Source organism: Gadus chalcogrammus, chromosome 12, assembly GCF_026213295.1.
Source record: "Gadus chalcogrammus isolate NIFS_2021 chromosome 12, NIFS_Gcha_1.0, whole genome shotgun sequence".
NCBI classification, from domain to species: Eukaryota; Metazoa; Chordata; class Actinopteri; order Gadiformes; family Gadidae; genus Gadus; species Gadus chalcogrammus.
Genome location: NC_079423.1, coordinates 21,142,039 through 21,257,686, shown reverse-complemented (window position 1 = coordinate 21,257,686; position 115,648 = coordinate 21,142,039). Strand labels below are relative to the sequence as shown.

The 115,648-nt window shown below is 44.3% G+C and overlaps 2 protein-coding genes across 7 annotated transcripts; one reads left to right on the top strand and one right to left on the bottom strand.

The window, feature by feature from the left end:
- Positions 1 to 2,074: 2,074 nt before the first annotated feature.
- On the bottom strand, positions 2,075 to 65,539 carry usp24 (ubiquitin specific peptidase 24). Of its 5 annotated transcripts, none has more exons than XM_056604518.1 (68): positions 64,892 to 65,539; positions 59,834 to 60,002; positions 55,155 to 55,222; positions 52,910 to 53,053; positions 52,635 to 52,760; positions 51,796 to 51,831; positions 51,613 to 51,678; positions 48,054 to 48,119; positions 47,680 to 47,754; positions 46,880 to 47,038; positions 45,402 to 45,516; positions 45,112 to 45,215; positions 44,638 to 44,745; positions 44,458 to 44,553; positions 44,141 to 44,302; positions 41,939 to 42,031; positions 41,202 to 41,309; positions 40,096 to 40,245; positions 39,227 to 39,358; positions 38,637 to 38,748; positions 37,118 to 37,194; positions 36,662 to 36,802; positions 36,458 to 36,511; positions 36,229 to 36,365; positions 35,941 to 36,007; positions 35,713 to 35,823; positions 35,526 to 35,624; positions 35,156 to 35,329; positions 34,794 to 34,879; positions 34,270 to 34,378; positions 33,750 to 33,905; positions 24,825 to 24,922; positions 24,483 to 24,578; positions 24,123 to 24,345; positions 21,416 to 21,578; positions 21,038 to 21,199; positions 20,575 to 20,645; positions 19,715 to 19,875; positions 19,202 to 19,263; positions 18,816 to 19,007; positions 18,598 to 18,712; positions 18,321 to 18,465; positions 17,845 to 17,964; positions 17,625 to 17,750; positions 17,199 to 17,297; positions 16,992 to 17,074; positions 16,614 to 16,755; positions 16,110 to 16,229; positions 15,717 to 15,931; positions 14,227 to 14,351; positions 13,890 to 14,031; positions 13,593 to 13,622; positions 13,222 to 13,372; positions 12,093 to 12,188; positions 11,894 to 11,997; positions 11,606 to 11,719; positions 10,454 to 10,661; positions 8,522 to 8,611; positions 8,149 to 8,251; positions 7,661 to 7,779; positions 6,810 to 6,923; positions 6,627 to 6,692; positions 6,345 to 6,411; positions 6,151 to 6,229; positions 5,648 to 5,723; positions 5,449 to 5,535; positions 5,020 to 5,130; positions 2,075 to 4,912 (listed from the first exon to the last, which is right to left on the bottom strand). In XM_056604518.1, exons 1-68 carry the CDS (start codon positions 65,168 to 65,170, stop codon positions 4,850 to 4,852), a joined length of 7,917 nt encoding a protein of 2,638 aa, XP_056460493.1. In that variant the 5' UTR covers positions 65,171 to 65,539; the 3' UTR covers positions 2,075 to 4,849. The 5 variants fall into 5 exon arrangements, with proteins under 5 accessions (XP_056460493.1, XP_056460494.1, XP_056460497.1 ...); XM_056604519.1 differs by having other exon boundaries at positions 36,250 to 36,365; positions 64,892 to 65,538; XM_056604522.1 differs by lacking the exon at positions 41,939 to 42,031.
- A 6-nt stretch (positions 65,540 to 65,545) lies between these two features.
- On the top strand, positions 65,546 to 73,425 carry bloc1s2 (biogenesis of lysosomal organelles complex-1, subunit 2). Of its 2 annotated transcripts, none has more exons than XM_056604593.1 (5): positions 65,546 to 65,851; positions 66,290 to 66,406; positions 66,893 to 67,012; positions 69,234 to 69,338; positions 69,840 to 73,425. In XM_056604593.1, exons 1-5 carry the CDS (start codon positions 65,686 to 65,688, stop codon positions 69,899 to 69,901), a joined length of 570 nt encoding a protein of 189 aa, XP_056460568.1. In that variant the 5' UTR covers positions 65,546 to 65,685; the 3' UTR covers positions 69,902 to 73,425. The 2 variants fall into 2 exon arrangements, with proteins under 2 accessions (XP_056460568.1, XP_056460569.1); XM_056604594.1 differs by having other exon boundaries at positions 65,563 to 65,851; positions 69,769 to 73,415.
- Positions 73,426 to 115,648: the final 42,223 nt, after the last annotated feature.

Here is a 115,648-nt window from a genome sequence, read left to right as displayed (position 1 = left end):
TGCTCATGTGGATGTTGGCGAACCGCTCCAGCTGGCTGAGCCAGCTGGAGCGGTTCGTTTACCTTTAAGGTAAACAGTTCCGGTTTACGGCAGTTCCGGTTTACTACCGTAGTGTTTCACGACAGTTCCGATTCTCTGGAGTTTCGATTTGAACTCATGTGCGAGTAACACCCGTTTGTTTGAAGTGGAGAGTAAAGCTGACTCGACCGATCTCCGTCTCTTGTCTCATCATTTACATAACTCCACAATATATTATTTAGATATAGAGCTCCAGGACTGTCACGCAAGTGTTGTACACTTCCTTATTATTTGGATTACCGTTCTGCTTTTGATGTTATGGCGCATAACACGTCGGACTCTCGTCTCTGGTATTTCTACAACGAGACTCGTATTGGGGGTTATCTCAGCCATGGTTGAGAAGTAATTGGGGGAAAGGAACTTTGGCTTTGACTCGCTGAAGTGCATGAACTGCGACATACCGCCGGTTGCCGCGAGGCACCATCGCCCGGCAGCGGGCAGCAGGCAGCGCGCGGTTCAGTCGACTTCAGGTTGATGTGAAAGTGGAAGAACCAGAGACGTTGCAGAACCCGACAAAGTCGTTTGTGATTCATAATATCGTCTGGAGGCGCACACAGCTTTTGGCCGTGATAATATGTATTAAATGATATAGATTTCTATGTATTATATGATATTATTTAGATATAGAGATCCAGGACTGTAACGCAAGTGTTGTACACTTCCTTGTTATTTGGATAACCGTTCTGCTTTTGGTGTGATGGCGCATAACACGTCGGACTCTCGTCTCTGGTATTTCTACAACGAGACTCGTATTGGGGGTTATCTCAGCCATGGTTGAGAATGAATTGGGGGGAAGTAACTTTGGCTTTGACTCCCTCAAGAACATGAACCACGACATGGAGGAGAAAGGGATTGTTGGCGGCGAATGTCTCCCGCTTGAGACCCGCTGAGGGACCACCGCCGGAGGCGGAGGTGCCTAAGTGCTGCCCGGCAACGATCCCTTTCTCCTCCTTGTCGCGGTTCAGTCTACTTCACATTGATGAGAACGTTGAAGAACCAGGAACGTCTGAGAACCCAACGCGGTCGTTTGAGATTCATAATATCGGCTCACACAGCTATGGCCATGATAATATATATTATATGATATAGATATCTATGTAGGCTATATGATAATATTTAGATATAGAGCTCCAGGACTCCCGTGTGTTCTAGAATATTTACAGAATACGGCTAAAGGCTGTGCGCCTCGCCATTGCGATACATCCACTGTAAACAGAGCGCATGGAACCGTGGCTGCAAGCTGCTCAGGGCCACACCCCCACCCTCCTCCTTGATCCGCCTCGCTCCTCCTCATTTGCATTATAGCTACAGACACCAAAACAGCGCATTTGGGGGAAGCTCAATGTGCGACTGGCTCGGAGTGGCTGTAACTCTGCACCACGGCTGAATTTCGGGAACGTCTTTGAATACTGTGTTAGTTGCCCACTAATACCTATATTAAAGAATACATAAAATAGCATGTCATGGGACCTTTAAGTTTTCTTTCAATATTCGCTCGGTATCTCACTATGGGATATAGTAACTCCCGTATTGTCAAAGAAGTACCAGTGCAAAACCATCAAACAGGCATGTTCAATGATCCAACACTCAAGACTGTGTGAGACAGATTAGGCGCAATAACATCCAACCTGTAGAATCTAGTGAAAGTGTGAGGCGTTGCCCAGCTGGCTAAGTATTGTGTTAGTTCACAATACTTAGCAAACTGAGTAGTAGAGCAAGTTTACTTTAGCAATATTGTGTAAGCAGAAAACAGCTTTTAACAGCCTTTCTAAAAAGGATAAAATGGTCGATGGCGACCAGGGTGATTTGTACACACAAAATGGCTCTGATGGAAAAACACTGATTTGGTATTAAAAAGGTAGTATAAAGAAAGAATGATTCAATATTTTTCCAAGTAATTTCCAATCGCTCCAGTTTCTCATTACAAAAGGTGAAACAACACAGATAAATATTTGAAGGTTCTGGTGTTGTGAAATAATGAAAATATTGACGGGGGAAAAAAAGACATTACAAAACGTTGTGCATTCCAGTTTATTTTATATCAAATCTTTCCCCATAATCAAACTGATGTACAAATTAAAACAGTTTTTTTTAACATGCATTACAGAATCCCCTCGTGGCAGACTTTTGTCCTTCAGAAGTGAGTGTTCAAAGTTGAATGATAGTAAAAACCCGTAAAGATCATCCCCCACCCCCCCCCCCCCTTCCCACATCCCATGGCTAAAAAGAAAAAGAGCAATTCAAAGTCTCTAAAAAAAAAGAAAAAGAAAAGATCTATAGGTGCTCAGAGGGGACCACTGAAAGCGTCCCTGTGGCCGGGCTGAGTATGAGGGAGTTGTGGTGGTTGTGATAACGAGTGTGGATGAGCGATTCACAGATGCAAAGATAAAGAGAGGGGTTTGTCTTCCATGTAAACATTTACACATAATACACAAGCCTTCGCTGCTGCCGTCAGCCACACATGCAGCCGTTTGCCGGGCTCACACAGAATCAGATGGGTTCACATCCCCATCTGTTAGGGCAGAGGGGCGGGGCTTGGGGTGCTGACCAGTTCAACATGGAACACCATGTGGACTAAAGCCAGGTAGTCAATGAAACCAAAAGAAATGCCAAGAAATGACACACACACACACACACACACACACACACACACACACACACACACACACACACACACACACACACACACACACACACACACACACACACACACACACACACACACACACTAAACGTGAATGTTTTAAAGCCTGGTTTAAAAAACGGTGACCATCTCCCGACGGTAAGAGAATAACACAAAGGGCTCTGCGTGAAGCTGGACTGTAACGTCTTGGGACCTTACAGTCTTGGTGAAGGTTTCTGCTGGAGTAGATAATCATTTCATCGGTTGTCTAATGTGCAGTCTACACTTTGAACTACATTAAGTGACTAGAAGCAGCATTTGATCTCAAACACAAACACACACACCAGCTTAACCCTGTTTTATTGGGCTTCAAGACTTCAGCAACCTAGTTACCCAGGTAACCACATTCCTAAAAACCTTGGCACACAACAGAGGCACCCCCACCCACAGTGCTCAAAATCCCCTCAACACTACAAGGAAGAAAGCCACGTTCAGCATTGCATATAAAAGGAACTGATCAGCCTCTCGTGGGGGAACCAGGGTGCGGCTCTCCAGACGGGATCGCTGGCTAAACAATGGGGAACACAGGACAAAGGGGTAGGGGGACACATCGGGAGGTTAAGGCACTTCAAGTCTCCCGATGTGATTGGTGGAAGAAAGATCGAGCATGGGGAAGGCGGGGAGGGGGACTACATTTGACTGGATGTGGGAGATGGGGGAAGTGTTCCGGGAAGGCAGAAAAGAAGGAGGTGAAGGCTAGACGTGAAAAGAGAAGCTCTTGTTGGCAAACTAAACATGATAATAATGCACATGATGGAAAACCGTTTGGATCTGCATTTTGGTGAGTGAGCATGTGCGTATATTCTGCAATTGTTGGTGTGCGTGTGTCTGTGTGTATACAATATTGGCACCAAAAATAAAATGTACTCCTGAGTTCCCCTTCCTTTGGCACGGATGCCCCCTGCTGTTTGCTGTGAGGTGCAGAACAGCGGTACTTGCATAAGGCGGTCCCTCAACTAAGTGCCCCAGATCTACACATCCAGGCCAGAGGAAACGGGCAGAGCATACTCATAAAAAGCATAACTGAGAAAAAAAAAAAATAGGTAAACAAAAACAGATAAAAGCCAGCAGAAGAGCTGCTTGCATCTTAAACACGTTCACCTCTCCTCCAAGATTCATACACCAGTCCGCTCTCCATCGCCAAGGGAATAGACGAGGCGATGCCACGTCCATGGTTACTGTAGTAAGGGATGCGTTCAAAGGCTGGCTGGGCTCAGAGGGTTTACATACACACCGAGCTGGTTTCCATGCGCTCTGTGGCACAAAGAAACTCGGAGTGTACAGTTGGAATCCGACGAGGAGACGCAGAACTGTGAGGTGGTGGTGGGACAGCCCAGTCAGTGCTTCCCTACGTCCCACACTAGACTGGGTGAGGCTTATAAAGTGCATACTTAAAAACCCCAACCACGGCCCTTTCAATGTGTGGGCGTCTCATGTGCCAACACACGCAGGCAAACACACACACACACACACACACACACACACACACACACAGGTGAATGCATGGACGCATGCACACAGACACACACAGGTGAATGCATGGACGCATACACACAGACACACACACACCTCAGAGGGAGGCGACGCCACATCTTGTAGTAACACAACTGTGAGGGTGAGTACACAGAGACCTTAAAATATTATCTTACATTTTGAAATTACATGTATGGAACAAATCTTTACAATATGAATATGTCTTTGTTGATATATTGGCAAACAGGAGCAAAAACAATTGTTAAAACACAACCCAACCCCGTCCTGGACCTTTAGTCATTCTGAGTGAGTGAATGAATAAAAGGATGATTTCATCCATTGTTCATGGAAGGTTCTCACTTAGCCGTAATCAAGCGCTCCTAACCTCAATGATTATTAAGCTCCACTATCACCTTGGGTGGCCTAGCAGGAAGGGCCTCATTGTTTATTCATGGCCCCTCCGTTGCCATAGCGACCAGAAGAATAAAGTGATTGGTTTTGTGTTGGGTCTAAAATGTCCTGACCAATCAGAGTTGAAGTGCAGTCTTTCTATTGGCTGCCAGGAGCATTTTCACCACCTCGGTATTGGAGGGATTCTTCTGGTTGCGGAAGGGGTCAGGGATCAACGTCCTCCAGATCGCTCTTCGAGTCGCCGAGCATCATGGGAGATTCTGAACCCTTGGAGAAAACAATGACAGGGAGGTTAGCTGTGAGGAAACAAACAACGCCTTGAAAGGACGGAATGACAAGAGGTCATGTGACCTCATACTGGGGTAGAAGGATACCTGGCGGAGGCTTCGGTCTGCGTTCTCATTGGCTGGGCTCCCATCAGAGCCGTTACTGCTGCCGGACTGCTCCTTCTCATTCAGCAGGGCTGTTGCATAGGCCAACGTGTCCTACGGAGAAGACAGGCCGAGAAGACAGCAGTGACTCTCAGATGCACGCTATAATTGGACATTTTTTTTAACAAAAGTTGCATTGTGTGTGTTGAGGTGTACCTCTGTGTGTGTGTGTGTGTGTGTGTGTGTGTGTGTGTGTGTGTGTGTGTGTGTGTGTGTGTGTGTGTGTGTGTGTGTGTGTGTGTGTGTGTGTGTGTGTGTGTGTGTGTGTGTGTGTGTGTGTGTGTGTGTGTGTGTGTTGAGGTGTACCTGTGTGTGTGTGTGTACGTGTGTGTACGTGTGTGTGTGTAAAAGCGAGTGAGTGTGTCTCCCTACCTGTGCTGAGATAGTGCGCTGGAAGGTCTTGTTGGTGGACGTCTCGTTGGACACGTTGCTCTGAGGAGTCCAGTAATGTTCGGACATCTGGGAGGACACACACACACCTTCATAAACATGGTCATGGTCACATTCACAGGCTGAGCTCCCAGTTGTCCTGTATCAGCAGCGTGATTTCAGTGGAGGACTGAAGACTGACCTTCTTCTGTAACCACTGGACCGCCCAGCTCCAGTGACCAGAGTGATCCTTGAAGTAATCTTTGGCTGGAACGCACCTGGTGACAACAAGTGATACATGTCAGTAGAACATCCCTCATGCACTACAACCCATCTCATGTGATAAAACAACCACAACCTCTAATGTGCTACAACTCCTCTCATTTGTTAAAACGACCATGATCCCTAATGCACTTCAACTCATATCCTTTGTTAAAACTACCCCGATCCCTAATGCACTACAACTCATCTCATGTGATAAAACTACTATAGAAGGCATGTTGAATGCAACTGTGAACAAGACTTGAACAAAAATGTAAATCTTGGTTTACATCAGCTAGAACGTCCAGTGTTGCTCAGAATCTTTGGAGCACTCCCAGCCATCCATTAAGTTTCATGTTGCGCATCAGCAGACTTCTAGACTCCATCAGTAGCCCTTTGAGACAGTGCTTGTGATAGAGGGCTCTAAAAATAATCCCGTCTTACTTCTGGGCCAGTGTGATCAGGAACTTGACACACTGGTAGCAGCGGCTGCTGTCCACGTTGTTGCTCTGGTGCATCAGCGCTGGAAGAAGGCAGAAGAGCGGTCAGTCGGGGCAACTCAACCACACACATAACACACACACACAATTAAGATCAGTGAAGTGCTCTGTCGGAGGAACCAAAAGGAACAGACGTACCTAACAAGCCCTTTTCTGACTCAAACGCATACTTGAGTCGCTGGGCCTGGAGAGGGTCTTCAACCACCTGACGAGGTAGAGAGGGGATTAATTGCTGCATATAAGACACACAAATCTGGGCACAAAATACCCATACAGGTGAAGCGTATCATTTGCACCAATGAAATGATCAATCAAAATAAATCATATTACTACTACTTTGATATTTTCAATCGAATCAAAAGAAGGTAAAGCAGTAGATCCAGGTGTCATGATACTGTGTGATCAGTAATCATCGCTCACCAGAAGCTCCTGGAGCATCAGGAACACATTCTTCAGTTCATGTGGTGGAGCTGTCTCTAACTGGGTCTAACACACATACACACACAAAGAGCCAGAACAAATGAGGACCGTCAGAGTTTCATCATACACTGCATGTGGGTATGGTCTGACAGACAGTGAATCCACATGTAGGTGTATGCTTACCTTGAGTAGCTGTAGGACTCCGAAGGAGAAAGGCTCATTGCAGTAGGAGCAGTAGGCCATCATGTCGATGAGGAGGGACAGTGGTCCAGACAGCTCCCGCATGGCAAACATCACCTAAAACACACATGTACACACAAGCACTAAGAGGCTGCTTCTGGGTTGGAACCTCACGTCTAGTCTGCCTACAGCATTCTTGAGCTAGTTGCCTAACCTATACCAGCTCCTTTACGACGGGCCTACATTAACCAGTTGGAAACATTGTAAACAATATAAGAGTAGTGAATAGTAAGAGGATAGACCGAGCCTAGTATGTTAGGTAAATCACTTATAATCCAACAAAGGTTGAAAGTAAAAACTTGTCACATGTCAAGCCCGCTAAGGCTTATTATGCCTAACCTTTTTTTAAAGTTACCCAATATGCTGTTAATCTTGGGTAGTGTCTGTTTCCATGTGTGTGTGTGAATTTGTGCGTGTATGTGTGTGCATTTGTGTGTGTGTGTGTGCATTTGTGTGTGTATGTGTGCATTTGTGTGTGCATGTGCATTTGTGTGTATGTGTGTACATTTGTGTGCGCATTTGTGTGCGTGTGTGTGCATGTGCATTTGTGTGTGCGTGTGTATTTGTGCGCATATTCGTGTGTGTACATTTGTGCGCGTGTGTGCATGTGCATTTGTGTGTGCGCGTGTGTATTTGTGCGCATATTCGTGTGTGTACATTTGTGCGTGCATGCATGCGTGTTTTTGAATGCGCACTTGCATTTGTGTGCGTGCATGCGTGTGTGTGCTTGCACAAGTGCATTTGTGCGTGCATTTGTCTCTCTCTGTGTGTCTGTGTGTCTGTGTGTGTGTTACCTCCAGGAGGTATGGTTGCCCCTCTGGGGTGAAGAGAGAGGCCTGCAGGTCGGCGTGGAGCGGCATGAGAGCACTGGCAGGGGGCACACTGCTCACACTCAGCTTGAACGCTCCCGGGGCTGAGGAACACAACCAGACGTCTCATGTGAGACACACATCTCTGATCACAGCAAATAACAGTCTGCTTAACACCATTACCACCATGTATCATTAAACGTGACTCACACAGAAAACATGATTTTGGATGGGGGAGAAGGCCATAAAAAGCATTGATTTCCCTCAGGAAGTGACATGTCTACAGCGTGGTTTCCCTTAATCTTCCGGTATAGTTCTTTGCTATATTCTAAGCAGTAGACAATGGCTACTTTCTTAGATTCCCCACTATTTGACATGGAAATTGGAATAAGATCCAAAGTGTTAAGATCCAAATTCATTGTGACACACGGCAATGCCACTGGATATAAGGTGTGTCTGTGTGTGTGACTGACCATGGGTCCTCTGGGCTGTGAGGTCAGAGTTCAGGGTGATGAGGGCCAGGGTGCTGTGCAGGTGGAGGAACTCGCGGGCTTGCGCTGGACTCCAGCGGCGGTTCTGGAACATTATCAGAGACAGAGGTTCACGGGTTTAGTGCAATGAAGATGAAATATTCTCGGTTTCTGTGTCGATATGGTTAAACCTTCAAATTATTGCAAATATACATTAGTATTTGATGAACTTGTACAGCCCTTCTTGGTTAAGGTGATGAGGCTTATACGGTAAAGCAATACAATACAATACTATACGGTACAACACTACGGGAAACAAGTGGAGCCGCCAAGGGAATGCGCCATCTGTCTTGTGGAAGAGACCAGAGGAGCTTACCTGGTTGTTCTGCCTGTTGGCTCCGAGGAGGAACACAAGCATCCGGCGATAGGCTGCATGTTTCAGTAACAACTGGCATGAGGTGGAGCCCTAACACAGAGAAGAAAAAACACAATCAAGATCTACCAGCTCAGAAACCAGCAGCACTACACACCTTTATTTTGTTCAATCATCCCCATCTTAACCTGTCCTTAATGTGTTGTTTCACAGTATCACCTAAACAACTTGACCTGTCATCACTGTAGTTAAAGGGATACTTCACCCATTTAGAACCGGCGTTCTATCATTATAAAATCGCTATTGTAATATAAATAAATATATAAATAAATATCCGTCTAAACCAGTCTCCCCTTGGCCCATTTTTTCTCATCTAATTTTCTCCCGAAATTACGTCAAATGACGCGTTTGAAGTCATTTCGGGAGAAACCTCTTGTCCCGCTAGAAGGGCCGAGGACTACAACACACTTTAGGTGGCAAATTTTTCCACCAAAAAGGAATGAGAGGGGGCGGGAGCTCGCGTACTGAGGGGGAATGAGGGGGACGGGAGACCGACAGGTGGGCAGGGCAGCGAGCGCAATGCACTGTGGTAGTTGGAGTTTTTCTTACTTTGAGCCAGAGAGACCATGAAAACACTCTTTCTGCCTTTTTTCAGGCTAGGATGAACCGATTTCAATTTTTTTTTTTAACATTTATAATACATTGAATTATTTAATTCATAAAACCTTCATATTCCCACCGGTGAAGTATCTCTTTAATTCCTTATCTCCTAAACCTCTTGATTAACTCTGCATTACCAACTAGGGATGGGGATCGAAACCAGGTTCTATCAAGGACCCGGTTCCACCTTTTTCAAAACCCCCAGTTAACTTTGCTCGCGAGGATGGCTGAACGGGCGAAAATCATTTATTGTAAAGGGGGGAACACAACCTCAATGGCCAAGCACATTAGCATTGTGCATCAAATAAAGGCCAAATGTATTACCTTTGACTGTCTCGGAGTTGAAAAGACTCCTCCTATCTCCTCCTTCTCCTGTCTCACCACAGACATTGTCGCTAGTCCCGTCAGTTAAAAATAGTAATCCAATTGTGAAATCGGTGTTGTAATCGGCAGCATACAAGCTAGTTATCTTAGAAAGTAAATAAAGTTTCAGATGTGCTGCGTGATGATGTGCTGAGGTTGGCTCAGTAAAACGACTGTTAGGTGATCATGATGCGTTCAAATGTAACATAGAGAAACGGTAAATTGAGTTTTTGGGTTTGTGAGAAACATGAGTAATACTGTATTACTCATGTTTCTGCATTACTAATACAGTTGTATAGTGCTCTAATCATTTTTGTATATATACCGTAATTTTCGGACTATAAGCCGCGCCTTTTTTCCCACTTTTCGATTCTGCGGCTTATATAAAGGTGCGGTTAATCTATGGATTTGTACAGCTAACGGCCACTAGGGGACCTCCCAGTCTATGGATTTTACAGGTTACAGTCCACCAACTTTAACTCTATGGGCTTTATGACCGGTCCGCGGTCCGCGCCCCCCCCCCCCCCAACCTTTAAGCGGCGGGCTCCAGTGTGGCTTATATATGTACACATCATTCAATTTAGCTGCTGCGGCTTATACTCCGGTGCGGCTTATAGTGCGGAAAATACGGTAATTGAAACTACTGGTCAATATTTATTAAGAAGCACATATTTAATTAAAATACAATTATTTATTTCCTAAATATTTTCCTCATCACTAAAAATGCGTTGTATTTCCACCAATTAATAGAAAAGTATCGATAGTGGTATCGATAAAGACTCGGATCGTTAAGTTGTATTGAAAATGGTATCGATAAATAAATATTAATGATCCCCATCCCTATTGCCAACTAACCTCTCCTTAATGTAGTGTTACCAATCAGTTAAACAACTGGATTAACTCTTCCTTTACCCGCTGTGCGAAGTTGCTGAAGAGGCTGAAGTACTGGGCGCAGTTCTTGACGTTCTCTGGGACGTCCTTGTCCAGCAGGGAGAGCAGTGCATCCACCAGGCCGTCCAGGCCCGGCTCCCTGAAGTGCAGGGCGCTCTCCAGGGTCTTCTCCAGGATGGAGGCCACTACCACCCGGACCTCACGCAGGCTGCACTCCAGCAGACACACCCTGGAGCACCGCAGGCACACAGAGGGGCACGGGTCAGTGCTTGCGTACGGACGTACGGATGTGACTTCATGCACTAGGTGTGTGTTGAGATGGCAGATAACAGGACATTGGCCTTGTCAAAGCCGCTTTGGGGGGCGATCATGCAGAACTAGGAGTCAATTGTTGTCCCTTTTTATGTTTTTAACTTATCTTATCAACTTATTAACTATTTTATCAAGAAGCTAAAACCAACTTCAAATACATTTTAATCAAATTTTATAACCAAAAACAGATGGCATTAACCAACTTGATGGGTGGGAACTTTTCTGTAATAGTTTTCATCTCGTCAGAAGTCATTTTGGAAGCATGTTGAAAAGGGTTTTTATCCAGAAACCCTGGTCATTTGTGAGGGCATGTTTGTTCTTCCGAGAGGCAGCGAGAACTCCTTTTAACCACAGCCTGAAGGAACACACTTTCCCTACATATAATCACTCCACTTTTCACAACAAACTTGATTTGAAGTTTGTTTCAGCTACACACAAAGGCATGTTCTTTCAGCCAATCAGCATCCGGAGCCTAATCGACAGCTGTGCTTATTTTAGAGAGCACTAGATGGCTCTTGGCACTATTGCGCTTTGACATTTTGTGCGTCTTAAAATTTGGAGAGGGCTCTCGGAGACCATAGGACAGATCCCGGACCATGAGTCCGGGATTTAATTATTTGTTCATTGCACTTTTTGAGGTATAACAGAACGCACTTTTTAGACTACATAAGCCGTTAATGGGATGAGTTATTCCTTAAATACACAGCCATACTCGGGACGTTCCTGGCGCGGGGTAATTTTTTTTAAAACTTGAGGAAAGCCATCTACCGGACCAGCCCTTTAGCTGGTCAACCTTAGCCAACAAAACTATTTTCCTTTGTCATCTGGTGTCGTGGACGAAAGGCCGGTGGCAGAACTCACCTGGAGATCTCTCGGCCCTCTGGTCCCACCAGATACTGCACCATCCAGCCACATGCCACGCTGCTTTTAGACAGCAGCACCTCCACCGTAGTCATCCACTCCTCTGTGTCCACCCTGGTTCCGAGCAAGATAGACATAGAAGTAGGGGATGGAGATGTGACATTTAAACCAAACCAAACGGGAATACTAAAGCAATACAAACGTATTTGTATTGGCTTATGATTTTCCCTTCCTTTGTAGTGCAGAAGTGTCAATTTTAGCTACGGACTTGTGCGTGTGCGCGTGTACCTGAGCTTCTTTTTGGTGTGCAGGTACGTGTGGAAGAGGAAATGGACAGACAACTGGAGACTCTCTTTGGCCATGGCCTGGTAGTCGGGATGCTTGAGTTTTGTCTGTAACACACACACACACAAGTATCTCTGGTGATGTGGATCTGGGCAGGGAGCGAGGGAGAGACCAGGACCAGTAAGGTACGTGAAGCACTCACTGCGTTGACGGAGGCCAGGGATAGTGTGAAGTTGAAGTAGTCGCTGTTGTACACGTCGCGGTTCCTCATGAACTTCAGATTCTCGTCTCGTACCATCTACACACAACAATCATTGATATATTATCAGCTTGATATGGCTGGTAGAGTGATGAATAACACACAAACAGCGATTCAAAATTGCAATTTTTCTACTGCATCTATTGATTCCATAAAATCTACATCTGAACTAGAAGGTTACTCAAGCGTAAAACACAAGCATCCACGAATCATCCATCCAGGGAATTTCTCTGTAAAAAACGAACAGAATACTTACACATTAGTTAGAATTAAATTCACTACTAAACATTTCATAAATTGTAAGACTACGTTATTTATATTTTGGAATGCTCTCTGTGTGATGCTTTTTATGTTGGGCGTACTGAGCGACGGCTACAAGACCGCCTCGCTGAACACGGGTATGCCGCAAAAATAGGAAACTGTGATTATGCTATGACAAGACACTCCAAAGAAGCCCATAATGTCAACGGCATACTGTTCACAGCTATAGGGATTGAAAATGTGCCCCTTACCTCTAGGAGGGTTGACAAAAAACAATAAACCAAAAAGAAAGTCGCTGGCTCTATAAACTAGATGCTATGGCATTCCCAGGATTGAATGATTCTATTGAAATGGTGGTCTTCCTTTAGAGTTGATGAGCTGTTTTTGACTGTTTGAACTATTTTGATTGTATCGCTATGATTGTTATTCAACACCGGATACATTCAGTTTGTCATGGATATGTATGTATTTTGTGATCATATTACATGATTTAAGCTGCATTATGAGTAATCTGTTGACTGCCTACTCCAGCTAGAGCGAGTTTACTAATACCTATGACTTGATATACCTGCCGACACACCTTGTTTATTATTCATGCCTTAATGAAGGCCAACCATTGCCGAAACATGTTGGCAACTTTTTAAGAATTCTATTATGAAAGCCTATTTATTAAAGCTTTTTTAATTTAAAGAAGAGTGACTTGGTCAGCTTATCTTTTAAGAAACTATGTTTTTGTATACCTAAGAGTACCTTCGCACTAACTGATTCACTTAATCAGAACTACACCGTTTTCTTAGTAACCAAAGAGTACCTGGTAGATACTGGCCGGCATCTTCTCCACAAACAGACCCTTCTTCTCCCCCTTCCTCACCAGACGGGTGAGGAGGGTGAGCCGGTCGTTGTTTGCCCTGGGCGGGCGGGGGGACGACTGGGGTGAGACGTCGGGAGAGGAGGGGGCGGAGCTAGAGAGCAGAACAACAAAGACATGCGTTGCTACCACAGGACAAGCTTAATAGTCCAAAAATCAGCATGAGTTACACACCATGCAAATCAAATTAAATGCAACACGTGAATCGCCTTTAGTCACACACTTTACATTTGACATTTGTACTGTAAGCTGCGTTTCTCAGAAGATGTTGCTTGTCTCCTTTTTGGGACACGGAGTGTGAAGTGTGCATTTACCTGTGTGGAGAATGTGAAACCTGCGTTTGCCTGTGTAGAGAGTGAGAGAAGTGGGGACTTTCTTATACTTTATGCTTTTTTTTTTTGCCTATGTGGGTCTATTCGAGTTCGAACAGTTTGTCTATATCCCTGAATTACCCTGCTGGGATTATGAAGTACATTTCATCTGGGTTCATTGAAAATGTGTTGGTCCATGTGGTCACACAGGATAAGGTGTGACTTATCATGGGGGACCTGCAGTTTGTCTATATGGGGACCTACAGTTTACAGTGTGTACGTCTGTGGGGACACACTTACAGAGTGAGGTCCTCGGCCTCCTGTCTCATTACGCTGACCCTGCTTTTCTTGGGAAGGACTGGAGAGTTCTGGTCACTTATTCTCTGGTAGAACAGCATGTAAGCGTTCCAGTACCTCCGGCGCACATCTGGGTATGGGTTGGCTGAAAACACACACACAAAGAGACCCATACATATACAAAAGATATGCAAAAACAACTGCAAAGTAAAACACTGACTGAAAATAAATGGTCAGGAATGATTCATAAACTCCATAGAGCTACGCTAAATTTTATGGTTAACCTATGAAGAGGACCTGGCTAGATTGATCGGGGCGCGTTTGTGTGCTGAGGGCTTACACTGGTCGTAGACCTTAGGGCGGTACTCCCCTCCGAAGCACTCGTACTCCAGGGTTTCATCGTTCATGTCAAACTCCTCGACCACGTTGTCATTGAACTTGTACCAGCGTCCGCGAGCACCTCCCCTGTAAAAGCATGGTATTGAATTAACCTCTATGCACAATACATCTCTGCGGAGGGCGGTTGGCTGCACCAAATCTATACACACAGCTTTGTATATAAGGACCATGATAAACAGTCCACGATAACACTTTGAGAATAAGAGTGAGTAAGTGAATGAGCGAGTGAGAGAACGAGTGAGAGATGTGGTAAATGTGGCAGTGATGGATTATCTGGTTCCAAGGCATTCAAGGTCTTCATTTAGTGTTTCTGCCTTGAGGGGCCCAACATCTGTAAAAGCTTACAGGGCCCCCACTCCGCCACCCCCTACCCCTTGAACGCTGTATAATGAGCCCTAGGGAGCTCCCCTACACTCTAGCACAGCTGAGTGGAAAAACCAAGGAAACAAGACTCCACTGGCTCCACTAATTATCAGCTATTAGCCTCCTCCATTACATTCAGATTGAGAGCGCTATAAAGTACAGTGGGGTGCCGGGGGAAAAAGCCTGTTAGAGCTGTAATGGGCCTTTGCTCAGTGTTGCCCAGGGCATTTGAACAGAACCGACTGAAGACTGACTAAAGAGACGTTTAAATTGCTTTGATATACTACAGTTGTGCTGACTGGAAAATAAGAACAACTACCGTATTTTCCGGACTATACGTCGCTCCCGAGTATTAGTCGCATCAGTCAAAAAATGCTCCATGACGAGGAAAAAAACATATATACGTCGCATCGGTGTATAAGTCGCATTTATTTTTAAACATTTAAACAAGAACGTTTAGTCTGGAGAGACTGAATAAAATTGCAATAGCAATATAGGTGTGTCGGTCCCACTCGTAGTTCTGAGAGTATACCGAATTCAGTGACACCGGGATTCCACCGGACGCGTATGCGCCGCGGTCCTAAACCTGAGCGCACGATCGGGAGGTGGAAGTTGCGGAGCCCTCCAGCGGAGGGCTCCAGTTTTCGCCGGCCAAGTCATGCGCTGTGATATGTGTGACGGCTATGTTGCACAACATTGCAGCTAAGGCTGGGGTAGCTTTGGTTGAACCGGAGGACATTGAGGACGATGACGACGAGAATATAATTTATTCGGTGGTGCAGTAGGCTTGCAGCGTTCAGTTGTAGGCCTAATGAATGACGGTGCCATCTTGCGGCCGAAGATATACGCACAATTTTGGCATATAAGTCGCTTCGAAATATAAGTCGCAGGGCAAGCCAAACTACAAAAAAACCGCGACTTATAGTCCGGAAAATACGGTAGTTCCAACCTATGCATTATTCCCATTTAAACACTATTGTGTAATCGTAAAAAACAAATGTTAAACATTGAACTGGTAAATTGAGTCTTTAGGCGAGGCGGATGGTCCAATTATCCTTCATGTCTTACCGTCTGTCTTTGATGAAGGAGTAGTAGTGTCCAGCGTGCGCCTGGCCGCTGTGGACTACAACTCCCACCAGCTCGTAGTTCTCCGATATGGTTACCTTCTTGCGGGGCGAGCCACCGGCAGCCCCGTCGCCGCGGCCCTCCCCAGCCTCCCCGCTGCAGTCCTGGCGTGCCATACCGGACACCGTGTAGGGCTCCATGTTCAACACCCAGGGGAACTGAGGGAGAGACGGGGAGGACATGGGGTCTTTCAATTACCAAGAGTTAATTGTTATCCAACTTGTTAATAAATTACTCTGAATGATGTGATGAGGCTGTTTTTATTGAAAAGTGATGGTAGATCTACATGATGAGGCTATATCTATTCAACAGTGATGAGGCTGCATCATGTCCTACCTTGATCTGCTCATCGTACTTTATGGAGCGTCCGCTTTCCCAGTCGAAGCCAAAGCGCATGAGGTGGATACAGAGCACACTCGGCAGGGACTTGATACACGTCCGCTTCACTGTGGTTCTCTGAAATCACACACACACCTAATTTGATACTTCAATAATAATGGCACTTGACGGGGAGCCTACAGTATGTACCCAGAATTCGGCTTTGAATTAAACCTAATAATCCTCTTGGCCCCATATAAAGCCGTTGTAAGTTTTCATGTTGTTCGTTTCAGCACGATATTGCTAAGTTAGTATTGTGCCAGAGTATCAACATTTCAAGTTGGAAAGTTAAAGGTGCTCGAGGCGGAGCAATGTAGGGAGGGAGGGACGTTCTTTTTGGGAAGTTTAGCTTAAAAATGACTCTGCTCTCTCGATTCTTCTACAAGAGAGAGCACCGTCTTCAACTCTCAAACGTTATCTACAGCTTTGTATACTATAATATTTAGCAGACTTCTCACACACCTTCTCCTTGCATTTCTCACAGTAGTAGGCATTGCTGCCTTCCAGCACCTCCCCCCTGACAAACTGGTCCAGTGAGATCTCAAGACTCTGGCAGGAGGTCACACCCAGGTTCAAGGCCATGAATGTCTCTTCTCGCTCGTACCTGTAATGTCAAGGGTCAAAGGATAAATGTATAATGTAAAGTATTTACAAAGGAAAGCAAGGTCCTTTAGAGTGGGGTTTAATAGGAACTATGAAATTAATTATGTCAATGTAAGTTTAAAGTGGTAATCTCAATGTCTTTCCTCGAGTCAGATATATTTGAGATTGTCACTTTTTATTATTCATCTAGAAGTAAGTGTATAAAACATGGAAGGCAAGATCCTGGTTGTGGCTTACCGGTGAGGACAGTCTTTACAAATCTTTTGGTCAGAGAAAATCCCCTGGAAAGTGTTTTTAAACAGCTGTTCCCGCCCTATTTTCTGTTGGGGAACATTTTTAGGAATCGGTTGTGTCAGTGACAACACCTTAAAGCACAAGAAATGGCAAATACAACAAGACAATTGTGTTTTTCAGAGTGAGAGAGTGCGTGAGTGAGAGGGACACCTTGAGATGTTCGTCCAGCTGGTCCACTAGGCTGGTGAAGAACTCATAAGCATCCTGTTGCTCCCGTACGTACAACTCCTTATTCCACATCTTGAAGATCTGCCTCAGACCAAGGAGACAAAACCACACAATGTGTTCATCCCCTTGAGGACCACAGCTATAACCTTATATGAAAACCCTAAGCATTTTAATCATCAACAGTATCCAAAAATGATTAATACAAAGGAAACATCTGTATTTTTGTTTGAAGCACTTTCGATTTATACAACGTTGCAACAATTAAGTCCCTGGAATTGTGTGTTGGGCTAGAGACACAAATTTTCATGCGGTTTAATACGGACAAAAAGGCAGAGCTGTTATCTTGGAACAAACAAAGCAATTATAATAAAAGCCTGCAGGATTTCAGCTAGTGAGGATGCAACGCACCTTCCAGAAGTTCTCAGGGATGTAGTACTGCAACTTGCTCTCCATCAGGTGACCGAACAGGGACTGGACTTGACAGAACACGCTCTCCTCTGGCTGCTCGGTGTCGTCCTCAATAGACAAGATCGCCTGCGTATCAAGTAACACAGTTTTAACGTTGCATATTAACAAATCACTTTTGACGACAATTGGGAAGCATGCGTGCAATCGTGCGTGCGTGCACCTCTGGCAGGCCAGGCTGCATGTAGAGCTGCTGGAACACAGCGTTCATGTAGCAAGTGGCTCCGCCGTTCTTCAGCCCCACAAACCCAGATACGGAGCGGCTGTCGACCGGGGGTAGGTACTGCAGGGAGGGAAACCACAGCCACACAACATTGCAAGAGAACATGGCGTTGGCGCATATTTTTAAATAAATAATAATAAATAAGACTTTGCAAGATGGTGAATTGGTGTACAGCTTAAACATTGGAGATGCTATTAAAATAAAATGTTCTGTATTATTTGCAGTTTTATTCCAATATTATTATTACAATATGTTTTATTAATTATTCATTAATTATATTTTGTATTAATTATAAACTCAATCATACTTGTACTATAATATTTCCAACCTCAGCTGTTTGATGTCATTTGTAAACTATATGTCATAGGAAAAGGTCCTTTGAAAGATGAGCCTGAGAATCCCTTGTCGAGTCTCACATCAAACTCCTTGCTGAGGGAGGGGTCAGGCGTGTGGTGCATGGACAGCAGCTCCTTGGTGATCAGCTGCAGGTTGGGCAGAGAGCTGTCCGCCAACATCACCAGCACCTCGTAGGCTGCTAGCCTGCTGCTGGCGGTGCTGCACCTGCCAACACACGCACATGTGTTCAGTATAGATCAATTTGTTCTAATCATGTTGTGAATCATGTTAGTTTTCAAGTTGTCTCGAAAAAAACAATTGCAAAACATTATCCAAATCTATAAAAGGAAGGTGTACTTTGGGTGGAAGTCATGGCTGGGGGTGGGGGCAGGCGCGGGGTTAGAGCTGTTGATAATGATGCGCGAGGCACGGAACAGGAAGTCATCCAACAGCTGCTGGATCAGCGACGGACCTGTTGGCAGACGGCGCCGTTGTCATCGCATTAGTTAACAAGTCGTTGACATGCAGACTGTGCAGGTAAGGGATGTATTGGGTGTGCGTTGGCGCGGGCTCACCGAGTTGTTCCTTCTCCTTGCCGCAGAGTGAGAGCAGTGTCTTGATGAGGCGGAGATGCCCTGCCTGCAGGATGTTGTCAGCCTCGCTGGTCTCCATCTCGGAGCCCCAGCTGGGCTCAAAGTTGTCCAGCCAGGAGATCTCGTCCTCCAGCATGTTGGCCGCGCTCAACTTCAACGCCTCCATCTCAGAGCCTAGGACAGTGGGACGGAGCAGGGTGGAGGGAGAGATGGAGAGATAGTAAGGAAGCAAGGATAACACAATTAGAAAAGAGATTATCCTACACTGACATCTGGTGGATGAAAATAGACGTTGCCCTTTCAAACATATCAACGCAAAATAAACGACAACTTGGATTTGACATGTGTGTATTTGCGTTAAGACTTACTGGTCAGGTCGTCCAGAAGCTGACACCTCAGTTCAAAATATTCAGTGCACTGAGAAAGTAATCTGCAGGACAAAAAAACACTGTCAAGAGAGACTAGGAAGAAGGTCAGGAAGGGATTAGGGCAATTCTTCATGCAACCGCTCAGCTGTATCCACCTGGGAAAGGCGGCATATCAAAGCCATTTAAATGGCCAGATGAAATGCAAACACATTCCCAACAGGCATTATAGGTCCAGCTTTCCAGTCTCAAGTCTTGGCAACTATAATCTTAGATCAAGCAATCCTACTATGCAGAACTTCAGTTATAGCGTGGCTACCCTGGGAAAAGTAAACTAATGCTGGCCGAGTTTGTGTTTGCCGTTAGCCACAACATGACGGGTCAAAACTAATATGAAGCTAAAGATAGCAAATCTGTTCACCCAGATTTCAGCTTGTCTGCCATCAGACTTTACAGGCTGTATCTAAAGTCTGACTTGTTGGTCGAGCCTCCCTGTAACTCTTTTGGGCCGTGTACCTCTGGTTGACTCCCCTCATGACGGAGGTTGGGCTCCAGAGGGGCAGCTGGGCGCTGAGGACCACCGTCAGCAGGAACAGGTTGGGCTTCTGCACCTCCTGTAAGCCTGAGGTGTCCGACTGGCTCAGAGTGTACAGCTGGTCGCAGGCAACCCGACGGATCTGGAGGTGGACACCAGACGTTAAAACAGCACTAAGTAGCCTTTTTACAGCTATTTACAACATCACTAAATAGCTAAACTACAGTAGAATTAGAGTAAAATGAACCAATCATCAAGGAAATGTTTCCGCTATTAATAGTTTTATTCTGGTACCCCCCCCCCGCCCAACTGTGGAAAGCCCTTGAACTGTGGTCGGCTTAGCTCAGGAGGTACAGCAGTTGTCTTGTAACCGAAAGGTTGCTAGTTCGATCCCCAGCTCCTCCTAGCCGAGTGTCGATGTGTCCCTGAGCAAGACACTTAACCCTAACTGCTCCTGACGAGCTGGCTGTCGCCTTGCATGGTTGACTCTGCCGTCGGTGTGTCAATGTGTGTATCAAGTCGCTTTGGATAAAAGCGTCTGCCAAATAACCCTAATTGTAATTAAACCAAGCGTAGTCTGTAAATGATAATATTATACTGCTAAAGGAAAGCATAGATAATATGGACATTATTAAATAGATTATGATCCGGTTGTGACATTCAGAGTGTGCTAGTTCTATTTCCCATTCAAATTGTATTACGTGAGCAAAGCACAGACTATGCAAATAGACATTACCGATATCTTAAAAACACTTTACAATGTCTTCAGGTCACTAGCAACGGCCAGCTCCAGTCCATACAAAACATTTGTTCTCAGAAACGGAACAAAGCGGTTCAGTACCTCTCCGCTGGAGGACCCCAGCAGGATGTCGATGATGAAGTCGTTAACAGAGGGCAGGTTGTAAAAAGATGCTGCCAGAGGAGAAACAGAACACACACTCAGTGATCTGCTGCCCCCGGAGCACAGGGTCAGCCAACACCACGGCTACACAAACTAGCACATACAAGGGAATGATACAACACAGAGCCTTGTCTTGTCTGTAGCAGAACAAAGCATGTCCATGTAATAACCAATGGCCTCTTTCTGCTGGGCAGTGCTGCAAATGAACAAATAGAACTTCTATTTGCCTTTTTTTGTACTTTTTGCAGACACATATTGGCAGTGAATCTAATCTATCTCAGAGTCTGCAATAAATTGAAATGCATATATTTTAAACCGATACACTACACATCAATTACAGGGATTCTTTATGGCTGATAGCCCAAAAAACAACTTGGGGTCATGTGTGCGTGTGTAGTCTTACAGAGCTGCTGGCAGCGGAGCTGCAGACAAGTCACCAGAAGTGACAAAGCCTCCCGGGCGATGATGGTGTCTTTGATGGAGACGCTCTGTTGTCTCACGCATATCCCAGCATGCAATGCGGTAGGAGTGCCCTCGCCCTCGCTGCTGGAGCTGCAGTTACTTCCTGGAAATTGTAAACATGCCCAAGAAAGTCATTGGCTTTGATCCGTGTGTGATTAACTATAATCTTGGCTGCATAAGCAGTAGAAGCCTGATCTGCAGGATGTTTGTTCTGCCGTGACATCTGCTGACAGTAAAAGAAACTGAAAACACATTCCAAACATGAGTGAGAAATAAAACCACACCTGACCACTAAATTCCACTTTGATGTGGCTCTTACCTGTGCTGCTCACTCTGGTGCGAACGCCTTGAGGGAGCAATGAACTGTGGCTGTCTCTGATTGGCTGAGGGCTGCCCACTAGGTCTAGTCGCCCAGCAGCAGCGGCCCAGGTCAGTCTCATGAAACAGGCCACAGTGGAGGTGTAGTCCCCCACCTCCATTGTCTAGGATCAAAAAACACCCATTTAGATACCTTTCATTCTTCACCACTCATATTATATAGAAAATTCTTCGATATCCATTTCCAGTGTTCCCGGTGCAGAATGTACCATTTTTCTGGTGGTGGGGGGACGGGGGGGAACAGGAATGAATTGTAATCAGTAAGCAGGCCTACTTTCCAAATGTACAACAAATGTTGAATGCTATGTTTTTGATTCACTGGTGTCATTATCTTTTGTATACTTCTAAGTGTTATTCAAAATAAGCATTCACACAATTGTGGCAACTCCAAGTTAAGGTTAACTTATCATTAAAAAAACTCGGCATCAGCAAGTTCGCAAAGGTAAATATTTATTTAATACCCGCGTCCAGATACATCGTTCATTTATTCGCAAAATTGTTGTGGGCCATAACAATGGCGCAAACACACCCTGCTCTTTCTTAGAACTCTCAGCCCAATATCTGAAAGTGTTTGAATGTCCGCTGAAACAGTCGTCACTGCTTTTTGCAGATGATGTGGTCCTCATTGGATCATCGGCCTGTGACCTTCAGCACTCACTGGATCGGCTGGCGGCCGAGTGTGAAGCGGCTGGGATGAGGATCAGCACCGCTAAATCTGAGGCCATGACTCTTAGCAGGAAACCGGTGGATTGCTTACTCCGGGTAGGAAATGAGTCCTTAGCCCAAGTGAAGGAGTTCAAGTACCTAGGGGTCTTGTTCGCGAGTGAGGGTACTATGGAGCGTGAGATTGGCCGGAGAATCGGAGCAGCGGGGGCGGTATTGCGTTCGCTTTACCGCACCGTTGTAACGAAAAGAGAGCTGAGCCGCAAGGCAAAGCTCTCGATCTACCGGTCGATCTTCGTTCCTATCCTCACCTATGGTCATGAGGGCTGGGTGATGACCGAAAGGACGAGATCGCGGGTACAAGCGGCCGAGATGAGTTTTCTCAGAAGGGTGGCTGGCGTCTCCCTTAGGGATAGGGTGAGAAGCTCAGCCATCCGTGAGGAACTCGGATTAGAGCCGCTGCTCCTTTACTTAGAAAGGAGTCAGCTGAGGTGGTTCGGGCATCTGGTAAGGATTCCCAATGGGCGCCTTCCTTGGGAGGTGTTTCAGGCACGTCCAGTGGGGAGGAGACCTCGGGGAAGACCCAGGACTAGGTGGAGAGATTATATCTCAACACTGGCCTGGGAACGCCTAGGGATCCCCCCGTCAGAGCTGGTCAATGTGGCCCGGGAATGGGAAGTCTGGGGCCCCCTGCTTGAGCTGCTCCCCCCGCGACCCGACCCCGGATAAGCGGATGACGATGAGGATGAGATGAGGATGAAACAGTGGGTTCACTGGCTCTTCGGTATCGGCAAGTACCAATGTAATAGAGATAGACCGATATGTTTTTTTCAGGGCCGATACCGATACCGATTATTAGTAGTCAAGGGGGCCGATAACCGATATTTGTAGCCGATATTCATTTACAGAAAAGGGGAAAATATTGGCGTCAAAATTTTGAATAATACAAACTCCAACAATTAACTTACACCACCCCTTCCCCCCCAACATGCTGGGTCAATTTTCAGCATCATTCAGTGGAGTGATATAGTCATGTCATACACCGTTTGAAAGCTTAGAATCTCAGGAATGTCATCCAATGTCAACCATTTGGTGGAATAAATATGTTTAGCGAATATAGATGAAAAATATCCTAGTGTCTTAGGGCAAAATAGCCCCCCTCACCCTCCTCCTCCCTTGGTCCATTCTAACTTTATCGTCGTTGTGGATATCCTTAGCAATGAGTTGATAATTCACGTTGGGTCTTGAAATGTTCATAAGAGTCCACAGAAATCGAATATCAATATTATTTTAGTCTAATTACATTGTGTATATTCACAAGCCATCTTATACAAAGCAGCCAAAAAATAGAAAACCGAAACGCTGCAATGTTTTTTTGTAGAAACTGTGTGACGATATCCAGCATGTCAAACACCGTCTCACGTGTTGTTGAGAAAACAAATGCGCATGGGGTGTGTAAGCTAGCAGGCTCTTCCCCAGAGTGCGAGTGTGAAGCAAGTGGTTGATTTGCGCGCTCGTGTGTGGTTTTATTTTTATTTACTTTTGTGAGTTTGGTTTTATGAATAATAAAAATAAATAGTTATTTTTGTTTATTTTCACATTGTTATGTAATTTTACTTATTTTTGTTTATTTGTACATAGTTATTTATAGTACTTTTACTATTTCAGTTTTGGTGTTTATACCATTGCAGTTTCACTTTTTAAGTAAAAATAATAGCCAAAACACTTTGTTTGAGCTTTTTTTGTCCGTCGTGGCTCTGCGTGTAACCAGAGCGTGTAACCAATCAGATGGTGCTGTGGGTTGGACAATGCTGGAGACAGCATAGTGACAGCAGACAGAGAGGTGCGGATCAAAAAAAAAAAGGCTGATGCCGAATATCGGCTCCGATAATCGGCCCGGCCGATAATCGGTCGATCCCTACGATGTAAGCACCGATACCACTACAAAAGGTGGAATCGGTGCATCCCTAGTGTGTTATAAGTACTTGGATGGCCACTCGGGCTGCAGGGACGATCTCCTCCACCCGAATGGAGGAGCGCTCCGAGAGGGACATCTGCCTGTAGGAGGATTTCTCTGGGGTCCCACAGAGAGACAACTGCCTGCCGGCCCGCCCCGCGTTCCGGAACGGCCGTGACGACAGCGCGTCGCCGTCCCTGAGGTTGTCGTCGTCCAATGAGGCGGGCATGCTCTGGCCCACCAGGAGGAACCTGTCAAGAGACACTGTCAGCTCAATGGACAGATGTGGACATCCGGACACAACGCTGAACTCTGCAAATTCTGTTATATTTTTGAGTGCGTTAAAAACTTATCTTATGTAAAACAATTTGATAAAAAGTTTGGGTACCTGGCCAGCTGAAGACAGATGGAGTAGACTCCTTGTCTGGTCTCATAGTCCACTTCTGAGGGGATGGAATCCCTCTGCATTACGTTCACCACCAGACTGCGGGGATAAGAGGCGGACATATACTCGGGCTGTTCTCATCGTCCTTGGTGCACCCGTGCAGTCAATTAGAAGAACAAATACAGCTACAAATGCATTGCTGCTCCGATTATTACACAGAATTAAACTGTGGAAAATCACCTTCAAGACCAAATAGTATTGCATTCAAGAGCTTTTCTCCAAGGTTCAAATAGAATAATTGTTATAGGGACTAGTATATGTTGCTGCTATGGGTTGTTGGGTTACCTGAGGCCTCCAGCCTTGAGGAAGTTCTCACAGAAGGACTTGACACTGGTCTTGGCCATCTCATCGTCAGATGTGGGCATCAGCTTAGAGCTCAGCACCTAGCGTGTGAGATATTGAATAAGCTGATGGATTCAACCACAACAAAAACAACATGGAGGTGTAGGAAAGGAACCAGTGTCCCATCTTCTCGAAAGACAGATTACTTTGCTGCAGGGAAATTTGACATTAGCCAACCATCGCTCTCAAACCATTGCCCTCTAACCCCCCATCGCAAAAAAGCCAAACCACCAGCTAAACTTACTGTTTACTCTCTTTAGTACTGCAAAAGTTACCTATGCAAATTCCAGCTCTGAAACAAAAGTGAATACGCTAGTCAAGCCTTAGCAACCAAACGACTAAACAGCACAGAGAGAGTGCGAGTTTTCACCAAAACTAAAAACAGCTACCTCTTAAGCGAAATGCAAATTATCACATCATCACACAAGCCAGCGTTTCCCCCAGAAAATATCTTAGTCAAGGTCGTCAAGGAGCGGGGTTGGGGGGGCTTGACTCGGTTTCAATTCCATTCAAAAAGCTAACCCTATGGCATGACCATTGTTGTGAACAGTATTACCGATGCATTATTTATTATTTTATATCTGATGAAAGTACGTCTTCTTTCCCTACAAGAGTTTTCTAGTTTGTTAATGCATAATAATTAAAAAAATAATAATAATTACACATTGGTAGTCAAGGCGGGGCCCTATTGTTGTTAAGGCTGGCGCCTTAACCATACAGTGCTGGGGGAAACACTGCAAGCTGTGTGTGCACTTTAGTAGAATATATAGACATATGAATAGACAACGGACGGGTTGCAAAAAAACATGACAGCAGAAAATCTAATCTCAACAGTAAAGCCATTGGTCCTTGTTTGATCGCGTCAGCTTTTGATCCATTCAAGAGATTTGGTTATTCTTAACCAATAATGGATCTGGGGTTGGTCTTGAATTCATATCAACTCCAACCTTCTCACTAGCGGTGATGTTACTTGCGGCGGCTGCCATTGTGAAGTAAACCAAATGACGCACCATAAGCTAATATCCAGTTTATTCGATGTGTCCCTCACAGCTGGCTACGGTGGCGCATTGCATTCACATCACAAAAAAAAGTATCAGGTTATCTCGTAATTATGACATAAAGATCTCATAATTATGAGAAAATACCTCATATTACGAGATCTTTACGTCATAATTACGAGATAATTATCTCATAATTACGAGATCTTTATCTTTCTCATAATTACGATAGTTATCTCATAATTACGAGATCTTTGTCATAATTACGAGATCTTTATCTTTCTCATAATTACGAGATAGTTATCTTTCTCATAATTACGAGATAGTTCTCATAATTACGAGATAGTTATCTCATAATTACGAGATCTTTATGTCATAATTACGAGATAATTATCTCATAATTACGAGATCTTTATCTTTCTCATAATTACGAGATAGTTATCTTTCTGATAATTACGAGATAGTTATCTCATAATTACGAGATCTTTATGTCATAATTACGAGATAATGATCTCATAATTACGATTTATGTATCTCGTAATTATGAGATATTTATCTCGTAATTACTTCATCAGAATCCCGTCTTCCACCACATGTGGTTCAGTTGATTGTTGGTCGGACTCGGTACTTCCATAAAGATGGAAAGAAATGGGCAGATTCTGAGTTTGCGTTTCAATAGATCATCAGTGAAGCATCGTTGCGACACCACTGACACCTCTAGCTAAATGTATTAACCTAGAGACCAAGCTACAACATTGTTTATCCAAACGAGCTGTCTTTAGCGAATGGTGAATTGCATTGGCTTCCATGAGCTGTCGGCTGTCAGTCGCGAGCTTAGGGATCTTCTGCAAAGTAACAAAGTAACGGAAAACGACCATAATGGTCAAATTTCAATAGCGTCACCATTTTTGACTCTCGAGCCCCACAACTTGTCCCATATAGTCATGGCCTCTATATGGTCTTACTACAATCTTTAGTTTTCTACTTATTTTAAAGGATTTTTCTTTTTGAAACAATTTCAATAGCGTCCCCATTATTAACTCAAGAGCCCCAAAACTTGTTCCATATAGGTAGGTATGGCCCATATTTTTCCAAACCAAAGGTTGTAGTCGGACCATAATGAGCCCAAGCCTCTATGGAACAAGTTTTGGGGCTCTAGAGTCAATAATGGCGACGCTTTTGAAATTGTTGCTAAATAATTCCTCAAAAATAAGAAGAGATATTTTTTTCAAAACTAAAGGTTGAAGGAAGACCATATAGAGGCAATGCATCTATGGAACAAGTTGTGGGGCTCTATAATCAATAATGGCAACCCTATAGAAATTGTTGCTAAAAAAAAATGGACATTGAATTCTTTGCCCAATATAAAATCCTTAAAAATAAGTTGAGATATATTTTTCAAACCTAAAGGTTATAGTAAGACCATATAGAGGCCATGACTATCTGGAAAAAGTTGTGGGACTCGAGTCAATAACGGCGACGCTATTGTGGTCGTTTTCAGTTTTGCACTTTTCAGACGGTCCCTAAACTGGCGGCTGAAAGCCGACAGCTCATAGAAGCCAATGCAAATCATCGTTCACTAAAGACGGCTCGTTTGGATGAAAACAAGGTTGTAGCTAGTTCTCTAGGTTACATTTAGCTAGAGGAGACATTGGTGTCGCAACGATGTGGTGGAAGACGGGATTCTGATGACGTACTTACGAGATAAATATCTCATAATTACGAGATACATATATCGTAATAATGAGATAATTATCTCGTAATTATGACATTAAGATCTCGTAATTTTGAGATAACTATCTCGTAATTATGAGAAAGATAAAGATCTCGTAATTATGAGATAATAATCTCGTAAAAATGACAATGATCTCGTAATTATGAGATATTTTCTCATAATTATGAGATCTTTATGTCATAATTACGAGATAACCAGATTTTTTGTTTGTGATGTGAATGCAATGCGCCACCGTAGCTGGCGGACCTTGTCATAAAGTTAGCGATAACAGAGCCCACCCATTTAGAGAGAAGATAGGATTTGTCAATTTTACTGTCATTTGTCTCATTGAATGAGCATTTTCTAACAGCATTCTTATAGGATGTCAAAATAGTTTATTTAATTTAACCCTTCAAGCTCCAAGACAAATTTAATAGGCCGTTTGGAAGTTTTGTTACCTCAGAAACTGTTATGTCATGGTTTCTACAGCTTAATGAAAGTTAATTTTAAGACTTTTTTAATGCCACTTGAAAGGAAATTTAAGACCAATGACATAATCAACACTAATGGAAAAAAATATTTGAACATATTTCCAATATCAGTAGGCTTTTTGGACGGAAACAAAAATGACTTATTGCGCACATTGTTCGGTAGAGTACAGGGAAGATGAAACCGATAAAACTCAACAGTAAGACCTATCATCTGAACGTTATATCCTATATCATCTCTATCATAAGGAGAGTAAATGCAAGACCGCATGCAAAGAAGTGGGCACTATCAGAGTCTGGGAACATCGCACGGAATAAGTATCCAATTCCCTTATTTGACTTGTATGATTGGTGTCTTGTCACGATGTTCAGACACCACAGTAACTCTGCTTTCATCGTTGGCGTGCAACCTAACATTGTCCGGAGATTTGTTGCTGCTATCCCGGTTGATGATTTCGGAGATGGGGTTGGACGCTAAGGCTGGGGGTAAACGATTATTTATTAAACGATTAATCGGGCGATTATTTTATCGATTAGTCGACTGATCTAATGACTAATTGGACGATTATCTATTTTTCTGTTGCTCGATTAATAAAAACCATAATGTATCTCAAATAAATACCAAAAAATTCTTAATAATATACTTTATTTAATACGCAACCCGTAAAGGGACATGAAAAAAATGTGTGCGTATACTCTCTTGCGCTCCGCCTCCAACTACGAGATGGTTAGTTACATCTTTCCTGCTGTCGGCTCCCAGACCGAGGAGCACAGGTGATACGTTCCCTCCAGGGCCGATGCTCTCTCCGGGGCATGACCCTTCACTTTGACCGACAGTGAGTCTGCTTATAGGTCGGAATATGATGGAATGAAGCGGCCACCGATTCTTGACAGGCTGGGTACTTTTTTCTTACACACAACCGGACTCGTTCATGACTTCACTAGACTGACACGCATGCTATCGCTCGCTCTCCTCGCTCGTCCACCTACTTGCTGACGACACACACACACACACACACACACACACACACACACACACACACACACACACACACACACACACACACACACACACACACACACACACACACACACACACACACACACACACACACACACACACACACACAATATTTCCCCGTGCGCGCACGATATTTCCCCGTGCGCCCGAGATACTTTCTCGTGCGCCCGAGATACTTTCTCGGGCGCCCGAGATACTTTCTCGTGCGCCCGAGATACTTTCTCGTGCGCACGAGATACTTTCTCATGCGCACAAGATACTTTCTCGTTTGAGATGCTCCAACATTGCTGTCGTGCTCTTGTATATGCCAACTCCATTTGGCAAAGAGTGCAAATCACAACACCTTTCCGTTTAGGACTTAACTTGAAGTATTTCCATACCTTTGATGATTTCGTGAGCGGACATTTTCCTTTATTGTGACTTTCGTCCATTTCTCCGTCGAAAATCGTCGACGGAGAAATTTGACGTCGACGAATTTTTGACGTCGACGCGTCAACGTCATCGACGCGTCGCTACAGCTCTATTGGACGCTCACTTTTAGTACTTAGATTAAATTAGTCAAACCAGGTTTTCCGCTTTAGGTTCAATGCGCGTTCACATAAAAGAGGCGTTTATCGCGTCATTTGACTCACCCTTGTTCAAAATGAATCGAGCAAGAGCGGTGTATTTCACCCAAGACTAGCAGTGTATTATTATGAATTCCTACGAGGAATTCCAAATCACAGTCCAAATCACAGCCAAGGGGAACACGGTTGCCCAAAATATGGCTAGGGTGGCATGCTGGCAAAAAATAGCCATGTTAACCCATTTAAGCCGGGAAAGCATTGCCGCTGTTCTACCTTTAAAGCCGGGGGGCGCTGTTGCGTCATTCTACCTTTAAGGACGGGAAAGCGTTTGCGTCGTTTTTCTGTATAAGGGGGGTTTTTGCCCAAAGTGTCGGCCTCTGGGCCAACGAAATGCATCAGAATAGACACATATAGGTGTCAACTTGTTCCTCGTGAGTTTAGTTCAGAAATTTCTTCAAGCAAGTATGGCGGATTTTGAGACTGAAGACTTTTCTGACGGTAGCGATTTCGAGGAGTTTCTCGGCTTCGAAGATGTTGATGAGGCCGAGTACTTTGATGACGAATACGAACCGATTGACCGGGAATTATGGTTAAGGCACATGTTCGTGAATGACGACGAGGAAGAAGAAGTATGGAATGGGGCTGCTTGTGTTGCCGGTGCGAAGAGATTACTGGCGACAGAGTAAGAATCTCTTTCGGACGCAATTCGCCAGAAATATGTCCCGGGACAGATTTGCGGCCATCTGGAGGTAAGGACAATAGTAATAGGCTACTTATTGATTGTGATGATGCTGTAATAAGAAATTACGACAGTTTATATGTAAGAGATGTATTACTGTCCCGGAGATGCGTAAAGCACCCGGGTGCGTAAAACCAGATAAGCTTCTCTGGAATGTCACTTATACTTATCAATAGTAATAGGCCTACTTATTGATTGTGATGATGCTGTAATAAGAAATTACGACAGTTTATATGTAAGAGATGTATTACTGTCCCGGAGATGCGTAAAGCACCCGGGTGCGTAAAACCAGATAAGCTTCTCTGGAATATCACTTATACTTATCAATAGTAATAGGCCTACTTATTGATTGTGATGATGCTGTAATAAGAAATTACGACAGTTTATATGCAAGAGATGTATTACTGTCCCGGAGATGCGTAAAGCACCCGGGTGCGTAAAACCAGATAAGCTTCTCTGGAATGTCACACGTATATGCGATCTCCAGACAAGCAATACATCTCTTCCAAAGAATAGAGCTTCTTTGGAATTTCACACCTAACTGCGATCTCCAGAACAATAAGGCCTAGGCTACTACAGTGTTTCCCACAGAAATTTTGGAGACTATGGGGGGGGGGGGGAAGGGGGCTGGTATGGGGCGATTGTTGATTGTTGACGGGGTACGGGGGGTATGGAGCGATTGTTGACCGGGGGGGGGGGGGGGGGGGGTATGGAGCGATTGTTGACGGGGGGGGGGGGGGGGGGGGGTATGGAGCGATTGTTGACGGGGGGGGGGGGGGGGGGGGGGGGGGGGGGAGTGTATGTCTTCAAACTTCGCCTGAAAAAATTTTTTTTTTTTTTTTTAATAATAATAATAATTCATGTGCACGCAGAGACTATGGCGGCCGAAATTAGACTATGGCGGGCCGCCATAGTCTCGTCAATGTGTGGGAAACACTGTACTATACATTCCCAAATTATAGCCTGTATCTTTTAATTACGCTACTTCTTAGGATGGAATGCAATTGTATTTGTATCATGCATAATACTTTTATTCAGTAGTCATCACATACAAGTGCATGTAATTTAAAACGCAGACTGTTTACAGTTTTAGTCCCAGTCTGTTCCCCTTCCCATGTTTGTCATTATATACTTTATTACTTTCTTATATAGTTATTTCACTTTTTTATACTTTATTTTTTTTACTGTTTTGTGCTGTTCCTGCACTTTTACATATTTTTTTTACTTTTTTATTTACTTTTCTACCTGTATGTAAATATTGTAAATATTGTAAATATTTGTAAATAAATTTCCCATGAAAGCCACAGGTGTCAGCTCTCAAATACTTTTTGAATTGTGTTCCTATCTGTTACAGGGGCTGAGAAATCAGTAATTTAGTAGGCGTTGACACAATTGCTGAATTTCTAGAAAAACTTCAGGTTTTGGGGGCTTTTCTGAAATCGCCTATAGGTTTTACAGGCATTTTTTCCAGGCGCTTTAGGCCTAAATGGGTTAAGTGAAAAGATTCTGCATATTGTCTAAAAATTATGTATCATCATGCCTTTTACCCCCATAGATGTGGTGCCTGCACGCTCCTACGAACATGGGGCCAAGTCAAAAATAAATATAAAAATATTATTCAATGTGGTAAATTGTAAGCATCCATTTGAATAATCTCAGGTGAATCTAGCCTATGATTTGCAATGGCCTAGGCTCCAACCTTTAATCTCATGTTGATTACCTGTAGCAAATAAAAAGAAAACCCAAATTAATACGACTGGGAGGGGGACCGCTCCACCGCCCTTCACCACTTCGGAGGAGCTGGCTCTCGCCAATAACGAAGGTCGGCCGATGATGGTAGGAGTGGAAGGGGGGATGTCCTCTGACCCCACTGCCTCGACATCCAAGGCATTTGTAATGAGTATGTATTCATGTATTGGCAATGGACATAAATAATTGTCTTGCTAATCAAATGTGAAATGATTGAGTGTAAATTAAGTGTGTCATTTTTAGTTGAAGGTACAAACATTATCTTGGAGGAGCCGCCGACAATCAATCTCCAGTCAGAGGTATATAACTATCAAAGCAAAGTGTCACGTATTCTTCTAAATGTTACATTTTTTGGAAAGAATGTCCTATAATAGGTTTCCCTGATTCTTGCAGGAGACTCTGTTGGCCTGTGACTCCAGGGCGACTATGGAGGTGATTTTTCTTAACAATTCTCACAGCTATAATATGAATTTGTAGAATAAAAAATGCCTAGGCCTAATTGTGTCACTGACATAGCGGTTATGTAAGGGATAATGGACAACACGGCACTTGACTATCCAAGGTTAATGTACGTTGAACGTGGGGCCACCTTTGAACTTAGTGCACGGATTCTTTGTGTAGCATTGCCTACATACGGTCCAACAAGGACGATCAAATAACGAATACCCTCTGTAATCTGTATCTCTCATAAAGAATATCAGACAATGCCAAGGGATCGGTTCTGTCCCGAAAAACCCTATGTCTCCGGAGAGACGCCTGTACGATAAGTGCGCTGAGGTCCACGGGAACACCCACAAAAGGTGATGCCATTGTCGGAGGGGGGGGCTAGGAAGCTGCGCACGCCGATTTAAGTAGCCGATCTCCGGGTAGACTAAGCTGAAAACCTGCTCCCGACCAGATTTGGTTGCGAGCATAAGTCACCATGGTGATACAGCGACGCTAAAAGAGATCGACTTTCGTGGTCCAGCTAACCCAGGCTTTGAGCTCAACATACCTCGCTAACCCTCTAATCGAGGTTCGTAGTACAGGCCCCAGAACTGGGAAATACCTGGCGTTTGTTGACAGCTTAATGTTGAGGCTTTGTGTTTCGCGCTGTGCATGTGGGACTCCAATGCTTTCCTTCTCATTGTGCCGAGCTTGAAACATTTCTTGCACAAAATACACCAACAAATGTTTTGTTGGTTCCGCTCTCGTGATTGCGCGACATTACTGCTATTAATTTATATTAAAAAAATTACAGATAGTTTTTTTTATATTTGAGACTAATTACAATCATAAAATCCTACTTATCATGTGGTAACATTTTTAAGACTTTTGAAAGATGGATTTAAGACTATTTAAGGCCTTATTTTTCTATTTCTGAATATAAGACTTTTTAAGGATCCGCGGGAACCCTGTATGTCAAGGATGTTTCTGTAAAATAATGAAAAAATGTCATTGAAGTGTCATTGTTGGAGAGGTGTGTGTGTGTGTGTGTGTGTGTGTGTGTGTGTGTGTGTGTGTGTGTGTGTGTGTGTGTGTGTGTGTGTGTGTGTGTGTGTGTGTGTGTGTGTGTGTGTGTGTGTGTGTGTGTGTGTGTGCGCACGTACGTACCTCCAGGTTGTAGAGCACCCTGAAGGTGGACATGCCCGGAGCGGAGGACCTGAACAGGGACTCGAGGATCGAGGCGGCACTGGGCTGGTGCTGCTGCTTGGAGGACATGGATGGAGAGCGAGATCCTGCACTCTGACCCAGCGTGAAGAGGGTCTTCTGCATTGAACACACCAAGACAGGAGGTCACGTGACATGGGGGAGGAGGGCAATGTGAGAGACATTATACAAGTTATACAACATCCAGCTGTGAATAAAAAAAGAAAATAAAGAAAAGGCAGCAGAGTTTCTGCAGCTGCACAGCTGTTCCTCATTGTTTATAGAAAGGGTTATTATTGTTATCCACATCATCATCATTTTTATGCATTGCTTTTCTCTGATTAGCAATCCAGAGGCCATGCTCTCGCAACCAATACAAAAAGGGAATCTTAAATTATTCCCAATCTCCTCAGATAAAGCAACATGGATGACGTATAGGCTGATGGGATAGAGAACTAAAATCATGGCAGCAGGAGGGAAGTACCTGGTGACTCCAAACGCTGGACTCTTTGGGAACAAAGTTGTCCAAAGCATCCTGCACCTCAGGGTCTGTTGGTATTAGCAGCAGCAACTTCCGCACCCGCAGAGTGATCCTACACACACACACACACACACACACACACACACACACACACACCCTTTTTGCCAGGTGTTCTCAACTCCCGCCGGTCCGCCAAATGAGCGTAATTGGGAAGCGAGAGAGCGGGACCATAGGGAGGGGGAAACAACCGTTTCAGTTTCATGGGTTAAGTGGCGAGAGGGGGGAGTAAGAGGGTGAAATACGTTTCCTTTACATGTTTCAGATATTGTTCATCTGAAAACTCTGTTCTTATTGTTCTCGTTTTGGAGACTTGTCTACTGACGTAGTCCTACACAGCTCATAGGTAGTAAGAACGGAGATTGAGTTGTGGTAGATCAGGATAATGATGCTATAATTCATGACCATCCCTCAGCCAAGCTTGTTCTTGGCAAAAACAGATGCATTCATTAGCAGGGTGGTTCTCTCACCTGGATTCATCCAGATTAGCCAGCTGGTAAAGCATCTCAAACACGTTGCACACCAAAGCCATCACCACTCCAGGCAGAGATTTCTCCTTTGGACAGAAAAACACAAACAAAACTCGGGAATTCTTGTCGTTTGTCACACACGACTGAAGCCTTTATAAAAATTAATGGCAGAGTTATATGACAAAGCCGGGGGAGACGTTGCAACAAAGCTCCTTGTGCTTGAAGGTAGCCTGTGTGTGTGTGTGTGTGTGTGTGTGTGTGTGTGTGTGTGTGTGTGTGTGTGTGTGTGTGTGTGTGTGTGTGTGTGTGTGTGTGTGTGTGTGTGTGTGTGTGTGTGTGTGTGTTTGTATGGATGTTTTTACCTGCTCCAGTGCGTAGGCAGAGTTGAACACGGCGGAGCTGGAGCTGCTGGAGGCCGAGGTGGAGGACTCTGAGCTGCCAGAGGGTGTGCCAGTGCTGGAGCTCTTAACCGTCAGGCTCTGCTCGTCGCTGAAGCCTAGCTGGGAGAGCAGCTTCTGGTCCCGGTTCATCGTCAGCTGGACAGAGGAGGGTGAGGGGGTTGGTATTATTGTTTCCCGTTGCAATTTGCAATTTGTTGTGGCGCCAAGTTTCATTATGTTCAAAATGTTATTGTTAACTTTTACACTATTGTCTTTCTCTGTAACCCAATATTAAATTGTATTTTTTTTTAACATTTACTAAAGCAATAACAACAAGAATCCTAATAATTACCACGCTGTCGTTGGCAAAGATCTGGACGTTGTCCACAGGGCAGCTGAGGTGCTCAGATATCTTCCATCTGACGCTCCCTATGGTCTCATTACTGTGGGCCTGCGGGGATAACAAAGCGTGAGGACAGCCCGTCCCTGCGGTGCGCACTGCCATACATTGAGGCTGTGTGTGTGAGTGAGGGCCATACCTCCAGGGTGAAGGTGTCTTTGGTGGACTCATAGGTGACATGAAGGGTCACCGGGTGGCCGTTGAACGATGCGCCGTGAGGTAGGATAGTGCGAGGGACCGAGTACTGATCCTGTGGAGGAAACACCGCACCATGTTAAGCGTCACCTCGCCAAAGAGTTTGCTAAAACCAGACAAAGGAATTAGACCCCCAACACAGGAAGGTCTTCAACATGGACCTATAGCGTACCTCTATAGTTAGGACGTATCGTTCCGCCAGAAGAAGCAGTCTCTCAATGATCACAAGCTTTGTGGACCTGCACAGGAGTACAACGACGATACATGATACAGTAGATCAAGGAAGCAATGATTCAGTCAGACAAAACACACTGTACAATGTTTTAGCACAATTCTTCTGCAATAAAGGAGTAATCATCAGCAGGGAATAAGCTTTCTCACTCAGCATGGTGAGCCCTGTCCTTATTTGATACGTATTCCTGACAGTTAGTATAGAGCTTATAATATCTTATGTTCCTACCCAGACCCGCCTGCTGTGTACCTGGATGGAGACTGCACGGAGGTGGCCACCGTAGGCATTGCGGTGGCTGTGAGCATCTTTGTTGCCCTGGTAACAGCATGTGTCAAGGTTGGCCCGCCAAGAGCAGAGCTTGCCGCCTGAGGGAAAGAGAAACGTTAGGATTTCAATATAAACACTCGATGATATCTCTATCAGGCCAACCTTTAAGAGCTTAGGTACAATGTCCTACCTCGAGCCGTTTGTAACAATCAGCGATGAACTTCTTGTGCAAAGACACAGAGTCCTATGGGACAGAAAATGAGAAAATACATTTACAAAACCTGTGTCAAGCCCACGTTAAGCAAGTCCACAAGTTAAGAACCACAGATAGAAGGCTGTACACACAATTCCAATCCCCCCCCCCCGCCCAACGCCACAGATGAATAACACTGACCTTCTTCATTTTGGGGTTAAGGTTGGTGTAGCTGTATGTAATTATGAGCTGGATAGCCTCGTTGGCTATCTCTTCATCTGGAGTCTCCATGGCGATTCGCCAGATAAAATCCATCCCGACCAGATCCAGTCGCTCCACACACTGGATTCACATAGTGACCAAGAGCATTGTCATTGAGTAGTCCTCATTATTCATCATATTGTGGTTCAACATTAGTGTTATACAACTTCATTATTATCAATAACAGACATAACCATTTATTAAAAAATAGTATATGCAATGCATTGAAACAAAAATATATAAAGTTTTCAAGCAATGTCTTAGTTAAGTAATATGCGTCAGCTACAGAATCATTTGTTTCAGATAATTTATTCAAAAGTATTCTGTTAAGTCCATGAAAACCAAATCAATAAAAATTAAATCAAGCAGTAAAATGAATGTTAAAACACAACTGACCAGTTGCGTTCCCTGGCGCTTCAGGCGATGGTCACACAGGTTGACGTTCTCAAAAAAGGTTTTGAAGAGATTGAATCCTAGAAAAACAAGGGACGCAAAAATAAACAATTACCTAGAAAGACATGCTCAACTATGTCTGTCTCTGTCGTGTCTTTTTACACATGCAATGTGGAAATGCTGAAATGCAATGTACACTCAATTTGTATTTTTGCCACCTATTCATGTTATTTAACGACATAGCCCCGTGGGGTGTGTGTCTACAGTAGGGCTGTAACGATACACACTCACGATTCGGTTTGTATCAGGAATTTTGACCCACGGTTCGATACATCCCACGATTTTTTTACATTTAAAAAGCATTTTATATAAACAACACTGATAACAATAACAATTAACTTTTTGTAATATTTAATAACAAATAATTTGGAACACTGAACAGATTTGAACAGAAAGAATACAATTAAAGTGTAGCAAAATGAATAAAATAAATAACCAAAGATTGCAGTTGGAGGATGCTTACAGGTAGGCAAAAACTCTCAACTAGATTTATGGTTTAGGCTTACGTATTTGAAAATATTAATGTCAAATAAATAATAGTAATTTGAATAGTTTGGTAGCACTAACCACTAACCACCGTTTTGCCCGCTAGAGAAAACGGTGCTGGTCAAAGTGACCTGCATAGGATTAGTTTTCGGTCAAATAGCCTATTATCGCTTCTTATTAGGCTATGTAGCTTAAATAATGACATAATCAGGCCGTATAGAATGCCACATGTTTAATAGCCCAAAGAACATGAACGTCTGATTCGCAATAACGAGGCATAGTGTTACGAGTAGCGTCTGTTTGTGCGCGAGAACAGCAGTGTGAATGTCTGTGTGTGTGAGTGACGTCAGCGAGTGAGTGGACGAGCGAGGAGAGCAAGCGGTAGCGTGTGTGTGTCTAGTGAAGAAACGAACAAGTCCGGTAGAATAAAGTACCCAGCCTGTCAATAATCGGTAGCCGCTTCATTCCGACCTATAAGCAGACCAACTGCCGGTCAAAGCACACAAATACTAGAGACAGGGATCACACAGGCTATTTTTACGCGCTTGGCCCGATCTGGATAAATGTCGTTCATATCGCATACGAGGACTTCACAAGCTGTGGAGAAATGCAATCCTCCATAGCCACGGAGCGCTGTCATCACAGCGAGGGCATCTCGTCGCAGACTTACGGCATTGATATGAGGAGCGGTATCAGCAGACTATTATTTAGACCGATTATTAGCAAGTTTCAATCTGACAATTTCACCGGAGAGATACAATTTTGTCTGACATTTAATTGTTCCATTACCGGACAATGGAAACCCTGGCACTAACAGCTCATATCATGTGGCTGGATCTGAACTGGAAGGATAATGGGAGTTAGAAAGGGTGTGTCGCGCTTCTGCCACCTCGAGACAGGTTCGTGGCTTTGAGTGTCGCGATATAGGTTTCGATACACATATCGTTACAGCCCTAGTCTACAGGGTGAACCTCACCATTCATGGTGATCTCATAGGGCTCCAGTTTTAGGATCTTCTCCTTAAATAGCTGCTGCTGGACATCACTCTCCAGGTCATGCTGGCCTTTGGTGAACCACTCAAAACACATCTGTGGAGCCATTTATATATACATCACTACAATGCATGACATATTGTAAACAATTACCTTGAAACTGCAGTTCAAGCACCGAATACATTCTAGGTATTTGGGGGGGCTTGGAGACAAAGACCTTGTTCAAAGAGGATCTGAGCAATACAGTGCAAGTACTGTACATTATCTCTCTCTCTCTCTCTGTGTCTATGTCTGTGTCTGTGTGTGAGCCAATATACGTTTGAGACCACTCCCGGCTCATATCGGGAAATCAATCTTGGTCAGTAACAGGTGCATGAATGCAACACTTTTCATTGACAGAGATGAGTATGCAGTGAGGGAGCACAGAAGGAGGGGACGTTTTTTTGATTTTTTTTCAGAATCTCAACTTTTCTGTTCTATCTCTCTTTACAACTCTCATATCGAACATACAACCCCTTTTAAAAAAGGTAGAACAACGCTAAGACTGTTTGATGCACGCCCATAGCATGTATACCTCTCTGTCCTGCTCACAGACATCAGGGCCGGACACCAGGCACTCCCAGATCTCCTTGGCCCGGTTCCACACCAGGTAGAGGCTGGCCTCCTGAAGGAAGAAGGCCAGGAAACGCAAGTGGCCGTCCAGGTACTAAAACACAGAAGAAGATCATCACACACACATTATCAACAGAATTTATCATTACCCCATCCAGATAGCTGTGCGTTTCCTTTTCAAAGCTTGTTCATGTTTGTAATTAATTGCAGCGTTGATTCATGCCCAAATCACACTTCTCCATCATGCATGCGAAGATCCATGTCGCTACTCAGAGACCGTAGACACCCCTGTCGCAGGTCAATAACTTTTACGAATGCGAGGAGGACCTCTCCTTCCACAGCTTAGCAACGCATCGTCCTTCTCTGCGATATTTCACAGCAAGTTATCAGTGATTGGCCGAGCAGGGTGCTTCTATTGTGTTTTATTTCCAACAGCCAGACACAATAATAAAATGAACAAATCTGGCAAGACCAACACTAATATAATTTGGTTGTGATTCAGCAACTTCTTTCCAGCAGCACATATTAATAATTTTGAAACCTAATTATTACTAAATTATTAAAATGTAAATGTATTACTTATTAAATGGATATACAGATTTTTCAACATATCTTCAATGGAGCAAACTCTTCCTGCATTTCCGTTTCAGGATATGCATATTTGTCGATAGAAATGCTATATTGGCCACTTGTACACGTTAATATGATGTGGAAGATTAAATGCAGGCGGCTCTGCAAAAATCTGAAACGTGTCTGCATCCTGACGCAGCTCTTCACTAATGTTGCGCACGCGTGCTTGCGTGCGTGTGTGTCTGTGTGTGAGAGACGGACCTCCTGATAGGTGTAGCGTCCGTCCACCAGGGTGCTGCTGGACAGGCCGTTGTTCCCGGCAGCAGTGACGGCCAGCCGGTGGCAGCACACCAGGGAGCCTGTGATCAGCTTGACGATCTCAAAGTTCTTCTTCAGGTCCTGGATGATACTCTGTGAAGGAGGGGGAGGAGGAGACGCACTTATTTATTCAATCAATACACAACGTGCCGATGGATTTCTGGCACATTATTATTATTATCTTACTTATTACCTGAGTAATGAACTTTATACCAGTGGGTCACGATCTTATATGACGATCTTTATATGAATTTATATGAAAGAATTACAAACAAGAAAGACGGTGGGAAAGAGTGAAAAAAAAAAAGTCTGCTCAAGCTCCCAGTGTGTACAAGAAAACACAAATCAAGTGAAAACATTACAATGGAAAGCATTTGATGAGATGCACGAAGCGACCATAGTTTTGAATTACTCAAAAAAAGACGATTATTACAGTGGCCAAGAAGAGTCACAAGCAAGTTATAAATTTGTGAGCATCAAAGGACAGAGACCATGGAACGGGCTGACTATTATTGCTGTCGGTCTTTCATTGCTTACACATCTGGAACACATCTTGCCCATTTGAGAAGTAGTATTCCAGATTAAAATGTAAACCCATTTTTTTGATTCAACCAACAAGATTAGATAGAACGTAGATTATTTATTTCATCCCTTTCCACATTCTATAATGTATGGGTTTACAATAATAGTTGGCTTGTTTCATAGTCAACATCCCGTCAGGCTCATTTCCATAAAGTTGTGGTTTCTTCATTTGTTGTGGTGTTGGGCTGGCAGTTGTGTTGCAGCATTGGCAGTTGTGCTGCGGCTTTGTCAGTTGTGTACGCAGTTCATTTAACACATCTCGGCCACAATCATCAATACAGCTTTCACAAATATTTAAAAATGCGTCTATATCAAGAACAAAATCCCAGGTACCACCTGCAGAAGCCCCATTGGTACTCGTAACACAGGTTGAACACACTGCGGTACACTATGCAAGGAATACTGCATGGTGGAACAAGTAAGCCAAATCCAAACACAGCCACATAGAGCAAGGGGGAGTGTGTTACCTTGTCCTGCTTCTGATAGGTCTGCTTGATGAAGGAGCGTGTAATCTCGTGGAGCTGCCGAAGAGCAGGGACAACCCAAACTGCCTGAGGACTGCTCTGTTGAGAAGCCTGACACACGCACACTCATGTCAACAAATGGACTAAAGCCTGTGGCTGCCTTTGTACAGAATAAGTTAGAAAGCACACACATGGAAAAGGGCATAATCAGACATAAATGGGAAGGGTTTGGCAAAACTTAAAATAAGTCTTTAAGTTGTCACAACACAGTGAAGTTAAGTCTTCGGTTGCCATGTTTACGTTTCTATTAAAAAAACAAACCTTTGCCAAACCCTGGACATCTACAGTCCTGATGGGCCTCCGTAGACCTTCCCAAGGAACTCAGCGGAAGCTAAATTATTGAACACCCTCAACCAAAACCAAGATCAACCACCCAGTGCAGTCGAAAGCCAGTGACCCGATTAGTTTAAAGAGCTTGAGATTAAATCATACACACACACACACACACACACCCACCCAACCACACTTGCACACGCACCCACACCCACAGGTGAATTACTAATGAATAAATACAATCACCCTGTGCCCAATGACATCCCTTTTGTGATCAGGCATTTCTCCACGATTGGTTGGCAATGGTGAAGCAGTGAGATTGGAAGAGCTGATTGGATTGTTTAAAGGCAGCTCAGTATGTGTATAATTATTATTAATATTATTATTAAAAGGGGGGCTTTTCTTACTTTGACTGATGTGTTAGCTTTCCGCTTGCCCCAAGAACCAGTAAGAAATGAACTTTGCGACTCGCTGCCTTTACTCTCCTCCTGAATCTGAAGCTAGGAAAGTAAACCTTGTTTGAGCTTGGTGCATGAGAACATCACGTCTGGCCCTATGAACATTCAGTTAACAGGATGCACACAAGGGAGTTTATGAATATGTGTTCGAGAGGGAGGGAGGAAGGAAGGGAATAGCAGTGCGGACAGAAGATTCTTCTACTGTGTTTCTGTGAATGAACGTTAAAGCATGTGTTGAATTAGTCAGGTTCACATTCCAACATCCACCACACAAGCAGAGGTCACAAATTAAAATGCCTTGAAGAGGTTTCAAACATTGATGTGTTAAGCTGGAACGACACTTCAGATTAGGGATGGGCATCGTTTGATCATCATTTTACGGTTTTGGTTCCCACGTTATCGTTTCTATTAAGTTTCACTTTCATATAAGTCAGGGGTTTTCAAAGTGTGAGAGAGTGAGCCCCCCCTCAGAGAAGAAATTTCAGCTGAGCCCCCCCCCCCCCCCCCAAATTTTTTTTCTAAATACCTGTGTTTTGAAAGCTATCTTAATTATTTTACACATTTTAAACATCTCTGATCATAATTTTAAAACATTTGAAACATATTTTTTCAGCAACACGTCAGAATATTTTAAACATATTTCTGAAACATTACAACATCTTTGTGCGTTTTTAAACACATTTCTTAACACAATTTAACAACTTTATCTAAGCATGTTTTAGCTTAACCTTTTTTAAATACATTTGAACATCTTAATCTGTGTAAACTGCCAGTTTACACAGATTCATTCAGGGTCGAATCAGATCTGCCTTTTCAGTCCAGAGATTTGACTATTCGGCGGGGTTTGTTTACCGGCGTTGCTATGGTGACCTAAATTATTATAAGTAACTGAAAACGATGCCGGTTTGAAACTAAAACTGTGATTCTGAAAAAAGTATAAATGCTATCAAAATTCCGTTTTGATACTATTGAAGATACAAGTGTGTAGATTTGTTTAATGGTTTGAACGATGGTAAACGGTTGAAAAATGAATGAGTTACGATGTCTAGAAGTAGGTGTATCAGAATGGGCTGACGTCTTCAATGAAAACGGTTGAAAACAAAGCGGTATGAAACTAAAACTGTGAATCTGAAGAGATTTTAAATTATATCGAAATTCTGTTCAGATATTATTGAAGATACAAGTGTGTAGATTTCTACAGTTGAAGTACGACTGATGATTTGAAACATCGACTTTCAGGGTTTTTTCCGGGTTTATTATTTTCTCACGTCTCGCCCCCCCTGAAGAACTCTGGCGCCCCCCAGGGGGGGCGCGCCCCACAGTTTGAAAACCACTGATATAAGTCAATGTGAAAATTACAAATACATTTTCCATTCCAATCCTACCTTATAATATAAATAAGTAAATGTTTTGAGCGTTCTAAAAAATACATAAAATACGAGACTTGAGATAACAGTATTCTGGTTTGGTCAGGTGTTTTTATTTAGAGAAATCTGCATGTGTGCCTTCAGAAGAGAAGAAACCTGACACTAAGGAAAATATATATTTTTTGTTTGTGTTTGGTCTGCATGACTCAATGAATTATGTTATATCGGTAAGACTATGGTTTGTTTAGCACCAAGTTAGATAGCTTTACTGCCATCTCCCGACAGAGGAGGTGTCGTTCTTTGTTAGCAGGCTTGAAAGTGTTAAACACGGTACACTCGTCCTCCCTTATGTCAATAGCTTGGGTCAGCATATTTTTGCGTAAATTGCTTGTGCAGCTTAACAAAGCTCAACCATACATTAGATGGCCAGGACTAGAGGAGAGCACGGGGCTTGATTGTGACTGAATGGTCTGTCAGTTCCCCTTCAAAATCGGGATAGGGTTAGTTTTGGGGCTGAAGCGCACTTATTATATATTTTTCCAATAAAAGTCCCAAATTAGGATAGCAACTTCATAAAGCACTTTTGTTTCACATGGTTCTTGAAAGAGTTGGCGGTTCAAAGCATCCCTTCTTATGATTTACAACAGTTATTAAAAATCATGAGCTTTAATAACTATGGTGACCAAGCTAAACCGGGTAAAGTCCATTTATTTTTGATTCTCAAATAAGTAAACAACTCAAGATTTTTTTTTTTGAAGTTTGTGTCTGTGTGTGTGTGTCACACCTTCTTAATGTCCTCAATGCACTTGATGATGTAACTCCGCTTGATGGTCTCCTTGACAGCGTAAGCGTCGCTCAGGATCCCCAGGTGCTCCTCAGACGCCTGCTGAACCAGACTGGTGGGCAGGGTGGGGAGGTGGGCCAGCTCCCACAGAACTTCCAACACCTCCAAACACACACATACAGTTGAACATTAAAAGCACCAATAGCTAACTTCAAAGCAAATTGGCTAACTTCATTATTAATTGTAGCAACCAAGTATACATTGTGTTCCAACCTGGCGCGCGCATGCACACGCACACCCCAATTTGAGGGACGTACCTTTCCTGTTGTAGCCTCAGAGCGAGCTTCTCGGCCGATCCGTCCGATCAGACTGAGCAGCTTTTGTCTGACGCGATCGCTCTCCACCTCCCAACTCTGAGACACAAACTCAATTAATAAAAACACTCCATTTCACACTGGACCAACGGTGAAATGGCAGTTGCGGCATGGAGCACAGACCTTCTGTATGAGAACAAAGAGGTGGCTGAGCTGATCGAAGTTAAACTTGACAGCAGCAGCGGCGATGATGGTGTGGATGTTCTCAATCACCGTTGAAGACTGGCCGGCCTGGAATCGTTTAATCAGATCAGCCAGAGATCAAATACACAGCGGACCATCAAATATGTACAGGCACATTTAATACTGTCAACACATTTGAGCTCTTCCATCACTCTTCCATCTCTCTCACTCACACACACACACACACACACACACACACACACACACACACACACACACACACACACACACACACACACACACACACACACACACACACACACACACACACACACACACACACACACACACACACACAGTCTTTTTATTGAAAGCACACATACGCAGTCTTTTTATTGAAAGCACAATGTGATAATTATACCTACATGGTGGTCACATATTATTAGTGAGGGTTGGTGTGCAAGGGCTACTTACTTGGATTCTCCAGATCTTTGAAAGTTCATCCATAGAGAGTTTACTGCCCAGGAGTTCGATAATTCCCTTTATTCTTTCACAGTACTGCGCCTGGTCTATGTTACCTGAAACGGTACATAGAGACAACACCTTTTAAGGGAAGCTGCCGATGTTATTTTCTGATGCATAATTACCTTCTCATTGCATTTTCCAAGGGAGGTAAGCAACAAACCGGGAATTCAAAATGGAAGTTTAAAAAGGATTAGAGCCAAGTGCTTGGATAAACGCTTGTTTGTTTGAGGAGCCCTTACCCTCCAGTGCTATTGACAGAACAGAGTTCTCCACGAGCCAATCCAGCAGTTTGTCTGTGTCAATGGCATTTTTAACAGTTTTAGACACTGTGCTCTCCTCAATAAGCTTTGTCACCTGGTAGAGAGAAATCAAAATACACAAAGATCAGTGCACAAACTCTGTAGCCATGCTATATTTTAGCAATTTTAACCATGACATTGCTTAGAATGGGATCATCATGAACCTACGGACTTCAGTGGGGGTTTCATTCCCCACTGAAGCGCACGGCACCTTCTCAACAATAATCAATAATCTTCCTCCCACTCAGGGTGAAAATGGTAGGTCTTGGCTCGTTTCCCCTCAGCCATGCCAACGTTTAGGAGTGCGTAACTACTGTTGACGGCTTTCAACTGCTGTTGACAGCGCATGCGCTACCCGCGCAAATTTTATTTTATTTGTAAAAAAAAAAAAAAAAAAAAAAAAAAAAAATTCTCTTCTTCACCCCTCGTGGTCGACTTGGGATCTGTCGGCGGTCTACTGGTAGACCGCGATCGACTGGTTGGGCACCCCTGATATAGACCGTTCCCGCCAATTTCTGACCGTCAGGCCACCTCTTCTCTGATTGGTTCAGGGAATTCATCTTGCCTGTCAAACACATATAGCTAAGCTCTGACACAGGTACTTAAATGCAAAACTTCAGAATAGCAGAGAAACTTAGGCAGGGAGCAAGTTTCTTTTTTGGATGTATAATTAAAAAGAATTGCCTGCGCTCTCTTTACAGCTTGTGGAGCTTGCCTACAGCAGCGTATATAACCTGTTGGTTAATATAATTCAAATTGCCATAATAATTCCATTTTATTTCTTACATAGCATCTGGGACAGATAAGACTTCTAAATGCAACGAAGCAAACAAAAGTTACTTGAATTCTGCATACACCAGTTTCGTCTATAACCGGGTGAGTCCCAAACAATTTCAAAGAGCCCCCCACGAACGCTAAATCCTTACATCAAAGGAGGGAAGTAATACAGTTTCAAAGCCTCATATTCCATGTCCTCCTATTGGTCAGCAGACTAAAGAAGAGAGATACTCCATGTCCTCCTACTGGTCAGCAGACTAAAGAACAGAGTTCCCTTCTTTCTCCCCTAGGGGTCTCTTCTTTACTACAGATAAAGACTGAGCATACCGCCATTTGTTAAGCTCCACTCAACACTGAGTGGTAGGTTTTTTGGGTCTTTGTTCAATAATTCATTGTGAAATGAATTGAAATATCCTCATGGGAAGACATGGTTGCGTTATTAACTGCCACAGCGTTTCTCAAGCATGATGTGGCAAAACAATGTTTTCAATAATCTATGCATCAGTATATTTACATTGTTTTAGGATTTAAGTTCTAAATCAAGTCCTCAATATGGCGGAGGATCAACAACAACATTTCCCATCATGTACAAGCCCCTGTATATCCAGCACATGGCAACGCGTATAGTTTATGTTGGTTACCTCCTTGAGGGAGTTCATCTTGGTGGAGAAGTGGGGGGTCTTGAGCATCCGGAGCAGGGTGTCCAAGCGCAGGTCGTCCACCACCGTGACCAGCTCCCTCTGGAACCTCATACACAGCAACTTGATGGCTGACAGCAGGTCGGGGATGCTCACCAGACGCTGGGGAGGGAGGTGACAGCCACTCATAGATTCATATTAGATTATTTAATTGTTTTCTTTCCCCTTCTATTTTGTCCCCTATGGTTTCACTTCATTCAAGGCTGAAGTCGATTTAGAGTGCCTGTTAGGGTTGCCGCGTTATACGGTATTACGTTTTTTTTTTTTCTTAGTAATAAAAAAATAATTCAGTAAAAATTAAGAATATAATTATAATTAAGAAAATTATGTGTAGAATAGGCCAGAGTTCTGCTCTGTGCGGTAGAGAATTGGCGCGCTTCCTTACAAGAACGTAACCATAGCAACGCCGGTAAACAAACCCTGCGAAGCCCAATCCCTACGAGAGCTCCCCGCGCTACGGCCATCCGGAGGCGCACAGAGCTTTTGGCCGTGATATTATATATAAAATGATATTATTATTATATATAGAAAGTTATAAGACGCTGTCACCGAGAATTGGCGCGCTGCCAGACGCTGTCACCGAGTGTGAGAGGAGAGTTGACGGAGAAGATGGCGGTTCACCTAGTTTCAAAGTTTATACCGTTTATACTCGGTAATACCGGTGTTGACACGAGTGTATTACTCGGTGTGAAAATGTCCACACCGCGGCAACCCTAGTGCCTCTATATGAATAGTTATTCTACCTTGTCTTTCAGGTCTTTCTCCTCCAAGTTCTGTACATAGGTTATCATCTTGTGGATGACCGGATCAAGCATGGGCTGCAAGAAACACATTTCATTATACTTCAGTATATTTGCGTGGGAGAACAGGTAAACTTGTACCAAATAGCCAACAGAAAAATAATGTCTGGTTTGGTTCAACAAACAAACTAGAGCACCAGTGATTGCAGGTTCAGCATGGTACTGATTTACATTTGGGACTCTGGAATGTGTTATGGGAAAAGAAAGCATTGGGTTGTACATATCCTTCCCGATCCACTTTGCCCATCCAAACATGGAAAGTTATTGGAACCAACTGGGAGCTGTATTCAAGGTTGAATAAAGCCAAAGAAACGTACCTGGACCAGGCTGGAGTTGAGGTATTCTGCACAAACTCCGAGAGGCTGAACCAGGGCTGATACACACTGCATTGAGACACAGAGAGAGCTGCTCAGAAGTGCTACAACCATAAGGAAATAAAGCCTCCAAATAGAAAATTATAGACTTTTTTGATAATGGAGATGACTGGTGTGCTGAAATTAAAATATTATTAAAAAGGTCCCATGAGATGAAAACTTCACTTTAGGAGGTTTTTTCTAACTATAATATGCGATCCCCTAGCCTGCCTATGGTCCCCCAGTGGCTAGAAATGACGTTAGGTGTAAAACAAGCACTAGGTATCCTGCTCCGCCTTGGAAAAATTAAAGCACAGAGTGGGGGTAATCTTAGCCATGGTTGAGAAGGAATTGGGGGAAAGGAACTTTGGCTTTGACTCCCTGAAGTAAATTAACCGCGACATGGAGGAGAAAGGGATTGTTGCCCGCGATTGTCTCCCGCCGGAGCCCCGCAGCCCACTATTTACAGAACACGGCCGAAAGCTGTGTGCGCCTTGCCATTGCGATATATCCACTGTATAAATGAGCGCAAGGTACCGTGGCCGCAATTTGCTCAGGGCCACACCCCCACCCTCCACCATGACCCGCCTCGAAAAAAAAAGACACGGTTTTTGAAGTCTCATTGTGGGACTGGCTCGTAGGGGCTGTAAACCAAGGCTTAATGTCTTGAACGTCTTCAAGTACTGTATTAGGGGCCCACTAACAGATATATAAAAGTATTCATAAATGAGCATGCCATGGGATCTTTAAACATGCATTTCATTTCGTTTGAAATAGCACGCCATTTCTGCTGCAGGCAAACTGCTGTGCAATTTACACATCATACAATGAGCCAAAATGATAGAAGGCCTAATGCAAAAAGTAGGAACGTTGATATACATGTTCATGTTGTAAACGATAACTTGATCAACAGTTTGGACCAAAAACATCACGAGTCATACAGATAGTCTCGGCACCTGATTATTGACCAGAAACACAGATTATTATGTACATCAAAAAAGACTACCGTATTTTCCGGACTATACGTCGCTCCCGAGTATTAGTCGCATCAGTCAAAAAATGCTCCATGACGAGGAAAAAAACATATATACGTCGCATCGGTGTATAAGTCGCATTTATTTTTAAACATTTAAACAAGAACGTTTAGTCTGGAGAGACTGAATAAAATTGCAATAGCAATAGGTGTGTCGGTCCCACTCGTAGTTCTGAGAGTATACCGAATTCAGTGACACCGGGATTCCACCGGACGCGTATGCTCCGCGGTCCTAAACCTGAGCGCACGATCGGGAGGTGGAAGTTGCACTTTAGATGCCTTCACAAGTCCAGCGGAGGGCTCCAGTTTTCGCCGGCCAAGTCATGCGCTGTGATATGTGTGACAGCTATGTTGCACAACATTGCAGCTAAGGCTGGGGTAGCTTTGGTTGAACCGGAGGACATTGAGGACGATGACGACGACGAGAATATAATTTATTCGGTGGTGCAGTAGGCTTGCAGCGTTCAGTTGTAGGCCTAATGAATGACGGTGCCATCTTGCGGCCGAAGATTATGTACGCACAATTTCGGCATATAAGTCGCTTCGAAATATAAGTCGCAGGGCAAGCCAAACTACAAAAAAAACGCGACTTATAGTCCGGAAAATACGGTATCTATACTCTAATCCACGTGTCATACTCCAGGCCAAGGGGTCAAGAAATTATGGAATGCATGGAGCATTTTAACTACTGCGTGTGAATGAGTGTGCACGAGGGAAAGTCAGGGAGAGAGCACGCATGGATATGTGGGTGAGTTCGCAACAGCGGAACCCAGCTGTCCTTTGTCATGCAGGGCCAAAACTAGAAGGTTTGTGATGAATGGCTGTAGTGTTCCTCTCCTTTCGGCACCATTTTCCTCCTCTTTGCACATCTTCCATGTCTCTTTCTGGAGGAGCGTATGACCACAATGCTTTTGACTTCCTACTAGGGATGGGCACGAGTAGTAAATTCCAAACTCGAGTGATCGAAGGAATTCCTCGAGGATCAATCGAGTACTCGTTTAATCTAATATATTTTTAGAATGCAACGCATCTGCAGCAGGAATAGGCCCAATGATGAACGGCAATATTACCAACCAAACATGTAATGCTTATTCTCCATCAAAACAGTCAGAGTTATCAGAGTATTCATTATTTATTTTTGCAAACGTTCAAAACACATTTTCCAAAAATAAATATGCGTCTCACAATTTAAATCACGTCGAACCAAGGCCTGTAATGGTTTAAAAAAACAAGTAGCCTAACCATTGCAAATAATTTAAAGCTCCAAATAAAACGGCAGCAAATGGACCATGGAAATACTCAGCGATCTTCTCTACTCGGCCTGGATTACAGAAGCGTCTTGCGGCGGTGAAAATAGCCGATACACTTGGTTGCTGCGGGTCTGCTTTCCCGAACTCACCGTTGTGTTTCAGGAGCATATGTTGCCGCATAGTACTTTCTGGTAGCTCGATTTCACTTGGCATATTTTACATTTCACCTTATGATCTCCTTTTTCTTTAAAGTATTTCAATTCTTCGCTGCGCTTTGCTTTAACCGCCATCTCTTAACTTTTTAAATTCTGCCGTGCCTGCACACGGCACGGCACGCGCCACACAGAAATTTGATACATTTCATTTGCTTTGTGCCCACGTGACGGCATGCGTTAGTGGCGCCGCACAGAAAATTGATACATTTGCTTCAGAAAACTTTGTTTGTGTGTGTATATGCAAACTCGAGTTTGCCTGTCCACCAACCGAGTTCATTGGTAACGAGGAGTACTCGAGTAATCGATTCCTCACGCCCATCCCTACTTCCTACCCATCAAAGACAATTGAATGAGACACCCCTGGGATGCAACTCCTGCCATTTCTCCATTTACTCCCTCTTTTGCTTTCTGAGTGCGTGTCTCCCCTCTGTCTTCCTATGCATCTTCCTCCCTCCAGTCTCTTTCTCTGCTCATGGGGCATCTCCAAACAGATAGCTTTCACACTCTGCCTGCACCTCCAGAGTAAACGAGCAAGACATCTAACTTATTAACATGCTAATGGCTTCTGTGTGTGTATGAGAGACACACACTGAATCAATGCTTGTGTTCCGGCCAGGTTCACTGAAAGAGGCTTCAGTACAAGGATTCCTCTCAACACACACACAGCATTTCAGCTGTCTCACACACACACACACACACACACACACACACACACACACACACACACACACACACACACACACACACACACACACACACACACACACACACACACACACACACACACACACACACACACACACACACTTTAAATTAGAGCAGTTATCTTATACTGTAATACAGCACTGAAATGCATCCTTAAGGTCATGGATTGAACAGGAGAGTTCCATATACCGTTGTGTGTAAATCACTATCACTGTTCCCCTTCCAATGTTGTCACAATCCATATATTCTTTGGAGTAAAACATTCATTGCATTACTGTTAGTCAGGCCACCAGTGCATGCTGGGAAAAGGTTTCCCTTACCGCTATCTCGATTTCCTCAGTATTAAGCTTGGTCTGGATGGCGGTGAATCCTCCCATCTCTCCAAACTGGAACAGACAGATGAAAGGAGAGAGGTGTGAGGCCAAGCACAAGGTTTACATTCAGACACTTTAGGAACGTTTCAGTATGTCACCATGATGTGTTGCTCAGCGCTAATGACTTACTCGATTCACCAGGTCCACCAGCCAACCGTGAGGCTCCTGAAACAAACAGTTGAAACTTAAATGACAAACTGCCTTGTGAGAAAGTCATTAGAAATGTATGGTAGATATCCTCATTTATGACTATTTTGTCATGTGTTTTATGGTCTGATGCGTCTTCGGTAAATGTAAAACCTTTTGAGATTCAATGAAAACAATCTTCAGAGGTTCTGTTGTGTTAAGTTATGTCACGTGGAGAGCTCCACAGAATCATTCACAAATATCACGTCACCTTAGAGCTGTAACTAAATGCAACATGATTTCCGGACAGCTGTTGGATGTCTGTCAAGCACACTAAGCTCTCTTCTTGGATCTATTGCGCAAAGCTTCTGATGAGGCGCATACTCATTTTGCCCTCTGTTCTGGCTCAGGGAGATGGAAACAAAGGGCTAACTAGAGGCAAACAGAAGCCCAGCAAGATGTGCCTGCCTGGGAGGAGGAACAGAATACCTCCCCAGCATGCAGTTATTCTTTTCAGACATAGAGTGCTGCTGAGGATGTAGGTCAATCAATCTGCATGCATAGCTGTATATATTAGATAAAGATTTACACATTAATAAACACGAATGCCCTATGCGTTAATTAGATTGCATAAGAATGTTGATTGGACAATTATGACAGTTTTAGTTGCTTATTAGTTATCATTTTGGACTTCTCAAATCCACCTAACCATAGCCTGTATACAAAGCATTCAATTTCCATCAACAGCTTGTGTTGCCTGGGCAGTCACTGGTTAATTTACAGCAACAATAAAGAAGATAAACTCTTAATTTAGCTTGATCTAATTGTAGGGTGTGATGTACCTTTTGATAGCTGTTGCTAGGGGATACAGCAAACATGTTGGCCTCCTCTCCAAACACTTCTGCCCAGTTCCTCTGACAGGCCTTCATGCGGTTTTTGAAGTGGTACTCATTATCAGGGTTAAAGGCCTGGACGAGGGGAATGAAGAAATGTTAAGAATGCCCTTCAATGTTTAATCTCATGTGTCAAATATGCATACACATCTCAGTGATATAACGACAGAGATAGAGAAACACAGACCAATATAAAACACTGAGGGGGCAGAGGGAGACCTTACCATGGTCAGAACACCCATCAAGTTAACTGGGATGGGATCCTGCTTGACTCTTTCAGCAGCCAGTTCCACCAGAAGCATCAGCATGTTGTAGATTCCCTCATGGATCTCTGTGCCCCACTTGTGGACAGCACTGCTGGTCAGCAACTACAATCAAAAACAATATGATATGGTATTAAATCATGTATTAGAGCTGATTGACTCGTGTCACATTGCAGTTGAAGGTTCAGTGTATAGAATCGAATGGCATCTAGCAGAATAGAGTTGGTAACTTCGCAGGAATATTGAAATACTCCAAAGTATGTTCGATATCTGTAATCACATGCAAATATAATTGCTGCGATATCGTTACCCTACAATGAGCCCTTTATATCTATATAGGGATCTAGTCCTCTTAAAATACGTTAACTGAAATATTCATACAGTAGCCCAGAATGGACAGACAGCTTTAGAGAGAACGTGCTTTAAAAATATATATATATTTGAGAGTTGTAGGAAGGAGGGGGGCATGAGCCATGACCCATTTCTGAATCTTTTCTAGCATGGCCGTTGTGTAGTCGTTTTAGAATAAGCAATGTTGTATAATCAATTTACAAACACCATGTCATTATATTCAGGTGTTCAAGAAAGTTAACCCTCTCTGACGAGTCTAAATAGCCAATGAAGATGAGCTTACGCTCTGTTCGTTCACCAAACTATCATATGTATTCAGAGCGTTTAATTATAACAGAGGTTGACTTTTTGATCCATGAGGGGGATTATGTCAGGTGGGTGTGGATTCATCCATGATTTGGAGACGTTTGTTTTTGTGGTTGTTTCCCTGTTCGATAACTAATAGTAGGCTATCACTGTTTCAGAGAAAGTTGGTATCCAAAATGAAAACTGTTTGATACAAAAAGGCACATAGTTATCAAAAGCAACCTATATTCAATTACCGCCGTGCAAGTAAACATTGGCCTTTAGTGTCAACTGCTATTTGAATGAATAATTATAGGTCTATAAATGTAGTTTACCAATATGAATTCAGGACTGTGTGTGGAGCAACGCCAGTTGGCTATAACCTCCCCCATGTCCTACAACATGTACAGTGACCATTGGTGACTATGACAAAGATATCCAAATGTGATTGATCAAACTGATTTGCAGATTAGCGCCGTCAAAATCCACCTTAGTGCAAAATAAATGTATGTTGCTATTTCGCAAAGCCACATACAAGGCAGTAGGGGTGTAACGGTAAACAAAAGTCACGGTTCGGCAGGTACCTCGGTTTTGAAGTCACCGTACGTTACAGGACGGTACGGTTCATAGTTAAGGGGAACATTTTAAAAACTGTTTGTCAACAACAGAGAATGGCCGTAGATCAGCAGCAACTTAGTTATGGCATTTGCATTTCTGAATTCAGAGACAGGGATTGTCGAAATATTGTCGTGAGCTGGGTTTGCACAGCTCGTTATTTTTTTTTCACAGCAATGGTGATAATTACACCTCCTGGATGGTGCTTTTTCAAATGCGTGTGCATGTCAAAGTGCTGTACGTAGACACCGATAGCCCTCTCTGTAGCCGGAGTGCCTGCCGGAGACCCTCTTACGTGCGCAACCAATATTTTTGAACTATCCATCGACGCAACGGAGACGGCAAGTGCTGTGATTGGTCCTCTAACAAATTCATTTCCGGGATCAATTCTCCGGTTTGACCTGGCACCTTATTTACTTTGTACATTGTTTCATTTGCACATTAAGGACCAATAAAACACCAAATAAGATTTTAAAAGCTTTCGAAGTTAATTTACAACACTACTTACATGGTTTGTAGTCAACATATAAGATCGATCTGACGGAGAACTGGTGGAAATGGTCTCCATAGTTACGGAGTCGGAGTAGTATACTTTGGCTAAACGGTCCGGGGGGAACTCTGACTTCAAGTTTTAAATTCCGCATCGCAAAACAAGCCTTTACAATCGCCATATTAACGCTATGTACACCACATTTACGCACCGCGGGCCACCTCTGTAACCACCCAGAAGTGCCTGTACCGTGACCGTTCTGTACAAATACGTGTATCGTTACACCCCTACAAGGCAGGGCTGAATATTCAGTTGGCTGCAATCTGCAACCATACCACTAGCTACTATTCAATTTTACACACTGGACCTTTCAGTTAAATAACTGATTATTCTAAAGATTTCAATTGGATAAGCATGTAGACTCCTTGAAGGCATGACCTTGACCTCAGCAGTGGGACCTCTCACCTTTTTGAAGGCTTCATGCATGCACCTATCCATGAAGCGCTTACAGTTCTCGTCCGCATCAGCCAAACCTGGGAGAAAGAAAGGCAAGACGTTTATTTTTTTTATATCCCACATTCCCAAATGTAGCAGTCACTATTATCCAAAGTGCCTTAAAGTCAATTCAGAATACATGTTATTAAGCCACCATTTCAACAAAGTGCATCTTATCTTAAAGAGCAGGTAGGGATTTAGAACCTTGCTAAGAATGGTGAAAGGTAGAATGAAAAATTGGGGATCAGAGTACCTTGCGAATAGGAGAGACCTTGGAGCAGCACAACCCTGCCCATAAAATCTAAAACTATGGAAGAACTTTGCCCAAAGTTTGAGCTATAAAAACATCAGTTTCCAATATACCAATGTGTGAAACAACCCAGCAGGCCTAGGGATGGGCCGATAGTCGATTCTATCGACTATCGACGATAGATGGATTCCATCGTCGATCGAACCAAGTTGCTGATAAAAAGGCGATAATTAATTGTATTAATTTTTAGTTTTCTTTTTTTAAAGCGCTGTGGTAGCTATTTTTTCAACTTAAAAAGCACCGCAAATTGTAATTGAAATTAACTGGCACCGGTGGAAAACATACTATGTAGCGCTGACCTGCCGTATTCACTCAATGCTGCGAGAGGAGAGGAGAGGGGAGGGGCTCGAAACCTACCGATCTGCTCGCACGGCGAAATGACATCACACCCCGCTGCACCATTTCCGGGTCACAGCTGTGGTACATGAGCTGTGTTCGAAATCGTTCCCTATTCACTCACTCACTATTCCCTATAGTGTTCATGATATAGTGCACTACATAGGGAACGAACAAACGAGAATTCGGACACTACGCTGAACATTTCTAAACGTCATTTGCGTCAGTAAATGCGCCGGGTATGTGTGACGCAGACAGATGCGCCCAGATCATGTAAACAAACCGGGCACTCTCGAGGAAAGCTCAATAGTATCCAGCTGCAGCCCCGAAGAACAACACCCTGGCGTGACAGAACACCCAGGCGTGACGGAAGTACTGTAGCTGGACGGAAGTTACCTCCGATTATTTTCTATAGACAAATAAACGTATTTATCGCTTGAATTAACATAACAAAGAAATACAAAAATATTTAGACACGCAAGTAACCATTTTTATAGCTTAGAAAAGGTTTTTTAACGTTATTTAGCCCCGGAGAACAACACCCTGGCGTGACAACAACCCAGGCGCGACGGAAGTACACGTTCCCCTGACGAGCCTATGTTTAAGACATTTCAAAAGGCAGTCACGTTCCCCTGACGAGCCTATGTTTAAGACATTTCAAAAGGCAGTCACGTTCCCCTGACGAGCCTATGTTTAAGACATTTCAAAAGGCAGTCACGTTCCCCTGATGAGCCTATGTTTAAGACATTTCAAAAGGCAGTCATGTTCCCCTGACGAGCCTATGTTTAAGACATTTCTAAAGGGAGTCACATTTCCCTGACTTTTAGTCAAGTAGTCAAGCGCTCATCACATGTCATCAGATCTGAAATATATGGAAAGTGTTCTCGTAAGTTATCATTCACTCTTAAGATACCATTGGACGCCAGTGAAATGTGTTCATTTATGACACACAATGGCCACATCAATATTTTACATGGTGACATGTGAGATAGCTGAAAATCACATAAAGCTAATCCCTTTGTAAAGGCTGCAGTAATTTAATAGGTAATTTGTAAACCACTACATTACAGAGATCTCGCAGAGCAGCTTGTTCCAGGAACTTGGTTGGAGAAAACTGGACATGATATCGAGGTACATGCCTTTTTTCTCGTCTAACTTTAAAGGAATAAATCGTTTTTATATGCGTTTCTAATATTATGTTTTACCTTCATGGTTCAGGGACTTCCACCACAGGAATATGGGAACGACTGTGGGATCTTCATGATTATGGTATACTCAGTCACAAACTTAAAATGTACTGAACAGATATAACAACGCGTGTGAATGTTGTCACCAATTACATTTTTCCATCACAGTACGCTTGGTACCTTGCCATGGAGGCACCATTTGACTTCACTGTTGTAAGTAGACATTAAATTAAATGAAAAAAGAGCTGACGATTGAAAAGATACGTTTAAAATAACGATTGGATTTTTGACATATGTAAGGTTACAACATCGAGAAATTCACACTTGTATACATATTTTATCATTGTCAATTCTTGGAATATCCCCTTACTTTAGAAAGACATGCCAGTCCTCAGAAAATGGTGGTGCACAGTACTGCTTGAGAACTTCCACCTGGATGGGTGTGTTTTTTTTAATTTCAGATATGAATATACACCTCAACCCCAATATGAACTAAATATGTATAATTCTTCATCATTTCTCCTTATTTATTCAGGCATGGCAGAAGGTTCGCACACTTCACGGAGGAGGCCAAACAAATGACGGTTGGACTACTTCCACCAGTCTTCAGACTGAAGCGAAAGAGAGAAGTGAATATCGTTTCCAGTGACAGAATACAAATAATATATTGTATAGGCTTAATATTGATTTGACTGTTTGATTCTTTTGACAGTGAGTTGGAGCTGGTGGCAGCATGAAGAACCTATATCTTTAAGATTCTGTAGATTATTTGTTGAATAAATTGTGAGGAAACTTTGGTGTGGTTATTCTTCAATGTATCTTTATCAAATTATGATGATATACCGTATTTTCCGGACTATAAGTCGCGGTTTTTTTGTAGTTTGGCTTGCCCTGCGACTTATATTTCGAAGCGACTTATATGCCGAAATTGTGCGTGAATAATCTTCGGCCGCAAGATGGCACCGTCATTCATTAGGCCTACAACTGAACGCTGCAAGCCTACTGCACCACCGAATAAATTATATTCTCGTCGTCGTCATCGTCCTCAATGTCCTCCGGTTCAACCAAAGCTACCCCAGCCTTAGCTGCAATGTTGTGCAACATAGCTGTCACACATATCACAGCGCATGACTTGGCCGGCGAAAACTGGAGCCCTCCGCTGGACTTGTGAAGGCATCTAAACTGCAACTTCCACCTCCCGATCGTGCGCTCAGGTTTAGGAACGCGGCGCATACGCGTCCGGTGGAATCCCAGTGTCACTGAATTCGGTATACTCTCAGAACTACGAGTGGGACCGACACACCTATTGCTATTGCAATTTTATTCAGTCTCTCCAGACTAAACGTTCTTGTTTAAATGTTTAAAAATAAATGCGACTTATACACTGATGCGACGTATATATGTTTTTTTCCTCGTCATGGAGCATTTTTTGACTGATGCGACTAATACTCGGGAGCGACGTATAGTCCGGAAAATACGGTACTTGACAAAAGATGTCATTTGATTCTATTAAGACATATCAAAACAATTACTTAATTCTAATGGTAAATTACTTAATGAGTAAAGTGTATAATACACTCAATTCCATTCAATAATTGTCTACACACTGTACTAGTTTATTTCTCTAAATAACGTTAAAAAAATAAGCTATAAGCTAAGCTATAAAAATGGTTACTGACATGTCATAATATTGTTTTATTATGTACATTTTTTGGTCTAATAAATTCAATAACGCAAAAAAGAATCCTGAGGTATTTGTCTAAATAACGTTAAAATACATTTTCCAAGCTATAAAAATGGTTACTAGGGTGTCTAAATATTTTTTTATTTCTTTTTTATGTTAATTCAAGCTATAAATACGTTTATTTGTCTATAGAAAATAATCGGAGGTAACTTCCGTCCAGCCACAGTACTTCCGTCACGCCTGGGTGTTCTGTCACGCCAGGGTGTTGTTCTCCGGGGCTGCAGCTGGACCCAACTCGGAAAGCTGGAGGTTGTATTGATGTTGAATGTTACATTTCCTTGAACAAGGTTTTTCTTATTAATTTTGAATATTTCATTTTCTTGTTAAATCCCAAATAAATTGTTGATATTTCTAAACGAAAGCCGGAGACTCCATCATTAAATGTATTCGTTTTCGCCGCTTGCGGTTATTGAGCTTCTTCTTCTCCTCCGGAAAAACACGACCGCATTGCATTGTGGTATATGGGAGTAACACGTAGGGAACATCATATGTACAGGTTGTACACTCACATTTTGGGTATTTTAAGTGCACTATATAGGGCATGAATTAACCAGTGAGAATTCGAACAACGCTACAAAATAGCGAGCACCCTATCCGTGATAGGGAACGATTTCGAACACAGCTACGAGCTGTGTGTCATCAGCGTGTGTCATCATGACAGCGCCGCCGGCGCCGACGCATCGAAACTTAAATCAGCGGAGGCTCACGGCTCACGCTGGTCCAAGGGGAAGACCATCGTATTCGTTTTTAAGAAAAAATTCAAAAAATAAAAACGTGATTTTTTTCAAAGTGATCAATTATTATAAATAATTAATATTAGAAAATTATTATAAAGTTGCCCCCCCCGATAGTATCGACTATCGGCGATCTCTAGGGGGCGCTATCGGCAGTGGAAGCTGGTAGACGATTGCCCAACCCTAGCCCACCCAACCAACAGAGAATTACGGGAACTTATTAACCATGGAAATCCAACAACGAAAAGGTTGAATTACACACAACAGGAACATCACAGCTCATTCTTGAGGTAAAATAAGGATTGTTCTCACACACACACACAATAGGACAATCTTACCATGTCGGGCGAGGCAGGTGGAAGCGATGAGACACTTGCCCAGGGACTCCTCTCTCTTGTAGGGTATGGACCAGTGGTCGGTGAACACTCGGCTCTCCAGTTCATAAAGGTTGGTGGTGGGGAACTCCATGCTACCTCCAGAGCAGTTTCCATTCTCATCGTTACTTCTCTGCCACACACAGACAGACACAAGTTAGTCTGTCATGTTAGATCTACAGTTAGTATTTTAATGGCCCGCTTGCACATTAAACCTTCGTCTTTCCAAAACAATAAAAAATATATATACTTGAATACTAAAGAACGACTTATTGACGCATTATCCGGCTTAGTTTTATTGATCGATTAGCAGATACAATTATTTAACAGATCAACATTGTCTAGAAATCATCTGAATAAAAGTTATCATGCTACAAAATTATTCTGCATCACACAAACTCATTGCACTGGGTAAACCAAATATTTTACCCAGTGCAACCCAGGGCTACTTAACCAAAAGGAAATAATTAAATAGTGAACTGTCGTCATTTTCCCCTAAAGTTGAACACACAAAGGGAGTCCTACATTTAGCATATTGAAGCTGCTTTAATGAATAAGCCAGAGCCCCAAAAATGTATAAGTTGTTCCACAGTGACCCAAGTGCTGTAAATAATATCCCCAGACTTGTGAGGAAGAATCATCTTCTAATGAGTATGAGGAATACCATCCCGTCTTCCCAAAACTGAATCATGCATCATGATCTACTATTTCATTCTCAAGGGCAGGCTAGCGAAAGTATAAATGTGTTGACCAAATAACATGCACAGAAAAAAAAAAAAAGGGCAGCTCAGAATCATTAATTTGTCATTAAGAGTCTGACACTTTTTTTTTTGTGTGGTAGAGCAAGAGCAGCAATTGTGATTATTTACATTATGAAGTTAAAAACATATTCTTGAAGGAATATGCATATTCACGATTGAATAAGTCTCCTCTCTTGATAATGATGAGATTCAAGATGGCTTACCCGGGTAGGCAGAGTTCATCCACGTTTGACAAGTTAAAATAATGAAGGCACACCCTGAATGTACCGTCATCAAAACTGATTGTAAAATTAATACTTTCAGTCTTGAATAGCTACTATGTTTGTGTATTAAAAGAAACACACATCTCAATAGCAGTTTATATTAAGTTGGAAAGATGATGGATATTCATCAAATAATTTTCACTCTGAATAACAGCGATCCGACGCAGTGAACTATAGACGCGATCACTGGTAAGTCCTGTGTCTTTTTAGAAATTCATGCTTGCGTTGCGATTTATCGATCTGACATAAGGCAAGTTAAAATATATTGTTTTGCCATAGACAGCAAATATAGCCCTCTTGAATATATTTATGATTTTTGCCTGCATATCACAATATTCCATTCAACATTGGTTAAGATTAGGGATGCAGCTTTTTTTGTCAGTTTTTTTGGCAATGTGTGATCAGACAATCAGACAGAGATCACCAATTTCTCAGAGGCTACAATATCTCAGATTTTTCAGAAATTAATTTAAAACCCAATCTATATGAAATGTATTACTACTCTATGGAAGATAGTAGTAGAGTCTGATCACATACTACATGGTGTCTGTGTGCCAATAATAATCCGTGGCCAATCAAAAGGAGCATCACTAGTTAAAACATCTACAATAGAATATTGTGATATGTGAAACGCAATATTGTTTTTTCCCAATTGCTTAAACACATTTCCTGATAGACTACTTCCCTTTCTCAAAACCTTAAACATAAAATCCCAAAACTCAACACAAAATTCTAAATCCTACACTTCCCTTGCAAAAGCACACTTTACCCCCAAAACAGTGTTAACTCTTCACTTAACGGCATTTTCTTTTCAAATAACATACACATACTTCATACGAGTAGACATTTCTAAGCACCCCGTGAACACTAGTGTGCAGAATGGAAAACACTATAGTATGAATGGAAAACACTATATGAATGCTTCATCAGTATTATGCTTTTGCATTTTTTGTGTTACACTGTCACCTGTTGGATGTAAAATATTACCGCAAATGTTTTTACATATACTAAAATAGAAAACACAATACTTTACAGTAACAACGCATACAGTATTTGTACCCAAAGTGTGGAGTCTATGGAAAGCACAGCAAAAAGGATGAAATATATCTTCAAGGAACAGGTCGTCCGTAAAGCCAACTAGATTTTAGACTGCAAAAGCCACCCCCTTCACAATCATTTTGAGGTTCTCACCTCAGGACGGAGACTCAGAGTGCCTTTTTGTAGATGCAATAGGACCAAAAATTCATTTTTAACAAGGGCAATATCCTTGCTAAATTTGCAGAATACTGAATTCCAGACTTGTCTGTTGTGTGTTGCCTGTGTGTCCGTGTCGTAACTTTATTGGTCATTGTTGATGTCTTACAGTAATGTATTTCTTGTATGCTTTTACGTATCTGTTACAGTAACCTTCCTGCAACCAAGTTTCCCTTTGGGGTAATAATAAACCTCCTATAACTATAACGGGATGAAATGAAAGAGATAACAGAAAATAGGCAATACCGTAAAGTTAAAAGCAAATTTTAGATTGCTCTACAGCAAATTGCAGATTGCTAGTTGCACAACAGCCTTTGGAGCTTAGAAATGTGATTGGCAGTGTGTTCTGTGTGAACACCAAGAGGGAATTCAGGAAGAGTGTGCAAGATATAGAGAATTGTGTGTAGTGTTGTGAAAAATTTGTGGGTTGGAATGGGCATCCGAGTCTAAAGCAGAAAATGTGCTTAGAGTTCAGCAGAATTGGTTTGGCAGTTGGTTCATGAGTTTCAGGTGCACATTGTGTCTGATATTCCAATTAATGTGTTTAAACAATTGTGAAAAACTTATCCAAAGGCTGATGAACATAGCTACGAAACAGTTTACCTTTAAACAATGCCCATGGCGTATCTTACTGCATATTTAATAACCTTGTTGATGTATATGTAGATGGTCTGCACACTGAACAAGAGCCAGGAAGGAATGGAAAAGGGAGATGCAAAGAAGAAGTATCACATTTCATCTTCTCCCGTTTGAAGTGAAAAAGAGATGAAAGATGGATGGATGGATGGATGCCAGGGGGTGTGGAGAATGAGAGATGAAACCTGCGATGACATTAGACAAAGGTAGTGAAAGGCAACCAATAGGGAACTTTTTGGAGAGAATACCCAATCAGAACCATTCGATTTCCGAATACAAAAAAAACATCGCCTCCAGTCACTAATGGAGCCACATGAGTCATGACTGCTTAAAACCTAGATGTCTCGAGACATCAAACTTACTAGTGACATATACTGTATAAAGAGTATCTAAAGGCAATAAGTGGAATATGGGAGGCTTTTCCAAAAAACAAAATATGAGAATGTGCAGATAGGAAGGGAATGAGGGAGAATGAAAGGCTAGGCTTCTCAAGGGGATCATCTCCATGTTTCTATCTGCACAGAGCAGAGAGGTAACCAATCCCGCACCAGTCTGTTACCATGCACCCTTATGACCCCCCTGGGACCCCCACCTCAGCAAAATACTGCAGTGTGTGTGTTTGTGTGTGTGTTTGTGGAGAGACTATATTTAGGAGCGTAATATGGGGCTAAAGAACTATGACAGGCCGCCGAAGTATAAAATAAGTATGAATAAATTGTTGCATGACGAGATGAATAAAATCTGTAATTTTCCTTAATGCTGAGAACTACTGATGTACTAGGAATAAGGTGAAATATTATCTAAAAGGGAAAAGAAATGTTGCCAATTGACAGTAAACAAACAGAAGTGTTAGACTAAGCAAATTCAATTTCTCCTGATCAGGTTAATTCCTCTCATTCCAGTATCATCGTTTTTAACTACAGGGTCTAATTAGCATTAACTACCATTGGCAATGAAAGACCATAACTGGATAAGACATATTGAGCTCACTCAAAATATTTGAGTTCTACACTAGTAGTAGTAAGTAACATAAAACAAATACATGAAGGCTGACACACCAGTGCCGTGCGACGATTTAAAGGTCAACATTAGAGTAGTAATGATTAACGTTTCTTTGCTTTGGCCATGTTGGAATGCAACAGGTGTACGGGTTGCTTGCTAACTCATTACAGCTCAACCATTAGCCTTGCTTGAGCGGTCATAATGTATGAACAACTTTCTTATAGGCAGTGCGTACGATATTAAGCGAACATGTCATAAGGTAGTTATTTAGAAATGAGAACTGTTCATGGAACTGGTCTTCAAGCTGCCCAGAAAGAAGAGGATAAACCAGTGGTCCAGAGAGGACCAGTAAGTGGTTTGCTATACTGACAAAACGATTCGTCGTAATGGCATAAAATGGTAGCATTTTAAACATATGGGCAGCTTTTTTCCCAATGGCATAAAGATGACGAACAAACAGCAAAGATCTTGGGTCGTGCTTGAAGTGGCTAAATGTTAAGAATTTCGAAATCCATACGGTTTCTCAAATGCACTAGAAAAGGTTATGCAGGAATCCATGGTTGACACTGCCTTGCTTTACGATAAGGGGCAAGGGCTAACGATAGCTTTTACGTGAAGCAAATTTTACCTGTGCAGTGGTTAATGTATTGAATCATTTGGTTGATTATTTTACTCCCTATTGAGACTAAAACGTGAATCCAGTTACACCTTAACTTAACCCTGCCAGCACAGTACTACTGCTGCTACTCGGAGAACCGCGCGGGCAGCATAACGTCCCGGCTAGCTAGCCGCTACTTGGTTAGCCGCTTGGAGTTGACAGCAAACCACAGTGCGAACCAGGTTCAAAACGGGTTTTACATTTATCACACGGTCTTCGTCCGCCCAAGTCAATCGTTCTCAACGTTATAGTCTATTGGATTGAGAGTGCATGCCTCGACCTTTCCCTCCTGCTTTGACAGATATACTTGATGTTAAGCTAGCAGTGATTTCGCCTAATGGGCGATCCCTCTGGTCTATAGTGCTAAATTACTGGTATAACGCATACTTTCACACATTCCCAAGAATTCCCTTGCTGCTGGTTGAAGAAAGGCTGTATCTGGCCTTACCTCGCTGTCCACTACATCGTGGTATGCAGGCGGGGGATCAAACCCCCCCGTCCCAGTACGCCCGCTGTTTTCCCCGTCTCCTCCTGTCCCCGAGCCCGTGGTAGGCCCACTCTCCATCGGCTCATAACCATACCCAAGTCCGGGGCTTTCGTTCGTAAGAAGAGCGACTGCCTCGTTTATATCATTCTTTGCCAAGCGAAGCGCTTTCCGTATTGCAACGGGGTCTGGAAAGCCCATGCATAGGAGCGTTGTCATATGCTGCTCCTCTTCAGTCTCCATGTTCAGCGCGTCTCCGTCTCTCAGACTAGTAGCAGCGGGGTATGGAGCACAGCCCTGTCGCCGTGCACGCCGCCATGTTTACAGTCCACTGCTAACCTGTCACGATGGATTCCCACAACAGCGCCATACGTTTCCGAGGATGCGTGGAGTGCGTCACCCTTACCCGCCCAAAAGGGATGTTTTCATAACGCCTGGTTCTTATTTTCAAAATGTCTACTATTATTCAAATATAGGTTAGGATATTAGGGGCTATGGACAAAAATATAATTAATTTGACTTTGCAATCAATCCAATTACGGTTATAATTAGGTAATTTATGTGTGGATCAGTGTAACGCGCATCAACAGCTATGAGATAATATTATTAAAATATCTATTTTAAATTGTTTTACGCGGCGTATACTATATCAGTTAGCCACCTGACAATAAAAGGGTGTGGCATAGTGATTTCATTCGTGTAGAAGAACATCACGTGGAAATTAAAATCATGTGACGAGGAAAAGCTAACAACAGAAAATGGCTGCAACGGGTGAGAAAGCTGCTGATATGGACAGCATCTCCAGGGTGGTAATGGCCCATCCGACTGCGTTAAATCTGACAGGAACCACCGTCCCTCACGGCGAGAGCTTGGAAGATGCAGTGGAACCTCTTGCACCAGCGCTCAAGAAGCCAAGCACGAACAGTGAGTATTGAGTTGATGTCGGTTCAAGGCAACTTGGCTAGCTACCCGATGACATTAGAGGAACGGTAACTTACCACAAGTAGGCTACACTTCCAGCCGTCCAATGCTTTTACTTTTGTAGATTTCTGGTCCGTATCACGTCTATGCCTTGTTTATCATGCATCCGTTTATTTTCTGCTTGCCTTGTGCTTTAAATAACGTCGTCGTGTTGTACAAAAATTCATATCATAGTTGTATAGAATGAATGAACAATATATAGCCTAACAATATGCATGTTTATTTGTAATTACTCTTGACTTTATGCCAATACGCTTAATTTCTACTACGATATCGATAACAACGGTGTAATAACACGGGATTGCTATTGCTGTCCTTCTCGGTTATAACATCATTGATTTAGAAAAAAAAGTAAGAATTATTTTGTGTGTGTGTGTTAAGGTGATGGTGGAGTGGAGACGGCAGAGGAGGCTGTGGAGCCTGCAGAACCCGACATTAATGAGCTTTGCACTGACATGTTTGACAAGATGGCAATATTTCTACAAGGAGAACTCACAGGTTTCATCTTCTTTTTGCTCTTCTCCCTGTTCATACCAAGTTTTGTAACCTTTTGTCTGAGCACATGTAGAAATGTCTGAAAATAACAATTGATTATAATATTTATTCTAAGCCCCATGTTCTTAGTAAACGAACAGTACGTTTGTCCTTAGCACCAACTAGTTGGTTGAGGCTGGCAAAAATGTTGATGATGCAGAAACTGTGTACGTCTAACTCTGGAAACATCTGAGTTGATGTATAGTAATGTTGCGTCTTTAAATAGGAAATGCATTTTCACAGACAATGGGGCTCATATTTTAACACAGTAAATAGACAAAGTACACAAGCTATAATGATGCAATGCAATGCAAAACAACACAAGGTCCTCAATACAAAAGTACTACAGTCATTCTCACACAAGAGTTGACTACCACAAAACATGCTAGAATGTCATTGAACTATTTTTATCCTGCTTCCACTCCTACCTTTCTCCTCCTCCCCACACAGCAACATGTGAGGATTACCGGCTGCTGGAGAACATGAACAAGCTGACCAGTCTCAAGTACATGGAGATGAAGGACATCAGCATCAACATCAGCCGTAACCTGCAAGACCTCAACAACAAATGTGTGTGTGTGTGTGTGTGTGTGTGTGTGTGTGTGTGTGTGTGTGTGTGTGTGTGTGTGTGTGTGTGTGTGTGTGTGTGTGTGTGTGTGTGTGTGTGTGTGTGTGTGTGTGTGTCGAGTATCAGCTGATACTCGATTTTTGGGGCCGATACAGATATTGGGGAGTAAGAAATTACCTGAATCGGCCGATATTGAAAGTGTGTGTATATATTAGTGGTGGGACGTTATCGGCGTAAACGGGAAACTTTTATCGTGCGATAAAAAAAAATATCGCCGTTAATCTATTTTCAAACACTTCCTTGTTCGGACCCTTCACGTGACTGAACTAACCAATCAGAAGCTAGAATTTAGACTGAGGTAAACGTGAGGGAATCAGAGAGGCAGATTCAACAGAATATCCTGACTGTGTTAAATATGTAAACATGTAAATATGTAATAATTGTGTAACATAAATATGTAAATGATTAACTGACTAAAAATTTTTAGTACATTTCTAGCAAATTAACTCCAATATAAATTATATTAATTTATTCTACAACTTTCAAATATTTAACTTCTAAACCTTACATTATTATGGATTATTACACGGCTCTTCTCAATGCTGTAGACTGCTCCATTCACTTGCATGGGCCTTCCCAACGTTCAGCTGTCAATTATTTTTGTTTATGCTCCGTTCACTTGCATGGGCACTTCACAACTTCCGGCGGTGAATTATATTTGATAAATCACCATTGCCCAGTATAATTGACCGCTGTCAAGGTAAACGAACAGATTTTTTGCCATTTGCCATTTTAATCTAGATTAATTAAATAATCGATGCCCACCACGTGTGTGTGTGTGTGTGTGTGTGTGTGTGTGTGTGTGTGTGTGTGTGTGTGTGTGTGTGTGTGTGTGTGTGTGTGTGTGTCATTTAGCAGACGCCTTTATCCAAAGCGACTTACAATAAGTACATTTGTCAGAAGAAAATGAAACTATATATCGTTGTCGGTATAGTTATATAGGATGTTCGTAGAATCAAGTACAAGCACCAACAATTGCTAGGTTAACCCATTCCCCGTATGCAACAATGATAGCTAGGATAAGATGCTTCACAACTAAGTACTATAACTTAATACAACATACAATAAGTACATACATTAAGTGCCAGGACGCACAACATACAATAAGTAGGTGGGGTGGGACAGGGTGGCTATGCAGATGACTGGCTATCTAGGTGAAGATATATTGGTTTATATATCGGTTGATACAATATTGTATCAATGCTAGGAGTGGAGCAGTTCCTTGGGATTTGTGGCTCACCCACAACATAACATGCAAATCCTGAGCTAAAGGAACCAATGAACTGTATGGGGAGGAGCTACCAACCTTCACCCATACCATAATGTCAAACAGTTATTGTTGGGAGTGTTTATGTGGATATACTCAGTTTAAGAATTTGGAGGTTCAACCATAAAAGTAGAGGATTTATAAAGGGATGAAATGACATTTATAAATCAACAACATTTATTAAGCTTTCATATTGGCAAACATATATGCCGATACGATATATCTGTGATAGGCCAATATAGGCCATAAAATCAGCCAACAGGTCATGTTCTAATATTGTGTTTAATTTGCTAGAAAGTCATTTGTTTTTATTTTCTGGCTGAGGTGTGTCAATACCAGAAATCAAGCATTTGACTGGACCTGAGAAGTACTCGTACACACTACCACTGTGGCAGTGCGTGTTCATTTATGTGAATACTTGAATATTTATATTGGGTACAACCTTGAGATACAATTTACTATCTTATATCCATTGCAATGTCTATGATCCGAATAGCATAGACATGGCACCTCTGAACTCTGAAGAATGTGCGTCTGTTATGGTTGTAGTATACTAATACTTAACCAACGCGTCTTGGAGTAACCCAGCAACGTCGGACTTCTGTTGGATGATACATGCTATACCACGTGCTGCTGTACGCTAAAAAGTACTGTGTGTGTGTGTGTGTGTGTGTGTGTGTGTGTGTGTGTGTGTGTGTGTGTGTGTGTGTGTGTGTGTGTGTGTGTGTGTGTGTGTGTGTGTGTGTGTGTGTGTGTGTGTGTGTGTGGACGGACGGACGGACGGACGGACGGACGGACGGACGATAATTGACTGAGGTGTGTCAATACCAGATAAGTCCGGACGGACGGACTCACCTGATTTTTGTTGCCATGAAAATTGTTTTTGTGTGTTTCAGATGCCAGCCTTCAACCTTACCTGGATCAAATAAATCAAATTGAAGAACAGGTATCATCTCTGGAACAGGCTGCTTACAAACTAGATGCATACTCCAAGAAGCTTGGTATGACATTATACAATTATTTTGAGTGTGTTTACAAAACACTTTTTTGAACAGTTGTAATTGAAAACTGAAAGACATAATTGCATTAAGAGACTTTATTATGGAGAATAATGAAAGCTAAAAAGAGGCTTCTGTATATCAGCTGAGCCACAGAGCCTTTTCTTTGAATGTCAGTCCTGTCTATTTCTGGTATGTTGGACATACTGAAGCCTTAAAATAGTTCAACCACATTGTGCTGCCCATTACAACCTTGAACAGCAGATGGCACTCTTACCTCACAGATAGTCTTCCATGCACATGGCTTCTTCATGCCCTCCTCAGTTTCCCAAACCAAAAACTCTTCACTTGAATATTGTGCACTTTGTTTCGTGAGAATTTCATGCTGTTGAATTATTTATTTATTTATTTATAAATCTTTGTATCTGCTCAGAGGCAAAATTCAAGAAACTGGAGAAGCGATGAGAAGACATGCTGTCTCTCTTCTTCCCCTCCCCTTACCAGTCCAGCACGGCACTACAAGACAGAAACAACATCCAGGCAAGCTCAATTTCACACCTAAATAAAACGCTTGAGAAACGGACAGTTGGCACTGCTTGAATCCTAATGAGCTTCAGCCGGAACGGACTTGAAGATTATGGCCAACTCTTTAGATCCATGGTAAAGTATGGCATACATTTTATAAAAGAAAGTAATTTGCCCCTACTCCTTGTTGAAAAAAGGTGTGCCCCATCTGGAAAATGATCTACATGGCAGCGTATTCAGTGTGATAGATTTCCCTTACAGTATTAAAGCCTCAGGTAGGGTTGATCCAAAAGGCTTGAAGGCATTGTTATGTACTTGGACTAATACTGATAGAGAACACTTACACATGGTATTGCGTAACTGTGTTGAAGGCAGCTGAAGCCAACTCGTTAGAATGCAGTATGCTTTGGAAGAGGAGTTTATTTAGAATAGAGAAATTGGATAATATGTAATGTGTACATAAGTCGGAGATGAAAAGTATATATTTTTTTTTTGACCAATGGATTGTTATGCCCTTTCCGTACGGCAATCAGCAGGTGTCAGTGCTGCACCATGTTCAATGTTGCCTCTCAATACTGGCTTTGACTTTAGTCTTCATGCAAGTGGTTAACAGAACTAGTTTGTTTGACACGTTTACTCTTACTGGTTAAAATGTTCTTGGTTGTTCAAAATGAGACAGCTACTTGGACATTGAGTTGTCAGTTGACATTTCCCAACTGTTTTTTATTGCTTTTCTTTTACTATAGTAACTATTACTATTTTTTGTTAACCTATTATAACAATTGATATTCTGTTACTATGATAAATAAACAGGCTCTTGCACAATACTATGTAACCAGTCTGATATCACAATAAGGTTGCAGTTTTGTTCCAATCCCAATCACACAAACACTCGATTCATGCTGCAGTTGACCCAGGTTTGTTGACAACAGTCCCCATGAATCAACAATGGAGCCTACTCCACCATCACTATAATCCATAGGTGGGTCAGAGTGTTCGTGGCGCTTGAGCTCCTGATACCTTCCTCATCGGGATAATTTACATATTCGGTTTCTCTGTTATTCATTGTGAAACGTAAGTTAAGGCTGAGAGAATGAAAAAGTAATTATGGGTTGAGTATTTGCCGGAGACGAGGAGCAGGTCACTAATCTAGAATCTATGCAAGTTCTTTTTCACTATCAAAGGTTTCGCTCTCCGTCATTCACAACTTTTGCTGTAAACCTACACACCTATAGCTGTGGGCAGCAGCATATAACCTAAAGTAATTGAGCTCCCCTGTGTTGTTGTGATCCCATGTGAGTGTAAGAGGGGAGAGAGGGGCCTAATCTAAAACAGGTTGTTTTCATTATTTTTGCTAAGGCCCCAACACAGAGGGAACTCATTATTCATACTGTTATATTGTTTGCAGCAGAGCAGAAACCCCTCCATCTCCCTCTCTTTCCCCAGGCCCCAGGGCAGTAATATGCTCCTGTGTTTTACCGTCTCTGTATTTTATCAGATCTACTTTTGTTTTTTTCTTAAAATGGGATATTTTTTACCGGAGGTTTGTTACTGTATGTTATAGAAAAAATAAGATTTGTAGGTGTATCTTAGATACAAAATTATGTTATCAGATTGATAACATGCCTGGCACAATATCCTTCTAAGGTTATCGTTCAGTGCATATGTTAAGATATAACAGGTAGTCTATGCACCACATCGTTGTTAGGATACCGGGCATAAAGTACATAAACCAGAGGTTAAACAGGGATTCTGGGTTAATTCCCACCACCGCCCAGCTTTCCATACCTCAATTGCTCCGATAGGGTGCATTATAGCAAGTCAGTTAGCCAACCGTGAAGCATGCCTCAGTAAAATACCCCCAAACTCTAATAGGGATGGTAGGTTATGGAAACACCAATGCACACCAATATGCAGATCTATGTTTTTATTGGGTAACTTGTCATCTTAATCACCAGGATGTTCCTTTTCAGCAAGTTTCTACTTGGAATCAACACATTCCTAATTAAGAAAAGTGTTCCCATGTTTGAGTTTGGTTGGTGTGTTTATTTGTTGCTAGGGTAGACCAGACATCTTTTAAACACTGGGGTTGTCAAGGGGCTTCATGGGTTTTGGTTTTAAATTGTAGTTCAATAAAAGTTGTGTACACTGGTCCTTTCGCATGTTATTACTGAGAACGGTGATAATAAACCGTAAGCAGAAAATGTGCTAACTTTGTATGTTTATTCTAAAGTTAATTAATTATAGTTAGTTAAAGTTAGTCATCAATAACCTGATATATTAATGAAAAGGAGAAGATATATAGCATATGTCTTCAACTCCCAAGCTTTGTTGAGATTTGCTATTACTTTAGACAGGGGAAAGAATCTAGCATTTTAAGTATTTATTTTCTCCTATGAAGATCAAATGTAAGTGTCTCTAGTCTAGATTGAGAATTACCACAATAGACACAACTCGGCAGTTCTCATGCTTTTGCTATTGTTTATCCTCAGTTTGAGGGTTAGTTAATTTAGTATTGACACAGACAGACAGACAAACACAGAACGCTTATAAATATACACACTTGCTTCATGTTATTATAGATTTGATTGCATTTTTGATTCTGGTCTTCCTAAAATAAAAACATTTCTTAGAATAAACATTCCTCGCAAAAAAGCAACCACAACCGATCAAAAAAACAAACAGAGTAGGCTCCACTTGAATTGGATTTGACCAAATGCAGAAAGTAGCCAGCAGTGAGATTAAAAGAGCGTCAAACATCTTGTCACAATCTGCTACAATCTGCAGCAGAGGTGCTTTTTCCCCCCCAAAAGCCTGGTGCCAGTTAGCAATGGCAGGGCGAAATGCCACCCCACGCTGTTGTGTAATGGACAGGTTTGCCATGATCTGTGGGAGACTTTACTACACTTCACAAATGAGAGAGAGAGAGAGAGAGCCAGTGAGAGAGAGATTACTGTACATGATCAAATTGACTTGAAGCCATCTTTGTCATCGTTGTGTTAATTGGCGTAGTTAAGCGTTAACAACTTTCCTAATGGAGATTGTCACACAAACGTTAACTGTTTTTTTGCGGAGAACCACGTACGCACACACACACACACAAAAACTATACCTACACTCCAGCTTGTAAAATGTAACAAAACCATGCCCCTGCAACAGAGAATGCCTTTAAAATAAATCCAAATGACCTGAGATAAATGGTGAGACTGTACATGTTTACATCCATTCGAGAGCTGCCTGTAGATCTTGCAGGCATTTTCTCCTCAAATACGAACCACATGTGAGATCAGAGGAACTGCGTCAAACTTCAAATACCTTTCCTGGGAAAGGAGATGAAAAGACACACAAGGTTCACCCTCCGTCACTCCAGCACTCACACCTCCATCAAGCACACACGTGGGCACGAAAGCTCACACTCATGACCCAGGTGTCACTTCTAGCTTGCAGCAGATCTTTAAAACCCCACCTTTGTAATTCTAACCCCAGCCCCAAGAAGTACATGTCAGCCGTATAGCACTTTGAACCAAGTGCTAAATCTGCCTGCGTTATTCTCAAGATGGCCCCGGTCTGTGATTACGCATCTAAAATGAGACCAGATGGAATGTGTTGGTGAATGGGGGAGCGGTGTCCCTTCATTTGGGTTGATCTCCGCAGGTTGGGGAGTCAGGATGTTGGCCTGTGTCTCCATCAGCCCCATCTGAACATTAAGTACATGACTGGAGGTCACAGTTAGCGCTAGTATCTAAAGAAACCTCATCTTATGTCAGGTTGGTTAAAGTTGGATGTTCACTTATTAATCTCAGTGTGTGTGTGTCTGCTTGTATCTCTGTTGCTGTTCATACTCATTATGAATCTCAACATATAACCGTCCTTTTAAGTACCCCTTGCTACTTACCTTAAAACCTACTCAGACTCTTTGGATCCAGAGCCATCAGAGATAAGTCTGTGTATGTGTATTTAACAATCACAGATTCATATTGTGTTTAGATTTTGTTTTTTGTTAACTAAACCCATACCCATTGCATGGTCAAAAACATTGTATTAGAACATTGTCATGATACATTAATTAACAAATCAAAAATGAAAAACAAAAAAAACTTTATTTATTATTTTTCTCCCAATCAATTAATAGATAATTTAATAGCTTATTTGTTATTACACCTAAACCTGGATTTGAAAACCTGGATTCGACAATGAATCTTTCCCTTTATATTTTTAAATTGCGACATCTTTGACCCTTCGCCCTCGGTTACTTGTTGCTTTTTTACAAATCTCCTTCAATCTAGAGGCTCTGGCCTGCAGTAGTCAGCCTTTCTGATGCTGTGTCTAGAGGATCCTTGCATACATGTCTAGAGTTTTGCATCATTATACTTGATGTAAGTGATTGCTGTGGGTCAGTGGTAACCCAACCACCTTCACCTGTGCTCTCCCTATAACAGTCCTCTCCTTTCACTCAGTCCTTGCCAGTCCTTTCACTCAGTCCTGGTGGCCGTCACTGGAAGAGGATGTCCGGGGCTTTGTCAACGCCTGTCCTGTTTGTAACCAGAATAAGACCTCTCGCCGCCCACCTGCCAGCTTCCTGCACCCCTTGCCCATGCCCCATCGTCCCTGTTCGCATATCTCTTTGGACTTTGTGACTGGTTTGCCTGCATCCAAGGGCCACACCGTTGTCCTCACCCTTGTAGATCGATTTAGTAAGTTGGCCCATTTCATCCCTCTTACTAAACTCCCCTTTGCCAGGGAGATTGCGGAACTGCTCCTCCACCACGTCTTCTGCCTCCATGGGTTACCTTGATCTGGTTTAGGATTTTCCTTAAGAAAGAAGGCTTGTCTGCATGTGGCTGGTACGTTTGACCGTGTAGAAGCACGCACGCGCGCGCGCGCGTGCGTGCGTGCGTGCGTGCGTGCGTGCGTGCGTGCGTGCGTGCGTGCGTGCGTGCGTGCGTGCGTGCGTGCGTGCGTGCGTGTGTGTGTGTGTGTGTGCGTGCGCGTGTGTGTGTGCATACTATTTTAGGTATATGTTACCATGTATTAACCCACCCTAATGAGTAATGGATATCCTGGAAGCCTTAAAAGCAGCTGAGTTGACTCATACATCACAGAATGTTTGTCTCATCCTAAATGCAGCAGACGCTGATAAACACAAACCCCCCTTCTGTAAACTCTGTCTGCGATTACTAGAATAGGAACCCGGACTCTTCCGAACGCCATAACCACCCGAGTCCCACCAAGTATAGAGCCAATTCAAAGCTGCCTTTATCTCCTGCCTCGGACCGTGTACACCAGCATGGATAAGTGAAGATCTGAGGAGATCCTAAACAGCCTGGCCTATTGCGCATGTTCCCTCTGACTGCATGGGAACTTGAGTAAAAGAACATTGAATTATCAATCAGAAACTGGTGTGTGTGTGTGTGTGTGTGTGTGTGTGTGTGTGTGTGTGTGTGTGTGTGTGTGTGTGTGTGTGTGTGTGTGTGTGTGTGTGTGTGTGTGTGTGTGTGTGGGATTGTCTGTAAAAAGATTGTGTTACTTCTTGTGCAAGTCTGAAAAATGTCAGTTGGCTCATACTATAACTTATTAGAAGGCATGATTTGATTATCTTTCTAATAGCTTAACTGGCACAATATGTCCCTGATCATTTTGGAATTGCACTGATCCCCTCTGCCCAACTTTTATGTGGTCCTATGCCTGAGCGGTCCAGGTTTGGGTGAATGAGCCCTCGGATGGTTCACCAAGCTAAGCACAGAACTCTCTTCTCCACAGACTGCCATAATATTTGCATTAATTATCCAGGGTGCATAAACATAACTGCACCTGGCTCAGCTAACGGGTCAGTGTTCTGTTGTGTGTGCTAAAAGCTATCCATTTGATTTTTGCTGGCCGTGCTACAACAGTTACGATGAGCTAAGGCCTTGCAGACTGCCAGTAATATCAGCTGGTGCTTCGGTCTCCATCTGCTCTTCTATTGTCAATGTATTGTTTTGTGAAGCAATGCCTCCCTCTCTGTCTTTTACAGAAACAAACGTAGTTGAGGAAAAATATCTGAAGTTCTTTTCTTATTTAGAAAAAAAATAGTGATATTAGTCAAGCTTTGTCCTTGCGTGAACCTGCATTTGAGTCATTCTGAGAATTCTTTCAGCCGCCCCACAGAAAAGGTGAATTCTTTCTCCCAGTGCAGTTGCTCACTTTAAAATCCAGGAAAGAGCAAAAAATAGTAATATAGTATTAAAATCGTATTTTCCACACCGATCATTAGCACTGATCTGGAGCATGTGATGTATGATAGACGAAAGTGTTCCACTGGGAGGGAGCAGATTCTGAATGTTTATTGGTCTTTATCTTGAAAGATATGTGGTTGTGATCCTCTGTTCCTATTGTTATTCCTCCATACTAGGTTTCTTAGAGGATATGTAACTCTCTCTGTCTCTAAACTGTTTATATGTGCTACAAACACAGAAACCACAGCTTTGCAATTTGTATCCCATATTGCGTCAGGATTTCTCTTTACAGTAATAACGTTATTATAACCTCATGGGTATGTGTGTGTGAGTATGTGTGTGCGTGCATGCGTGTCTGTGCACGTGTGAGTGTTTGAGGGCCAGTTTGGGGTAGGATAACCCCCAAAGTGGCAGAATAAGTACCCTTCCAAAAGTCCTGGAACCAGATAATCCCAATTCAGCAGGGATCCTGACTTGGACTCATAAGGGACCCCACCGAGAGAAGACTTGAAGCTCTGGTTACTGATAACCAAAGCTCTGATTACTGATTGGTTGAGCCCCTCCCTGACACTCTCCAGGATATACCCCCTGCTGATAAAGTAAGACTAAACTAAATGGTTGAGGGAAAGAAAGATAGTAGGTGAGGGGAGGTTTTGATTGATGGTACGTTCCCCACCCCTTCCAGTGCAGAAATTCCCTCAGGCTCTGGCAGGTCTAACTCCCACCAGATGTGAAGTTTATGTGTGTGTGTGGGTGTGTGTGTCCACCCTATCTTGCCCAACATGTTGGGTGACTACATTCTTCTCTGATTTCAAGTCTCTTCTGAATAATAAAAGTAGATGGCGATACTGACAGAGCTGTCGGACGGTTGTGGAGAGGAGCTTGGGATTCCAACCCCAAGTACCCCAAGCATATGGTTTTGATCCCTCTAAACCAGGGGTCACCAACACAGTGCCCGCGGGCACCATGGCGCCCGCAAGGACCACATGAGGCGCCCGCAGGCCTGCTCTAAAAATAGCACTACTCATTCTTGAACGACTCTTTCCCACCATTTTTAAGTCATTGTTAATAATTATTGTGAGATATAATTAACATGACTTAATTAATTAACATGTCTTCACATAGATGAGTATCATTAATCATTAATAGTAATATATAACTAAAGGCAAACTGAGCAAATTTGTTATTTCAGAAGAGTGTATAGAACTGGGTGCCGTTCGTATGACTCAGTACCCATGAAGTAGCTCTCAGGTTCAGAAAGGTTGGTGACCCCTGCTCTAAACTATACCAGAGAATAGCAAGAGGTACAGACGATACTGTCAGGAATTCTATTGTAGACTATTATCCTAGCCTTGTTTCAATGTGTGTGTGTGTTTGTGTGTGCGCTTGTGTTTGTTTGTGTGCATGTCTGTTTGTGTCTGTGCATCCATGCGTGTGTGTGTGTGTTAGTGCAAGAAGCTGTGTTGAAAAGATGTCGAGTAAACACTAAGACAGAAGATCATTCAGTTCCAGTGTTCTCTGTGGCTACACATCCAGCTGTGGCTGCGCTCAGTGGTCCTGGTGTACGGACCACACCAGAGAGGCGCTTCGTTCTACCACAGCGTCCGATCAGATGTGGTGTTCCGATCCACCCACGGCTAGTGTTACATCACGGTTCAAAACAGGTGGGAGAAGACAGACTGAGAGCCTGTTAAAACAGACGCATACACCTCGTCCACTTCGGAAGGTCCCGGTCAAAATAAGAATAGATTTAAAACATCCTCATGCAACAAATAGGAAAATTGAAAATATTCCAAAAATAGTGAAGACAACAAGGAAACGGCAATTTGTGGAGCAGCACGCAGATATTGGCTTTGTTCATTCAGTTTGTGTGTGTTACTCTAAGTACGCGTGTGTGTGCAGCCGTCTGGGTGTGTAGGTGTGTGTGTGTGTGTGTGTGTGTGTGTGTGCGTGCACATGTGTGTGCATCTGGGTGTGCACGCTACAAGTGTGTGAATGAGAAAATGTTTCTAGAGCATGTCGTACGGTCCAACAGGGACCTGCTGATTCCCTCCCTACGCGACGTCATCTCACTTCCCCCCTTTGTTTCTCCACTCAGAAGGAACCTTCTATAAATGTCTTTTTGTTTAACTGTTCCCAACAGCACTCCTTCCTCTACTCCTTTAGGGGCCATGTGTAAGTACCACTCTGTGCGTGCGGGCTTTTGTGACTTTACCTTGGTTGGCAGCACTCTCCCTATTTACCTCTTACAACAGGAACTGTGGAAGTGGAGACATGGAGGTCAGCGGGTGTGTGTCTTCCTCTCTGGTTCATATTTATATACAGTACTGGATCCTGTTTCATAATACACTCTGGATATGTTGAGTTCATGCGTGTGTGTGATTGGCCCTGTGCATGCATGTGTGTCCACGTGTTTTTGGGAGTGTGTGTGTATGTTGTGTGTGTGTGTGTGTGTGTGTGTGTGTGTGTGTGTGTGTGTGTGTGTGTGTGTGTGTGTGTGTGTTGAGGGGTACATGAATAATAGGTTGCGTAAATGTTCTGAATGTCAGAATAGCATAAACAGTAAACCCCTCCCCCCCAAACACACACACACACACACACACACACACACACACATACACAGATGCACACACACACACACACACACACACACACACACACACACACACACACACACACACACACCCTCACAAACACATGGACGCAGAAGCATGCACACACACACACACACACACACACAACCACACACACACACATACACGAAAACTCCCACATGCATACAAACGAGAGTTGGACTTCATGTTGACATGTTGCTATGGAACTCTGTCCGCCCCTGCAGTATTGATATATATGGGTGAGTGGGTGATAGGTGGTGTCACAGAGGGTGTCAACCTTGTTTAAGTGTTTTATAGAAGTCTGTTCTACAAAAGTCCATATGAGGATTTACACAGACCACCTTTAAAAGGACTACAGCTAAATATTACAAGCCCAAATGGTGTCGCTGCAGACACAACGCAGCGATCCAAGGTGAAGGACGGTGTGGAGTTGAAGCTATTCCCTGGGTATGAAGTTGAATGTAACACACAGTTGGTAGTCATAAAGGACAAAGAGCATAGCAGAAGAAGGAAAAGTGATATACTGGCTTTCAGAGAAGAAATTACTAACATACTCTCTTGCTCTATGGATGTGTATATTTTTTAAATCCTCCACCTTGGTACCTAAAAGAAGACTGCATGTTCACCTTCTATTAGGGGAAGTATTCCCATGTTAATGAGCCCTAACCAGATTACACATCTAAAGCATGCCTTTCTCTTCTGGTACAACAATGAGCCTTAACCGGTTCTTTCCTCTCAGACAGGAAAGCTGATAACTGAGACTGGAACCAGACTCAATGATAAGTTGTAAAATACCTGGTTTGAATGACTTTGTATACATATAATAATAATAAAAAATAATACAAATAATACAATAATACAATTATTCATTACAAAAAAGCTAAAGCTATAATTTTTGTCATATTCCTTTATAAGGAAGAAAAGTAGCAGTAGTTCTATTCCCAGTGTTTTTATTATCAGCTTGAATACCATAAAACAGAATATGACCAATAATTAGCCCGCTACTCAGCATCACCTTCTGTGATCATTACCGTATTTAGAATGCACACACACACACGCATCTACACAACCATATGCATGCATCTTCCAGTAGGGCGCTCTCAGATAGAGCGCCAGGAGCCTGAGTGGCACCCACCCATTCATCACATCGTCCGAGAGGACCAACGATTACAATGGTATTACACACACATTACACACTGGACCTTCCCCCCAATCAGCGGGATGGGGGACACCTGGCGGCTGGGAGGAGGAAGACCCGGAACCGGCATAAGAGGGGCTACGGAGCGGGAGCAGGGACAGTCCGGGATTACGCAACAAACGCGAGACCTAGAGGCTCACGGAGACCCTAGAGCGCCACCGCATCCTGAGAGACTTCTGAATAAACGCAGAATACGGCTTAACCCATTGCTGCCTCGTGTCTGATCCTTGGAACCCGGCTCATTCACGGAGCCGGTTACCACATGGTGGTGAATGCAGGCAGCCTGAGCGAACCCACTACGCCGCCATGCAGAACCCGGACGGAGCCGCGGCGTCGGCCGCCCAGCAACAACAGCAAGAGACCACCGAGAGCATCGCCCTGCTCCGCGAGGCCGTGCTGCGGCTTACCCAGCACGCCGTCCGCGCCATGCCGACCGCCGCCCCGACCGCCGCCCCGACCAGCCGCCTCACCATGCTGGGACCCGAAGACGATGTGGAGGCATACCTCGAGGTCTTCGAGCGGACCGCCCAGAGGGAAGGCTGGCCGGAGGAGCAGTGGGCGCATATTGTGGCGCCGTTCCTCACCGGGCCCGCCCAGCAGGCGAGCCAGGACCTGCCGGCGGACGCAGGCGATACAGGCGATATTGGCCTATTATGGTCACAACCTCACAGCGCGCGCGCAACGCGTCCACAATTGGCGGTTTGATGTGCGGGAAGCCGTGCGGACGTAGGTTGCCCAACAAAGCCGGCTGGTGAAGTGGTGGCTGGCGTCGGGAGAGGGACCCAGCCCAATCGACCGGGTGATTATAGATAGCACCCTGCGGCGACTCCCGCCGGACGCCCGACGCGTGCTGGCCCACCACCATCCCGACACCGTGGACGACCTGGTCCGGCAGCTCGAGAATTGGCAGGTAGCCCAGCTCCTGAGCGCCAGACCCGCCCCCACCCCACGACGCGCCGAGACCCACCACGACCCATGGGGACACGCAACCGGGACCCCGGCTCCCGCCCTCAACCCACCGAGCGGATTACCGGAGAACCGGGAGGCGCGGCGCTGCTTTGAGTGCGGCCAGCTCGGCCACATCGCTCGCTACTGCCCGGGGGGGCCGGGACGTGTCGATGCCGTCGGCTTACGCGGACCCGGGGGCGGGCCGAGCCTGCATGCTGGCGACCTGCTGGACGCAGGGGACGTCCGGAAGTCCGACCATCCCGGCACGGGTAATGAGCAGGGACACGCAGGCCCTCCTGGACACCGGCAGTGTGGTTACGGTGCCGCTGTTGATTGGGAGGGACTGCCCGATTTTTCACCGGCTGTGGGACCCAACGCGGGAGACCCGGAACCGGAGAGGCCCTCCCCGCAGAGGGGCGCGGGAGGCTCGGCAGGCCTACGGGGCCACCCGGCGGCCATCGTCCCCGGGAGAGCTGACGGCGGAGGACGAGGAGTCAGTGAGGAACGGACCAGAAGGCTCGTCCCAACCCGACCGGTTCGCCACCGCCCAGCTCCAGGACGAGGCCCTCAAACACGCCTGGAGCCATGTCCTGGTCCACGACGGGCAGACCCGAGACCTGGTGAGTCACACACCACACCCACACTTCAGCACCAGGGGGGGTCTGTTGTACCGAGAAGCCACAGGGGAGGGGGGAGTGAGAGAGCAGCTAGTGGTGCCCCGCCCCTACGTTAGCAAGGTGCTCTTTATGGCCCACACCCACCTCCTGGGGGCCCACCTGGGCATGGACAAAACCGGGGAGCGGATCCTTGCGAGGTTCTATTGGCCGGGCGTTAAGAGGGATGTCGAGCGCCACTGCCAGGGGTGCCCCGAGTGCCAGCGGGTAGCCCCCCGGTCCACAGCCCGAAACCCCCTCATTCCTATGCCAATCATAGACACACCGTATAGCCCTGGACATCGTGGGGCCCCTTCCCAAGACCAGCCGGGGACACGCTATATCCTGGTGCTAGTAGATTACGCCACCCGGTACCCCGAGGCTCTCCCCCTGCGTGCCACCACCGCCAAGGCAGTCGCCCGTGAGCTCATGCTTCTCTTCAGCCGGGTAGGGATAGCGAAGGGGGTGCTCACGGATCAAGGGTCGTGCTTCAAGTCACGGGTTGATGAAAGAGGTCCTCAGGCTCCTACAGGTGAAGCAGCTCCGGACCTCGGTCTACCACCCCCAGACGGACGGCCTGGTCGAGCGCTTCAACAAGACGCTGAAGCAGATGCTCAAAAAGGCCATGCAAGCAGACGGGAAGAACTGGGACCAGCTACTACCCCACGTGCTGTTCGCAGTACGGGAGGTTCCCCAGGCGTCCACCGGATTCTCCCCCTTCGAGCTGCTGTACGGTCGGAGACCCTGCGGGATCCTGGACATCGCGAAGGAGGCCTGTGAGAGCCAGCCGTCCCCCCACCGCACCACCGTGGATCACGTGGAGCAGGTGCGTGACCGCATGGCCCGGGTGTGGCCCATCGTTCGGGGCCACCTCCAACGAGTGCAGCAGGCCCAGGCGAGGGTCTATAACCGGGGAGCCCAGCTGCGGACCTTTCAGCCAGGAGACCTGGTCCTGGTCCCCACGGCGGAGTGCCGGTTCCTGGACAAGTGGCAGGGACCCTACGAGGTGGTGGAACGCGTGGGGGAGGTGAACTACCGAGTCCGCCAGCCAGGGAGGCGGAAGCCGACTCAACTCTACCATATCAACATCCTGAAGCAGTGGAGGGGGGGGGAGCAGAAACCCACCGACCCCGCTCCCCTGGCACTGGCGGCCCGGCGGGAGATTCCGGAGGTCCCGGTGGGGGAGGACCTCAGCCCGGCCCAGAGGCACGACCTCGATGAGGTCATCATGCAGCATCGCGACATGTTCTCCGACCTGCCAGGGAGGACCACGGTCACCCACCACGACATCCGGACGGCGCCGGGTTTAAGGGTAAGGGTCACACCCTACAGGATCCCGAAGGCCCGGAGGGAGGCCATACGGACCGAGGTGTGCCGAATGCTGCAGCTCGGGGTGATCGAAGAGTCACGCAGCGCCTGGTGCAGCCCGGTGGTCCTCGTGCCCAAACCAGACGGGACCTATCGTTTTTGTAAAGATTTCAGGAGGCTGAACGAGGCGTCGGAGTTCGACGCCTAACCCATGCCCCGCGTTGACAAACTAATCGAGCGCCTGGGGCCGGGGCGGTACCTTTCGACCCTGGACCTGACCAAGGGGTACTGGCAGGTGCCGTTGACCCGAGCGGCCCGAGAAAAGACAGCGTTCTCCACCCCTGGGGGACTATATCAGCACACCGTCCTCCCTTTCGTAGTACACGGCGCACCAGGTAGGGAGGGGAACCGTGCGGCCGCAGGAAGGTAAGGTAGCCACCATACGGGATTGGCCTCAACCCGGCACCAAGAAGCGAGTGAAGGCGTTCTTGGGGCTGGTAGGCTACTACCAGCGCTTCATACCCGGGTTCGCCACGCTGGCCAGCCCGATGAACGACCTGACCCGTAAGGCCCTGCCAGACCGAGTCACCTGGTCGGAGGTGGCGGACTGGGCTTTCAGGACGCTTCGGGAGGTGTGTTCCGAGCCAGTTTTAATAACACCTGATTTTAATCTCCCCATGACAGTGCACACGGACGCCTCGGAGGTGGGACTCGGGGTGGTCTTGTCCCAGGGTGACGCGGTGGTTCCTGGCTCTCCAGAATTTCAGGTTCCGGGTGGACCACCGACCGGGCAGGGAGCACGCCAACGCCGACGCCCTGTCACGCCGGGATGCCTGCCTGGGAGGGTTCCCCGGAGACCAGGGGCTTGAGCAAGCGGTGGAGGAGTGTGGCATCCCGCCCCTGAAACCTCGGCCCGGACGGGTCCGAGGGACAGTGGAGGACGGGGTATACCGCCGCCACCCAATAGCCGGCGACAGGGAGCACCTGGACCTTCCCCCCAATCAGCGGGATGGGGGACACCTGGCGGCTGGGAGGAGGAAGACCCGGAACCGGCATAAGAGGGGCTACGTAGCGGGAGCAGGGACAGTCCGGGATTACGCAACGAACGTGAGACCTAGAGGCTCACGGAGACCCTAGAGCGCCACCGCATCCTGAGAGACTTCTGAATAAACGCAGAATACGGCTTAACCCATTGCTGCCTCGTGTCTGATCCTTGGAACCCGGCTCATTCACGGAGCCGGTTACCACCACACACACACACACACACACACACACACACACACACACACACACACACACACACACACACACACACACACACACACACACACAAACACAAACAAACAAACAAACAAACAAACAAACAAACAAACAAACAAACAAACAAACAAACAAACACCCAAACCCTCCCACACACAAATACATACACTAACACACGTGCATAGAGACAATGCACACTCACACACAATTACATTAGCAAGAACACAAACACACACACTTATTTTTTTATTTACTGAATGAAACAGTATGATATTACCATATGGTCGGAGTCATGGGAAGAGAGGAAAAGCGGGGATGATTTATAATGTAGGCAGGAGGAAGGGCCAGTGAAAGGGAGAGAAGGTGTGCAAGGAGCTGAGAGAAAAAGAGAAGAAGGCAAAAATAATTTAAAATATAACCGCAAGCGGTGATAAACGGGGTCCGAGCAAAATTAAAAGTCAAGAACACACTAATGGAAGATATATAAATATGACAAATAATTATGAAGGAAAGATGTTGATGAAGATGTTCCACTTAATGCAATACTGTGCCTCGGCATTCAGGTGAGCTGCAAAGCAATGGCCGAATGTCATGTTCAGATTGTTCATAATGCTATAATCGGGATTCAAACTCTCAACCTAAGGATCACCTGTACAAGGCATTATCCAATTGAGCCACTGATAAACCTGCAGCCTCATTCACATGGTCAAAATGTATATTGATAAGCATACAACAGCCAGAAACCTCCAAGCACAAATTGCTCAAGTGAATTAAGGGCCTCCTTATTAAAAAAGCATCTACCTGAAAAATCTTTGAAATTCTGGGGAAATGAAACCTTACGGAAGAAATATATGACAACAACTCTGTCTGCCTTTCCGAATCGCAAGTCAAAGTGGTACGGTGTAGCGAGTGTGGGGAATTACCATACAAGAAAAACTATCTCAGGAAAAAGTTGAAGCTGCTACTTGCAAAAAGATAAGTTGACAACAGAAAGGGAGAACTCAATCATCACTGAAAAACTTGCTGGTCAAAGGAAGGCAATCTTAAAACGAACTAACAAACTGGAAGTATTTCAATATTGTTTTATTGTCTCAATAACGAATTGCCCAACAATCATAGACATAAAGCATGAAAGAGCATGGATTGAAAATTACCATTTGGCCAGGATGATTGTGGCAGGAAATGTTCCTACTGTCCCATTCATAGTGTATTGTACTGAAAATGGTAGCATGCGACTCTACTACTATGGACAGGGATAGTATACCGTCATATTTTGTTCTTGGGAAAGGAATAGTATACTGCAGAAATATCAAATGAGGCATTGCTGCTAATTGAGGCAGGCAGGATAACTGTACAGTGAGCCAGAGTGAATCAGTTTCTAAACTGATTAGGAAAGGGTCTGCCAATGCGGCTAACCAAATACCAGAATCTGCTGGTCATTTCTTAAGGTGATAGAACACACACACAGCATACAGCCAACAAACAGCCCACATATAATTCATTTGCCTACGCATATACAAACATACCGACACAAAGCTCAAACACAGGCCAACCCGACACCCCACCTTTTGCCTCTCTACTTCTTCCAGCACTCATAAACACACCCGTGGGCTTTGATCACTTTAGACCAAACAAAAGACTCACAAATGACTTGACAGCAGAAACATGTGTTTACAACTCTCACCCTCCGCTCCCTCTTCCCACCCGGCTATGCATGTGCCAGGTTCTGCTCTGAGCCGTTTGAAATAGAGAACGAGGGACTGGCAACATTCGTTTAGCGAGAAGCCAAATTAAGACACACACACACACACACACACACACACACACACACACTGGCTGACCCTGAAAAATCCAGGGTCTTTAGTGTAGAAAACCATTGTACCAACTTTAGAAGTTACTTCAATACTTTTTATTATGTACAATAATAGATAATTCTCTGATCCTTTAATCCGGTGCTGGCTATAATCAGTAAGTAACAGCTTTTCATGGCTGATCAAACCCACCTCATTGCATTGTGGTGTATTTCTTCAAAGAGCCCTTGGACAACGAGATGCAGGAAACAGAACAGCCCCTTTCTGCCATGTTTCTGCTTTAATAAGAAGAAATGGAAAGTGAAGCAGTGTGGGTCGAATCTTGCCTTGACACTGTAGGAAAGAGAGGGGGGGGGGTTCTGGCAAGTCAGGCTGGGGTCATACAGAAGACATCTGATGTACCATTTTGGAATTCGAAAAGTAGAGGGGGGTGGGGGGCTGCCAGTAAAAGGATGAGAGGGTGTCGAGGTACAGGAAATGACTTGGGATTATTTCCATGTTGGTTTGTTCGTGTGTATTTGTCTGTGAGACTACCTACATGTTGTGTTTGTGTGTGTGTCAGACTACTTACATGTATTCTATGCGTGTTCTCATGTGTATAGCTATGTGTACATTTTTACATGGATCATGTGCATGAGCACATGATCCATGTAATGTGTATGTGTTTGGGAAAGTGCATGCATGCACGTGTATGTGTTTGTGAGTGCGTGTATGCATATGTGCGTACGTCATACTCTGTAAGGCCTCTTCCAGTAAGGATATCCTGTGTGTTAGAAGGATAATTACCTGCAAGGACAGGTGGAGCAGCATTGCTAGCCAGAAACGGATCACCTTACCTGGGTATCCCAGGTCATTAAGCATTAACAACGTTAGTTTTCTTTTCTAAGAGTATGATATGGTTCACGGGATCATTCTTGAAAAGCAGATCTGAAATATAAAAGAAAGAGGAAAATCTAAACTCCAGTTGGCATCTGTTAAGAGCGTTCCCTGTTCTGTAATGGCTGTCAGATATCATTGAGATGTAACTCAGCTATGAGTTATGGATGGTTGACAAAAGGAGAAAAATGTGTCTCGCCAAGCTTTCGCCCTCTTTCTCACTACCTCTCTCCCTCTCTCCTGTAGGCTGGGCCCAAACTGAACAGGGCCCCAATAAGAGGGACCTGATAAGTCTCTCCTCATAAGTCAGGCATGTGCACACACATACACACACACACACACACACACACACACACACACACACACACACACACACACACACACACACACACACACACACACACACACACACACACACTGTCCACATGGTTTGGTTTAGTCTGGGTTAGATGTGGAGGATTATTATAATGGGTCATACATGAGGCAAGTGTGCAGTGTGGACAAACCCAACCTAAACAGCCATGGGCGCAGCCGCTGAACTCTCCTTCTGGTCTGCTGCGCTCCCATCAGCCCTGTGAGTGACAGAATTCAATTGGCGGGGTCTCCCGTGAGAGTCCTGGCTCTTTGCGGATACCTTGCTTTTGCCAACTGGGGGGGGGGGGGATGTGTAGTTTTTGATCAAAACTACAGATCCGGGTCTCAAGGCCTCTCTCTCTCTCTCTCTCTCTCTCTCTCTCTCTCTCTCTCCTTGTTCCTTTTTCTTGACAAGGGAGGGGGTTAGGGTGAGGCAGATCGGGAATGTTTCCTCATCACCAAATGCCTGTGTTTTACGGACTGGGTTTAGTGGTTGTAAGTGTGACCTCATTTTGAGAGCAGCCTTTTGGAAATGATGGACATTTATAAACGTATGTAACTGCTATTGTTTTTAGCTTTGGCTGTGGCGCCTATGGGTGTAATTGTAATTGTGGGGCTGGGTTGTGTGGGGCTGAATGTGTGTTTTGCTAGTGGGGTGTCCTTGTTGAAACACACCAGGCACACACGCATACACAAATGCATGGACGCACTCGCACACAAAATTGCACACAAACTGTAGGGCCAGGCTAGAGAAGGGTAAAAACAACAGCCTGCTACATTAGTGTACTAATTTCCATTATTTTGCAATTAAAAATTATCACATTTTATGTTTTAAAATTGAGTGTGTTTTGAAATAATTAAAGTTTGTGTAGTCGCATGTCTGTGTGTGCGTGTCTGTGTTAATGCGTGCCACACATTAATCTGGCCAATATGTGTTTGTAATTGTAGAGTGGAGTTCTAAAGGGGACGTACCATCAGTACTGACACACTGACCTAGTTACATGTATCCTCCCGCTGGGTTCAGTGTCTGACACCGCGCCATTCGGACCCGAGCAGAATACTCATTTGAACATTCCATGCTGAGCACCCACACCCATTGATGCTGAATCCCATGAACTCTCTCCCTTTAGTTTTTATGGGTTATCTTCATCCTTCTCATTCATTACTTACCTGTAACCTCCAGATCAGAACTCATCTATCGAGACCAATGGAGCAACACTATGATGTGTTAATCGCAACGTATGTATGTTTGTGTGTGTATGTGTGTGTTTGTCGGTGTGTGTGTGTGTGTGTGTGTGTGTGTGTGTGTGTGTGTGTGTGTGTGGGTGCGTGTGCATTCGCATTTGTGTGATTATATGAATGCAGAGCAGGGGTTTGTGTAAATTAACACCAGATTTGAATTGCCCCCTGAGAGAGAGACACGCACGCACGCACGCACGCACGCACGCACGCACGCACGCACGCACGCACGCACGCACGCACGCACGCACGCACGCACGCACGCACGCACGCACGCACGCACGCACGCACGCACGCACACACTCATCACACATATGTTTACATACAAGCTCGACATAACCAAAACATGGTCATGATGAATACATCTTTCAGGGACTAATTTGATCAAATCTTTTTATGCCCCTCCATCAACTCTACCTTCCGCTCTCCTACTGAATACGTTTAATGTCTCCAAAAACATTGCATAATCATGAGTGTTTTCTTCATGTGTGAGTGTCTGGTTCAACAATCTTTTCATCTCACGAATTAGAATATTATTTTGGTATTGAAATGTAATGATAAATCATGCATATTGTAATTCTATTGCATATGCCAATTGCGTGTCATGTCAGCGACTGTAAGTATGGGGAGAAAATAATAGGAAATTGGGGGGAAAAAATTAAGTGGTGGAAAAAAAGGGTTGGTAGTCCAGGAGAAGGCGGAGTAAGATCGAAAATGGACTGAGGAAGGATGTGACATGGAGGATGTCGAAATCCCCCCCCCCCCCCGACTGATACCTCTACTGGAGCGAGTACGATGAATGAGGAAGGAGAATCCATTGTTGTTAAGTCTCTAAGGCATGAGTGTGTGTCAGTTTATACACCATATTAGAACGGAGCGTCTTTCGCCAATCCTTCTGCCAAATTCAGTCTGCCAGCCCCACTCTGCCTCTCCTTTTCCTTTTGACGCGAGCGCTGTGTATTTTGACACTACTGTTAACACGTACTCCTATGAAAAAACAGAACCGTTTCACAACACGCATGGTTGTGCCCTCCCGTTGAAGTCCGAGCCCCCTTTGCTTTAGAACTACATGTGAGCTCATCCTCTCTGATGCATGGCCCCCAGCCTAGGTGGTGGGCCCTGGTCTCAGCTGAATAGCAGCTGCTGAGAGGTAACACTGATTCTTCGAGCCTCATTAAGGTGACACAACAGCAGGCTTGTTAACTTTAAATGTCTCAGTGTGTTGTTGATCAAAAATGATGTATGCAAGCACACACCTGAATGCAATTGCATAGGTTTCTGTGAATGTGTGCGTGTGTGTGTGTGTGTGTACATAACAGTGTGTTATATTGTGTGTGTGTGTGTGTGTGTGTGTGTGTGTGTGTGTGTGTGTGTGTGTGTGTGTGTGTGTGTGTGTGTGTGTGTGTGTGTGTGTGTGTGTGTGTGTGAATCAGCATGTTTGTTTGCCAGCGTAATATCCATTAATTTGTTTAACGCCAAGTTTTGCCCCTGCAGCGGTGGAGTTGTTTAATCGCAAGTTAGTCATGTTATGGGTGAAGTTAGGTTAAGTTAAGTGCTGGGCTGGGAGGTCATCGTGGACATGAAGCTGGACCAGGTCTAGGCACTAGGCATTGCCGAACAATACATCTTACAGCTTGAGCACATGAATCAACACTGCGTCACAGTTCACACAGCTAGATGTCATGGCCTACCACTGCGTTTTACAGCTGGGTGTCATCGCCCAACACTGCATCCCACAGCTGGAGGACAGAGGCCTGTTTCAGGTAGCTGGTTTTGAGGCAACCCCGAGTTTGTTCGCTCTGAGTTAGTGGAAACTCTGGATTTTCCGTTTCAGGTAGCAGGTTCAACGCAACCGAGAGTTAGTTGCTGCGGCAACATACGCCGTGGGTCTAACCTGCTCGGGAGGTGGTTAGACCTACTCTGAGTTTGTTGTCTATAAGGCTGAAGGCAGCTCTCCGACAGAAGGAAGTGTTAGAAATGGCATGTCCTTTTCTACGAGAGCCTGTGTACGTAGAGGCTTCGATCCTCAGAAGGAATCTCCGTGAGGAACGATTATTAAGACCCCGGTTGGATATACTTTATTTTCCTGATAATTTTCTTCACGAGCGCTATCGTTTTTAAGCGCAATCCATCATTTATTTAGACCACCTTCTCAGCCCCCATGTTAACTGTCAAACGCACCGGGGGCATGCTTGAAGTTTAAGTTTAAGTTTTTTGACGCAATTAACGCATGAGTAGAATGATCTGCCCCGTGCATCCCACCCGCTCTGTAGGCTACTACAGTCACTTTAACGTTGTGGCTTTCCCATGATCAGAGTAGCTGACTAACCACGGACCTATAACTGCTGCAAGTCAAGAAACTCATTTTAAGAATGCAAGGCAGAAAAGTCCCTGGTACTGCTTTTAACCAGATGCTGTTCTTCCCTACACGCACATGCTCAGCATAATCGTATGCAATGTTCACTGAAGTAAAACCCTTTGAGTAAACTGTTCAACAAAATAACTTGTCCCACCACAGCCCGTGTTCTAATAAAGACAATCTACTTTTTATGAGCATTTCTTTATTTCCTGAAAGCACAAAGTCATTCATATTGGGTATGTTTTTAGAGCAGGGAACAGTATCCCAGTTTCCACCTCACCCACCTTTAACTTATGTTCCAAAATTTGGATCTCCAAAGCATCCTTTTGCATCTTTTGAATTGTTACAATTGCATGAAGGTTGGTGAGGGCATCTGGTTCAAGTAGCCTAGGGCGATGACGCCATCAGTAACTGGAAGAAGATGATTAGACAGTTAAATTATTACTTGAGCCAGAATATTGCCCCATCCAATTTGTAACGTGCTGTGTTGCGTGTACGTATTTAATTATTTTGATTAACCAACCTCTTATAAAGGCATTTCTATCCTGGAGGGTGGGGGGGGTCAGAGGAGCTCCCCCCAGGGATGCCCTCAGCCACAGGACGCATACTCTGTTCGCTGAGGGCCATCCCCTCAGCCTCTGTGAAGGCTGCAGGGGTGGACCCCCTCCAGTCTTCCGGGCCTCTGCTTTTTTTCGATTTGCTAACATGGAGGAAAAATGTTACCCTAAAATTCAGTAAGCGCAATTTTGAAGACATGTATATATATATATGTAATGCTTTTTGCCTAGGTGTAGCCTTCTAATATATCTAAATCCTATTAACTATTGGCAGTGTTGGGGTGGCTGGGAAATGTACTACTTACATTTACTGCTTAAATATAGGCCCATCACATGTTGAAAATAGCTGTTAAATTAGGTAGAGCAGGCAAAACAGCACAATTGATTTGATTTCAATTAAACATTAGTTTACATTTTTGAACTACGTATATTTTTGTACTTGATCTTCATTTGCTGCCAAGTCCTCTTGGGGCAACTTGGGGTTGCGTAAATTGACACACACACATACAATTTACATATTGAATGAGTGGAAGATATTAAACTATCCTCTTATTTTATTTTACTAATTTATTTTACACAGGCATTGACTTGTTCAGCTATTTCATGCCAAGCAATCTCTCGCGCTCTCGCTGCCGCGGCGGTATTTTTTTTTTTTGTTTAAAGGGGTAACTGCTCGGCATACGCGTTCATTAGAATTTCCAATTCCGTGGGGAAAAGTAAGTGGATCTCCGCTTTTGGTCCATGTTTGATCATGTTATCAGAGATCCATTGATGATGGCTCTTTATAGTCAACAGGCACGCCCCCAACCCAGCGTGAACACACTCCGAGTTGATTAAGCCAACGCTGATCGCCTGTTCTGAAACCGAAAACCCAGAGTTGCTTTTCAACCCTGAACTCTGAGTCAACCAACTCAGAGCGCAGGATTAAACTCAGAGTATATTAAACCAGCTACCTGAAACAGGCCTCAGTCAGTACGTTTACATGACACTCGAGAAATCCTAATTATTGGGTTAGTCCGAACTATGGATTTTTAAGATCCATAATTGGATAACCATGGACATGGCCAAACACTGCGTCACACAACTGGAGTACATGACCCAACATTGCGACACCCAGCTGGAGGACAGCTGTTACACTGCGTCTAACAGCTGGCAAACCTGGCCCAACACTGGGTCACCCAGCTGGAGGACATTACCGAACACTGCGTCTAACAGCTGGATGTCATGGCCTAACACTCCATCACTTAGCTGGTTGACAAGGGCTAGCACTGTGTCGTACAGCTGGAGGACATGGCCCAACACTGCATCCCACAGGTGGAGGACACTGTCACACAAACACTGACTCACACAGCTTGAGGACAAGGCCCAACATTGCGTCACATATCTGCATCAAACCGCTGTAGGATTTGGCCAAATACAGCGTCCTACAGTTGTAGGACATGGTCCAACACTGCGTCACATAGCTGGCGAACCTGGCCCAACACTGCATCACCCAGCTGGAGGACATTGCACAACACTGCGTCTTACAGCTGGAGGACCTGGTCCAACACTGCGTGATCCAGCTGGAGGACATGGCCCAACACTGCGTGATCCAGCTGGAGGACATGGCCCAACACTGCATCACACAGCTGAATGGGGTCCTCTGTCTCAAGCAGGGTGCAGAAAATGGCTCAACATAAGGTGACCCCCTACCATCCTTTGAAAAAAACAATCACAAAAAAGGAAAATTAATCAATGAATAAACCTATTTTTCAATCCCTCTATCTATTTTTTGCAAGTGTGTTGTGTCTGCAGTAGACCAAACCAGACACCCTCCCTAACTGAAGCCTTCTGGCAAATCTCAAGTCTCTGAGATAACAGGCATTGTGACATCAACTGAATGTCGGGTTTACACTACCAGAGATTAACATTGTAAATGCAGTGCCTGGTTTGTATTTTGACTGTAGTTTAACAAAATGTTTACATTTACACCTTCTTGAACATACATGTATCTATGATGAAACAAACCATGAAAGATTACCTTGACCAACAGTATCAATAACCCAAACACGCACGCACGCACGCGCGTGCGTGCACGCACACACACACACACACACACACACACACACACACACACACACACACACACACACACACACACACACACACACCAGTCTTTCACTCCTTTCAATCATCTTACCTGGTGTACCCTGGTGAGTGTGTCGTGGGAGCTGCAGAAACACGTCACCAGGATGTGCGTCATTCATCTTCAGCAGTGCCAGGAGGAGCTGGTCTCCACCATCAGCCAGCGTCTGCTCGTCACTAGGGTGGTGCTCCTACTGGATGAGCAAGACTGCTCCAAATGCGCCGCTTTATATAGGCCAATTCTTGTGAAATCATCTCCAACATGTTTGGAACTGTTTCCATGACGCTTGAGTTTTTTATTTTTCTTCTTAGTAGTAGTAGTAGTTTGATATTAATATTTTTAATACATTTAAATGTGCATAATCAGCTCTAAGACATTGTAATCTTTATTTTCTATCAGTCTGACTAGGGCCAGGTTAGGCCCTAGTCAGGGCCAGGTTAGTATCTGGTATCTGGAAGCAGAGCTGCTACAGCTGACCCAAGCCATATCCGACACCAACTGCATCTGGGCTCCGCTAGGCCTCCACAAGATTCAGCACCTGCAGCAGCTGATCCAAGACCTCAAGCCAACCTTGCACCTAGATCTAGCAGAACCAGTGGAAAGCCCACTCACAAGGAAGGATGAGAAATGCCAGTCAGGAGGAGAAGACCGAGATCCTCACAAAGTTGCAGGAGCCGCAGAAGTCCTTGCACAGATGAGAATACAGGAAACAGAAAAGGCTCTTGTAGCCGAGGAACTACTTTACAACTGGAAGGCCTGCCTGTTCGCCATGGCTCCAGAAGGCTAATATAGTCATCAGCATCCTGACATGAATCTCATGAAAAGATGCTGATTCTAGAGTTTCCGCTGCCATAAATATCAGCAGAGAATCAAACATGCGCTTGAAAATGAGAACCTTCCCTTCAGAAGATACGGCCGGTGCCCACTTTGAATAAAGTAGCCCACTGCTACTTTAAGCAACTCAATACACATCTCCAACAATATAATATAAGTCTAGCACTTTGAAAAAATAAACAAGAAAGAATCCAGCAGGGTTTCCTGGCGGAAAAGAAGTATGCCTCCTAGGGGTGTGACGAGATTACACTCGACGATATTACCCGTCGCGTTAAAAATCGGTCTCGCGAGATTTGTGAGCTATCCAAACTTTTATTTGTGGCCTGTAGGGGCAGTAATGCGCCTTTGCTACGTCAAGGCTGCCAGAACCTAACGAAGGAAAAGAAGAAGAGGAGGAGGAGAAGGAGGGGAAGCGGGGGAAGCAGCCATAGGCAGCCAGAATGACGTCGGAAAATACCCGTATTACCGTGGAAGATGCCCGCGCCACTTTTAAATGATTTGTTTGGCAGCATTTTGGGTACCCGGCGGAAATGATGAATGGCAGTAGAGTGACTGATAAGACACGGACAATACCAAGTTGTCAGTGACATACTTGGTCGGACTATCTGTATTGATGGAGTAGAACTTTGATTTGGTTTTGCACATAATATTGTTTGCACTTGAAAAAAAAGAGAATTATTTAATTTTATTTTACTTCAACTTTTATAAATTTTAGTTTTAGTTTCAATTTCATGAATGTTAAGAGTTATAATAAAACATTTTAAAATGCATGTGCAATTCGGTTAAATAAAAGTCTGTTCGTCCAGTCATATATTTTGTCATTGTAGTTTTCTTAAAATCTCGTCTCGTCTCGTTCTCGTGAACCGAATATCGTGTCTCGTCTTGTCTCGCACTCGCAAGGCCCTGAAGGAGCTCAAGGAATCAGTTCAGTGGCTTGGATGCAGACGCACTGATGTACAACCTCAGATGTCATCATATTTTGTGGAAATTACAGATTTTTGTTGGTAGTATGTTCGTAGTTTGGCCTTAGAAACCTGGTGGCTTTTTAAATTATAAATTACGATAAATCGATTCTTATCAATTTAATAACCACAGAGGGCTAGTGCTGGTACAGGGGTAGATGAGAATAAGGAATCCTAAGATGTTTCCAAGAAAATGGCAATACGTGTCTCTTAACACACGCACGCACGCACACACACACACACACACACACACACACACACACACGCATACATGGTGCAACAACAGCCTCAAAACAAAGCATGTGACCCAGGGAAAGTGTCCAAGCTTCTTGATAATTTCCCCATCTTCTACACATAGGGCTCTGGTTACAGTAGGGGGCAAAGGGAAAGCTGTGTAACTGGGTGCCGAAGGATAGCTGTGTGACTGAGGACTAGGGGAGAACTGTTTGATTTGGGGCCGGAGGAGAGCTTTGTAACTGGGGGGGGCGGTGAAAGGTGTTTCATTGAGTCTTGAAGAGTTTGGTTTCTGACTCTTTCAAGCTGGGCTTGGCAGGAGTGAGAGAGACGAGCGGGGGATGTGGACAGTGATAGTCCAGCCAGGGAGTTGGGGATCCTGTTCTTATTTTCTCTGTGACAACAGGAAGGAGATGTGACCGTGGGGAGAGCTGGGATCAGAGGAAAGTAACACACTCAGCACTTTTGTGGGGGGTATCAATGTGGAGCTTTTGGCCCTGCGTTCTCTTTTCTCCCTGTGGGTGTTAAGTAGATCAAGGCTAGACTTCCTCTGTCCATGCCCCCTTGATAGGCTTCACACCACGCTGCTCTCTACTGTTTTAACCCTACCCTTGCCCATCTTCCCTGAGGGTGTGTGGGAGAGTGTGTGTGTGTGTGTGTGTGTGTTGCAACATCCAGATATAGGCCACTGGGTACCACTGTCTGAAGCCCCTCTCTGTCACACACACACACACACACACACACACACACACACACACACACACACACACACACACACACACACACACACACACACACACACACACACAGAAACAAACACTAACAAACACACAGACTATCGTTTTTTTGTGCTGTCTATCCGTACACGTATAAAGGTTGTCAATGTCAATCCCATGAATTAAGCTGATTTCATTTGAATCTTGAGGGCTTTGGCCATTGTATCCGCTGGACCAAACAGGCCTGTTGAATGTTCCATCCCTTGTCCTCTTGCATGCGGTGGGCCGGTACCGCTTTTGAACAAGCTTCACTCTACATAGTGAACAATGGTTGTCAGTTTCGACTAAAGGAATGTCCTTACCCTGCGTTCACACCAAAAGATGCAAAAAGTTGACGCGCGTCGTGATCCCATTCAAAGTGAATGTAGAGACGCGTTGCTGCTTTGCTGCCGCAGCATTTGCTGCCGAGAAAACAGGCAGCAAAACTTGATTTGCGGCGCGTCAAAATCTGATTTGCGGCGCGGCATGCCCGTGCCCGCTGTCGGGCACGGGCGAAGGGCGCGTTCACGTATTTTGCGCACATTTTCACACCGAGTTTTGCGGCGCGTCAAATCAAGTTTTGCGGCGCGTCAAATGTTTTGCGGCGCTTCAAAACTTTTGCGGCGCGTCAAAAGTTGAAATATTTCAACTCGAGCAGCATTTGACGCGCCGCAAAAGTTTTGACGCGCCGCAAAACATTTGACGCGCCGCAAAACTTGATTTGACGCGCCGCAAAACTCAGGCGTCAACGCGTTCGGGCAGCAAATGCATCTTTTGGTGTGAACGCAGGGTTAGAGTCATCCAACAGCAGAGCAGTAAAGCCCAGTCTGAAGACATTGTTCCTGAAATAGATATGAAGGTCATTATACCATGACCCCCACAGGCTCTCAAATAACCCAGTCTTTGTTGGCGGTTGTGTTGATTGTTAGCGGTGAAGTCATTTCTATAGGTTAATCAAAACAGGGGGCTGCACTGTTTTTCCAATTAGTGTTATAGAGAGTGTGTACACTGTGTTTGTGTGGCTGATGATTACCGTCTTTGTGTCTGTGTGTGTGTGTGTGTGTGCATGTATATGTCTTTACACTGTTATTATAATATACTCACTATTTAGTTTGATCCACTATTTTAGACTCCCTTCAGTTACACTGCACAGGTCATCCCCACTGGAACTTTTTGAAGACGACCGTTTGAGTAAACCTGAACCTCAACCTGTGAATAAGAACTTAAAGTCCCCATAACAACACAGCCTGGAGTCAGGAGCCCCAAGGGCCGGTGCACTCTTTCCCATTACACACACACACACACACACACACACACACACACACACACAGACAGACAGACAGACAGACAGACAGACAGACAGACAGACAGACAGAGAGAGAGAGAGAGAGAGAGAGAGAGAGAGAGAGAGAGAGAGAGAGAGAGAGAGAGAGAGAGAGAGAGAGAGAGAGAGAGAGAGAGAGAGAGAGAGAGAGAGAGAGAGAGAGAGAGAGAGAGAGAGAGAGAGAGAGAGAGAGAGAGAGAGACAGACAGACAGACAGACAGACAGACAGACAGACAGACAGACAGACAGACAGACAGACAGACAGACAGACAGACAGACAGACAGACAGACAGACAGACAGACAGACAGACAGACAGACAGACAGACAGACAGACAGACAGACAGACAGACAGACAGACAGACAGACAGACAGACAGACAGACAGACAGACAGACAGACAGACAGACAGACAGACAGACAGACAGACAGACAGACAGACAGACAGACAGACAGACAGACAGACAGACAGACAGACAGACAGACAGACAGACAGACAGACAGACAGACAGACAGACAGACAGACAGACAGACAGACAGACAGACAGACAGACAGACAGACAGACAGACAGACAGACAGACAGACAGACAGACAGACAGACAGACAGACAGACAGACAGACAGACAGACAGACAGACAGACAGACAGACAGACAGACAGACAGACAGACAGACAGACAGACAGACAGACAGACAGACAGACAGACAGACAGACAGACAGACAGACAGACAGACAGACAGACAGACAGACAGACAGACAGACAGACAGACAGACAGACAGACACACACACACACACACACACACACACACACACACACACACACACACACACACAAACACACACACCAACACACACATGCATACACACTCTCACACACACACACACACACCAACACACACATGCATACACACACTCACACACACACAAACACACACACCAACACACACATGCATACACACACTCAAACACACACACACACACACACACACACACTGGCTTGTAGGGCGGCAGGATATGGGCTCTCCAGGTCTAAAGCCTATGCTGTTTTTCTTGGCAGGAGATGCTGCAGGGCATGCTGGGGGATATTCTACAGCTGAATGCTCAAACAGTCCTGTCACTTCCCTCAATGCTTAACCTTCCTTTTTCCTCTTAATCATTTCCAAAGTGTGGAAACAGAAGAGATATAAGGAGACACAGTGGCATTATGAAGAGGAAGGAAACTGGCCAACGGGACGTAAGCGGCCGCCTAGACAGTACAATTCGCTTGGACCTGGCCCGTCCGTTGCCGGAAGCCTAACCACAGTCAGGCTGGGCCACACAGATAACCGCTAAACCGTTGGAAACACATAAACGTCAAGGACAGACGGCAGACAGTGTCTCAGAGACATACACTGTCATTTCATTTCCTGATTTATGCTAGGAATATCTAGTGGTATGCACATATAGACCCTTCACAGTCCCTTATCTTACTACTAGAATAGTGCCAGTCGCACCAGTTACTCAAGTTACTCATGCACGCATGTGCCAAGCAGCCTGCAGCTCACACACACACACGCATAGCAGGCGCGAACGCATATATACACCGCAAGCACGCAGACACACCGCACACACACACACATACACACACACACATCCGCACACACCGCACGTCAAGACAAAGGCAGCGACACATACACGGAAGCACACACACAGGCGCGCACACAGACACGCACGCGCACTCACCGCACGTCAAGACAAAGGCAGCAACACACTCGCCGAGGTAAGACGTTATCTTTTTAAACATAACGGCTCCGCCATCGACACAAGCGCAGGTTAGAACACACATGCACGCGCACACACCGCAGCGACACTCGCCCTTCAACATAATGGCTCCGCCATCGACACACGCGCAGGTAAGAACACACACGCACGCGCACACCGCAGCGACACTTGCCCAGGTAAGACGTTATGTTTTTAAGCATACGGCCAACCATCGACACACGTGCAGGTAAGAACACACACGCACGCGCACACACCGCAGCGACACTCACCCAGGTAAGACGTTATGTTTGTAAAAATAACATCTCCACCGCCGACAGACGCGCAGGTAAGAACACACACGCACGCTCACACAGCACAGCGATTCTCGCCCATGGATGTTATGTTTTTAAACATAACGGCTCTGCCGTCGACAAACTCTCCCAGGTAATACGTTCTGTCTATAGATTGTAGAAATTGCGATAAAAGAAGGGAAGAGACAATTTCTCACCTCGGCAAGCAACGACAGGTCGTTAATTTTGTCATATAAAAACAGTTAAATTCAAACATTGCGCCGACTGGCATATCAACACACAAGTGACATAATCTTAAAGAGACAGTGTCCCTATAACACAACGAAAACGTCAATAACCCAGTATGGCGAATTATTTAGAGTCCACCACAAGACTACACTTTGTTGCTCAAATGTAATATTACAGTGCTCCTTGAGCCACCCGAAATGTCTTGCGATATTGATATCCTCCTTCCCCCCTGCGGACGGTTTCAGTTGTTTTATTTTTCTTGTGTTTTGTGTGTATGCTATGTGTGACTGTAGGCTTCTGCTGCCTGTCTTGGCCAGGACACCGGAAGAGATCTCAATGATGATTATTTTTTTCAACTAACCAATAATAGTTGCCTTGCAATTTAAAATGTCAATGCACTTTCTACATTTCAATTGTGTTATTAGTTCACTTAATTTGGCGTATCTACTGCATCTTCAACATATTCCGAGGGTGTTTAAAGTGTTGTTTAAGTGTTATTGAAGTTTACACAAATCATACCAACTCCATATTTTAAGCGTACTATTTTAAGCTATTTGAGGCATTTAGATAATATTTAGATAATATTTGAAGTGCATTGAAGTAGGCCTACTTGTGTTATTATTTCGCTTAATTTGGCATATCAAGAGCACCTCGAACATATTCCAAGTGTGTTTAAAGTGTTGTTAGGCATTATTTAAGTGTATGTGAAATATATAGATACTATATCCTAAGTGTTATGGTACATTGAATTTGATCTCCTTACGTTTCACTTGAATATGGTGCTTCTACATCAGAAATGTCTTTTAGGTGTTATAATCCCATTGATATTCAGTATCTCTTTTACAAGGGAGTTCTGGCCAAGACTGCAGCATATAGTTCCACATAAAATATACATAAAAACAGCATGAAACTGAATAAGACAATTGGCAATTTAACATCATCCCAACATGATCACCAGCAATGTTCAATATTAGCACATGAGCATTTAGTACTCAAATAGTCCTTTATCCTAGTTTTAAAGTGTTTCAATATTGGAATTCAGTCTAATTTTAGATGACTCCTGGTTTATACCAGGATGTGGGTGCAAAAACTTTAAAGGCACTCTCACCGAAGACACATCGTGTTCGGGGAATATCATACATGATTTGCCAATATGATTGAAGATTAAAATTCCTGGTGGTGACTTTAGGAGTCAGGAGAGAACATATGTAAGAAGGCCGTTCAAATAATGTGGGCTTATAAAGAAAAATAAGCCAATGCTCCAACCTACGATTGTGCAAAGAAAGATTTTTTTACAAATCTTAGTGCTGCATGGTATACTGAATTCAGCATTTTCAGAGAAGACTGATTGGCATGCATGCATAAAATCACCATAATCCAGTATTGACAGAAAAGTTGCTTGGATAAGTCTTTTTCTCAAACTAAAAGGGGAACAGCATTTGTTTCTATAATAAAAACCCAACTTTAATGTAAGTTTTTTGCCCCTTTCTAAATCGAAAGGGGCATTATTCCCAGTCCAAGGGTAATCCTCTCGTCTCATCTGCTGTTTTGTTGCATGCTCTGAAAACCACGGATTATCACGCCCTTTAATCTTATATTTCCTAAGAGGAGCATGCTTGTTTATAATGTCCAAAAATAATGATTTAAAATATTGCAATTCTAACTCGGGCTCCGGGATCAAGTTTACCCTGGTCCAGTCAGAAAGATTAAGATCTTTTAAGAAAGCTTGTTCACAGAATGACTTACTTACTATAATACACGGTTTACATTTAGACAACCTAGTATCTCTCACACCAGCAATAACCAGTGTTGTGCCCGAACGTGTTCTTTGAACAATAGTTCATGAACACGTTCATATTTTGGGCGAACGTGAACTGAACATATTACTGCCTGATTAACGTTACTGTGAACTCGTTCATTCTGGTGCCTGTGAACGGGACTCTAGCTTAGTTTAATTTCGTTCAATATGGGGGTTATTTTTTTATCAACACGGCGGATGCGTGCGCAGAACGCCGTGTTGTTTGACCGGTTGCCATGGTAATCTCTGTGTGGTTAATTTGCAGTTGCGGTGAGTTCAGTTTACTGTTACATTAAACTGTAATCAGAAAATGCGGTTATATGCTATAGACCCTATAGCAGGGGTCAGCAACCTTTTCAACATGCAGTGCCAGCTTGACATTTTCTCGTTAATGAGAGTGCCTTGAGCAATAACATATTAAAAATTAAGCTGAATTATGACACAGCGACCAAAATCTTTTCCAGAAGAGCTGGAATTGTACTATTTCCATATAGTCCACAATCATGCATCAACATTTTAAATGTTTTCTTGGTTGTTATATTTGCAACATGGGTTTACAAATTATAACTACATAGGTTGTCACGCCACGCCTCTTTCACCCTCGCAGCTGGGCTGCATCAGGTGATTAGTGGAGCCTTTAAGTTAGCTGAACAATGTTCACCTGTTGCCAGATTGTACTGTCACGCTCTACTGAAGAGACTGGCAGATTTGAACCCAAAAGCAGTACTCAGAGACAAGCAAATACAATGATGTTCAGTTTTTACTTCGTCAAGCAAAACAACAGGGACGGGGCGGAGAACGTAGTCGGGGACAGGCAGGATCGGGAAACTGGGACAGGAGACAGGCGCACGAGGATCCAGAGGGACGAGGCGGGGAATGTAGTCGGGGACAGGCAGGATCGGGAAGCCGGGACAGAAGACAGGCGAACGAGGATCCAGAGGGACGAGGTGGGAAACGTAGTCGGGGACAGGCTGGATCGGGAAACCGGGACGGAAGACAGGCGAACAAGGATCCAGGAGGACGAGGCGGGGAACGTAGTCGGGAACAGGCAGGATCGGGAAACCGGGAACAGGAGACAGGCGAATTGCTGGAGAGACTTGCATGAACCAAACAGCGAAGACAATCTGGCAACAGGTGAATAGTGTTCAGCTAACTTAAAGGCTCCACTAATCACCTGATGCAGCCCAGCTGTGAGGGTGAAAGAGGCGTGGCGTGACATATGTCCCATCTTAAAATACCATTTTCAGAAAGTCATTCAAAAACATATTTGCACTCTGAGAAATGTAAAAAACGAGAATATATGAGAATGTGGGAACCATCATGTTTAAATTTATGAAACGTTTGGAGGAATCTCGGAATGGTATCATTGTGGTACTTGTAAATCCCACTCTGAGCTGTGCTCGCTATACCTCCAGCCTGAGGGTGCACTGGCTGAAATGTTTGCATATTAACTGACTTTTTATATTTTTGTATTGTATTTGTATTGTACTTGTGCTATTTATGGACTTGAGTCTGAAATAAAGTTTTCATCATCATCATCATCATCCAAATCAATATCTTTAAGACATGTACAACTTTGCAAAACCGAGTGAAGGCGATGCCTACAGCTAGGCCACTTGCAACAATATTTTCTTTCTGTAACTAATTTAAAGGGAAACTTCACCCATTTCCATTAAGCTTTGTATCATTAGAAACCCACTCATATTTTTGAATGGTCGTGCATCATTCCCTTTTCCCATTTTCTGGAGAGACTGGAGAGATCCGTATCAATCTCCAACACACGATGACGCAATATGACAATTTTTGCATAGAAGTAAATAGGAAGTGTAAGAGGGGAGGATTCTCATAAGACTACAAGCACTATTCCCACCCCCCTATAGGGGGTGGGACCCACTGACACTACAGAACTATTAGAGCAGTGCCAGTGGGTGGGACGTCACCAGCAGAAACTGACATCCACAGCGTCTGAAGCTAAGCTAACAGAGGCTGTTGATAAAACTGAAGTACAATGGCGGAAGGTACTGGATCTTCACTAGAAATGTTGTGTGAAATGATTTTCTAGCAGTCTTGCGGTATCAGCTTGGTAGATGGAACAGCGAGGTGTCCGATAGGCAGAGATCTAGATCAGCGGGAGTGGCCAGCGAAGCTGTGCGTCGTGGTGCATGGTGGGAGTTGTTGTCTTCAATCCACAAGCGCCAAAAAGTCACTTTCTGCCTTTTCTCGGTCAAGACGGCACCAAATTAGAATTTTATTTTATTATTCGACTACATATAGGACCCAATTTCAATACATATTCATGCCTCCACCGGTGAAATGCTCCTTTAAGAGAGCCCTGAATAGGGGTCACCCACTTTTCCTTCAACCACAGTCGCGGAAGAGCACATTTTTTCAAACATCTCGAAGAACAGCTCACAATTATCAGGATCAAACTTGGGGACAAAAGAGAAACATTTACTCATGTCATAAGTTTCTCACTGTTCCTGACATCTGCGATCTACAGAAAGCTTAGCTTTCTCAAAGTCCAGTTTCATGCTCTAATGCCGTCGCTCCCTATCTCTCTCCCCCAATCTATCCTGCCGTTCACTCTCCTCGGCATTACAGCCGACCAGAATAGCGCGTACAAGGGCTGTTTTTTTTGTTCATCCTCTGGTGTCTCCAACTCGAGATACTCCATCAGGTTCCATAACCAGAGTTTATCCAGCTTAGCCAACCGTGACCTTGTCACATCAATGTCCAAAAACTGTTCCGGATCAAACTCCGCCATTTCCCAAAACAACCAGTACCAAAAAAAAACACAAACCAAGTTAACTCGCCGACCGCTACTGCCCCAGTAGCCTGCATGCCTAGCTGATACCGCATGGGCCAAATACTCAAGCCGAATCAGCCTCGGTTAGCATTACACAGCTAGAACCTGCTCCCTGCTCCATCCCGGATGAGCCCACAATTGTTACGTGCTGACTTACCGCGCTCGTTATCCCTCTGGGTAGTCAGCCCGTAACCTAACATCTGTCCCTGCGTGGTTCGATGAACTTGTAGTATGTTCCTAGGCTTCCCCTGGGTCAGTGCAACCATACCTATCTAGGGGGTAAGGTGAGAGATACTCACCCAAGGTCCACAGCCACCGCATGCAAACAGCGCTCTCTCTCTCTCACACTGCTCCTTCTCCCAGTCGGGTGGGCAGGGGTCAGTCCTGCAGACCAGCCTGCGCCTTAAGTCTCATTGTTTAATTCACGTTGCGGGTGTTGCGGGTATTGTGCTAGTCACTGAAGTGATAAAAACAAGTTATTATACTTTGCAGATGCGCAGTTCAGCGATTACAACATTTGTGATAGATTTATCGCATCGCACATGTGTGGGCTGTTGCATTCGTTTTACTATCCAAACTTGAACAATGTATTCGAAAATGCTCACGGTGTGCTCAGATGATGGATGGTCACGAAGGGAAGGGTGATGAGGATGTGGTTATGATGATAGTAAATTTCAAAGGACTGGTGTTAATATGCACTATTCCACACAATCCATCCAAGTCTATGAGCCTTTATTTGTCTGCTACTTGAGATACAATAATGCTCTGACAGTTTTACAATACAGTGAAGTCGCTGTACAAGCCAGGTTTCCCTGACTGAACTCATGTTTCATTACAATTTATTGTCAGGTTGTAGCAGATCATTTTCTCCAAAGTGATAGTACATTGAGATACATGTCATGAAAGAGGCAGTCATGGGGTTATGGCACCTCGCTCAAGGATGCCTACAGCTAGACTACGGTTGTGGGAATCAGACCCAGAACCTTTTAACTGGGATTTTCAGATGGGGACGTCAGGGACGATGGGGAGGTGGGAGATGGGGGGGATATGATAGACGGTGGGGACGTGAGAGATGGTTGGGACGTGAGAGACAGCGAGGACGTGGGAGATGATGGGGAAATGGGAGACGGTGGGGACGTGAGAGACAATGGGGATGTGAGAGATGGGGGAGAGTTTGGGGATGTGGGAGAGGGTTGGGACGTGGGAGACGGTGGAGACGCTGGAGATGATGCGGAGCGTCATCTCCCACGATGCTGGGGGACGTGGGAGAATGGGGACGTGAGAGAGTATGGGGACGTGGGAGACGGCGGGGACGTGAAAGAAGGTGGGGACGTGGGTGATAATGGGGACGTGGGAGATGCTGGGGACGTGAGAGAGTGCGGGGACGTGGGAGAAGGTGGGGATGTGAGAGACTGTGGAGAGTATGGAATGTGGGAGACTATTGGGACGTGAGAGACGATTGGGATGTGAGAGACGATGGGGATGTAGGAGACGGTGGTTACGTGAGAGACGGTGGGGACGTGAGAGACTGGGAGAAATTCTTCAGCAGATGATCAAGGTTTGAATCACTTACCACAGCTCTTGATATAACTGCAGGGGTCCAAATGAAGGCCAAAGTCCCCACACAAAGAACGAGGCGGGAAGCGTTTGAAGTAGTAAGCAGGTTTTTTTTTTTATGATAAAAAAACATTGTTGGCTTCAATGAAATGTGTTAAGGGCAAAGCATCTATTTCTTCCATCTCCCTGAACTAATTGTTTCAAAATTCATTGACTGTGTTCAAATGAACTAAGCCGAAACAGCACAGATGCAGCAAAAACTATGTTATTGTAAAACTTACAATAACATATCGCTCCGCATCCATGTCAGAAAGGAATCAACACATCCTTTTATAGTACATCTTGTAACATATCTGAATTTGTGGCTCAGTGTGAATTTTGTACGAACGACAGTGTTTTCAAAAATGTTTTGCATGTGTGTCTGTGTGTGTGCACACTCCTCTGAGAGTGCGGCCCGGTGTGCACCAAGAGTGAGTGCATCTGAAGCGGCTGGGTGCAGGAGAGCTGTCCTAATGACTAACAGATCAGCGTAGCTCGTGGCCATCGAGAAAATGTTTATTTTGATGGATGAGCCAAGAGCGGCCAGCTGGTTTGAGTTGGAAACAATATAGGAGATTCAGACCATCTGGATTTGATTTACCTCCACCCTCCACTCCCTCTCCATCTTCCCGTCCTTCTTTATCTCCCTTGTTGATTCTCTCTTCCCCCCCCCCCCCCCCCCCTCTCTCTCTCTCTCTCTCTCTCTCTCTCTCTTAATTTCCTGGCAATCTTACACACACTCTGTCTTTCTTTCTCAGACACACCAACACACACACACACACACACACACACACACACACACACACACACACACACACACACACACACACACACACACACACACACACACACACACACACACACACACACACACACACAAGCACCCCCCCACAAGCACCTATATATCTCACTGCCAACTGCTCCCATGACCTTTCTGTCTCTCACTCTGACTCCTCTGTGAACCCCCTGGTGATTAGAGCTGATAAAAAACAAATAAATGATTCAGAGGAAAGTAATCCTGTTTTATTGTTCAATATTAATAAAACAATTTTTGTAATCCTTCAACGATTGACCCTTCTGCCCTTTTGTACACAATGTGGAATGGAGGTGGTTATTAGCCCCGCGAGAGGCACCCATCGTGGACATGTAACTCTAGCTCAGAGCTAATGAAAGGCTAGGATACAATAATATGTATTCAATCCTCCCATCCTCTGCTTGCTTTATAAGCTAAACAACAGTGTGCAGTGGCACAGCATGGATCTAAATACATAGCTCTGTGCATGTGTGTGTGTGCGTATGAGTTTTTGTGTGTGTGCGTTTGTGTCTTTGTGTGTGTGTCAGTGTGTTTGTGTTTGTTTGTGTGCGTGTGTGTGTGTGTGTGTGTGTGTGTGTGTGTGTGTGTGTGTGTGTGTGTGTGTGTGTGTGTGTTTTTGTATACTGTTTGTATCCTTGCTGTACCATTATAGAAATATCTGCGAAAGAGGGCATGTGCAAGCTAGATGACTGACGGCTGGGAGCACTCTGTCAATCTCTCTGCATGGCTCCGCCCTCCCCAGAGCACTCGGTGAGGACAGTGGGTGTCTGGTCAACCCGGTACCTCTCCCTATTCAGCAGGCAGGCTGTTGCCCCGGCTCTTCTCCCTCTGTGGTCAGTCTGTGGTCAATGGCCTCCACACACAGGAAACAAGTGGGGGAAAACCCCAATTTATGGTTTCATACTTACACATACACACACACACACACACACACACACACACACACACACACACACACACACACACACACACACACACACACACACACACACACACAGACACAGACACAGACACGCACACAAGCCCACAATCTAACACACATTTATGTACAAGACAAGAAATAATGTCTTCTCTGCTGCAAAATCTCAGACTGGCCTGGCTTGATGCAAACAAATTGAGTGGACAAGTTAACAAGTTGGACCTGCATCTGTGTGTTTGTGTGTGTGTGTGAGTTTAGTGAGTGTGTGGGTGTCTGTGTGTGTGCGTGCGTGTAAGTGTGTGTTTATATATGATTCTATTTGAGTTATTTAGTCTTGTTTTAACCCAGGCCAACTGTTCACATTACCTTGACAAAGGGTAATACCATGTTTTATTTTAGCTTTTTTCTTTTGTGCCTTAGAAAATATGTACCTATTTTCTAATTGAATTACATCTCAAGTCACAGTCAAGATAGAGTGGAGTCAAATAGCCCCTGGGTATCTATTAATAATACAAACACATACACACAAACACACGCAAACACATACCCAAAGACCCACACACACATGCAAACACACACACACACACACACACAGAAACACACATACATACACACACAAGGCCATGTATGTCAATATAAACCATCTGTTTGAAATTAGGTGAGCTGAAACATTATATGAAAAGGAACTATCAGGGTTAGAGAGCGGAGTGAAGGAATGCAGTATGGGTAATGACTTTGATTTTTTGATATTTACACACTCCTAAAGCTCCCCCTGTTCTACGAATTAATGTTTTAATGTATGTCTGGACACATCTTACCTTTTCAGAAAAATGACAGAAAAGGCAAACTGTTGACACAATTCATTCATTAGTGGATAATACACACACACACACATACACACACATACACACAAACACACTTTCTTCATTCTCTAATTGACATTAACTTATAGACTGTGGGTACCCCAGCCCATTCTGCCGGCAATTTGAATTCGCCCTGCAGAAGGGTCTGGAGAAGAGCAATACATTTCTTTCTGCTTCCGATATGTTCTTGCGGGATCCAATCAGCAAGCTGGCTTTTCCCCCTGGTGTGCTATTGGCTGGTTTAACACAATTACGACAGAGAAGCGACGGTAAGCAGCCAATTGCGTACAGAGTGGTTTGAACTAGGCCCGTTGATCCCGCCTCTTCTGCTGAAGAAAATGACAGCAGCCTACCCAGAACAACGTGCAATCTACGATTGAGCTTGGTCTGGCAATAGCCAGGCAAATTAACTTAATTACATGCAAAAATGCTTTCTTTGAACACAACAGAGCTTCCATTAATCTCATTCTCTCCACTTGCAAACAAACAAGAGTTTGATCCTGATTGGATCCAGATCACATGTGGCTCTCGTAAATCTGACAAATATCGTTGAATAACATTTGCCATTCTGTGGCTTTCAGTATGATACTAGGCAGGATATCAAAGCAGAGTCATACAATGAACAACATCTGTACTACATAGCGGTAAGCTACCCGGACATTAGACACATGAGCGAGATGGAGCTCTGTTGAATCTTTTCATCCGCTCTCTCTCATAGACCTGGAAGTTCCCCATGTCAGTTCCTATGGTTTTACGCGACTTATGTGGAACACATTAATTCAAACAGTCCTTAAATCATTCCCACAAAACTGGCAAAATTGACACCACACTCGCCATAATGTGTTTGTGTGTGTGTGTGTGTGTGTGTGTGTGTGTGTGTATGTATGTCTGATTACTAATGTGTTTATATGCTAGCAAAGTCACGCATGCTCAATTAAGCTGGTTAGCAGCTCACCTATTAAACACCAACAGTAGCTGCGGTCGGCCTATAAATGGGAGATCACACACGATGTGCACAGCAGTAAAACCCAAGCTATTTAGATTCCACTGGAATTATGCCTTATATCAATTTGGCTCTGTTTTATAGTTCCCCATACATTATCTGGCAGAGGGAAACAAACATAAGGTATTCATTTTTTCTCATTAACCACCCTTTACAATGTTGGCTTCAATTTATATTTGTTTATGTTTATTAGCAAAGAATTATTTGTTAAAGTTCTCAAAGGGATTGTACCTCCTTTACTCATCACTGTCATTTGCTCATACACATTTTGGTGTGATTCACTTGGGCTGCTAGTGTTGTTGGGAGGTACCGGATAAAGTCTGGCTCATGATTTATATATACTACGACTGTAATGCTAACTGCATGCACATTACAGTAAAAAAAACTGGGTGGAATATGCACACATTTTAGTGCTTACCTCTACCTACATCATTAAAATGTTTTGCAAAGGTTCAGATTGCCCTGGCAGCATTTCAACTTGTTGGAAATACAGCCAGGCTCTTTAAAGTGGCTTTTAAAGTGGGCTTTTAAAGTCCCAGGGCTTTTAAAGTGTTCGTTCTGTTTCTTCATTGGTTTGTCATCCACCGGCTCCAGTTATGGTTCTTAACTTAAATTCACAGGAAGGCAACACCCTTATACACGCAGACTTGAGTATAAATTGAGCAGGGCGCATCGATTGGTGACTTTGGTGGCTAATTAGGGGGTTACCAAACAAGAAAATATATCTCTGAGAAATTAACCATGTCCCGGTATGTATTTCAAACTAGTTTAAAAATGGATTGATATTGAGGGTGAAGTCTGTCGGATGTGGTGTTCTGCAAATGATGAGATCAATTCTCAGCACTGTGTTAGAAAGGGAACTACACTGGACCACTGATCTCGTGTTTCTGGAAATAATTGTACTGTCCTTTGTGTCAGACCACATGCAATTGGCCAGATAACTACACAATAAGGCTACAGCATGCTAATATAACTTAGCAAGAAATCCTATCTAATCCTTTCTTGGTTTCCTCTGTTCTCCAATAAGGGACAGTAGTGGAAGCCCGGATCTGAGTGCAGAGGGGACCATCATATTGAGTTGTCCTACCATAGGAGATTCCAATCCACGCCTTTTCTCCATGCATCCAGCCAGTTCTGTAGAGCTCTCTGTAGAGTATGTCCACGTATGTCGGCGTGGAACGTCTTCTTAGTCAGTGCCCGTGTTTTGGCTCCCAGAGCACTAGCTTGCTAGCTGAAAGTTCTTGGTGTCTGTGGCAGTGACAAGCAAGATTTATCCTCCTGGATGCCACTTTGTTTGGGGCTACCACTGCCTTGGTAGCCCCTCATACAGATGCTTGTTTGTAACATGCTCGTTCTGGTGTATGTTCAGTATTACATGCAGCATTCTGGCGTAGCATCCATCCAGAGACTTCTGCAGGGTGGGCTTCAAGGTCCAGGATTCACAGCAATAAAGGAGTACAAACTCCACGGTTGTTTGGAAGAGGCTAATTTTTATGTGTCAAGGGAGAATGGATTTCCAAACACTAGTCATGCCATTCAGGGCCTTCCATGCCAGCGCCTTCCTCACCTTAAGGTCCTGTTTTGATGAATTGACCCAGGTACCCAGGTGCGTCTTCTGGTCCGAGCCTTGTGTTGAAGTCTCCCATGATTACTAGGAAGTTGTTGGCTGGCACATGGTGGATTGAGTTGTGGGCTGGCACATGGTGGATTGAGTTGTGGGCTGGCACATGGTGGATTGCTGTGCTTAGGTCGTCGTAGAACTTCTGCGCATCCTCGACTGGTGCTGCATTGGTGGGGGAGTACGCACTCATAATTGTTGTTACACGGTTCCGTTCCAAGTCAGCGATAAGAATCCTGTCAGTGTGCTGCTGAACCCTCCGGAGAGTTCTTCGCGCTTGAGGGGTCACCAGGAGCCACACACCACCAGTGGAGCATCATTCCGACATGCAGAAGAGGTGATTGGGGCATCGCTGGCCTACTGGTTAAGGAGTTATACCGGTAACCGGAGGATGGCCGGTTCGAGTCCCAACCGGTACACAAAAAAAAAAAAGTGGACGGGGGAAGTAGTTGTGCAGCACTCTCCTACGTCCTCAACCACGGATGAGGTGTGCTCCAGCAAAGGCACCTGAAACCCCCACCTGCCCCCCTGCCGCTGCCCACTGCGGGTGCTAGACCATATGTTCAGACACGAGCACCCCAAGGTTTGCCAAGAGGGAAAAAGTGATGATGAAGATGATGATGAATAAATACACACCCACTCTGCGGGGATGGTCAGGGTGAAGCTCCACTCCCCTTTCCTCAACACAGTGCACTAGTTCCTCCAGCCATGCCTCCTCTCGTGCTGTGTTTGCATTGAAGGTTCCCATAATAAATGGTCTCCTACAACGCAAAAGCGCATTGGACAGTTTGCTGTGTTCGGACTGAACCCTTCCTCTCCACGCGGGGAGGAGAGGGTTTGGGAATTAGTCATCATGGTGTCCCCTCGGGGGGGGGAACCGGCACCACCATCCGCTGCTTGTCTCCTGCGGACTCCCTCCGCTGGAAGTATAGGGTTTGTGATTGGGGTGTCTTACAGTAGTGGCTGGTGGTTTTTAAAGTGAGGCAGGAAGGACTGTGTGCTTGTTTGCCATTAGCCTGCCTGCACTGTTAATGGGATATGGTGGCATAAGTATATGAGACTCAAGTTGTTTCAGGGTGTTTTGGTGAACAACAAAATAGCAGGGAGGGATAATTATGTGAGTAAAATTTATACAAATCCACCAGTGGTAGCATTGTACTTTGACAACTGGTGGGAAGCACGTCTTGGACTACAAGGGCAGAAGGAAGGGATGCAAAGCCAATAAGTCAAATCAGGCCTATCATTGGGCCTATTTTTGCCCTCAATGACGGAAGCTATTGGTTGTAATTTGGCTATGTTTATTGTCAGCTACAATTGTTTTAAGAAAAATGAAGACACAAAAGTGATGCCGTTTAAAATGCATCATGCTCTGAATCATTCACTAAGATCCTTTCCACAATATTAAACAGAACGGTCATAGTAACTAACAATTAAAAGAACAACAAGAACATTAATTCAAAACTATTTGCATAGGCTGTAAGCCTAACATTGTTTGAGGCAAATGTGGATGTTGATGGTTGTTTCAGAATGTTGGTCATGGTGTTAAGCCAATTAAGATTGAGGGCCTTAATTTTTAGTTCAGTCAATCCTCCTCGCTGTTTCTGTTGCAAAGATATCAGTGACCTGGTCATACCAAATGGGATATTTTAAGTGATTTAAGTGATTTCAGAATAACTTGGCTTGTGTAGCTCCACGTTTTCGCTACCCTTTTAGACGTCTTAGTAACCCAACGGAGGAGTGTCTGTTGGGTTACCAACGGACACTCTGCGCCTACAAAATATGTAGGCTCAGCCCGTTTATTTCGGGACCTTGCCCACCTTTTGGAGGTGGAAACGTGAATATAAGCGAACTGGGCCGCACCGCTCGGCGGAAACGCCAGTATAAGCGAACAGAGCCGCACTGTACCACAATGAACAGTAGAGCACCGCCCCACAGCCAGAAGTCCGACTTATTGGTTCATAGCGCAGCCAGGGCTCCATTCGCGAATGGACGTTGGCGCGATCCAGATCCCTTAGCTAGTCACATTGGATGGTCAGAGGAGGACTTTCCTCCTCTCTCCCATTGAACCCCATGTTATTCACTGGCCGCCAACACTTTCGGGAAAATTAATGGGAGAGAATGGAGGCTGAGGAAGGAAAGACCTACCTGAAGTAATGTCAATAGGCGATAGGTGGTGCTAATGTTTAGCATTACATATACAAAGGCATTAAAGTAGTCATATTTAAGGGCATTAATTCATTGCAGTAGTCTGGGCATTCTACATTTTTTATTCTCAACAATGTTAAGGAGGATCTTCCTCCCACTCCTCACTGGAGAAGCCTCCACTGGTGTCTACCATTGATCATTCAATGCTAGGTTCTCCGTTGGCAAACCTAACAATGTGCAAGGATTGTGGGGCACAACTCCTCGCAGCCCAACTCTGGCCATCTCGGATATTAATTTGTCATCCGCCCTTGCTCCCCGAACTCCCGATGGTGTACGGTGCGGATGCAAGGGCGAGCAACACCTGTGTTTTTTGTTCGGAGTGACCACAGACACCATCTTCACCTAGAGGGGTTGCCTACCATCGCTATGAGCCACATCCTATTTGCCCATAGTTGGGACAGTGGGTGGGCCTGCATGCCTTCTCTCTGGGGCCTACTGCTGCTCCGAGATCCGCTGAAGTTTAGCCTGGGACCGCAAGGTACCCATGTACCATGTGTGGCCAGGAGGAGGCACTGCAGGAGTCTTGGCGTTGGAGTGGCTATGTACCGGCAGTAGGAGACTTACGCACTCGGCTCCCTATTCACCCGTGTTAGGTGCTAGCCGGTGGCCGTAGCTGAAGGCAAAGAGTAGCGAGAAGAAGCAGCATGCAGCATGCACTAACTACAAGCACTAATAGTGCAGTGCAGAGTTACTACACTGACGCTTCTCACACGCCCTATTTCGAGAGATAACACAAACCAAGACCAGGAGCTGGTGAAACATGCTCCTCAACATGTTCTGTTGCTTGACTTACAGTTCAGAATCAACCCTTGGCACTCATGCCTCAATTTCAGCATTTCTAACTTCGTTCTAACTTTTAGGTTTCACTGTTTTGTCTCTCAGAGGAAAAATATGCTGTTGGTTAGTGGTTACTCAATAAGTCAGACGCGGAGGAAGGCCCAGCGATATGAGCCATGGGGAGAAGTGAAATGTGTGCAGGGGTCCAGGAATAAGCGCGGGGCTCTGGGCTGTTGGCTGTTGGCTGTTGGCTGTTGGACGTGTTGGTGGGAAACATGAGCGACGTGCATGAGTTCCTCATATTTAACTTTGTTATGTGTTCATGTTTAAATCAAATAGAGTGTCTCTGCTGGGGTCTGGTTGTAGGGAGTACGCTGGAGGTGGTGTGTGTATGTGTGTGTGTTTGTGCGTGTGTAGCGGACGTAGCAGAGTGTTGCAAGCATGTTGAGAAAGAGTCTGTTGAATGACAGAAAAATAAACCAAATGTTGGCGCCCTGGATGCATTGCTTCACCCTAGAGTGGCATGCATGGGACCCCGGCTTGGCAAAACACTTTCTCATTAGGTTGTGGTGGTGTTCTGGGGAAAAAAAAAAAACATGCATCATGAAATTCTGCTCTTGTTGTTCAAGTTCAATAAACAATTGGAATAACCAAAAATAAATAGCCACCAGCATGTCTCTATTGCTTTAAATGTTTATATGTTTTCGGGGCTAAAGGGCACCTAAATATTGCTGAAAATAAATAGAAATGGTTTACATCTGCCTTTATTTTACAAGCCTTTGTGTTTTATCGGTTTCATCTCCAAACCACTATCATCAGCCATTCATCAACCGCTTTCTCTCAGTCCGTCTCAATGTTCCCACTGAAAGGAAGTCTCATCTGTGACCCAGCGCTCGGACATCAGGAACAAGTTCTGCAGATCTCAGAGTTCTTTTGTTTCTGACTCATCGCAGTAAAAACAGACAACAGAAGAGAACAAATGCGGATGGAGGGAATGACGCTGCCGGCTGTGGGACACCGAATCCTCTGGAAGCACAACAACTAAGATAGGACACGGAGTGGGAAAAAAGCACAGCTCAAACGTAGCCCACTTTTAGATCCATCACTTTAACGGTGTGTTAACTGAAGCAGAACATTCAATGAGTTGAACCCTGATAATGATAATTCAGCCAAACATGCACCCAACCTGCCAAGCCTCTCTCTGCTTTATGCTGGCCACCTTGCCCTACTTAGTCATGGAAGGCACTAGAAATGTCAGAGGGAATTTATTGTCCCAGGTATTACAAAGCATCAAGGGGTTTTCCTACCCAGTCCCAATGTATTAGCTGTGTGACCTCGGAATGACCTTTAGGCACATTTGCTTCGCTAACCCCAGTATGACTCTCTCCTAAAGACCCCAAACAGCCGAACCGTCCTTCCCCTTTCCATGGACATACACAAACACAAACACACACGCACACGCACACACACACACACACACACACA

Excerpts from the sequence above, each read along its gene's own strand:
- usp24 (XM_056604518.1), bottom strand. The coding sequence starts at position 65,170 with ATGGAGACTGAAGAGGAGCAGCATATGACAACGCTCCTATGCATGGGC. Across the intron at positions 36,512-36,661 it reads TTAACCCCAAAATGAAGAAG|GACTCTGTGTCTTTGCACAA; the intron begins GTCAGTGTTATT and ends TCTGTCCCATAG. Across the intron at positions 17,298-17,624 it reads TCCCTGAGAACTTCTGGAAG|ATCTTCAAGATGTGGAATAA; the intron begins GTGCGTTGCATC and ends GGTCTGAGGCAG.
- bloc1s2 (XM_056604593.1), top strand. The coding sequence starts at position 65,686 with ATGGCTGCAACGGGTGAGAAAGCTGCTGATATGGACAGCATCTCCAGG. Across the intron at positions 65,852-66,289 it reads CAAGAAGCCAAGCACGAACA|GTGATGGTGGAGTGGAGACG; the intron begins GTGAGTATTGAG and ends GTGTGTGTTAAG. Across the intron at positions 67,013-69,233 it reads GCAAGACCTCAACAACAAAT|ATGCCAGCCTTCAACCTTAC; the intron begins GTGTGTGTGTGT and ends TGTGTGTTTCAG.